Here is a 144,179-nt window from a genome sequence, read left to right on the forward strand (position 1 = left end):
TACTGCTGGATAGTATCATAAGTATGCTATACCATTACACCATAGAGTTTTTAAATGCAGGCCATGAAGAACATTTGACTGGTTTCTAGTTTTCATTATTATAAAAAATATTAACATTAATACAGTTATACATGTTTTTATGTGATTATACTTGTCTTTTTTTCTGAGCCTAATTACCAAGCATGATGGATGAATTTCCTTACAAAATTAGGTTTTAATTGATTACTTAGAGAAAACACATCATTGCATTTATTCGTTACAGAGTGGGGCATGTCATGCCATGCACCTGAGGAGGGGAGCAGTGGAAAGCATTTAGGAGTTTATTCTCTTCCATTGTGTGGGGTGGAAGAACCCAACAAATGTTGTATACCTTGGTAGTAAGTACTTTACCTGCTGTGACATTTTGCTTAACCATTATGAAAAAAGAAAAGCAAAAGGAAAGGAAAAATCAAACAAGCAAAAAAGCTTTTCATTCAAACTTGTGACTAATTATACCATTTTAATTTTCAGACAGCAATGTATATAAGCATCTGCATCTATACTCTGTCACTATTAAGCATAACCACTTGAAAAATGTAAGGTTTCTTGTTTTACTGTGATAAAAACAAGCTGATAATACTAAAATTTTACATTATTAACTTGTTTGCTATATTTTTGTGGACTATATGCATAACATTTACTTAAATTTTTCTAGTATAATAAAAACTCAGGAATCAGAAACTGATATAAAAACCTAGTAAGTGTTGGGGAAATAGCTCAGTGGAAGAAAGACAAAAAAAAAAAAACAAACAAACAAACAAAAAAAGACAAAATAAGAAAAACCTAATAAATCCAAGGAGATGCAGAAAATGAATTGGATGACCCTCTCTCCATATTTTTTTTTTTATTTTTCCTATGTACCAGCCCCAAGAACTCCCTGGGAAATCACCTTTTCTCATTTTCTGTTCCTCTCTATCAGACCTCCTCAGTCCTCCAACAACTCCATGGATAATCCTGGTGAGCCAATCAATGACTCTGTCCTTTGATTTAAGGTGGCTTTATTGGCACAGTGAAATGTCATTATGAACCATTCTCTGGCAACATATATTTCCATGATATTTTCCCATTTTGTAATTAGGTATTATATTTGGAGAATTTCCTTACATTCAATACATGTAAGAACTTTGTTGAATATGGCTCTCGGATATTTTAATGCAAGTACACAACCTGTTTTATTTTAATCCATTGGTAGGTGTATTAGGTATTTACCTGGCTATTGTGACAACATTCCTCAATCAAAGCAGCATATGGAAACAAAGGTTTAATTGTGCTTGTAATTAGGTATACACCACAATGGCAGAGGAAATGTGGCAATAACAGGATATCCAAGAGAAGTTTCAGTGAGGATCCAGTATGATTTGATGATGGTGTGCCAGAGGCTAAAGGCCAGAGGCTTTGAACCTGACCAATGACTCATTGCAATATTTGTTGGTGGGGCTGATTAAAGAAAATGGTATATTGAATGACAAAACTCTGTTCCCAATGCATGTTTGTAACTAATTTGGTGGGGTGGGGTCTTTTGGGGATGTTGTAGGGCTGAGAATCAGATATGGAGGACCTTGGAGGTGAAGGGGATGTGAAAGTCTCACAAGTCAATAAAAATGTTATAGAAAAAGAAAAGAAAAACATTAAACAAGAAAAAACAATGTCATAGAAAATTTACTGATGATGCTCAATAATCAGAGAAAGTGAACACATCTGTAGGTATGCACAAAATATTTAACCCTCTCAACACATCTGTGTGATCCAGATACTGAATATGAGTTTCAGGATTAATGGCTGCTCTCATATTCCTACATTAGCAGCCACATATCTTCACCAGTTACTTTCAAATTTTCTCTGCAAATTTTCTCTCTAGAATATACAATTCTTCATAACAAACTTGATTATATTCCAAGAATTCTCCCCTAAGACACATAACATCATAGATATGTACTGAGTACATGTCCTCTGGATTCAGAGGACATTCAGATTATTGCGATATGGATTTTCAAAATCATTCAATAGCTCATATACTGAATGACTGATGGCAGGACGACAGGGTTGAGATGTAGTATCTTTGGCAGATGATTGTATATTAACAGTATTGACCATATTAATGTTCTATTATTACTTATAGTCTAATAGGTATCAAAGCAAAATGCTGTTACCTAGTGACATTATTTTAAAATAGGGAATGTTTCTTGAATTTAAATACTATCTTAAAAGGGACCATGCTAAGATTCTCTGTATTGTTCTAAATTTAGTATATATGTGGCTGAGCAGGCTAGCTTGCTTATTAAAGTTCTGCCTGGCACATAGTAGCTACTATTCTCTCCATTAACACCTATCACTATAATATTTTGTTTGGTTAGCATACACATAACATCAACTGTCTATTCAGGTACTAAAACCTCAAAACAATGAATCCTTCTTTTAGTTGATGTAATACACTTTGCATCTATAATGTCCATATAATGCTCTCATGTGGCACTATTAGGGTGGTGGAAACTTTAGCATATGGGATTACTGAAGTAGTTCACTCATTGGGATTATGTGATCGATTTCTCTAATTACTCCTTGATCACCATGAGTTATGCAACTGTATAACATGTTTTGCCAAGAGGTATTATGTTGTCACAAATCAAACATAACACATATATTGGCTCAAGTTTTATAAACACACATTCTCTCTTGCTCTTTCTCTCTCTCAGATTTCTTTACTTTGTACAGATATGGGTATTTGAACAAATATTATTGCATTGACATGGTCTTTGTTAAAGTCTTTTACTCCAAAGCACTTAATTATAAATCTATTTTATATGGGTTAGACTTTGCCAAAGTTCGTTTTTCATTTTACACAGTTACTTGTCTGACATTATTGGGAAGTTTCCACTAGAAAGAGAGCTGTGAAAGAAACTGCAAAGATCCTTTATACCTCTGCGTCTACACGATTTGGAGATAAACAAAACAGAAACTTTAAACAAATGGATGTCTCATATATGGTATGCGAGTCATGCTTTAAAGAGTAATAAGCAACTGTGAATAGCACTACAGAACGATATTCTATATAAGACATTACAGTAAACTTCTCTATTAAAGAGACATTTGGGGGATGGTGAGATAGTGTGATTTAAAAATACAACTACCTGAGTCTGAAGACTTGAGTTTGATTCCCAGAGGCAACATGAAAGTGGGAGGAGAGAACCTACACATTCCTTCGAGTGATTCTCCAGAGAGTTTTCAAGGAACTACTCCATATAGAAGCTGTAAAACAAAGTCCACTGGATTTTCTGAGTGATTACGGGACACCATAGTATCAACATTACTTTTCTTTCTTTCTTTCTTCCTTCCTTCCTTTCTTTCTTTCTTCCTTTCTTTCTTTTTAATGTAAGCTGAGATTAGCAATGACAAGAATAAGACAAGAATCTGACAATGGTGTAAAGAGGAAAACACCTGTAGGGCCACCCAGAACTTCCAGGAGGTAATGTCATCTCAATATTCAGACAGCATTATTAAGTTTGAGGAAGACCTTGGTAGGCAAGACCAGATGCAGAGGGACAAACTCGTGAAAAGTTTTATTAGAAAGGGGAGGGAAGGGGGGAGGAAAGAGAAAAGAGGTAATGAGACACAGAGAGAGGACAGAAGAGAAGAGGAAGACAGGGAAAGTCCTGTCTGTCCCAGGGAAACAACAGGAAAGAGAAAGTTAAAAGAGAGCATAAGTGGGCAGAGGTCATTCTTTTAAGGGGTCCTTTGCACCAGGACTGACCAGGGTACTGCCTGACAGCATTTTGCCAGGTGACAGGAGCAAGTCAGCATAATGCCTGGATCTGTACAACAGTGACAGAAGCTGATGGGAGCAGAGGATTAACAGTGTAAGACAGTGATAAAAATCCAGAAGGATGACATGTAATTTTTGGACAATTAATCACATGACAATGAAGATGATTGGTCAACTAAAATGAGGATAAAAATATAGAACAAAAGCAAGATTTATTTTCACTGAAAATTAATAACATGGGGAGAAGACTCAGGGTTAAGAATATTTGCTGCTCAAGCACAGTGAACTGATTTAAGATCTCCACAACCTATGTAAAAGTACAGTCAATAGCTGCATAAACCTGTAAGCCAGTGATGTAGGAAAGAAACAGAAGGGTCACTGGGGCTTTGTGCCCATCATCTTAGATCTAGGATTGCAGTGATAGTCACAATGTCAAAGGAATAAGGCAGAATGTTATAGAGCAATACACTGTCCTCTGTGAATGCATGGGTGTACTTGTCTACACATGAACATGTATAGATGCCACACACATACATCATGAATTCATTAATACATAAATAATTATGAGTAAAACTGTTAAAACAAAATGAGGAACATGTTAATATGATCAAAAAATAATACTGCAAATGTGGAATAGTAAAGATACAAGTGTCAGTGACCACAATTTCTGAAATGCTCTTTATGAGATTGTAGGCAGGTTCAAACAAAAGGTGTGGCCCAGGCTGAGGTCTGGGTGATTCAGGTTAGACAGATTACATGGCTTAGACTATATTTTAAGATATGACATACTCTGATATGTTGCCATGATCTGTTGAGGTCAATTATTTGGCTAAGCAGCATCACAAAACATTTAGCAAAATTAAAGTATGCTTAAAAAATGAAAGAATAATGATTCTAAATACCATAAAATTATGAGTAAATGAATCTGTAGTTGTACATAAAAAGTAGGATTGTGGATTCAAATTATTTCTCTTTTTTAAACATGAGTTGATAAATTGACTATGTTTCCTGTCTTCTACTCTTTTAATTTTTCCTTTGTAAAGAGAAAATTTTCCAGTAATTAATGCCCACTTTTCAGTACAATATATACATTTTAATATTTTAACTGCTATAAAGATTTGTAATGTATTCTACTATTGGTCAAAATGAAATTATGAAATACAGAAAAAATATCAATCTAATAGAACCCAAAGAGCCACAGAAAGGATAGGACAAGTGTCAACAACTGTACATGGAGGATATTTTTTTCTCCTTCCTGCTATCTTCATCCTGGCATCTGGGGTATATGACATTGGATCCATGTGCTAATTTTTGGTTCTACCCTCTTGTGAGTATGTTATATTTAAGCAAGAAAGACAAAAGTCAGCCACAGCCTTTCCTGTACATTCTAATGACTCCAGATTCAACCACCTGGCATTTATTTTTGGTTGTAATTGGGAGATTATATAACCTACTAGAAATATAATTGGTGACACTACAGTTCTGGGCATTGTACATCTAAGGTTAAGATGTAATTGAAATGTAAATATAATATCAAATCTGGTAAGAGACAGTAAGTTTTCAGTTTTGCCTATAAAGAAATGAAACAAAAATCGAAGAGAAACTTTATAGCAATTCACTTAATAACTCAGTAAAAGCACAGAGCTTTTCAGTGAAGGGTATCAAACCCAAAATTATGTTATTGTGCTTATTATTATTTCTTTCCAATAATGCAATATGATTTATTTCAAATCAGTGGATTACTTCATTTTTGGAAAGGGTCTCACACTGGTATGAAACTCTCTGATTAGACCACACTGGCCAGAGCTGCAGGGATCCACCTATCTCTTCTTCACAGCTGGAAGTGCAGTCCACTGTCACTATAATTGACTGTCTTGTTACCTTAGATTCTTGGGATTAAACTCAGGTTCTTGTGCACAAATACAAGCAATTATCCAATATGAGCTTTCTTCTGAACTCACTGATAATTTCTCTAATTATTTTTAAAATATACATTTCTTTTTCTTTTTTTATTTGATTTTTTTTTTTTTTTTTGGAGATAGGGTTTCTCTGTGTAGCTTTGTAGACCAGGCTGGCCTAGAACTCACAGAGATCTGCCTGCCTCTGCCTCCAGAGTGCTAGGATTAAAGATTCCTGGCCATCATTTTTTTTTTTTACTTTCTAAAACATTTTTAATTAAATATATTTAATCATATAATATTATTCCCCTCCTCCAAGTTCTCTCCAGATCTCCTCCTGTTCTCTATGTCAATTCCAATGAGTACGAGTAAAGACCATTACCCAAATCTTTGCTCAAAGTAAGCCAGCTTTATTTTCTGTCAAACAGGGCTAACTCTAAAGTTGGGTTTGAATAACCAAACATTGAACACAGTAAAAATTGAGGCGTATATACACCCAAAAAAACTGCAATGCTATGAGGTTTTCAAGAATTGGGGAATTGCCATAGTGAGTTTCCTAATTTAGGAGTGGAAACTTGGCTGAACTTTTTAAATTATTTGTCAGAACATTTTATCAGGGTATAGTCAAGGTGTAAATCAAGCTCCATACAGTAGGAAGCATGTAAAATCCAAGAAACAGGTTAAAGCATAGTCAGCTTGAATTTTTCAGCAAACAGAAATGAATGTGTTCTGAACTTATACAAAAAGACTTTCATCCTTAAATTGGACTCAGTCTAGTCCACCTACCCACACAACGTTAATTTTTTTTTCTCCAAATAAACCAAAAGAAAAAAAAATACAAGCCCCACCAAGAAAGAAAATCAAAGACCACCCAAAAGGAAAATTTAAGGCCAAAAAAATCAAACTGTAACCAAACACACACACACACACACACACACACACACACACACACACACACACACACACACAGCATAGGAACCCCAAGGCCAAGTTCTCAGCACAAAGTAGATAAAGGCGATTTATTTTCCCCAGAGACACAGGGCATAGGGACCAGGGTTACAAAAAAAAAAAAAAAAAAAAAAAAAAAAAAAAAAAAAAAAACAGAAAGAAAGAAAGAAAATAAGAGACACAGGAAGGGACCTAGACCTAGGCACTTCAGGTCCCAGACCCAGAGACCTTGCCCAGCCCAGCACAGCACAGCAGGGAGCCTGCCTGTGGTCTAGGTCCCTGAGGCTGTGGAGCTAGTGGCCTTGGCCAGAGGGGAGTTGAAGAGCAGGGATTTAGGAAGGTCTCATTTGGAGGGGACAGGGATTCACTGTATTTATGAGCTTGGACCAGAATGTAGATTCTGAGGAAACATATGCATCTGGGTGCTTGATTTGCTAGAGCAGTCTGTAGTTGATTTGAAATTTGTAATTTGTTGGGACAGATAGACTATGGAAAGAGGCAACATTAATGAGTTTAGAAAGAATATTTGTCATGCTCCTGGTAGCTGGGAAGAGAAATCCCAAGACCAAGGAAAGGGGAAGAGATCCCAGAAAATGTGGAAGAGATTCTACCCTTACAGAGAGCAATAGGAGAGAAAATTTAGGCTGTTGAGTGAAGGGAAACTTGTTTGGGGTCTTAGAGAATACTTGTGTGGATGGAGGGAAATTTAGATTGTATGTATGAGGTTAATGGGGAAAACTTTTACCTGAAAGAAAGGTCTGGTTGTGTTAAGAATATAATTTAAAAGGCTTTAGTCAAATAGTGAGAAAGAGAGTATATAGCAGATTTTGGAGGTTGCTGTGGAAAAGCTGAGAGTGTTTGGCTTTTGCTCAGAAGGGGGAACTTGCCTGGTCAAGAGGAAAGTGAATGAAATGTATGGGGAAAAAGGTCTTTGAGAGTATGGGAAAGGAGTGCAGAAGATGTGAGGACATTGAGGCAAAGGAATACATGTGCCCAGATTGAAGGAAGAACAGGTAAGGAATGTAAGTAATGAGTTTTTGATAAGAGTAGTTTAGAAGGACAGAATCCAAAACAGCAGACAAGACTTAGGAGTTGAGGGAGGTAGTGATGGAAATAGATTATGAGAGGGAATCCCAGAGTTTGTTTGTTGGTGCTGCTGTTGTTGTTTTTAGATTTAAAGTTGAGCAGAAGGGCTGCAGTAAAAGTGTATAGACAGGAGGCCAGCTGTGAATGTAATTGTCTAGAGATTTGGAGAGGTAAGCTACAGGGGCAAATGCCAGTTTTAGGAAATGTTTATGTATTTTGGAAGTGTAAGCATGGAAAGGGTGTAGGCAGCTGGAGTATAAAGGAGAACACTCCATGCATAATGTCTAACATGTCTCTCTATATATATCTGTTCCCATCTGCTTCAGGAGGAAACCTCAATGAGATCAAGCTATACTACTATCACATACATGTAGGGAGCATAGGTTGGTCCCATGCAGGCTGGATCATTGTGAATCCATAGTCTTTGAGCTCATATGAGACAGGTTAGTTATTTCTGTAGGTTCCCTCATGATGATCTTAAACTCCTGGATCATACAATCCTTCCTCTCTATCTTCAATAGGATACCCTGAACTCAACCCAGTACGTGGCTTTGAATCTGTGCATCTGTTTCTATCAGTCATGGGATGAAGGTAATTGGGTAGTTGTGAATCTAATTATAGGAGGTGGCCAGTTCAAGTTACCTATCCACTATTGCTATCCACTATAAGGCCATCCTTATAGATTCCTGAGAATTTTCCTTGTACCAGGTTTCTATCTGATACCAAAATTGCTTTCATTGCTCTACCCCTTTAACTCTTTTCCAGCTCATCTCCTGCCTAAGATGCTCATTCTGACTGGTGTAAAATGTAAGACAGAACCTCAGAGTCATTTTGATTTGCATTTTCCTTATGGCTGAGGATGTTGAATATCTCCTTAAACTTTCTTTCTAAATTGAAATTCTTTTATTGAGAATTATCTGCTTAGCTCTGTACCCCATTTTCAAATTGCTTTATTTATTTATTTATTTATTTATTTTTGAGGTGTAGTTTCTTAAATTATTTATATATTTTGGAGATCAGATGTGGAGTTGGTGAAGATCTTTCCCCATTTTTAGGCTGCCATTAGACAGCATAGTAAATGAATAGATTAACAAAAACAAATGCATGCATTAAAATATATGTAGTAGTTCTTTTCAGAAATTGATCACAGAATTTAAAATATATATTTGTACAAATGAAAAGGTACAAGTATTAAACTATTATAAAAGATAATAGTTTGCATTGTTGAATTTTCTATAATGCATTGTTAAAAGTCTGATATAAACACTATTTTTTATAATTACATAGTATTTTTAAAATAATATACTCCATTAGAAATCCATTTCTAGCAGGGGTGTTGGTATGCACACATTTAATCCCAGCATAGGGAGGCAGAGGCAGGAGGATCTCTGTGAGTTCAAAGCCACCCTAGTCTACAGAGCTAGTTCTAGGACAGGATCCTAAGTCACAGAGAAACCATGTCTTGAAATACAAAACAACAACAACAAAATCCATTTCTAAATGTATTTCTGGGAGTTCGGTGCTCAGAGGTTGAAAATATAATAAGAAAAGGTACACATAAGAGTAAGAGAGCAAGAGCTTCACCAGTCTCTGAACTATATTATATGAATTTTCTTGGTGATTTGAGGCAAATATTAATTTAAAACCAGTTGATTTTGTTATTAAAACAAAGTGAGAAATGAATTTTTGAACATACATTAAACTTTATAAAGTCCATGAATATAAATTCCCAATTTACATAATGCCAATCCGTTTTTATTATGTTTTCCACAGCCATCATAAAAGAATTGCTGTCATAGGAACACCAGCATAGCAAGCACATCCCATCCATTGTTAAATGTTTCTCTGAGTTCTATGAAAATTGCATTTTATTTCTATTTCTAAGGAATTCCAACCCCTTGGAAGGCTGATGATTCTTTTAAAAACATTTGTAACTTTGATCTGGAAAAAAAAATTGGTTATTATTAAAAATAGGGGAGGAGGCAGAGGCAGCTTACATTGTTATGAGAGGTGATCATAAATGTATCAGCTGTCACCGGGTTGTCCCCACTAGACAGTTCAATACCTGCTCAACTTTTGCTGCTGGCTTTGTTGATCTCTGAGTAAACTGTGCTGTACGCACATTGTCAGAAAGAGCCTGACATGTCATTAGTACTGACCTCCAGGATGAAAATCTCAACCTGAAACCAAACAGCACAGATCATTTTCACTAGAGTTCAAATTCATCTTCACACCTTGCTACTTATACTTAACCTTGGACAATGAACACAGAAAGAAAGCATTTGATGAACTCTGTGATCAGCTCACAGAACCCTAAAGCTAAGGAATACACACACACACACACACACACACACACACACACACACACACAGTCTGCATTCCAAAGAGCTCAATATGAGCTTTTTGTAACACAGACAAAACAAAGCCTTCACAACCAACAGCTGGATTAAGTATTTCATGGTCATGATAGGGTTCCAAGTGGACCCACCTCAGTAGCCTTGTTGTTTTAATGCCTTTTTAGCTCAGAAGCATCAAACACCAACTTCCAGCAGAGTCACAGATACTGCCTTGCTTGCCAAGCTCTCTGATGTTGCTTTGCCCAGCTGCTCCTGACCTCACTTGAGCTCAGCATGTGTGGGGAAATACACAACACATGACCTCTACCATGTGCACTCCTGCAAGCAACAGGATGAGCAAGTATCTACTGAAGCTCTCTGCAGTGAGGCATATGAATTAATTTTCTGGCATTTGCTTATCAAACACTGAAATGGTAAGCCATTTGTGGGGAAACAATCACCTTCCAACCTCCCATAATGCTCAGTGGCACAATACTGCTCTTTTCATCTGGGGAGGGGTGGGGGTCAAAGGATTGACCATACAACATGTAATCACTTAAAATCACCAACACAACGGGTGTTGAATTGTTTCAGAGTATGTGTCATATGTTATATCCTATTTTTATTTTTTCAACTAATTTTTTTTTCAGAAATGTATTTTCAGAAATAAAGTATTACTTTAAATACTTAAATATTTGGAAGTATATTTCTGTATTTTAATATGTGGATTGATTTTATTTGCAGAAGCAGACAGCACTTTTCAGCAAAGAGTACCAGCAACACTCATAAGAGAAATAAATCAATGAATATCCTTGATTCTGACTCATACATGGATCAAGCAGTGTCCTTTTTATAGCCCTGGATATGGAAAGCAAGTCTGCCTCCAGTGAATACTGGTATAAGACCTCAAATGCTCCACCACTGAGTATACCTGGGATCCTGAAAGGCATAAGCGGCCAACTCACTAGTGAATTGAGCCATCAGTTATGGGACAGCTCATTCTGTGCAAAGACTCTGGACAGCTGGTCGAGGAACGTGGCAGAGTTGCATGTGGTGACAGGCTCTGGAGACAGTGAGTACATTAGCAGCATGATATGTATACAATGACTCATATTTTTCCCCTCTCAGCCATCCTCATATAAATAGTAAAAGCCTCAACTATAATAAGTGAACATAGATGTGAACTGCCAGTGATATATTTTCCTCAACATTGGGACATTAATGATAATTTAGTGGAAGTCATATGGCAACAGAATAGATAGCAAAAAGGCTTTAAAAGCAGACAAGCTATGATATATATATATATATATATATATATATATATATATATATATAGTGACCTTCAGATGGTTGCTGAAAACTCTTTGGAGTCAGTTTCTCTGCTGTAATAATATGAAAATTACTTGACTGTGGTAAAAATCATAAGTAATATGTTAAATTTTAAATACACTGTCACTGGAATATCAAAGACGGATTTGATTGTATGAGTCTACATTTCAAATATTATGTTGTCCTTGATGCTTGATCTAAACTTAGATAAATGCTAATAGTTATGACATATTAACTTTAAGTTGCATAATTTCCATCCTTAGTTTCCTAAGAACAGGTTATCTCATTTGTAGCTAATTAAGCTATGTATTTATTTAATGTTCTGTTTGTTCTAAGTGTGAAGAAAATGCTTCAGTGGCAGAAGCCTACCACCAGGAGGAGCCCTATAGTCCTTGATGAGTTTTCTCTTTCTTCTTTTTCTTTGTGTGTTTTTACAATAAACATTTATTAAGTTACAATGTTCACAATGTTTTAATTCAGTCCTTAAGTCAATCTACAAAGAACTGTAATATGAAAGCTAATGACTAATAAATAAGAGAAATGTATCCATAAATTTGCAAAAATTCTTAATAGGATGGAATAATTTTAATTCATAAGAGACATTACACAGATGGAAGGCCGTTATTTCCCTGAATTTCTTAGACTTCTTATATCATCTACTTCAGATTTGTAGGATACATTGTCCTAGGGCGTTTAACACTCATGGAATTAGCACAAAGGTAAGGCCTATTTGTATATGAAAAAGTTGAATTCACTAAAAAGGCTGAAATGTGTAACTATTTATTTCTGCTCTGGACTGAATTGTCTTAAGAATTGAACACAGAGCTCAGAATATTAGTCAAACACAGTACATTTTGTGACTAGGTACTCCAGGATAATGGATGTTTCATGTATAAATTTTAAGGACTATCCATAACAGTCAAAAGTTAATTCTATAAACAATTTTCTTCTCATAGGGAACAATCAATGTATGTTGAGACTCAGTTTAAATCTTGGATCTTTCATATGCTAATTGTACTAGCTATTATAATTTTTAAATATTTCTATACTCTTTTTTCTTGTTGATTTAATACAATTATGAAAAGAGATTATAAAAACACACTCTTTATATGTGAATGGACTCTGGTAACAATCAAGTACTTGTTACTTGACAAATATAATTTGGGGTTCTTAAATATAATGTTGAAAATAATCTCCAGCCTTCAAAAACTATAATTTAGAACATGAGGGGGCATAGGTAAGACACCAGAACACACCGGAGAAGCAAGTTGTGAGGGATTCTAGAGACATAGAAACAGAGTCAGAAATTGCTTCTTATGGCCATGTTTATTTTTTTTCCAGATAGTCTCTTTTTGCTGGCAGAGAACAGATGTGCAGCTCCTTTAAGAGAAGACTTTCTAATTAATGTTGGTGGCACAGATGGTACAGAAAGTTCCTCTATGGAGCATTTGAATGGGGTTTGTGGGAAGAACGATGCAAGTTACTTGATGGTGGAATAAACCTAATTCTTCCCAAATTTGGGGCAGTAAACATGGCTCCCAGAGCTGGTAGTAAAAGACCTCCTCCAGGTTGGAAAGCCAAGTAGGCAGAGCCAGGAGCCAAATCTGTTGCTTTGGTACTAGCCAAGCCCACTTAACATTTTAAAAACTTTTCCAGCCCCAAAAGGATTACAGATACACAAAAAGGACAGATTCAGACAAAAATGGCCTCTAAATGGGTCACAGTGTATTTGATAAGTATGCATGGGTTTGGGAGAGCAAGGATAGAGGATAGACAGAGTCACAGAGAAAAAGAATGATTTATGGATAATAAATTGTGGAGGAGAAATAGAGTAATAAAAATGATTATGGGCCATGTAAATATGACTGAGAGTCTGTATTATGTGTACTATTATATTTTCTTTGATTTTTTTTCACTGTTAATCAACTAACTGAAGAGAAACATTTGATTGTAGGGGCTGTAAAGCTAAATCAACATATATATTTTAAAGGTATCTTGACTTCAAAATTTGGATCTAAAGATATGTTGCTTTGGAAAATAAGTTCTGTTTTTATATCCACATAGGATGAGAAGCTAAGAATTCCTTCCAGGTTAACATGGTTTGATCCAATATGATGCCTTTGGATGGACTCCAATGAGAGTGATGGCTCAGGTTTTCTAACATCCAGAACGGCTTCAAGGTAACTGTAACAATACAGCCTCACACAGTAATACAAGCAAGTTTAGAAATAATTCTAAATTATTTCAGGATCACATTAAGATTACCATCATCCCTATTCAGCAGAAAGTAATATAGAAAACTATGCTCACATACCCAAAAATTTGTTTATAAATGTTGGTTTTCATTTAAATAGGTTTGGTTATAAATAATTAATGGTCATATTCAATCTCTTTCTAAAGAAAAAATGGGATATGATACAGAGATCAATACTTTATATTGGTATGGTTTTGGAATATTGATATAAATTTAAGAACAATTTTGTTAACTATATGTATAGTTCTACTCTTGTTTAAGGTATTATGTTTAAGCAGCTCATTTAAGAATGTAATATATAGTTAAATTACAAATCAATAATCATCTATAGCAATTAAACTTATATAGTCATATTAGGTTTTCTAGATATACAGAAATATATTTCAGATGAATAGGTAATCTTCAAACCCTTTCAAAACCTATGGAATATAGCACTTAAAATGTTTTAAGAACTTAGACTTTTCTTGATTGTAAGACACATCTGCTACTGGCAACACCAATTACTTCAAGAAGATGATGGGCATTGAAAAAGCTCCTTATGGAGTCTGCTTTCAAAATAGCAAGATTACCCTTTTGCTGTTACCTGGATTGCTTGACTATATGCTGCATAAAATGGAGATGCAGGACTTATAGAAAAGTACCTACTAAACTTGCCAAAACAAAATGAGACAGTCCTTCAGTGATCCTGTTTCACAGAAGAAACTGTCAGACATTCTACAAGATACAGAGGAAAGTGACTGACAAACTGCCCATATGGTTGGGACAGTTTCAAATTGCATGTTTCACTGAGAAGTCTACCAGACACTTTAGGCCTATAGGCTAAAAATGGTTGCCCCAACGTTACAAAAGGACTTTGGAAGACTGTCAAGGCAGCCAGTTATTTCTGTAATTTGTAGATATTTGGAAGTTGTTTACAATGTACTTTGTGTTTATTTAGGTTAATATTATATCCCTCTGGTGTTTTTGGTGGTGTTGAAGCCTAGAGTTATGAGTTGTTATAATTTTCCTCAGTTATGATGAAAGATAAATTAGATATGAAACTTTAGATTCATAAAGGTAGATAATAGAGTATTTTCTTTAAGTTTGCCAAATGCAAATAGACTTGCTTGATACCTGTTTTGTGATATGTAATTTTACAATGTCAAATTTAAACCTTCCTTTTTAATTAGGCAGATATGGGGAAATGGAGTGGGAAGTCCTTCTGTATGCTGTGAATATGTGCTGCTTTATTGGTTGATGAATGATGCTGTTTGACTCATGGCAGGGCAGAATATAGAAAGGCAGGAAATCCAAGATGAAATAGAGGAAAAAGGTGGGTTTGAGAGCAGATGCCAGCAGCTGCCAGAGAAGCAAGATGTGAAGTAATAAGTGGCTTCATGGTGATACATAGATTAATATAAATGAGTTAACTTTAGTTGTAATAGCTAGTACATAAAATCCTGAGCCATCAGCCAAATATATATAATTAGTAGAAGCCTGTGAGTGGTTATTTGTGAACTGGTGAAGGAGAGAAATGTCTTAGTTACAATCAATCCCTGCAGCAACCCTGCATTGCAGAAGAGAGGGTATACCTCTCCCTTCCTTCAGCCCTTTACAGTCGAGTTTCCTGCACTCGGGTTTTTTCTGAACACCTTTCTAGGCCACAAACCCAGGCCAGCTCAGCCATCTTGAGACCCATTCAGGGCTCGGACCTTCACAGTTGCCATCACCAGGTATCGAAGTTGGACACCCCATAGCCAATATTAGCAGCAGGTGGGAAAGACCTATTTCAAACAGCTGCAGTTGCTTCTAGCCAGGCCAGTGTAGCACAGATGACTCTCTCAGATGATTCTGTCTGGTGCTCGCAAGTATTAGGGAGGAAGCTGATCTCTGGCTGCTTGGCCACCCTTACCCATCCCAGTCTGCAGGTCACTGCAGCCAACCTGGTCCATACTCACTGCTAGCATGCTGAGCCAAGGTGTTTGTTGGTTTTGCTCCTGGATGTTTCCCTCCAGCCTTGGTGCCATACCTCCTCCATCTGCTGGTGGAATATCCTCACTAGATCTGATCACCTTCGTACAACCTTGTCCTTAGAGCATTAGTGACAGAGCTTCTAAGACATTTGAAAAAAAAATTAAATGGAAAACTCGTCTATACTAAATAAATAAATAAATAATAAAGAGGAAAAAGGGGAGGCCAATTATAAAATCGTTTCCAAGTGTAAAATCTGAAATATCAAAATGCAGAGAATTAGGAGCATGTTTACTGGTACTATTGACAGGGTACAAACTGAAAACTTTAATGAGGGGATAAATAACTTAGCTGGGATAGACTTAATGTCACTCATAATTATTATCAGTGTGGTAATTCATATTTTACCCTTAAAATATGATTTGATACATATGCCAAATATGGCAAATTGACTGATGTGTTACAAACATTAGAAAACTTAAGATCCGTAAGACACATGGCTTAGAAATGGTTACTAATAATATATACAAGCCTTACAAATGCTAATGAACATATTAAAAATTGGCTGCTAAAATGCAAGATTTGCGAATACTTATTAATAAAAATAACAAAAATGTGACTGGTAAACTACAAGCTTTGGAAAAAGTTACTAATAAAAATATTAAGACACAGACAGAGGAGTTTAGGGCAATACATAGTTCATTGCATTATTAAATTGAAGAGGAGTGGCCCTAGGTTATCAGAAAGCAAACTTTAATTTTTCCAGTCACAGGAATAACCACCAAATGACAGGTATTTCCAAGGCTTTGGAAGAAGTTGCTGGAATCCTGTCAAAATGTTAGACTTAAGGAAGCAATTGTTTTATATGATAAGCATTCAACTTTTATGATGCAGCTGTTAAAGTCATGAGCAAGTAGTAACAGATTTAGTATACAAGAATGGATAGACATGGTTACAGCAGCAATAGAAGCTGGTTCTTAGTTATAATGGAAGAATTTGTCGAAAGATGAGGCTCAGGTCATCAAACAACAAGTAGAACTAGAGGTATTGAAGTTTCCCAACATCAATTTCAAAATGAGGGCAGTTATGCTGATTTGCAAAGACAGTCTATATATTTGAAGAACACATATTGGTTCTGTGTCACATAGTAGTTTTTAATGGTTGGCAAAGGTTGAAGAAGCCAAAAAGAGGACTGAATCATTTACTAATATTATACATGGCCCAAGGAATGCCTTCACTTATTTTTGTTTACAAAGATTGACTTCAGCTGTGAATAAATGATATAAGAACCAGAAATTAGACAAACATTAATTAAATCTTTGGCTTCTGCAAATGTTAATTGACAGTGTAGTAAGGTGATCAAGACTTTAAAGGTTATATGAACACACAGATATGAATGGATCTGTAAAAGAGTACATATTGAATGTCATACTCATAATGATACTTGGATAAGAGAGGTAATTTTAGGAAAAAGCAAAATGCCAGCTTTTATATTTGTGTGTGTGTGAGGGGATGTCATCCAAAAAAGTGATTGTAAGCAAGGGATTTCTGGAAAGATTTTCTTTTTTTTTATCCAAACAGAAGGCCCCAGGTTAGTGCAGTATTTAAAACATGTGGCAAAAGCTGATGTTAGATTGTGGTGATAAGGGAGAAACATGGTAATCTTTCTTTTGTCATCATGAAACTCGTTGGGTGGCCTCTCACAGAACTCCAAGTCAAATTTGGTTCAATAATTCCCTGTCACCATGGAAGAAACTCCTACACATAGAAAGGAAAGACGTAATGCTTGCTGATAAAAATCATACTACTTTATATGACAGAACAGCTTTAGCAGGTAAGACAAAACTTTTGGGAGAGGTAGCAAAACAAGTATTTTGGCAAATTTCTATAAATGATTAAAGACCAAAGTTAAAAATATGAATAAATTTCATTGAAATTGAGGTTTAGTACACATAGGGGCATATGTAACAATGATTGCACAAAAATCTTGGCATTGAAATTGGCCTTTTCAGGAGTTAAATATTCAGACTCTAGGGACTGGAACTTTATCTCAGGTGAAACAAAGTACAAGATGATTCAAATGAGTGCACAATAACAGAAGAACAGAGATAAAAATTAAAACCACGTGTGGTTAATGTAGCAAAAACTTTATATGGACATGATTTATTACAGCAATGGAGAGCACACACAGATCGACATTCCTCCTCAGAAATAAGGCATAAAGTAGAGAATGCTTTTTAGATAAATATAAAAAAGATATTCTAAAGAGCCATAACAGACTACTTGAGTTGTACATAAACAGGGCACAATAGCTAGTGATCTTTCAAAGGTATCCAAAGCCCTACCTTTAGAAGGGTTAACTGACAAACCTATCTGGTTGGAACAATAACCTTTAACATCAGAAAAATCACAGCATTGAAACAGATGGGGCAGGAGGAGCTAAATGATCAAGATATTGAAGAATCTAGGCTTGGGATTATCCTATATTTGTCAGTAAAGTGAAATCTGGAAAATGATGAATGGTAGCAGATTTGAGAGCCATAAAATAATTCAGCCAAAGAGCTGTTTACAGCCTAGAATTCTTCTGCCTTCTCTATTGTGTAAAAGATGGGCAGTTATAGTGATTGATTTAAAAAGATGGCTATTTTATTATACAGTTAAAGAACAGGATAGAGAAAATTTTGCCTTCACGATATCTACTTTTAATAATTCCCAGCCCATTAAACAGACTTAGTAGAATGTTTTCTGACAAGTAGTGTTAAACAATCACACCCAATATTTACATTTTGTGCAATAGCCATTGGAAATAATATATATATTTTATATAGACAATATCTTCCTATTGTTAAAAACACAAATACCTTAGGAAAAAAACTGTTTGAAGAAGCAAAGAAAACATTAAATTGCTGGTGATTAAAAATTGCTCCTGAACAAAAAACAAAAACAAAAACAAAAAGAATGAAATAAGCAAACAAACAACAACAAAACAAACCAAAGTGGAGACTCTATCAATTACACCTAGAATATAAAATTGGCTTCCAAAATATTCAATCGCAAAAGGTACAAATCGTGAGATATCAATTGTAGGGAGATATTGTAAGACCCTCAGAATGAGGAGTCTCCCAGTTTTGGTCGGTATCCCAAGAACTCAATTTCCAGTAGTTGCTGCAACATGCAAGAGGCTTTAATGAACAGGAAACATTTGTGCAGGTAGGTTAGAGAGAAGCAGCCTCCCCCAGGGTACCAGTGTTTTTAAAGGCAAAATCCACAAGCTTAGGGAGGGGGTGGGACCCTCTGTCCATTGAGTAAGTGACCCTCTGAGGCTGGATGGTCTCACTATTAGGGTCAACAGACCTTAGGGCCTCAGGGTGTGATAATTAATCTTGTCTAGGCAAATGAGAGGTGCAGTTATCTCTTTGTTTCTTAAGGACCCTATTCACCACCTGCTGACTCTTGGTATCTTGTTATCTCAGGGCCTTGTGAGGGGAAGTTAGCAAATTCCAAGGAACAGATATTGGTTTCCAGGTTATTCATTCATTTCATGTGAGAGGTTTCTTTAACTTTACTTTTTGTCTTTCAATAATAGCCAGTTACATACCACAACTGGATTAATAACATAGGAGCTAAATAATTAATTTCAAATTTTACTAGGTGGTAAGGATTAACTTGTCCAAGAAAATTATCAGGCTCTGGTTAACTTGGATCTAGAGCTTTATTGTAACCCCTAGTCATTCTACATTCTCCTCGTTTTCTGATAAGAACTTTTATGCACAGAAAACATAATTTACAGTGGATATATTTTGCCACACACAACAAATATTAATGACACAGAAAAGATTTCTGAATTGATTCTGAAAGGAAAATTGAGACTTGATAAATAAACAGGAATGGATTCTAAACCAGCCAGGAGGTGGTGGCACATGCCTTTAATCCCAGCACTTTAATTCCAGCACTTAGGAGGCAGAGGCAGATGGAACTCTGTGAGTTCAAGGCCTGCTTGGTCTGGAGAACAAGTTCCAGGACAGGCTCCAAAATCTAAAAAGAAACCCTGTCTTGAAAACAAACAAACAAACAAAACAAAACAAAAAAACCCAAAACAAAGAAAGAAAACAAACAAAAACAAAACAACAACAAAACGAACAACAACAAAACAAACAAACAAAAATAAAACAAAGTAATGGACCCAACAAAGATTGGAGAATACTTTTCAGTAATGCTGAAATTTTCTCATTACAGGCAGAAAATGAACACTGGCAAAGGGCTTGCATTAAATCTTTTGGGAGAGATTAACTACAAATATCCCAAAACCAAGATATTTCAATTTATTAAAACAAAACAAAACAAACAAACAAACAAAAAAAAAAACACTTGAGTCATTCCTCATATTGTTCAGGGAACCCCAATATCCAGAGCCCCTACCACTATTTACTGACGTAAATAATTCAAGAAAGGCAGGTTATAAGTCAGGAACAACAACTCAGACTTATATGTTATTCTCATGGTACTTTTAGATACTATAGAACTTCTTAATATTGTCATTGACTCTCAATACAAGGACACAGTTGTTTTACATATTGAGGCCACTGAAAATATTCCAGACAATTCAAAATTACCTTTATTATTTACTTAATTATAAGAAATATTCTGAAACAGAAATCACCTCTTGTATACAATACATGTCAAATACCATTTTGTCTACCAGGCCCTCTAGTATATGGTAATGATGAAAATAATCAGCTGTTGGTAGAAAACATGATAGAAGTCTCAATTTCATAAGAAACACCATGTGATTAGCAAGAATTTGAAAAATGTTTCTGTCCCATGACAAAAAGTCAAGGAAATTATAGGGTCATATCTAGGGTCACATCCTACTTTATATAACTAAACTCCATTACTTTCAGAGAGTAACCAAAGGCTACTCAATGAAATGAGATTTAACAAATGGATGTGGTTCATTTTGCAAAGTTTGAAAAATTAAAATATGTGTTCCATACCACAGACACATATTTAGAATGTCAATGAGCCACTGCTGAGTTCCGTAAAAGCTGATTTTGTAATTAGACACTTAATAGAAGTTATGGACACCATGGGAATATCTATATAAATTAAGAATACATTATATATACATTTCAGCAAATGTATCTATTTAAATAGAACTTTTTAAAATATATTACAACATAAACAAAATTACAGGAAATACCCACACAATTCTACAGGACAAGAGGTTATGGAAAGTCTAATTGTACTTTAAAAAAAAGGGTGAATAAACAAAAATTGATAATAAAGACCCCTACAGATTGATGTCACAATGCTTTATTATCTTTACATTTTTAAATGCTAAGGAAAAGGAAAATACAGCTACAGAGAGAAATTGGATAATAGGAAAACAAAACAAATAAAAAAAAAAAAAACACTGAACTAAATCAGTCTGTAAACTTTAAAAATGTGATGACCTCAAAATGGACATGAAAATATATGTTAACATCAAAATATACAAAGATATTGTCAAACGTGAGAGTCAAAATTTGGAGACCTCTTGATCAGGACAGGTGACAGTTCGGCAAAAAAAAGAAACCTCCCTAAAATTAAGGCTGAGGCAGGATTCGTTTTCGTCTTTTAAGAAGAATAAAATCGTCTAACTATGGATCTAAAATCCTTTGGACAATTGAAGCATCTGTAGAAAGGAGAATCATTGTTATAGAACATTCCTTTACAATGTGTGAATATGTCTTGCTTTATTGTTTAAATAAAGAAGCTACCTGGCCAATATCCAAACAGAATAAGATTATTCAGAAGAGTCCAACTAGGTCAATGCTGTGGGTTGGGGGAGAAGGACTGTCTGGAGTACCCTGACAAATACAGAGGGAGCAGGAGATGAACATGTCGTGCTAATATACTGCAATATGGTAGAGAGTAAATAAGGAATATACTTATAACTTAAAATGTAATAGCTAGTTAGTAATAATCTGAGGTGAGAATTTTTAATTAATATAAGCCTCTGTATGGTAGGTTTGAAGCAGATGCTATGATGGGAAACTATGCTTAAATATGACATCTACTTTCCATTGTAGATCCAAATAAGATAAATAAAAGATATTAAAAATTGATCTCAACCAACAAAATGGAGCCACATGATATATATTTTATCTGCTCAAACACATAACAGAAGAAAATATCTTTGACTGATATACAATGTATAGTGTATATTTGTATTAATGCAGATATGTAGGTTACTTTAAAAGCTTATGTGTTTTTGGAGCAAGGGGACAGACACCAATGTAAACAGATGGTCTGAGTGATCCAGTACCCAGAACAGCTTCAGTACTTATGGCTAGGATGACATAGCCCCACAGACAACTCTAGCCAAGACTTAGTCATTATCGTAAATTTTATCAGGGTCCAAAGATTACCATCACCTCCAATCAGCAAGAAGTAGTCTAAAAAACTATCCACATTCCCCAAAAAATGGGTTATGAATGATTATTACCATTAAAAGGGGATTGGTTACAAATTAGTCAAGTAGGAAAAAATGCTAAAAAAGAATTAAAGTCCAATTAAAAGAACATTTTCTTTTTTTATTTTTTTATTTTTAAATTATATGTATTTATTTTACAACTCAAAAATCCACTCCTATTCTGTTTCTTGAGTTCTTTGTATATTTTAGAAATTAGCCCTCTGTCAGATGTAGGATTGGTGAAAATCATTTCCCAGTCTGTGGGCTGCCATTTGGTCTTGTCTCTTGTGTTCTTTGCCTTCCAGAAGCTTCTAAATTTGAGGAGGCCCTATTTATTAACTGTCAATCTCAGTGTCTGTGCTAATGGGGTTATGTTCAGGATGTGGTCTCCTGTACCAGTTTGTTCAAGGGTACCTCCCACTTTCTCTTCTAAGAGGTTCAGTGTGGCTGGATTTATGTTGAAGTCTTTGATCCGTTTAGACTTGAGTTTTGTGCCTGGCGATAGACTTGGTTCCATCTGCTGTCTTCTACAGACCATCATCCAATTGTGCCAGCACCAGTTTTTGAACATGCTTTCCTCCTCCCATCGTAAACTTTTAGCTGTTTTGTCATAGGTGTGTGGGTTAATATCAGGATTTTTGAGTAAATTCCATTGGTCTACTTGTATATTATTGTGCCAATACAAGGCTATTTTTAGGACTATAGCTCTGTAATAGAGCTTAAAGTTAGGTCAGGGATGGTGATGTCTCCTGAATTTTCTGTATTGTACAGGGTTATTTTGGCCATCCTGGGTCTTTTGTTTTTCCATATAAAGTTGATTATCATCCTTTCAATGTCAGTGAAAAATTGTGCTGGTATTTTAATGGGGATTGCATTGAATCTATAGATTGCTTTTGGGAAGATTATCATTTTTACTATGTTTATCCTACCTATCCAAGAGCAAGGGAGATCTTTCCATTTACTTCTTTAACTTCTTTGTTCAAGACACAAAGTTCTTATTATATAGATCTTTTACTTGTTTGGTAAGTGTTAACCAAGACACTTTATGTTGTTTGTTTGTGGCTATTGTAAAGGGTGATGTTTCTCTGATATTTTTGTCAGCCCCTTTTTCATCAGAATAAAGTAAGGCTACTGATGTTTTTGAGGTTCTCTTGTATCCTGCTAGTTTTACGAAGGTATTTGTCAGCTGTAGGAGTTCCCTGGTAGAGTTTTTTGGGTTGCTTAGGTAAACTGTCATATCATCTGCAGTTAGGATTTCTGGTTGTTCTGCTTGGATAGGCCAAGAATATATATACATATACATACATATATATGTATGTATATGTATATGAATATATATATATGTATATATATATTTTTTGATGGAATGTTCTATATATGTCTCTTAAACCCAATTGAGACATAACTTCTGTTAATTCGTTTGTTTTTTTTTTTTGTTAAGTTACTGACTGATGGTCCTGTCTAGTAATGAGAGTGGGGTGTTGAATTCTGTCACTACAATTGTCTGAGCCTTGAGTTTTAGTAGTGTTTCGATTATAAATGTGGGTGCCTTTGTATATGGGTCATAGATGTTCAGTATTGAGACTCTGTACTGATGGATTTCTCCTGTGATGAATATGAAAATATTCTCTTCACAATTTTGATTAATTTGGTTTGAAGTCTATCTTGGTAGATATTAGGATAACCACAACTGCTTACTTCTTGGGTCCATTTGATTGGAAGATCCTTTCACAGCCCTTTACCTTGATGCAATGTCTGTCTTTGAAGCTGAGATGTGTTTTCTGTATGCAGCCGAAGGATGTTTTCTGTCTTTGTATTCATTCTGTTTGCCTGTGTCTTTTTATAGGCGAGATAAGATGATTAATGTTGAGGGCAAGAAAGGACCGTTGATCGTTAATGCTTGTTTGTTTTAGATTTGTTGTTGGAGGTAGTATTGGGAATATATTTGCCCTGCTTTACCCTTGGGTTCTGGTGAAATGGGTTTATCTATTGACTATGTCTTTGTGAGCATATTTAACTTCCTTCAGTTGGAATTTTCCTTCCAGAACTTTGTATAGGGCTAGATTTGTAGATAGGTACTTTGAAAATCTGACTTTAACATTAAATATTGTGTTTTCTCTATCTATAGTGATTGGATGTTTTGCTGGATATCATAAAATGGGCTGGCATCTGTGGACTCTTATTACTTGCAGAACATCTATTCAAGACTTTCTGGCATTGAGATCTTTCATGGAGAAGTCAGGTGTAATTAGGTAGTTCTGCCTCTATATGTTGCCTGGCTTTTTTCCTTCACTGTTCTAATATTCTTTCTTTATTCTGTATGTTAGGTGTTTTGATTTTTATGTTTTGTGGGGACTTTTTTCTTTGGTCCAGTATATTTGGTGTTCGGTATGCTTCTTTCATAGGCATGTCCTTCTGTTTGGGGAAGCTTTCTTCAATGATTTTGTTGAATATATTTCTGCACCTTTGAGCTGGGCTTCTTTGCCTTCTTCTATGCCTATTATTCTTAGGTTTGACCTTTTCACTGTGTCCCACACTTCTTGGATGTTTTGTATTAAGGGTTTGTTGGATTTAAGATTTTGTTCAATGAATCTGTTTTCTCTAGTTTATCTTCAGTGCCTGAGATTCTTCCATCATTTGTATTATGTTGCTTATATTTGTGTCTGTAGTTCCGGATCATTTGCCCAGTTTTTCTATTTCCAGCATTCCTTTGTGTTTTCTTTATTGTCTCATTTCTGTTTTCAAGTCTTGACCTCTTTCCTTCATCTGTTTAATTGCTTTTTTGTTGGCTTCCCTTACTTTCTTTAAGAGATTTGTTCATTTCTTTTCAATTTTTTTGTTGTTGTTTTCTTCTATTTCTTTAATTGATTTTCTCACATCGTCTTTGAAGGCCTCTATAATTTTTGTGAAGATGTTTTTTTTTTTTTTTTTTTTTTAGTTGTTCTCTTCTGCTTTATCTGCTTTGGGGTGTTCAGGTCTAGTTGGTGTAGAGTCCCTAGATTCTGGTTGTGTCATGCTTTCTACTGTTACATGTTTTCTTGTATTGCAGTATTCCCATTGCTCCTCCCAGTGGGTGAAGGTGAGGTCTCTCTCTCTCTCTCTCTCTCTCTCTCTCTCTCTCTCTCTCTCTCTCTCTCTCTCTCTCTCTCTCTCTTACTCCCCTAATGGGCTAAGGTGGGCCAGAAGTTCGATGTCCTAGTACTTACTGGGTGTTCCAAGCTCTCTAGGTACTCTCTCCTCAGGCAGGGGTCCCACGATGGGTTTCAAAGATAAGGCTCCAGCAGAGGCCCCAGCAGAGGACAGAAGATGCTGGTCAGAAATCAGTCAGGCGGGGATTCAGGGTGGTCCTGTGTGGATAGGCAGTCCTAGTGTGCTCAGAGCTCCAGGAAGTTCCCGGAAGGTGGTAGGATTGTTAGATCTGCCCTCTCTCCCAGTGCTCAACCAAAGAGGTGGGATAGTGGGTAGGGTAGGGAGAGGACAGGCTCTTCTTGGGCGTGGTTGGGTATGTATTAGAGCACCAGGAGCACTCTCGCTAAGAACAGGACACAGGAGGAAGCAAGATTCAGTGCCAATCTTGGGAGATCCCAGGGAAAGGTATGGGGATGGGGCTTCAACCAGAACTGGTCCCAGACTCACCTCTAACAGAGACCCAGTGATGGGAGTCAAAGATCTGGTAGGCAGACTCAGGATTGCCCTTCATGGATAGGCAGATCTAGCAGGGCCTGGCACTCTCCAGCTGAGGCCTCTAGCACAGGCCCAGCAATGGGGGTCAAAGATCCAGCGGGCAGAGGCTCAGGATGGTCCTGATGCAATAATTGGATCTCTGGGAGGGGACCGGAACTCCAGCAGAGGACATCTGATGGGAGTCAGAGATCAGTCAGGCAGGGATTCTGGTTGGTCCTGCTTGGATAGGCAGGTCTAATGTGCCCTACGTGCATTTTGTAAAGGAAAAAATGAATAGAATATAGAAATGATAGGATAAAAAGGACAGATTATAGAATCTACTTTAAACCAAAGTGCAACTCCTAGTATTAAAGTTTTTACATTGCTATGAATTTTTTATATATTGATATAGAATCTACTTTAAATCAAAATGCAAATACTAGATTTATATATTTTAAATTGCAATGTATTTTATATATTAATGCAGAATTAAAATTAATCTTTTATACTATATGTATATTTATACCTTTGTGTGGGATATTGTACCTATGCAACTCATTTAAAAATGTGATGTATAATTAAATACTGATTAGTAGTCATCAACAACAATCAGATTTCTAACCATATTATATGTTTTTAAGTTACTTAGATAGACACATAGTCTTAAAATATTTTAAAGACCTACAAAATATGACATATGACATGTTTAATAACCTAAGGTTTATCATGACAACGAGACACATCTACTCCTGGCATCGACAATCTACTTTAAAGAAGATGGATAATGGGCATCAAAAAAACCTCTACATGGAGTTTGCTTTCCTTATGACAAAAGCTAGCCATATGGGCAAAGAAACTCTGCTTGCCTCAATTACTGACACTTTACTGCCCAAACTGGACAAGCAGCAGTGCAAGAAAGAAGACTGCCAAACTTTGCCAAAACCAGGTATGACAGTCTGTAATGGCTAAGTGACCTGTTCCTGTCCCTACCCAGGGATCCAAAGGTGAAATTCTTGTCAGCAGCAAAGGAAGAACTAAAGGATTTCTATAGTAACTTCACACACAATCCCGGGGTCATGTCCTTTATTACATGTTGCAGGACAGGAAAACTCAACCAGGAAATCATCAGAGAAAAAAAAAATGTCCCAAGAAAAGGAGTAAATTGGCCAAAGAGTATAACATACTTCCAACAGGATACAATTTCATAATCTTTAAAATGTCTGTTTTTGCTATTCTCTACAGTTTAGGCAGATGGTCATTATGAGTTCCAACTCAATTATAAACCTAAAACTGGCTTTGGAGTTGGAGCATAGCTCTCTCTTCTATACCCAAGCATGTTTGAAAAAAAAAATTGAAAGTTTTTGTGTCATATCTAAAGAGCCATCTGATATGGGACAGAAGAAAACAATAATCTAGGATCTATCATTATATTGTCACTTATCTCATATTCCCTCAAAATTATTTTGACTCTTTAAAACTCTTAAGATATGAATATTATCTGAAAATTTAGTGTGTGTGTGTGTGTTATAGATTGTTATCTAATTTTAACCTTAGACTTCATATAGCTTCCTGTACATGATTTTAGGTTTGAGTTTGAAGTAGGTATTTAGGAATTAAGTCTGCTTATCCCAGGTGTATTGAATATAATAATTTAATCTCTGTGGGATCTGTTGCATATGGCATCTAAAATTTTTTAAAATTTTCCACAGTGAATAATGAAAATTTCTTTTTTTATTTAGAACTATCTTTTCATTTTACATACCATACCAATCCCAGTTCCCACTTCCTCCCCACCTTCCACTACCCCCATCTCCCCAACTCAGGCCCTATCTACTCTCCAGAGAGAATAAGGCATCCCCATGGAGAGTCACCAAAATCTCTCAAATCACTTGAGGCAGGAACAAGGCCCTCCCAGCTATATCTAGGCTGAGCAAGGTATACCCCCCCCCCAAAAAAAAAAGGGAACAGATTCCAAAAAGCCAGGTCATGTGCCAGGGATAAATCTTTGTCTCATTTCCAGTGGCCCCATAAACTGCCCAAGCCAAACTATTCACATTTAGAGGACCTAGCTCCATCCTTTTCATGTTCCCCAGCTGTCAATCTGGAGTCAGTGAGTTCCGTTTAGCTCAGGTAAGCTTATTTCAGAGGGTTTCCTATCAAGACTCTATCATGGTCTTGACCTCTTTGCTCATATTATCTCTCCTCCCTCTTGATCTTCGTAGTTTCCAAAGAAATTGTGGGACCATACAATGACAATCGCACCTATATTGTGGTAATACCCCTAAGCTGACAAAGATCAGCTTTGAACAATTTCAAAATAATTACAAAGTTTCAGCCTCAGGGAACACTCCATCCCAGTACTTCAAATAGTTTTGCATTGTGTCAACATATCAAGACTGGACAAGAGATGAATTTCCTGGGACTTGAGCATTATCTCTTTTTTCTTAAGGCCCCTTAGATTCTGGTGCCCTCATTTCAACAGGAAACATTCTGAAAAACAAACATACAAAACAGTGCACTCACATTTCCAAGAGTTGGGACGGATTGTGGATAACTGTCATTTTTTAAGAGGTTTGGTTACAAGTTGTTAGTAGTTAAGGCCAATAAAATATTATCCAAAGATTAGATTAAGGGACCTCTTTTTGAAAGGAAAATGGCAGATATATGAATGATAAGAAGAGAGGTACATTATTGAATCTACTTTAATACTAAAATTAGCTATTAACTTGAAATAATTATATATTCCTATGAATTTTTGTATAGAAATTAAAATTTAGGGTTATTTTGTTATACTGTACAAATGTTTATGTTTATGTTTCAGATATTGTATCTATGAAGTTTATTTAATTATATAATGTAAAGTTTTAATCTTTTAAAGCTATATAGGGTATTAAAGATATTTATAGTCAGTCACCCTTAACTATCATTCTTATAGTCATGGTAGGTATGTTTTCATGGCCACACTGAGATATATTATAGATAGGAATCATCAAATATCTTACAGACCTACATAATATGACATTTAAAATATTTTAATAAAATAAGGGATTTCTTGACAATGAGACATATCTGCTTCTGGCAGCACTAGCCTACTTCAAAAAAAAAAAAAAAAAAAAGGTGACGTACATTGAAGAACCTCCATATTGGAGTTTATTTTGTGGTAAAAGCTAGCCACTTGGGTAAAAAACTTCCCTTACCTTGACTACTTATAGTATGCTGTCCAGGCTCAATACCCAAGTAAATTGCCTGCTGAAATTTGCCAAGACAGGGTAGGACAACTTTCAAAACTCCCTGCTTCTCAGGGGTTTGTCAGATAGACTATGTCTAGAGGTTGAAGTTGGATGCTAATTTCACAGAGGAACCTAGGGTTCAGGCAGCCACCTGTTTTTGTCTTTTCTATTAATTTAGGGAGTTGCTTGCTCTGCACTTCTTGTTTAATCAGGTAACATTACATTTTTCTTAGGTCTTTAATGTGTTTGAAGACAAAGTAGTTACAATTATAGTTCTCCTTAAACTTCATAGGAAGTAAATTTGGTATGAAATTTTGCAATTTTTAGGAAAGGACAACTGATGGAGTATTTTTCTCTGTTCTGTCAAAAAACATATTGACTGGACATTGTGAATGTATTTCTTACTTGATAATTGTTCTTGTTGTATATAGTATCATTTTGTTAAGGTCAATGAATTTCCTTTCTATTTAGAGAATACCTGAAATTTATTCTTATTGTATATAGTTTTGCTAACCGAGTTAGAACCTTTCCTTTTTTATTATACAAAAAGGGGAAAAATTTATGGAAATATTGTCTATGTTGTGGCTCAAAATTAAACTGGAGTCAGGTATTATTTTAAGAGGTGGAGCAACAATTCAGCTAGTTAGAATGGAATATAGAGCTTCCCTGGACTCCAGAAAGATTGTCCCCCAGAAGGTTGGGCATATCTTTTCAAGCAGGGAAGTGGATAGTGACTGTGTATGTCATGGTCACTGTGACTGTATTTGGCTTTTACCTTGTTATCTGTATCCAAGTTTTATTTTAGAATAAATGGTAAAATCTCATTATTGTAAATATAATTCTTACTTGTTAACTGTTTGTTTCATACATAGTTTTACTATGTTAAAGTTAAATCCTTCCTTTTTAGTTAGACAAAATGGAGAAATGTTGTGGAATAACCCCTCTATGTACTGTGAAGACTTGTTGCTCTCATTGTTAATAAAAAGCTGATTGGTCAATAGTAAGGGAGTATTTTCAGAACATAGAGAAAATTAGGAAGAAAGAGGGTGGAGTTTAAGAGTTTAAAAGTTAGACATGGAAAAAAGAACATGGGAAGCCTATAGCTGAGGTAAATGAGCCTTGATGCAGCACATATATTAATAGATATGGGTAAAGGTAAGTTGTAATACCTGGGTGGAGATAAGCCTAAGCTATTAGATAGCCATTTATAACAATAAGTCTCTATGTGGGAATTTGCTGAGGACCTGGCAGGATACAGTTGATTCATACTTTAGATAGAGAACACTGCCTGCAAATTTGTTTCAGAGTATGGAGAAGAAGGATAAAATTTTGTCCTGATGTTTAGAAATCTAATCAGTTTTGTATCAAACACCATTTCTCTATTAGCAAGTTCTTGGAGTTATCATTAATGACATCCTAAATATTTTCAGCCAAAAGAGATGCGTGGATATTAAAATCTATTTGGAAATCATTCTAGTAGAAGTTATTAGATATTAGTTTAGAAAGAAACATTCACACACACACACACACACACACACACACACACACACACACACACCCTGTGATTGCTTCAGATTTTCTTTAAAGAAAACATTAGTGCAAATGCAACTGAAAACACTATATCCCTTTCTTCTTCAGAACTTTCTGTTCTCTCTCTAAATAGAATAAATCTTTGCGTTTTGTATTCATGCTTCTGATGGATTTTTTTCAACTTCTTTTAAACAAGATGAATAAAACTACATCATGACATGGAAACTTAGTTATTTAGTTAGAATAATAAATACCTAATAACTTTCTTTTATCATTATATTAATAGAAATTGTTCATGTTCATAAATGTTCCTTTTGGCAATTCTTAAAATATGCTGCAATACAATAATGTTACAAATTGCTTCATTTCTCATCTGATTAAGGCTGTTTATATTTTCAATTTTAAAAATGAAGTTACAAATAACTTGCTTTCTACATGTTAGCATTTTGATGAAAATCAGTATTCTCTTCAAGGCAGAGAACAACCCTAGTGTGACACAACGAAACTGGTGTGTACAGTGGTAGTCTAAAACCAAAGAATTGGACAACCAATACATAAGGGGAAAGATGTTCAGGTCTATCATTTCATAACAACATATCATCTTATCTAAATCCCCATATTTCTTTTCATGCCTTGGAAATGTAACAAAAATGGTACATTCAGAAAAGTGTTAATAGTGTGGTAACCCACATCTGAAAATTGAGAAATCCGGAAAATTAAAGAGGAGTATAACCAAATTGGCTACACCAGGAAGTCAAGGACACTCAGATTACCTGGAAAACCCTTGTCTCACAGATATCAACTGCTGAAGCTGAGCAGAAAGCAGAGTGCATAGCTATCATATATGTAGCCCTGGATTGAATTTGGAATGCTGAAGGGAAAAGTCAAGTAGCTTATAAAGTTGGGATTTGTATAGTATCTCAGAAAGTTCAATTTCATTTCAGAATGAACTTGTCTTTCACAGAATGTAGTCATTGTATTTGTGTGGGAACTACAAATTTGCTGTATGTTGGTCTGATTGTACTTAGGTGTATTTTGGTTTAATAAGGGTTAGGATAAACAAATAGGCCAAATAGATGATTATTCAAGGAGAAATAACTTACAACATAGACAGATGAACACCAGCAGGTTCCATTGGATGTTGTCGTATCCGTGTCACACCAGCAAGAGCACTCCCAGGCTCTTCCTGAGACCTAGTTCCACAGGTCACTTCCACCCCTGGCTCCACCACCAATGTGCGTGGTCAGTGCCACAGGAGCAGAGAAAGTGACTATCTCACTACATAGGTGAAACCCCAATAAAATCTGCCAGAACAGATTATCTTGGGTAAGAATTAGAGTCACCTACACTTAATCTATTAAAGGATCTAAAAGTGCTTATTTTATTTCTTCTGGACATTACTCCACATGCCTTTGAACTTACCTTTGTTTGTTTGTTTTGTTTTATCCCATTGTGTTCTTGCAAATGAATGCGACTGTGTTTATCATCTTCATTAATACTTATTTATAAGACCAGAAAGTGGATACAGTGGACATACTGACACAGGGGATATAGAGGCCCCTGATCTATTCTTTCTTGTTAAAAACTCACCATAAATACAGTCTAAATATTGACACACAAACCTGGTACTACTCCTGAGTTATGCACTTGGATACCAAAGGGTCTAGTTGGTCCCATTTATAAAGAGAATACTTCTTCCTGGTAGAAGAAGCATTGAATTTCCAAGAAGATAGTTAGAAAGGAAAATTTCTAGGCTCAGTGGCTATGACTTCTAACACATTTTGGTTGGCTAATCATATCTGACTGTCCACTTTTCTGCACTACACTCTTCTGAGTAATAGTAATTTCTACTATAAAAGTTTCTTTCTGTCTGTATTTCAAGATATACCTCCTAATAAAACACCCCAACATTTCAATATCTTAACAATGATTTAGCAGTTTGTTTGCAATGATATTTATGTTAATGTCACATCAGAAAATGAAAACTTAAATAGAAGATAATTTAAACTCCTAACTTAATATTTGTATGATAATTTTGAGTCCATTTTTCTCAACACATTGCATCTGCTTGATGTTTATATTACCTGTAATATGGAGGGAGGGAGGGAGAGAGGGAAGGACAGATGGAGGGAAGAAGGGATGGAGGGAGAGAGAGACAATATCTTGTAATGTTTTACAAGATAATTCAAACCAATAACCACATATAGAAAGAATATTTGAATGAATAACTACTATTAGACTTTCTTATCTCTTAAAATTATAATGCTAATTAATATTCTAATAGTCGACATGTGGGAGTTTCAAGAATCAATGTTTTGTCACTTCGGTATGAGAAATATTTCCTACAAAAATGTTTATCTTTCTATAAAAAAAAAACTTTAAGATGCATCAAGTAAATAGGAGAATGATTTTGATATCATCCATCACTTTTTCTGATAAAATATCCAAGTTTTATATTTTCTTTTGTTGAAGCATTCAGCAACATTTTCAAATTCATATTCATTTCTGAAAATAAAATTGATATTGTCTTAATTAGGGTTTCTGTTACTCTGAAGGGACATGATGTCCATGGCAACACTTAAAGAAAACATTTAATTGGGGTGGCTTACTTACAGTTTCAGAGGTTCAGTATGCTATCATCATGGTGGGAAGCATGGCCTCAAGCAGGCTGAGGAGGTGCTTGAGGTGAGAATAATATATATATATTGCAGCCTGCAGGAAGACAACTTGCTGTCTTATTTAGAGAAGCTTTAGCAAAAGAATATCAAAGCCTACCTCCAGTGACACACTTCCTCTAAAAAGGCCACACATCCTAATAGTGCCACTCCCTTTAGTGGGCCAATTTCTTTCTAATCACCAGGGATTATTATTATTAGTTAGTTTCTAGTCTATAAATGAAAACTTGACTAGTGATGTTTCATAAGAAATCTTACTTTCTCAGTAACATCAACTCCTTATAGATAGTGATGCTAGGCTAGATATGATGGTGCATGTCTTTACTTCCACGGAAAGCACAGGAGACTTTTAATGAATTTTAAGCCAGCATAGCCTAAGAGTAAAAAAGTTAAACAAACAAAAAAAGGAAGATATGATATAATAGGTTAATAAGGTGACATGTTAATATGCACATATTTTTTAGGTTCACAGTAGATTAAAATACACACATACACAAACAAACACACATACACACATGCACGCATGTACACACCACACACACACACACACACACACAGACTCACACAGGCATCTATACACAAAATGGCTAAACACAGTTCCTATTAGCAAAAGTAAAGTAAGTATATATTTGTTCCTTTCAAAGTAAATGATTAAATTGTCAAGAGAAAGTAATTTGATTGTGACTCATTTTCTGTCTCAATGTTTTTGTACAAATTCTTCATCTTAGCAAGGACCATTACAACTTAAGAATGTGTGCTGTATTCTGTCATGTCTGGGCTTTCAAATATGACAATATCTCACTTTTTACAAGTGGGTTTTCAAAGTGTTTTGATTCAATTTTCCTTTCAAGCTTGCTAGCTGTGGTCCATCCCTTTTCTATTTACTTCACAGCATCCATTTAGATGCCCTGCAGTAAATGTTAATGCAGCCACTATTGAAAGAAATGTGATGCCCAGGGATAGAGTGAATGTAGCCTGCATTAGAACTCACTTAAAAGTCAAGTGTTTGGATGTCCAAACCAGGACAAACCTTAGGGACCTGACACTTAGATAATCAATTCCTTCACATTATGCCAAGACAGAAATGCTTCAAGCTGAGTCAAACAGAATACTAGATATTTATACAAAATAAATATTACAAAGAAAATCTCACAAAGAGTTACCACTTTTTGTTGTGATAGTTTATGGTATACAGGTGAAAAGGGAATGAAATTTCTGTGGTAAATTTTCAAAATAAAGTAAAACCACGACTAAAATTAATTTGATTACTAATGGCAAGTGTGAACTAAACTGTTAATTTTAATTAAAATTTCCTCTACTTCACTAGTTGTAAAATCCTTTAAATTTCAGATAATAAAGATAATATATAGTTTGGAAATTTTTTAGTTTACTAGGAATAAATGTTAACATTAACCAAAATTTTACCCCCAGTTTTTGATTGTTTGTTTGAGAAAATACATAAAGACTAAGGGTAATTTTAAGAGACACCCCTCCTCAAATGATACTGTGGAGCTGGTCCCACAACACTTACATGTAAGTCTGTAGATGTCACAGAAGATACAGGAAAATTGTAGTAGTCAGAAGACCAGGATACCTACTGTAAGATGGTGTCCTCTAAAAATGTTTCAAAAATAATACAAATTGAAGAACAATAAGAAGGGCATGATGTAGGATGGGGTAAATATGACCAAAATACATTTTATGGAACATAATAATTTGAATAAATCATAACTTAAAAAAATAAGGGTATTTCTATAATGTGTTTGCAGTATCATGTTCCTTGAAGTTGGTAAGCTACTGAAATAGGAGCTGCAGCTATGACCCACATGTATCCCCGTAAGAAAATTAAACGTTTATTACTACATTTTTTGTCTTGATATTTGAGTATACTCATAGATCAATGCCATATTCAGCCATGGTTAGATAGTCTTCCTCCAGCAGCAGATGAGAACAAAAAAGGGACCCACAGCCAGACATTATTCACATAGGGAGAGAGAGAGAGAGAGAGAGAGAGAGACAGACAGAGAGAGAGAGAGAGAGAGAGAGAGAGAGAGAGAGAGAGAGAGAGAGAGAGAGACTTTGGAATGCTCATCCCTAACTGGTGGTTGGACTCTCAATCAAATCCCTCAACTCAGAGCTCAGGAAACCTCACAAAAGAGGCAGAACGATTGTAAGACCAATGGGGATGGAGAAGACCTAGAAATTAAGGTGCTCTAAACCAACATGAAGGAAGCTCATATGGTTTCATAGATAATGAAATATCATGTACAAGGTGTGCACAGGTCTATACCAGATCTGTGTTTGTAATATGGCTTCCAGTTTAGTGTTTTTATGGGATTTCTGAATATGTAAACTAGAATGTCTCTTACAATTCTGCCTTCTTTTGAGATCTCTTCCTTCTGTTGTCTTTCTTGTTCAGTTTTGATGTTTTATCTCATTTTCTTTTTTTTTTTTGTTATAGTTTAAAAGGATGAATGAATTAAAGAATGAAAAGGTAACCACTAGGGTAAAGGTTAACAATGGTACTGTCACTTATTCCTGCTTGGAGAGTGAAAATCATATACTTCTATAAAGTACAATTTAGTATATCAACAAGGCAGGCATCATGTAATGAAATATATGAGGAACAAATAATGAATATAACACATGTTTTTTGTATTTTAATTTGGTTACAGATTGATGGATTTTGTTTCTTTCTTAATTTCTTTTTGGGTGATGTGATATTTTACTTTCTAGTGTTTTGGGTATTTGGATTTTTATTAAGTATGGTTTGTATTTGAAAAAATAACAAAGTAGGATGGGAAGAGAAGAGAAGAGGAGCTGCATGAATTTTGGGAAGGGTAGGAATAGGATCAAAATATATCTTAATTATAAATAGATTTTAAATGAGACAAAGATTTTTAAAAGAAAGGAAATTTACTGGAACTGAAAAACACAGGGTTCTTATTTCATTCAACTTTCAATGAAAAGATGAGGGATCATTTATGTGCCAAGCTTACAACAAACTTCAGGAGTAGCTTTGATAAGTAAAAGAGGTACATGGTAGCATTCTATGTTTGTAAAACTGAATGCTCCAGGGGTCTGTAAGCTGTTTAAGAGAGGTTGAAATACACATGGAATAACTGAGAAATAAACCTTAAAATACAACTAGAGGCAGAAGAACTCTACCTAAAAATGCCAAACATATTATATTGTCATAATGGAGACTGGATGATGAGGGAAAATTAAACTAAACATTTGTCTTAGGAAAGCGGATGTTTTAGTGAACTTCGGGGGGGGGGGGATGCCACGTGTTTAGTCATTTATATGAGATGAGATTTCATAGAAAAAAACTGATACAGAGAAGGTAACTGATGAGAAAGAAAATAAGCAGTAAACTTCCTTCATTCCTCAAATATCAGTCTGAGGCTAACTGCCCACTGTCTTTTCACAAATGAAGCAATAGTATTCTAAATCCAATAGCAGAGTCACTACATTCTTAAAATGATCTGTGAATACTTATGGGATAACAGCAGTGAGAACAAAAGAGGCCTGAGAATGTGGGGAACCCCTTATGAAATGAATTCTTGAGCTTTTTGAATATATTAGTTACCAATTTCAATACAATAAATGAGATATTCTTTAATTTTTCAAGACCATGTTCTTAGAGATATAACTCATTTTAACATGTAGTACAAAACTATATAAAACACCAGTACCAAATAGCTCTTTACTCTGCCTCCCATTTACCCAAAAGAACTTAATCTGATTATTAGGTCATACAACTACTTTCGGAATGTCATTAACTAATCAATTATCTGTAATGCTGTAATATCAAAACATGCTCTTCAGCCCTTCATGAATTTTGAAGCAAGGTCTATGATTTGGTGCTCAGAGTTGATACTCCAATCTCAGAAAGAAAAACTATCACTTGAAAAAGCAGGTAACATAACAAATTTATTCATTTTTCTAAGGACAGAAGGACTGATTTATGGGCATTGATTGAAGAAAGCCACAGTAGATGTGGGTTAGCTAAATGAAACCTATAAAGGGCCACTATCTGATAATAATGAAATGCTAAACTGCCCAGGGGCAGAATGTAATTTTAGTCATGGTGAAATATGCATGAGGGGGAAGGAAAGCATTTGGAAAAGAAGAGTAAGGGTAATGAAAACAGACAGAAATGCTATTGTAAATTAGTTTTCAAGGAAGACAGAAGTAATGCTAACTATGTAATTTTTTTAAATTCTATTTTTAGTGAGGAATTCTTATTCTTGGAAAGGAATATATAGCTACTCGAAATGACACAGTCTACCAATGTTAATGGAGAATATCTTGCCCCAGTATGTAAATGACATCTAAAATAGTAGGTACTTAGAGGCTGCTGACTGGTAAGATTCTTGGTTTATTAATCATAAATGAATTCCATTTGAATATAATTAGTTTTTTTTAATTCCATGAAATAAATAGAGAGCCATTTGAATGACAATACCAAAATGATGAGTTTCTTCAAAATATTGTTTTAAAAGTTTGTACATTATAATAATCACTGATATTGACAATGGTGATTATGACACTTATTGCCAATCCATTGCCCCAGCTGTTTCATCTTACAACACCTGTCCCTAAATTGTGAAATTATCAATGTCAATTTTTTCAAGATTTAGATGGTCTCATTTTTCAGCTAAAATATATTTCTTGCAACTTTTTCTATCATTGTACATGTATTTGTACTGGTTATAGTCTGGAAATTTTGGGGCAGGTAAGAGGAGACTGAATCTGGATGATTAATTATTAAATAGGAAGCAGGAGGGAAGAGGGGTTTAGGGAAGGAAATACAGGGATGGGAAACTAATACTAAAGGTCATTTGATGGATCATATGAAACTTTCTACAGTAGAAGGTTCATAAAATATATGCATATGTGAAAGAAACCAAAATGTAAAAACCAAGGAATAATGATAATATGCCCAATTAGACATTTCTCACCACAAAGTGAACATTCAGTACTGTGAATAGGTTACATTTAATTGAGTTATTGGCTAAATGGGCCCCATAGCATCCCCCAAGCAACTCCAACTGTATTGTCAAAGTTCTCTACAAACTGAGAGTAGGGCCCTATGACTAAAGATAACATTTGCATATTTCCTTAAGTACAGAGAATTGAAACCTCTACCCAATAATCTTCATGGTACTAGAAGTTATGCTGCATGCTACTGGAGTAGAAAAGTAGTTACAAATCACCAACAAATGCCACATTCTATAATGTGAGCCAATTGCATGATACTGTGAAGTAATGGTGGCACAAAAGTTCTAGAGTAACCAGTCACTGTCTTATTGGACTTAAAATTCATTCCATAAGATGGAACCTATACCAAGGAATTAAGACTAGTAGAGAGATAAGACCAAGGAAATAACCAAATTTTACTGATTGCCTAAAGAACATGAAAATAAAATCACTCTTAACAACACTCTGCTCAGCTTATAGATCAGTGTCTGACTCAACCATCCTCAGAGCTTACTCCTTCTGTAGATGAGATTAATATTCACCCCTCAACTGGACTATATGCAAAGAGTAAGGGACCTTTGAACACTTAGTCCTAAATAGCATATCTCCATCAATTCCATTCATAAGGGCTCAGACAAATATAGGGGAAAGAAGGCAGTAAGGTTGTAAGAACCATGGGGGATGGATTAAGCCAAGGAAACAGGATCTACCAGACACAACAGAACTGACATGTGTATCTACTCAGAAAGATTATGGATGTAAGCACAGGTTCAAGCCAGATAGTTCTAGCACTTCAAATACATAATGGACATATTTGTTTTCCTATGTGTGTGGTTTCCCATGCATTTTGTTTGTTTGATTATTTTATGTTTTGTTTCATTTTTTCTGTGTTGTTTAGTAGTTTTTCTTCCCGTGTATTTTCTAAAGACAGACTAAAGAAGGCACAACACTGAAAGGATATAAGTGGAATGTATCAGAGGAATGATATTAGAGGGCAAACTCTATATAATATGTTGCATGAAAAATTATTTTTCATTAAAAATGATTGATCCCTCTAATTTTTATGACTAGAAATATAATTTACTATATATTCAAAAACATTCATATTTGACATAATCAAAATTCAAGTTAATTTATATCAGAAAAATTAATGTTGTATTTTACAATATTGAGGAGAAGTTTTTGACCTACTAATGCTTTATGCAGGGGACTATTTTGTGTCCACATATTTTTAAATATATTTATTTCCCTTCATTTTTTTCATTTTTGTCTGTCCTTATCCTTCTATTCTCAGTACAGTTTTGATTGGAAGATTAGATATTTCATGTCTAAACAATCCTCCTTTAACATCTCTTGCCATTCTAACTTTCTGTTTTTGGTGGTGGTGGGGATTATCTTCTTCTCATATCATGGTCAATGTGTAGATTAATCCATCTTCCACTCCATTTATATGGCTTTCAAATATACTGGTTCTATCTTTAAATGAATCTTCTTAGAATATATATATTACAACATTTTTCACTAGTGAGCAAACATTTGTGTGTTGTGCCTATTGTGAACTACTAAATGTACAATGGTACATATCCTTCATTATTGTATCATATAAGTAAGTAGAACTTACAGTCCCATACTCTATTTATGTCTCTTTCTCGTTTGACATTTGCAAATTATTTCTTTTATTCTCTCCAACATTTAGTTGTTTTACAGAAATTCTTATAGATGAATTCAATAATTTTTAGCTATTCAAACTGGCTTCATTACTTTATTCTGTTTCTATTTTAAGGTAACTTAAAGAATAACTCTCATAATGTGGAAAAAATGGGTTTGCTCTAAAACTTGTCTCTATTTTTTTATGGCTTGACGATTCATCTATTCTTATTCATGAGTATTATGCAGTCTTTGTATATTTTATTTAATTTATTAATTTTTAAAAATTATAATATATTCACAACATTTCCCATTTCCTTTCCCCTCTCCAGACAGTCACATATGACCTGCCCATATTTTCACTCATTCAAATATATGGCCTCATTTTTCAATAAATATTATTGTATCAGTATATACATACATACATACACACATATGTATTCCTAATATATCTTGCTTCTTTCCTTCTCTGTCTATCTATGTAATGTTACATGTATGTGTATTGTCCAGGATGACCATTTGGTGTTGGATAATCAATTGATCTGTTTTCCCCTGGGGAAGATTATTTCTCTCACTCCTAATATTGTTCAGTTACCTCTAGTTGTGTAAAATTGAGCCTGAATGAACTTTTTTTTTTACTTCCATGTTACTATATCTTTTTGTTGTCATCCTTTCTTAGCTCATGTCTATGTAGTCATATTTGTAAGACATTATGAATGTGGCATCTGTAGTTACTAGGAGTCATAATATCACAGAAAACACACTGATCCTTAGTTTCTTAAAATTTTCCCAACTCTTCTTTCACAATGTTCCCTGACTCTCAGGTGTGGGAGTATTATGTAGATGTATCTATTAGGAAGATTTGATTCTTTTAATTTTATGTTCATGAGTGCTTCACATGCTCAGAGGTATAAGCACTCTATATATCTCTGGATCTTTAGAAGGATTAAAAAGGTCACCAGACCCTCCACTTTGATGCTGACAACCAAACCTATGTCTTCTGCAGGAGCAATGATATTTTTAACTGCTAAAATATCTACCCAGCCCAATCCTATGTCTTCTGCAGAGCAATGATATTTTTAACTGCTAAAATATCTACCCAGCCCAATCATTTTTTTCTTTTGAAGTACAAATTAGACATTTCTATATTTGAGCAGTTGTGTATGAACAAAGATGAACTAAACATATGTGTGCCAATCTTTGGGTTAATGTAAGTTTTAGATTCATGAGTAATAACCTAAGAGCACAGCTGATGGATTGGTGATAAGTATATGCTGTATTATAAGAAAAATTCTTCTGAAATGACCTTTACATCTTGCCTTAAGACAAATAAAGAATGCCAGCTTAATTGCATGTTAAAATGTGTTGGTGTTTTTAGATATTCAATCAGATTTACTGTATCAGCTCAGAGGGATTTCCATTGCTATTTCCTCATGCCAGGTTTTACTGACAATTTCCCATAATGGTGATATCTTTTCAGGCATTGACACATGTTTCATTTAGACTGCTTATTTTTACTGTTGAGTTTTAAGAGTTCTTTACATGTTGTACAAACAATCCCAACTTTGTATGAAGTGTTTGTGAAAAATAATTCTGGTACTGTTTTCATTTTCATAACTATGCCTTTGTAGAGCAGGAAGTTTTACTTTTAAAAGTTCTATCATGGATTATGGATTGTATTTGTGTGTATCTGTATGCTTGTTTATTGTGTTTGTGTGTGACTGTGTACACACTTGTGGTATGTGTATGTGTTTGTGTGTGTGTGTGTTGGGGGGAAGGGAGAGTGAAATTTGTCAAGATCTTGAGTAATTTTCTTGAAATCTGATGGGTTTGTTTTTCAAATTTTGGTTTGTGTTCCATTGTGAGTAAGTTTTCAAAGGTGGTAAGGTATGATTATATATTCTTGTACTTCTTTTCTTTAAAAAAATAATTTATTTCCCATTTAACTTTACAGTGGGAATTTTCTTGTTTTACTAAGATCTCACCTAGTTGCATCACAGCTCCATCACTCAAAATATTGAAGCAGCTGAGTTGAATTTACATCTAATTTAAAGAATTTTCTTTTATTATACTGACACAAAAATTTCCCTAAAAATTGTAGGCATGTATTACAGTCCATGTACTGGGATATTCTATTAGCATCAAGCTAATCCCGTGGAACAGCTATGTAAAATTCTCTTTCTTTATTAAGATAAGCACTGTACAGAAACGTATGAGTAGTGAATGGCGGAGTGATTTTACAGGAGGGGTGGACCTACAGGGCTCACGAACAAGCCAAAATGTGTGCCTCTTACACCATATTCTCCACCATTGAGTTATGTGAAACTATTTTCTATACATTTTATGAGCATGTTTTGAAATGAATATTGGAGCAAGTATTGGAGCAAGAGTTATTGGTAACAGACAAGCTTAAGTTTGTGATCAGTTGTCAAACTTAACAGGGAAAGAAAAAAACTGCCAATAGAGTCATCCAGAAATTCTGCTTGTTAATGTCTGTTTCTCATTTACCAGGCTAGGGAAAATATCAAAGAACATTTCATATTTTCCTCAAAAACTGCTTGATTAATGATGTTAGACTAGGCAAATCAATTATACCAGAGTGTTTTGTGCTAGGAAATCTCAAGGTTCAGTCACAACCTGATATTTAGGGGAGACCATGGTAGATTTATGCTGCTTATGTAAAACACCGTAAGACTTGGTGATCATTTGTCTATCTTTTACTTCAGAACAGAGGTTCCAAAATTACACATGGTGTGTGAACACATCATAATAGAGTGTACTGCCTATGATAAATGACCTCTTGTTTCTAGTGTTAGCTTCTATCAAATAAACTGATGTCTTTAATAGTTTATGAAGGTAAACTATCTAGTCAAAGCCATAGCATCATGGATGATAATAAAATAGCATACCTAAAAATGTGTATGTGCTTGGGAAATTAATTTTGGTATAGTTCACAATGAGAATACAGTTTATAAATCACATGTATGACCTTCCAGCTAATACTATGTGAATCTATAGTGAGGAAAAAAGCTTCTCACAATCCTCTCATACTGTTGTATATGTGTCACCAAGAACAAACTAAATTGTCTTAAAAAGTCTGCAGATAACAAAAGGAAATGCATCTATGTTGTATGATTAACAGAAACTAATGGTGCTAACATTTATCAAGAATGTACCCATATGCCTAGTCTATGTAATAGGCTGGTATAAATATCTATACATTTATATGACATAGGCTAGGAATGTAGGCATGTGGATAGATTCTTAATAGTAAATAGCATCATCATTCATTGATTATTTAGGAACCACTCTGGAAAAACAGATTGGTAGAAAGTTTCATAACACATCATGAAAACCTTTAACCCAAGATACTCTGTGAGTCTAGGCAATGAAATCTCAATTTCAAGGCTAGCCTGTACAATTGAGTGAAATTAAGTCCAGTCTAGACAACTTAAAGTGACCTTACAAATATTCCTGCATATTTTTTTCTTATTTTGTTTTATTTTTTCTTAATTTACATTTTCCCTTTCCTCCCTCCCTCCCATTCCCCTCCATTCCACAGGGAGGGTGATGCCTTCCAGGAGGTATCAACAACATCTGTCAAGTCATTTGGAGTGGGGACTAGTCCCTCCCTCCTGCCTCTAGGCTAAGGGAGTTTCCCTCCATGGGGAATGTGCTCCCAAAGTCCCTTCTTGCACCAGGGATACATTCTGGTTCTACCTTCTCAGGTCCCTTAGACTGGCCAGACCTTCTAACTGAGACCCATGTTCAGTGGGTCTGAGTCAATCCACTGCTGGTTTCCCAGCTATCAGTCTGGGAGTCCATTAGCTTCCCCTTGTTCAGATCATCTATCTCTGTGGGTTTTTGTAGCCTGGTCTTGACCAGTTTTCTTATCACTTCTCCATCTCTGTAAATGGATTCCAGGATTTCAGCTCGGTGTTTAACTGTGGATGTCTACTTCTGTTTCCATCAGCTATAGATGAGGGCTGTTTAGTGGCAGATAAGTTAGTCATCAATCTCATTATCAGGCAATGGCATTTAAAGTAGCCTTTCCACTGTTGCTCAGATTGTTAGATGAGGTCATCCTTGTAGGTCTCTTGACATTTCTCTATAGTCAGTTTTCTCTTCAAACCTATAATGATGCCACCCTCTATTTTTTTCTTTTTTTCTGTTGGGTCTATTTTTACATGTTCCCCAATATACTGAAAAATACTGTCATATCAAAACCATGTGTTTACTTGGTATGTCTAACACATTTCTCTGTGTCTGTGTCTCTCTCTGTCTCTGTTTCTCTCTATATCTGTCTGTGAGTGTGTGTGTGTGTGTGTGTGTGTGTGTGTGTGTGTGTGATTGAATTTAATGTGAATGTATGATTATTAGAAGATAATTCCCAAGAGTTAGGTCTATCCATCTGTCCCGTGGAATCTGTGAACTAAACTCAGACTGACAGTCCTGTACACAAGTGCCTCTAATATCTAAGCTATGTCATTGGCCATGACTTTGATATTGAGTTTGATTTATATTTCTTCTACAACTATGTAAACAGTAAAACAGAAATTACTAACAAAGTACATTTGGAGGAAACACCTGATATAAAAATATATGAGAAATATTAATAATAATATAATTTTAATTAAATTAAGGACATGGATACATTTTTAAATATATAAAAAATAAGTGAAATATATAAGGGAAGGAAAGAAAATGTATGAATATACAAAATATTTGGCAGTCAGAACATGAAACAATGAAACAGAAAGGATTAAATGTTTTGATAAGTAAGAAGGAGGGTGGAAGAAGCAGTATGAGAAGGGAAAGCTACAACTGAAGACTTTAGAAAAGTCATATAGAAACTACTACTGTAGGCTCTTCATAAAATAAATACATTTGCTTTTTAAAAAAAGGAGTTTAAATAGAATTACCTTATATGCATGTGAGACATAACTCTTGCAGACACCACAGGCAAAACAAACAAACAAACAAACAAACAAAAAACTGTTGAAGTTACTTTTCTATAGTCCCTGCAAAAATCCCATGATCGTCTAATCATTTTCAAACATTTCTAGTGATTAGTGACAATTGGTTCAAATGTCTGAGCTTACATGGGATATTCTCTTTCAAGCCACAAGAGGATTCTTAAATTTTAATTAAGGAATCAAATTTTACAGCCTGGCCACAGTTTTCCCTCCCTTAATTCCTTCCAGGTTCTGTCCAATCCTTTCTCTTTTCTTAGCCTCCAGTCCACACCTCCTCCATTTCTGTTCAGGAAATGGCAGGGCTCCCAAGTATATGACCAAAACTTGGTATATAGAGTTGAAACAAGACTAAATTGCAGTAAGACTTCCCCATGTATTAAGGCTGGGAAAGGTGACCACTTTTGATAATTTGGTTCTAAAAGCCTGCAAAATGGTCAGACACAGTGCCTCCTATCACTGTTAGGATTCCCACAAGAGGAACAAGCTACACAAGTATAACTTATATGTAGTTCCATGCAGGCTCCTTGGATGTCGGTTTTTTAGTCTCTGTGAGCCCCTAAGAGTCAGATTTGTTGATTCTGTGAGTTTTTTGTGGTGTCCTTGTCTATCTTGGTCCTACAATCCTTTCTCTTCCAAACTCTGCCTAATGTTTTGATGTGGGTCTAAATATATTTCAAACAGTTGCAGGATGATGCCTCTCTGATGACAATTTGGCTAGGCACCAATCTGGTCACAGGATATGGCGAGTTCAGGCCATGATAGCAGTCCAGGTTGGTGTCTTACTTGTAGATTCCAGGGAGATTCCCTTGGATCAGGCTTTTACCTGGCTATAAAATACTCTGGCTTTCCTGTCCTCTCTTTCATTAGTCTTCTCCTCTGTCGCAACTTATCACTGATGTTCACTTCCCCACCCACGCACAGTCCACTCATGAAATCTCTTCTATTTCACTTTCCCAAGGAGATATCATCATCCTCCCTCCCCCATGAACCATCCTTGTTACAGAGCCTGTCTGGGACTGTGTGGCTGTGAATTCCCACGTGTATTTTTTTAATTTTACAGCTAATATTCATTTATCAGTGAGTACATATCATATTTGCCTTTCATTCTTTCTGTTACCTCACTCAGAATGATTTTCTGCCAAGTTTCATCCACTGTACTTGTGTTCTTTATAACAGCAGAGTAACACTCCAATGCATAAATGTACCACATACAAGATTTTTGTCTTTTATTACTTCTATATTTTGATGAATCAAATTCCCCCACCGCCCCCCATATACACACTCACGCACAAATATTATGGGCTAATGAAACTGCTCTTGGTTTCTCTTTGGAACTTAATGATAAAACCCTGCTGTTGAAGACACCAGATAACTGAGTGAAAAGAAAATGTAGAAATCCTACTGGTGCAATCTGTAATTTTCATTTCTACTCACTATTATACATATAATTAGAAGATTTTGTGTATGCTGCTTTAGAAAAAAAAGTAACCAAAATTTTATCCAGCTGCAAAGCTAGCAAGCTACATCATTGCTTGCTTTCCAAGATATATCCACTGATGCAATAATGGCAAGAATATTATAGAAGTAACTTACTACTTTTTGATAGCTTAAGGCCCACTCTATAAGAATGAATTAATGACTGGTACAATTAAATTTGGCACAAATCAGTCACTTGTTAGATTCTTGTTTCTAGATGTGAACTTATTGCTATTATTTACTTAAATAGACACAGTAATAAGTGTAAACCTAAATTCTTATTGTTACAGGTATGAATTAGTTCATCTCCTAATCCTCATCAGAGAAGTATCTTTTCAAAGTTGGTTGGAATTAACCTAGAAGCTCTCAGCCCTCCTTATAAGGAAGGGGCTGAGAATAGGACGCTTGATAGTGTTATTCAGTTCTAACTAAAACATCTGTATCATACCCCATGCTCCAATGGTCCTGGGGACATAGGGGAAGAGGTGACAGAAGGATAAGTATCAGAATTAGTAGATTTCTGCAGCCAAACAACATTTGCTGGACATGAGAAATAAATAACATATACTTGTGAGAATTAGTTTGAAAGTTACTGTTAAGTTAAAGATGGAATTTTGTTAAGATGAGATGACTCCAACATTTGTCAATTCAGAAGAGTATTACCATCCTTGGAACATAAAACAAAAATGGTGCTACCATGAGAGACAATGATCTCTGTTACTAATGTTATTTATACTAGAAACACCACTGTCCCACACACCAAGATTCTATACCGCTACTTTTTATATTTAAGTTCATAAGTTCTCAAAAGTTTACAACTGTTTCTAATGCTGAGAATGAAGTGATACCTGCTGTTTCTGGTAAGAGCCCACCAATAACCTCCTGCTGACACCACTGAAGGTCTGTTTTCATTAATATTACTATAAACTATGCTCCCGGGAGGAAGACTCAGTGTTTGCCTGTCACTATGTGTTTATGTATGTATGTATGTATGTATATATATGTATATATATATATATATGCTTGTATATGTATATATTCACTCTTTTACTTCCTGTGATAAATTTATCACCTTCCAAGGAAATACTATTACTGAAATCCTATATATACAGTTCACATGTTTCCAGACCATACTATAGAGAAGAGATCATGATTAGTTAAAAAACAATTTTAAGGAAATGGCCACTCAAAAAATAAACCATAATATTTTTGGTAAGACATTATATAATGTAGAAAATAATAATGACAACATTGTTTCAGATATAATGAAGTTAAGTCTGAGACAAATTAACTTTTCTTATCCCCAAAGCCTCATCTTTCATTGTATCTGTCAGTGGGAGGATTTAATGTGTTATCCAGTTCAGTTAAAATTTAACTTAAATATTTTATAATCTAACAACTCAATGGAAATAATCATAATGAAAAATAACCATAAATAACATTTAGTCACATTAAAATATGACCATAATAGAAAAAATAGGAAATAAAAATGGCTAATGTTTAAAGTATATTAGCACAAAAAATCAAACAGTAATTATATAGAGTGGTGGCATGTTGTAATAATTTGATTGAATAAATACCTAACTTTGTAAATTAGTGATAGGTGGTCCCTACTCCCAGAGCTAATAAATAAACTTTCCTGTGTGTAACTGAACATAAGAATTTTTTTTTTAATTGTCAGGGTTATTCAAAGGTATAGCCATTGTAGAAAAAAATGTCTATGAAACCAAACTAAATTTTTGAAATGATATATTTAAAAAAATTTTCGCACTTGTATATAGTGTATTTTCATGATGTTTTCTACTTAATACCATACTCAAATGCACCATGGGACCGACCTATCTTGTTCTTCCCAACTCTTTACTATTTTACTATTAATTAATAACTCCATGGGTTGAATTAATTTTGACCACATTTGGTGTCATACACTGGAATTTGGGAAACCTACCAGTGACCACTTTTCTCCAAGAAAAGGAATTTCCCTACTTCAGTAGCCAGCAACTACCAGAAACTCCCCAGCTATGGGTAGAACTTTCAAGGCCCTACCTTAGACATGTTGAAATCTTCAATGAATTCACCCTGTGCAAGTCTTGTATAAGGGAAAACAGCTGTTGTGAGTTGATGTATATTTTAGCCATGCCCTGTTCAGAAAAGAGAATTTTGCATTCCTCCTCTACATTCTCTAGTTCTTAAGTAATCTCTATCCACTCTTCCTTCGTTCAGAGAAACTTGAATGGGTAAGGTTTATAACAATGTCTCAACTCTGGATGGTCATTCATACTCACTTATTCTTAGCACTTTGACCAGCTCCACGTATCTGTATAAGCTAGAAACTATTGCAAAACTAATGTGGAGGGAAACTTCAGACTTAAATATAAACCATAAATAATAATATGCTGACTTGACCACCTCACCATTTATTGAAACAATACCAGTAGTTCTCCTCTAAGATATATGACATTTGCAGTCATGCTCTTTTAACCAGATGTACAGTGCCAGGTATAAAATCTCACCAGTGGAGCAGGCCTCGTATCAAATCCTAAAGTAGTTGGTTATCCCTATTACTCAGACCATAATTATTCCAGTGCTTACAACTTGCCTGCCATCCATTTGACTATTATGTCATGTAGCATAAGATCGTTCAATTGATATTTTTCTCTCCAAGTACTCAGCATAGTACCTTTCTGCTTGATCAAAGTTTATTTTCCTCTTCAGGTTGATATTGATTTCTCAGTGTTCTGCAATCAGTGTATGAATACAACAATAGGTTTAGTGGGTAACCAAGATCAACAGCAATAACCTGTTGTTTTGAGAATATCTGGGATCTCATTAGCCAATAACTAATAGGGAGGCATCCAATGCCTGGCACTTGTATTTTAATTAAATCAGTCATGTCTTCTGGTCTCAGTGCAGCCCATCTGTGCACAATACTTCTGATCAACTCACACGTTGCAGTTTGCTTTTATAAATTAGCTTACAGACTAATAAATTTCTATGAGGCTTATTCACAAAATGGTGTTTTAGGTTTGTTCCCCAACTGCTACCTAATCTCCCCTTGATTCCTGACCCTAATCTCATGTAAACCTTTAACCTTAAGGATCCTTCCCCCAACACACATCTGATCCTATTGTTTCCACTCACCAGTACCCTGAGGTTTCCACATAAGCTTTTGATATACTTTTCATTTTGTTTAAGCTTTCAGAAATAATCATTTAGACAAAATAGGAAGGAGATCATGTTTGATGACATGAAAATCGCTTAATACAACTGCAAGCCTGATTGACATTGGGTATATGTGCAAGTCAGGTATAAAAACAGCATCATTGTTTAATATATCGAACAATGTTGACACTTGAAAACAAAATGAAGGACGAAAATTATGAGGATTGTATGTCTCTTAGAACTTGGAAATAAATTGGAATTGTATACTTCCAAATGACTAAAGTAAGTAAGTCTGAACACTTTCATATTATAAGAATGTATCTTCCACTATGGAGAGGGGGTTTATATAATTAATTTGTTTGTGGGTCCTAAACATCAAAGTCAGAGTCATGCATAAGCCAAGCAAGCATTTTGCCACTGAGCGACATGTACAACCCTGGGTACATAATCTTTAAACATTTATTGTAACTTCAAAATACAGTTACTATTGAAAATCAAATTAGACAAGGCTAACACTACAGATCTGAAGAACAATTTATCTCACAGTTGACAGCTCTGAGTTTCATTTCTTTCTACTCTGAAGACCAAATTAAAAAATAAAGGTTTAATTATAAGGCAATTTATCTGATGTCTTTTGTACTTTTCACAATCAACAACTAAATCAAACTCTTTAGTGCCTGTGCTATAAAAGACTGTGTGCTTAGTTGGTGCTTTCTTGGACCTTGGCTACATAGCTATGTGGTGAATCACATATTTGTAGCTATCATGCTACAGAATAGTAATTCTTTTAAAATTTAAATCTTTGTCACAGGAAAAAGTTATTAATTCTTCAGCAATTTCATTTTTCCTTTTATTGAAATTATATTTGTTTCATAGAATATATTTCTATTATAGATTATAGTTTCCTCATCCCCAATTTCTCCCAGTTCCTCCTCACCTCCCCACCCATCCAGATCCACATATTCTCTGCTCCGGTTAGAAATAGTAATCTAAGAAATAAGGCTAAAACAAAACAAGATAAAATACACATACATAAAAATAACAACAAAAACCAAGTCAGAATAGAGGAAAACAAACAAACAAGTTAAAAAAGGACCACAGGAAAAGGAGAATAAACACATGTAGATGCAAATATACACACACAAAACTGGCTGCCATAATACATTGGCAAAAGACCTATAAGGGGGAGAGAAGCACTGACAATAATTATGAGACAAGAAACCCTGAAAGATACAGTTTGTTTGAGCTACTTTTCTGTTAGCCATCTACTGCTGGGCACAAGGCCTATCCTTAAGGATGCATTATTTCCCTAGTAAGATCTCCTTGGAGTAAACCTCATTTTCATTTGCAAGTGATTACCAATTAAAACTAGCTTCTGGGTTAGGAATGAGGCATGTGTCACATCTCTCAGTGCGTAGATCATACCTGGTTCATACCCTGTGCATGCTTCCTAAATCTTTGTATGTTCATATATGTATAGGTCATGCTGTATTTGGAAGGCCTTAAAGACCACTTAAAATCTAGACAGAAAACTAGAAAAATGTTCTACAAAACTTTTTAACTTGAAACAAAATTTTATATACTCTATAACTAAAATATATTATGGTTTCTCAGATTGAATGGTAAACCACATGATAAATTGTATTTTATAGACAATGAAGGACATTTTCAACATAAATACTAATGAAATCAAGAAAACAAAATTTCCTTTTTCACTCCTTAGCATCTCTTTATTTTCACACAATATTCCATCTGTGGCCACCTTTGACTACTAAAGTCACCGAAAACAATCTTGAGTTTATGCAATGCATCACAGGCAAATGGAACCCATGTTGATTAGAATTTCTATACCTCAAAGTAACCAAGAAAGAGAGAATAGTACCAAAGCTGAGATCTGGAAAAATACCTTAAAATTATCTTAAAGTTCTCAGCAGGAATGAAGCATTTCAGATGTGGAAAATATGATAGGACTATTTTGACAAGTTTTATTGAAAATAAAATATAATTGTGTTAACAATTTATAGAAGTCTTTGATACAGCACCAACTTGGAGCATTAATGAAATAATTAACAACATTGAGGACATGAATAGAGTATTAACATCAAATGCCTTGATATTCAAGAAAAATGGGGTATTTATTTGAACAGTTATAGTTGCAAACCCAGAACAGTGGTTATTTATAAATCTCATATTCTGATATATAATGAGATAATACCATTATTAATCCTGACTTCTTGCTATTGAGGGTCAGCTGATGTATTATCAACACATCATTGCATTTTATCAGATAGCTTCATAATAAGCACAGGTTGGAACACTTATCTCAAGAACACTTACTCTCTGTTATTTTTATAGAAGTTGAAGAAGGTATTTCTAAATATAAAAGAGTGTCAGAAAACCAAACAATTTATAGGAAAAAAAAACTTAGGAAGAACATCTCAGAGTGGAAGATAATTACAGAGTACCTAAAAAAAAAAAAAAAAAAAAAAAAAAAATGGGAAAGTCAGAAAGTGAAAATGAACTTCATGAAGACTGCAATTATTGCTTTATTTTTAATTTGCTGCCTACTTAATGTTGAAAATCTCTCACTCTAAAGACCTGTTCTGCTAAGAAGCTGTTTCTGGAATATTGTCAGTGTAGGTTCATGTTGCATTACTCAAAATGTCCCACCTCACACTTCAGCTCTCTTAGATTTACCTTTGTAGTTCCTAAACTGTCTTATATTTTAAAGGTTTTTCTTTTTAAATTGTGTGTATGTGTACATCTTAGTTTAATAAGGATCAGGAAAAACAAATACACTGAATAGATGTTTATCCTGGGAGAAATAACTTACTACACAGACAGATGAACACCAGCAGGTTTATGCCTCTGGATGTTCACCTGTCCTTGTGCTGCAAGCAAGAGAGTTCTCTGGGGCCCCTTCCCGAGACATAGTTCCCCAGGTAATGTCTGCCTCTGTCCCCACCCACAATGGACACGATCAGTGCCACAGGTGCAGACAATGTAAATATCTCACCACAGCTGCCCTTTTAATCTAAAGAAAAGATTTAGGCTATATACAAAACTATATACAAAACAATGAATAAAAAATGTGCTCTAAGAAAAGGAAAATCAAGAACATACAAACTTAAGACCTACATATCTAGTCTTATTGTGAAGGCATAAGGGTGTTTAAAACAGAGCTGGACTTAAGCTGGAAAGCTTAAGTCTAGTACTTAATATATCTAACTAGGAAGATAGAATAATAGTTGTGAGAGTTTATTCTTAAACCTCATCAAAGATCTGAAAAGGAATATAACATTACTAGGGTAGGCAGGAAGTATGAAAGGGCAACTTCCAAATGGTGCAGGAAGGACAGAAACAGCAGGCTACCTGGACAATCACCCAAAGTCTCACAGCAACATTGGTACAACCAGTTTTAGCTAAGGCCTAGAGTACCTGACAGAGTAGCTGGGTGTGGTGGCACAAGACTTTAATTCCAGAACTTGGGATGCAGAGGCAAACAGATATCTGTAATTTCAAAGTGAACATTGTATACAGAGTTAATTCCAGGACAGACAGAGAAATCCAATCTCCAAAAATAATAAGAATATAGAAATAAAAGAAATCAAGTAATAAAAATTCCAAGTAAAACTGGAAAATACACAGATAATATGGATATTGTATGCTATTGTGCTGTCTTTGAATTGCTCAATTGCTAAGGAAGAAATAATTGATATGATACACTTGATTATCAATGCTGCTAAATTAATCCAAGGTATATATTTTAAGAATGCTTTTACTTCAAAATTTAAGTCTAAGGATAGGTTATTGGGGAAAAGGATTTCTATTTTTGTTTCCACAAAAAATGAAAAGCTATGGATTCCTTCCAGACTAACATGGTTTGATCAAGCAAGACCCTCTAAAGCAGTATCCCAGGTGATCAAACATTCAAAACTGCTGGGACAAGGCAGCCTTGCAGACCACTACAGCCAAGATTTGTGGATCTTCTTAGAATTCCCATGACAGTGCCCCCAAGCAGCAGGAAGCAGTTTGGAAAGACCAATGCCCAAATTCACAAATATTGTCTGTAAATGTTTTTTTAATTTAAATGGGGCTGATTATAAATGGTTAATGATCACAACTGATATCTTTAAATATAAAAAGGGGATTATGATATAGAAGTGAATACTTTGTTTTGAAATGGATTTTCATTTATTATTAAGGTAAATTTTTGGATATGTATATATCCCCTCTTGTTTAGGTATTATGTTTACATAGCTAATTTAAAAATGTAATGCATAATTTAGTACATATTTTAGGTAGTTACCTGTAATAGTCAAAATTTTAGTTAGGTTTTATCTATAATTATAAACTTATAGTTAAGTTAGTTAGGATTTCTAGATATACAGAGATGTATTTGAGATGAATAGACATTCTTCAAACCTTTCAAAGACCTACAGAATATGGCATTTAAAATGGTTTAGGAATTTTCTTGTCGATGAGACATAACTGCTCCTTAGAACAACACTTGCATAACGAAGATGAACATCAAAGAAACTCATTATTGAGTGTACTTCCAATATGGAAAAACTACCCATTTGGGCAAGAAACTGTTCTTGTCTGGATTGTTTGATTTTATGTTGTATCAACTCGTCATGCAGAACCCAAGATGGACAGTGCTACAGGTTTCCTGCTTCATGAGGGAGTCTGCCAGACATTCTACAGGATACAGAGAAAAGTGACTGACAAACTGCCAATACAGTGAACAGTTTAGTTTCCTGCTTTGCTGAGGAGTTTGCCAGACACACTATGGCCTATGGGCTGGAGATGGATCATTACAGAAGAACTTCGGGTGACTGAACAGGCAGTGACAGCAGAGTCCAGATGCTGTCATATGCCTTGAAAACTAGAATTACAGTTGATTGTAAACAACCTAACTTGAGTGTTGGGAAATGTACTTGAGTCTTATGCAAAAACAGTGTGGATTCTCATCTGAAGAGTCATCTCACCAGTACACTGAATTATCATGTTAACTGAAATATCAAGATGAACTCTCAGAAGATTAGCCTTGGCACTTACCTGCTAATGTTATCAGAGTTTCAGTAGTTAAAATCTGGGCTATCCTGGACCTATAACCTAAGGCTTGACCACCAAGCCTTAGGATAATTAAATAACAAGCAATAGTTAAAATCAGAAAAGAGAGATTTAATCAGTGTGACTGAACTGCTCATTTTGACTTCCATTTTTTCCTAGTTTTAGCCAACTCCACCTTGTGTTTAACCTTATAGCACCCTATTGCCCACCAACCATATTCTGCAGATCAGATGATTCTTATACAGCCACACCCATGCTTTAGGGAACTCATTGTTTTGCATTATAAATACATTGTTTCAATCCACAAAAACTTTTGATTTTTTTTTAAATCTAGCCAAACCCTCATCTTATGTAATTTTGTTATGTTTGTTTTGTGTTTGGAATTTCCAAACATTCCCACATTTGACTTCATGGAGCTGCCAGATCGGTCACAAGCCTGTTCTTGATCACACACAAATGAAGAAGTCTTCACCTGATTTTCATTGACTGGCATTCTGCCCTGTTTTGAGCAGATACAACAGGGACCACACTGGCAAGAGAAACAAAGGAGGTTCAGCCACATAGCAAGTCTACTTCAAAGGAATTGGCATCAGTTTAGATTTAAGTACAGGATCAGAAGAATGCAACACTTATGGTCAGTGGGTAGTCTGCAAACTATTATAGTCTGGGCTCCTCTCTTTTCTATAAGCTGGTCTTAAACAATGTTTCATTTAATCCATCTGTGTTTTGTTTATGTTTAATTTGCAAGAATTCAAGATTTCCATTACTAACACTTGTGCTATGTGATAGAATGCATTTACTTTGAAATATTAAAATTGGAAAGCAATGCTTTTCTATGCTTTTTTATGTGTGTGAAGACTAGAAGACAATTTGAGTGTCACTGTTTCATAGTTATCTACCTTTTTTTTTTTGAACTAGTAGACTCATGTTCTTGGGGCTTGATGATTTAACTAAGCTGGGCAGTCAGCATGTCCCAGGGATCTATCTTACACTAGTTCTTCAATGTTGTGATTAAAAGTGTACAACCTCACCCACTTTTAAGTTGGGTTTGAAAAGCTCAATTCATGTTTCTGTACATCAATTAGTTTATCATCTGACCTATTTGCTTATCCTGATCCTTATTTAACCACAATAAACCATTAAAAAAGAAATGCAGATAAAATAAAATGTTTTTGTCTCTCATTTTTAGTGATAGTGTGATTAATGTTTCTTTTGCCTTTTCACATTTTTTTCTTTCATTGAAAATAGAAATTTTTATCACATAATTTATCTTGATTATGGATCACCTCCCTCTACTTCTCATAGTTCCTTCCTACACCTACCCAAATCTCAATCCATTTATTTTCTGACTGTTTTTAAAAAAGTAAAAAAATCTTCTAAAGGATGATAATAAAATAAAAGAAAAAAATTAAACATATTAAAAAATCACCATATTGGATTTGGGAAAGACACAGAAACAAACAAACAAACAAACAAGAAAAGTCAAAAGAATCAGAGATGCAATAGGATCGGTGTTGGCAGGGGGGTGGGCTCGGGATCATGGGAAGATGGGAGGGAGAGGGAACTGGGATCAATAAGTAAAATAAAATAAAGAATCAGAGATGCATTTTTTTCACATTCAAGTGTCCCATAAATTACATGAAACAGGAAGCCATAATCTACATGCAGAGTACATGGTGGAGACCCATGCAAGCTCAATGTATTTTGCCTCAGTCTCTCTGACTTCATATGAGTTTTGTGTAAGTTGATGCAGAGGACCTTATTTTCTTTGTGTTCTCCAACCCTTCTGACTCTTAGACTTTTTACACATCCTTTTCCATGTATTTCCATCAGATTTGAAGATATCAGGTGATTTGATGGGAACATACAATTTAGGGCCAAGTGTTCTGAGAACTCTCAATCTCTGTATAATGCCTGGCTGTGGGTCACTGTGTTTATGCTCAACTGTAGGTAGAGTAATCTTATTTGATGATGTGTGAACATGGCACTTGTCAGTGAATATAGCAGAATGCATTGGGAGACATTTTATGCATACAATTTTGTTATTTGTTCATTTGTTTCCAGAACAGTAGTCTTTGGATATACCACAAGTCCCTGAGGCATTTAATCTCTTGTTTTTAATCACCAAAGCAGTGCTGATTATGGGTTCTATCTTATAAAGTGGTCCTTAATTTAAATCAGATATTTTTTAGTTGGTTATTCTATAAGTTTTGTGAAATTATGATATATACCCAGACACCTATGAACACCTGATTTTTGGCAAAACAGCTAAAAGAATACAATGGGGTGAGGAAAGCATCTTCAACAAATGGTGGAGCACCATGGAATGATGGTGTGTAAAAGACTGCAGATAGACCCATGTCTGTCGCCATGCACAAAGTAAGTCCAAAAGGATAAAAGACTTCAATATAAATTCAGCCACACTGAACCTATTAGAAGAGAAAGCAGGAGGTACCCTTGAACAAATTGGTATAGGAGACTGCTTCCTGAACATAACTCCAGGAGCACAGACACTGAGAGCAACAATTAATAAATGGGACCTCCTCTAATTTAGAAACCTCTGTAAGGCAGAGGAAACAGTGGACAAGACCGAACATCAGCGCAAGAGTGGAAAAAGATTTTTACCGATCCTACATCTGACAAAGGGCTGATCTCCAAAATATACAAAGAACTCAAGAAACTAGCCAACAGATCACAAAATAACCTGATTAAAATATGGGGTACAGAACATAAAAAAAGAACTCTCAATAGAGGATATCAAAAGGGCTAACAGACACTTAAGAAAGTGCTCCACATCCTTAGCTATCAGGGAAATGCAAATCAAAACAATTTTGAGATACCATCTTACTCCTGCCAGAATTGTGGAGATGATGTGGAGAAAGGGGAATCCAGCATGGGACTGACTCAGGCCATCCTGAATATGAGTCTCAGCCAGAAGGACTGAGCAGTCTAAGGGACCTCAGAAGCAGCATGTATTCCTAGTGCACAAAAGGACCTTGTGGACACATCCCCCTTGAGGGATACTGCCTTAACCTAGAAAGAGAAGAGAAGTCCTTGCCCCTAATTCAAATGAGTTGACAGATTTACATGACCCCACCTGGATGCTATTGCCCTAAATGTGGAATTGGGGTGTGGGATGCGAGGGGAGGTTGGTCAGTGTGCACTTGAGAGGGTAAGAGGGGGGATTGATGGATGGATGGATGGAATGTGAACTGGGATCAACCTGTAAAATAAAAAAGTAATAATAAAATTAAAAAATAGATTTATGGCTGGCATTGCTTACTTTTCTCTTCTGGTAGCATAACTTCCTCTATCAAAGATAGTAGAATGCAGGGATGAATGTTATATGAAGGTACCAGCTTGACTTTTGTAGTTTCAATGTGGGGTCCCCTTTGCCAAAAAGTTCTAAAGATTAAATATAATTCCAGTACTGGAAGCTTCATTTAGTGATGAAAGGATTGGTAGTGTGGAATTGTAACACAGTAGAAGCTTCATAAAATATGTAACTATATTAAGGCTACCTAAGTGAAATATCCCAATAATGGAGGAGATAGAGTCCTAACAATTAATATATTATCGTTTTTATGATTTCATGCATATTCAGAATTCATTCTAATTATTCTTCCCTACCACTTTATTTTTTCCCAAATCTGACAGTTCCTACCAATCTTCCCAATAGATCAGTGTTCCATATTTATGATGTTTTGCGCCCTCTCTGATTTAAATTCATCTATGCTGTGACTATAGATAGTTGTAATATTAATAGATGCCTAAATGATTCTAGTACTTACATAAGTGAATTAGTGTTGGCAAAGATACAAACACTGAGAAAGTGATTGGGACAATCACCATCATAAAGTTCTTGTGTTAAACATGAAGTCCAATGGTGGTATTTAAATATACACATGTTTAAATGAGAAGAGAATAACTGTCATTTTGAAGAAGAAATGATTGATAAACTTAAGCAGGAAAAACGGAGTTATATAGAAAATAAGTTCTGGTACATTTAAAATAAGAAAAGGAGAAAGAAATAAAGAGAAATCAATGCAATAATAGGAAGCAGTTGTAAGGTGACAGATAATAAATACTTGACATTAGCACTTGAATTCATCCCAATACTATAATAGATTACATTTTCTATCAGTACTGCATTATAAATATAAAGATATTCATAAACATTTTAAGATCACCTTAAACATAATCTTTGTTGAAAATAACTTTATGGGGAATGTGATGACATTATAAAACTAATCAATCACATGTGGAGTATGTGCATTAATGTAAAAAACCACTTTTTCTTTAAAAAAAAAAAAAGATCTTCTCAGACACTAAGAGATGTGTAAAGATGGAAATTCTTTTCTTCAAGAACACACGGCAATCCCGATGAGTGATACCTGACAAAACAGCATCAAAACATGGGGCAATATGATGAAACAGAGTGGATGTGTTGATGTAGGTATAGCATTGTTAGAAGAGGCAAACTTCAAAGTTTAGGATGCTCAAACCAGGCCCAGCATCACTCTCTCTTCCTGCTGCCTGCTGATCCAGATGTAGAACTATGGCTACCTCCATCACACCATATTTTTTTTTATGCAAGCATGCTTTCCCCTGATAATAATAAATTAAACCTTTGAAACTAAGGTGGCACCAGTTAAACATTATACCATATAAAAGTTGCCATGGTTATACTCACAGCAATAAATCCCTAAGACACACTAGAAATTTGGAAATATATTCATAATATAAATCCAGGTAATCATTGCCACAAGTGTCATATACATGACTGACAAAATAACAAAATGTGTCAGTATAAATTAAATATTTATCCTAAAAAGTATTTCTGCAAAAATATCTATAACTAACATCATAATAGCAACTAACTGATGTTTAACTCTTATATTTTATAGTTAAGTACAATATTATTTCAATACTCTTATTCAACATCTTGTGTCCCTACAGATTACAGTAATATAAGGCCAAATGTAATCACAATTAAAAGAGATAGTAAGTTTGGAACTGGATGTAGTGATATATGAATTTTATCCTATCACTTGAGAGGTAGTGGACTTTTGTGAATGTGAGGCCAGCCTAGTCAACATAGTGCATTGCACAATAGTCAAAGCAACATGACTGTGTAACGAGTACGGTTTTTCTGCCTGCCACCTGTTCTTGTCCTGCCTTTGTGCCTGCCCCAATTAACACACTGAGACTCTGTATTTGATATAATTTTGTTGGCCCATTACTAGTTTTTTTATCGGCTAGCTCTGTCTTAAGTATTAACCCATTTCTGCTGATCTATGTATTTTTATGTGGTCTTTTCTTACCGGGGAGTGGGGCAGGCATCTGGTCTCCCCAGTCTCTCCATCTTGGCTCTCCTTACCACTTGCTCTTTCCTCCTTGTCTCCTAGTCCCTCCTATCTTCCTTTCCTATTGGCCAACAGTGCTTTATTCATTAACCAGTATGAGAAACATATACAGAATGATATCTCCCATCAACAGGGATATCCTGTCTCAATACCAAACAAAAGAATTAGTTTGGGTTTCTTGGATAATTGTATTATGGTCTATAGTAAAGTTATTAGATATAGCTCTATATGCAAAATCTGTTTTTTCCTACCTTGTTAGATAATAATGGAAACATATTTTTGTATAATTCTTTGTAGTTGAGTCACAGTAGCTTCATTTGTTTTTGTTTCATTGATAGTGGTGATGTGTTCTTGTCTGTAAGGGTATACAAGGTTAAGTGTTCATGTAGACACCAGAGAATTTTGCTGGCTGTTATTCATAATGAGATTATGTATAATGTTTATATGTTTAAATAAGACACTTAAAATGCAGGTTCCCTGAACACCAGAAAAAAGACATCAGATTGCCAATAATTAGAATTGTAGGCATTAGTGAGTCAACAGCTGTGGGTACAAGAAACAAAATCTTGGGTATGCTACAAGAATAGCAAGTACCCTCCTCTGCCAAGATATCTCTCTACAATTTTGAAATGGTAAAATTTAAAAATTTGAAAATGTACATCAATATAATATGCAATTCTCAAACCTATATGTATATAGCTACAAATTTAATCAAAGATAACAGTTCATTTTAGTTATCCATGATATATTTAGTATTCATTGACTGAATGACTCAAAATTGTTTAGATGTGAAAACTCAATATCCTTCACAAATCCAATAAATTAATTTTCCAAAGTGTGTTTATAAATATTATCAAATTTATTTGAAAGTTTATCAGGAAATATAATAAGGGCAGAATACCCTATATATCCCTTTGAAAAAGAAGAAACAATAACAAAAATCAAGAAAAAATCACTCCAGAAAACAAATTTAAGGAATAGATGGAAAGTTATAATAATGAAGACAGAAGGCTATTGGTTAGTAACACACACACATACACACAGAGAGAGAAAGAGAGAGAGAGAATGAAAGAGTGATATCAATGAAACAATACAAATCCTATGAAATAATCCTACACAAATACATTACACCGTTGGATGTTAGAAGCACAAAAGTATAGTGGAGAAAGGTACATATCTTACAAAATTCAGTGCTAAAATAAGTAGACTTGATGTAAACTGTATGTTTTATAGCTTTTACAAAACTTTAACTCAAAAGGAGTCACAGTCTAAACACAGTCTGAAGGAATGATAACTACTGTAGTCAGGTGCTATTCACAGATTTAATCCCACCATTCACAAAGTTAAGGCACAAGAATTGTGACTTTCAAATTAAGATGCACTTTAGCAAGATTTGGGCTTAAATATTTGAAAAAATTTTATGGCAAAGACTTCAAATCTTTGAAGAAAGAAGTTGGGTTTTATGCACTTACCATGTGGGTAGTTTTTACTTCTATTACTCAATAATATATGTTGATACCAGGGATGGTAATACCTACAGGAGTTGTTACATTGTACAGTATTGTTTTAGCTACGCTTGAATTTTGTCTTCCATATGAAGATCAGCACTGTTCTTTTCCGGTCTGTTTAGAGTTGTGTTGAAATTTTGATAAGAATTACATTGAGTGCATAAAACAGAGAGATTATACAATGCAAGAACTGAAAACCCAAACATAAATCCACACACCTATGGACACCTATTTTTTTTTTTGATAAAGAAGCAAGAAATATACCATGGGAAAATAAAAAGAAGCATCTTCAACAAATAGGTATAGTGTAATTAGATATTTCTATGTAGAAGAATGCAAATGAATTAATATATATGCCCCTGAAAAAATTTTAAGTCTGAGTGGATCAAAGTCCTCAACATGATACACTGAACATGATTGAAAGTAAAGTGTGGAATAACCTTGAACTCATAGGCACAGAGTCAACTTCCTGAACAGGATCCCTGTTTTGTAGGCACTAAAATGCACAATTAATAAATGGGACCTTATGGAACAGACAAGAGTCTTCAAAGCAAAGGACACCATCAAACAGAGAAAATGGTAGGCTCCAGAATAAGAAAATATCTTTACCAACCCTGTACCAGACCGAGGTTTGAGATAATGAACTCAAGAAATTAGACACTAAACAAACAAATAATCCAATTAAATGGAGTACAGAGATAAACAATATTTTCAGCAGAGGAATCTCAAATGGTCAATGAGTATTTGAAGAAATGTTCAACATCCGTAGCCATGAAGGAAATGAAAATCAAAATGACTCTAAGATTTCATCTCAAACCTGTGAAAACAGCTAAGATCAAAGACACAAGCAGCTCATGTTGGTCAGTTTATGGAGCAAGAGGAAAACATTACTGGTGGGAAAGCAAACATGTACAGACACCTTGGAAATCAATATGGAGGTTACTCAGAAAATTGGAAATCTATCTACCTCAAGATCCATTTATACCACTTCTGGGTATGTATTCAAAGAACAGTCCAACACAACACATGTACACTTACTTGCTCAGTTACACTCATAGCAGCTTCATGCATAATAGCCAGAACATGGAAACAACCTAGGTACTGCAACCAAATAATGGATAAAGAAAATGTGGTTCCTTATTGAAATATTTATGCTGCAGTGATATATTGTTCATGATCTAATAAAGCTTTCCTGGAGATCAGAATGTGAAGTTAACCATAGCCATTGAAGCTGGGCAGTGGTTTCACACACCTTTAATCTCAGGACTCAGGAGACAGAGGCAGATGGATCTCTGTGAAGTCAAGGGCACCCTAGTTGGATTACATGAGAGTCAATCAGGCTAAAAGAGAAATAGAGGTCTCACCTTTAATCCCAGCACTAGAGATGGCATTAGCTCAGTGCAGCCTTAGCCAGCTGTCTGATATTTGCTGAGAAGCACTGCAGCCTGGAGATGCAATCTGAGGTTCAACGGATAACCCTTTCTGTCTGAGCATTGGTAGAGAAGAATTCCCTGGTGGCTTGACTGCTTTGATTTCTGATCTTCAGCTTGAACCCCAATATCTGTCTTAGGGTTTTTCTTATTCAATACCTTAAGTGTTCTCTTTGAAGGCTTTCTATTTAGGTTGGGTAGGGGAGTAGGTGTTTTATTATAAGCCTTATATGTCATTGTTTTCAACTGTCAGTGAAAAGGAAAAAAAAAAAAAACATGTAACTTAACTAGCTCCCATTGGTGATCTGAGGGCAGGCAAACTGCCAACATAGGTTTATATATTAGAATATTTGGTCACCAGGAGGTAGAAGTAGTTAGAAAATGTAGGAAATGTTGCCTTTCTGGAGATGATGTCTAAATGGGTATGGCTTTGTTGTTTTAAAGTCCCTTGCCATTCCTCCTTAGCTCACTCTCTGCTGTATCTGGAACAGACATAAGTACTCATGTATAACTCTCATTCCATGTCTGCCTTCCTCTTGCCATGTGCCCCGTCTTGATCATCATGAACTACACCTATGAAACTGTAAGTTTTTAGGATTTTTTCTTCTGTATGTTGCCTTGCTCACAGTTTCTTATCACAACAATAAAAATATAACTAAGACACTCCTGATAAATAAAACTGAAGAAGCAAAACATTGAGCAGCAAAAATTATGAAATATCATGCAATATCCCATAATATAAAATGATTGTCCTAGAGTTGATAAGAACAAATGACTGATAAATATATTTAATAAATGACCCACTTGCAATGATTTAAAATAACTTATATTTCTTTTGCTCATTTAGGGATATGTAATAGAGCTCTTGCCTCCTAAATGTGGGCAGCACCTAGTTATTTCTTACTAATATGTTAGTGTGGTAAGATTATACACTGGAAAAAACAAATCTATGTCAACCCTGCCTATCTGAAGATTCCTGATGCAAATTGTGACCAGGTAGGCTGAAAATACCTACCATTGTGTTACCTTCATCAGAATAATGATTTACATCTATAGAGATATCCCCGAAATATCATGACTCCATTCTAATATTGAGAAAGAATAAGGCAAATTTCAGTCAAAGAACATTAAACAAATACCTGAAAAGAAGTTCCTAACACTCCCACAACCTTTTAAAATTAATTGGTGAAGGCACAGAAAATTGTGTTCATTGAGAGGAATCTCAATGATGATGATGATGAAATGTAATGTGGTTTCTGAGAAGGAATCCTCCAAAAATAATACAAAAGTTTAAAAAGTAAGGAAATCAGAGCTTAAAGTACTGCACAATGATTAGTGAGTGAGTTATGATATAAACCTCAGTCCTCTGGTGGTAAGAGGCAGAAGGATCACAATGTCAGCCTGTGTTGTGTAGCAAGACTGCCCCAGAAAATAAGAGCTCTAAATTAAGGGTACTGTAAAACATTATTTTACCAGTTTATTCACACAAATAACACAATCTTAAGTCTTATCAATGTGGTTTCAGTGCAAGAAATATATGATGAAATATTTTGTAACTATATTATAAAGTTAAACTGAAACTTTTATATGAATATAAACAAACAAGGAAACCTGATGCTATTCTGAAAGGAAAAACAGGACAGTTATATGATGGCCTCAAATGTATGGATATAAAAATTGAACATCTCCTCACCCTAAACTCTCCCTAATTTTAATATTTAATGATTAGTGGTAGTAATTGGTAAGGCATCATTTAATACTGTTGCCATTGACTTTGTTGCAAGAATAAAAGGAACAAAGAAGGCCTCTGTTTTTCTTTAATAAATACAGGGAGTATCTGGATATTTCTTTTCCTTGGAATGCAATGTCATTACTACTCTGAGCTCACAACAGTTTCTCATTTTTCTCTTTTCTTTTATTCCCAAGCTTTAATTTGTGGTGAGACTAATGTTACATTCTTTTCTTTAGGCACACCAAGAAACCTTTTCTATTGCAGTATATCAAGAGTGTACTTCAGTGTTTAATAAATTTTCTCAAGAATATCTTGTAATAAATGAAGAGTAGAAGGAATTTTATTAACCATCCAATGTGTATTTTTTTTCTCAGAATCCAAAGTAAAGAGCCAATTTGGGAGGCACACATAAATCTTATAAATGTATTGGTAGAGAAGCAGTGGGCACTGCTATCAAACACATCATTTCTTATAATTCTAACAGATTTAAGTGGATGGGTGTTATGAGTGTCTGGAATGATATCCTGAATATTATTCACACTGTTCTATCATTTCCAGAGTAATTCACACATCGTCATTTGGCAGAATTACTTAAGAATCACATTTTTAAAAAATCTTGAATTTAGTGTTGGAGAGTGGCTATTTTAATTCACAATTATCTTTTAGACTTATGTGTTATCTGAATTCTAGTTAAATTAGTGAGATACAAAAATCTGTTTACCTGTAATCAAAATAGCTCATTTCATTAACAGGGACTGTTAAAAGACCTCAGATCCATGTGACTATGTATAAGTTAATGTTTTAATATAAAAACAACATTGAAAGTCAGGTCTAGTTTGTCATAGTATCACATGTGGATGCCAGGTGATAAGCAAAATCCACTTCTATCAGTAGTCAACAGTTTGACAATTACATACACCTAGAAAATGCTTTATCATTACCTGCCGCAGCCTGTTATATCTCCCACCAATACTTATCATCTCTTATTCACCTTCCTTGTGTCTCACTCTTACATTGATTTTTTTTTGTTTTGTTTTGCAACCCACTGATTATAACCTGATTAATCAGATCATATGTGTGAGCATGTATTTGGGAGAGTACATTGGAATCTGGTAGTCTTATCTGTGGATATTCAAGTGAAGAAAGGGATCCACAAACCCTTAGAACTTGCATTCAAGGGTTTATAAGTAGGTTGTTGTCCATGTTCTTGTCCCCACAAAATAACTGATTGTTGACAGGCCCAGTCTTTTGCAGGGCCAGTAGCAGTAACTGCAGCTATTATACTGATTATATCATGTCTGAAAGATGGTATTTCTCACCCACCCTTCCCATCTTCTAGGTGTTATGTTGTTCTTCAATGTGCCCTGAACCTTAGGAGTGGCACTCATTCCCTCATCACTCATTATTAACAACTTAGGCAACCATGAGTCTGCATTCACAGTCATCCACGGCAAATACAGGCTTATTATAGTAAATAGTAAAATAGATTTTATCTGTTAGATATGAACACAGATATTTAGAAGTCAGTTTGTATCTATGGAAGTTTGGATAAACTACAGGTGTATGTTCTTAAGATCCATGGCTTCCTCAAGCATTAGCTTTTTAGCATGACTTACACTATGGCCAGGTAATTTTTCCTTTTAAAGTTTGTCTCAAATTCAATAACACAGTAGTTAGTGACCCTGTAGAAGTACTGTGATTATTAAACAGGGAAGTATATCTTACTTGAATTGTTTGTATTATGTTGGGGTCAAACCAGGGATTAGGTTCCGATCCTGAGATGGGGAATGGGTGTCAAAAAAGTGATCACAAACTGTATTGCGCTAAAGTTACCGTAAGTAATTTCTGCCATCTTAATTTTATTTCAACAGAGTTTTCTTATCATAGTTACATGACTAGCTTTATTATTGCCTCCTATTTTTGACTTTTAAGAAATACACAATATTTAAAGAAGTCATTGTCATAGTCATTGTAAATTCCCTATTCATTCCCATTAAATAAGGGGAAAGTGACAAGAAATCCTGAGTAAATTGGGAACACAGGGGGAGAGTGGAGGGAGGTAGGAAATAGAGAAAGGGAGAAAAGGAGGGGAGAGCAAGAGAAATCAGGAAGACTGAATCAGGGGAGAAATATAGGAGAGCAAGAAAAGAGATATAGGGAGCCAGTATAGGTTTAAAGAGAAACCTGGCTCTATGGAAATATTCAGAGATCCATAAAGATGTCCCCAACTAAGAATCTAGGCAGTAGTGGAGAGTGCTGTCTTTGATGTCGCTCCCCTATAATGAAATTGATGATTACCTTAATTGCTATCCTAGAGCTTTCATATAGTAGCTGATGGAAACAGAAGTAGGCGCCCACAGGTAAGCACTGAGTCATACTCCTTGAATCTAGTAGTTAAGAGGAAGGAAGGACAAAAAAATGAGTCAAGACTGTGCTGGAGAAACCCAAAGAAAAAGCTGATCTGACCTAGTCAGTGCATACAGACCCAAGTCATAAAGGTGGGAAACCAGCATTGGACTGAAACAAGCCCTCTGAATGTGGGTTCCAGTTAGGAGGCCTGGGGAGTCCATGAATAAATGGAATTTGGGAAACTTTTCCCTAGGAATGGATAATATTTCAGACCTGATACATGGAGAGAGGACTAGGCCCTCCCTTAAATGATGTGACAGACTTTTATGATCCTCCATGGGAGGCCTCACTATTCTTTGGAAGTTGGTAGAGATGGTTTGGTAGGGAGCATGCGAGGATGGGAGGGAGAGGTAAAGGTGGATTGATATGTAAAATGATTGTTTCTAAATAATATATATATATATATATATATATATATATATATATATATCCCTACCTATGAGTATCCTTTAGGGAAGGAAAACACTTATTTTAATAATTTTAATAAAATATAATTAGCTGAAATAGCTTGCCTGCATAGGAAATAATTGTTATAATATACAAGACAGCTTCCCCCCAAAATAGTTTCAAGAATGAACATAAAGAAGCATAATTCTCTATAGTACCCTTAGTTATCAGCTAGTTTTTTGCTTCATTTTTTGGCATTTGAACTTTGTAGCAATATATTTCTAAAGTGTAGTTCTGGCAGACTTCAAAGAAAGGATTTGGCTATAATCTCTATTTATTTATACGATTATGGTACTAATTTGTTGAAGTATGTAATTTGAAGATCATCTTCGGATGGTTAGATATTATTAGAGTGTTGTACTAGTTTTATATCTTGTCCTCTATTAAAATTGCAAGTTACAGGGGAGTTAAGTTTTTTCACTTATGGTATAGATATGAGTACTTTGTTTTGTTATGGATTTTGTGTCTCAGATTGTCTTGATTATAGTATGTATTGCCAGAATTAGTGATCACTAAAATAAGTACATTTGAATCACAGGATTCTTCTTTATCAGTGTATCTTCTACTAGAGCTCTGTGTTTCAAATTTATTAATGTATGTACTTGTCAGTTTCAGGAGTTTAAATACATTTAACATATATTTACATATAATTCACATATATCATATAGTGTAAATATGTAGTGCATACAAATAAATTAAAATATTCAATGTTACTTTACATGAATATCTTATAATATTTTGGGTCATACTTATATACAAACTGCTATATGTTTAAAGTTAAGTCTATTGAATGCATGTACACAGGACAGAGGCTATCTGGTTTTTTAAATCTCCATGAACCTAGTATGATACCATGAGATAAAGCAAATAAACTATTTATACATGTATCCATATAAGGAGATATGCCTAAAGAAAGGGGCAATACTGCAGAAGTATTTCCAGAATGATAATTATTTTCTGAAAAATATACATAAACACAATGGGTTTGTGTGTGTGTGAGAGAGAGAGAGGTTGAGAAAGAGAGTGAGAGACAGGATCATAAAGACAGAGACCGAATGAAAAGATTACTTAACATTTATCCAACTCATATGTTCATAACTTCACTTTGAGTGAAATTTTTACCCTAGATATGTTTACATTTTTAGTAGTGTTTATTTAAAATACTTCACAGGCCTATGAATTGCTCTCATGTTCTGTTTCTGAATAGTCTTAAAATAAGTTTTAGGCAAGATCCTTGACCCCCAAATCCGGGCCCCTGCCAAAGAACGAGGTCTCAGCTGGAGAGCGCCAGTTTCCAGTGAGATCCCACTACCCTGCAAAACCTTCTCAAGTTCCAGCCCAGCCCTCGTCCTCTTCTGCCGGCTATTGGCCAGAGGTGAGTCTGGGCCCAATCGGGGCTGCCTGTCCCCTTCAACCTCTTTACCCCCCTTCCCCCGCCTGAACTCCCTGGATTGGCCCCTGATCCTGCTGCCCCTGTCTCCGGTCCCCTTTGAGAGCACCCTTGGAGCTCTGATACACCCCCACCCATCCCAACCTCCAGCCTACCCCCCCACCCTGTGCCCTACCCCACCTACGGTCCTGCTGCTCTGGTTGAGCACTGGGACAGAGGGTGGAGCCAACAGTCCACCCTACTTGGAGACCTCTCGGAGCAACTCCGAACAAAGGAGACCTGACTATCCACGTGGGACCACCTGTAATTTCCACCGGCTTGGTCCCTGACCCCGCCTCCAGTCCTCTGCTGGAGTCCCAGGCCCCCTCCCAGAGATCCGCCTATCTCTGCGGGTCCACTTGGAGTTCCTGCAGGCAAGATCCTTGACCCCCAAATCCGGGCCCTGCCAAAGAACGAGGTCTCAGCTGGAGAGCGCCAGTTTCCAGTGAGATCCCACTACCCTGCAAAACCTTCTCAAGTTCCAGTCCAGCCCTCGTCCTCTTCTCCCGGCTATTGGCCAGAGAGAAGCCTCCTAGAGAGCTTGGACCACACAGAGATACAGTCATTGAATCTTTGATCCACATAAGCCCATCTGGGAAGGACCATAGAGAGAGGGAAGAGACACCACCAACACCTACAGGAAGAAACTATGGGAAGAAGGCAATACAAGAGAACACCTAACAACAGAAAGACAAACATGACACCACCAGAATCTAGGGAATCTACACCAACTAGAATGGAACACAACAACAAAGCAGAGGAAGCAGAAGGGTATGACTTAAAAATCACCATCATAAAAATGATAGAGGCCCTCAAAGAAGATATGAGAAAATCCCTTAAAGAAATAGAGGAAAAAACAAACAAAAAAGTGGAAGAAATGAACAAATTCCTTAAGGAAAGTACAGAAAGCCAAGAAAAAACAATTAACCAGGTGAAGGAAACGGTTCAAGATTTGAAAACCGAAATTGAGAAAATAAAGGCAACACAAATGGAAGGAAAGCTGGAAATTGAAAAGCTGGGCAAAAATCGGAAACCACGGACACAAGCATAACCAATAGAATTCAAGAGATGGAAGAGAGAATCTCAGGCGCAGAAGATAAACTAGAAGAAATAGATTCATCGACCAAAGAAAACCATAATCCAACAAATCCTTAACACACAATATCCAGGAAATGTGGGACACCATGAAAAGGCCAAACCTAAGAATAATAGGCATAGAGGAAGGTGAGGAAGCCCAGCTCAAAGGTGCTGAAAACATATTCAACAAAATCATCGAGGAAAACTTTCCAAATCTGAAGAAGGACATGCCCATGAAAGTACAAGAAGCATACCGAACCCCAAATAGGCTGGACCAAAGAAAAAAAGACCCCTCGACATATAATAATCAAAACACCTAGCATACAGAATAAAGAAAAAATATTAAGAGCAGCGAAGGAAAAAGGACAGGTAACATATAAAGGCAGACCTATCAAAATTACACCTGACTTCTCCATGGAAACCCTCAAGGCCAGAAGGTCCTGGATAGATGTTCTAAAAGTGATTAAGAGAACACGGATGCCAGCCTAGGCTACTATATCCAGCAAAACTCTCAGTCAATATAGATGGAGAGAACAAGATATTCAATGACAAAACCAGATTTTCCCAATATGTATCTACAAATCCAGCCCTACAGAAAGTATTGGAAGGAAAATTCCAACCCAAGGAAGGTAACTACGCCCACAAAAATGTAGGCAACAGATAATCCAACTACACCAGAAACCTAGGGTGAAGCAGAACAAATATATTCACAATACCACTGCCAACAACAAACCTAAATCAAACAACCATCAACAATCAATGGTCCTTACTCACCCTCAACATTAATGGTCTTAACTCACCTATAAAAAGACACAGATTAACAGAATGGATACGAAGACAGAATCCATCCTTCTGCTGCATACAAGAAACACATCTTAGCTCCAAAGATAGACATTACCTCAGGGTAAAGGGTTGGGAAAAGATTTTCCAATCAAATGGAAATAAGAAGCAAGCAGGCGTAGCTATCCTAATATCTAACAAGCTAGACTTCAAACCAAAACTAGTCAAAAGAGATGAAGATGGTCATTTCATATTCATCTCAGGAGAAATCCATCAACACAAAGTCTCAATTCTGAACATCTATGCCCCTAATACAAAGCCACCCACATTCGTAAAAGAAACACTACTAAAACTCAAAGCTCATATAAAACCTCACACACTTATAGTGGGAGACTTCAATACACCACTCTCAACACTAGACAGGACCACAAATCAGAAACTCAACAAAGAAACAAAAGAATTAACAGAAGTTATGTCTCAACTGGGGCTAACAGACATCTATAGAACATTCCATCCAAAGACAAAAGAATATACCTTCTTCTCTGCTCCACATGGAACCTTCTCTAAAATCGACCACATACTAGGAGACATAACAAACCTCAACAGATACAAGAGAATAGAAATAGTCCCCTGTATCTTATCGGACCACCATGCTTTAAAATTGGAATTCAACAACAATACAAATAGCAGAAAACCTGCAAACTCATGGAAACTGAACAATGTGCAATTGCACCACTCCTGGGTCAAAGAAGAAATAAAGAAAGAAATTAAAGACTTTCTAATATTCAACGAGAATGAGGATACAACATACCCGAACTTATGGGACACCTTGAAAGCAGTGCTACGAGGGAAGTTCATTGCACTAAGTGCCCATATGAAGAAAACAGAGGATAGTCACATAAATGAATTAACAGCGCAACTGAAAACCTTAGAACAGAGAGAAGCGAATTCACCGCGCAGGAGCAGACGCCAGGAAATAATCAACTTGAGGGCTGAAATCAACAAAATAGAAACCAGGAAAACAATACAAAAAATCAATGCAACAAAGAGTTGGTTTTTTGAGAAAATCAACAAGATTGATAAACCTTTATCCAAATTAACGAAAAAGCAGAGACAGAACATGCAAATTAACAAAATCAGAAATGAAATGGGGAACATAACAACAGACACAGAGGAAATCCAGACAATTTTCAGGTCATACTTCGAAAATCTGTATTCCACAAAAATTGAAAATTCAAAGGAAATGGACAAGTTTCTGGATAACTATCACTTACCAAAATTAAATCAAGAACAGACAAACAACTTAAATAGACCTATAACCCGAAATGAAATAGAAGCAGTCATCGAAAGCCTTCCAGAGGAAAAAAGTCCAGGGCCAGATGGATTCAGTGCAGAATTCTACCAGACATTCAAGGAAGAACTAATACCACTACTCCTCAAACTGTTCCACAAGATAGAAACAGAAGGTTTATTGCCAATCTCTTTTTATGAGGCCACAATAACTTTGGTACCCAAACCTCACAAAGACACAACTAAGAAAGAAAACTACAGACCAATATCCCTGATGAACATCGATGCAAAAATACTCAATAAAATAATGGCAAACCGAATTCAAAAATACATCAGAGAAATCATCCACCATGATCAAGTAGGCTTCATACCTGGATTGCAGGGATGGTTTAACATACGAAAATCTATCAACGTGATCCACCATATAAACAAACTGAAAAAGAAAAACCATATGATTATCTCCCTAGATGCAGAAAAAGCCTTCGATAAAATTCAACACCCTTTCATGATAAAGGTATTAGAGAGGTCAGGGATAACAGGAACATACCTAAACATAATAAGAGCAATATACAGCAAACCAACTGCCAACATCAAACTGAATGGAGAGAAACTTAAGCCAATTCCTCTAAAATCAGGAACAAGACAAGGCTGTCCTCTCTCTCCATATCTCTTCAATATCGTACTAGAAGTTCTAGCTAATGCTATAAGACAACAAAAGGAGATCAAGGGCATCCAAATTGGAAAGGAAGAAGTCAAACTGTCTCTATTTGCAGATGATATGATAGTTTACATAAGCGACCCAATAAACTCTACCAGGGAACTCCTACAGCTGATAAACACCTTCAGCAAACTAGCAGGATACAAGATAAACTCAAAAAAATCAGTAGCCCTATTTTTTTCAGACGACAAAGAGGCAGAGAAAGAAATCAGAGAAACATCACCCTTTACAATAGCCACAAGCAACATAAAGTATCTTGGTGTAACGCTTACCAAACAAGTAAAAGATCTATATAATAAGAACTTTGTGACTCTAAAGAAAGAAATTAAAGAAGATACCAGAAAATGGAAAGACCTCCCATGCTCTTGGATAGGTAGGATAAACATAGTAAAAATGGCAATCTTACCAAAAGCAATCTACAGATTCAATGCAATCCCCATTAAAATCCTACCACAATTCTTCACCGACCTTGAAAGGATAATAATTAACTTTATATGGAAAAACAAAAGACCCAGGATAGCCAAAACAACCCTATACAATAAAAGAACATCAGGAGGCATCACCATTCCTGACTTTAAGCTCTACTACAGAGCTATAGTTCTGAAAACAGCCTGGTATTGGCATAAAAATAGACAGGTAGACCAATGGAATCGAATTGAAAATCCTGATATTAATCCACGCACCTATGAACACCTGATTTTCGACAAAACAGCTAAAATGATACAATGGGGCAAAGACAGCATCTTCAACAAATGGTGCTGGCACAATTGGATGAGGGTGTGTAGAAGACTGCAGATAGACCCATGTCTGTCGCCATGCACAAAACTCAAGTCCAAATGGATCAAAGACCTCAACATCAATCCAGCCACATTGAACCTCTTAGAAGAGAAAGTAGGAGGTACCCTTGAACAAATTGGTATAGGAGACCGCTTCTTGAACATAACTCCAGGGGCACAGACACTGAAAGAAACAATTAATAAATGGGACCTCTTCAAACTTAGAAGCTTCTGTAAGGCAAAGGACACAGTTGACAAGACCAAACGGCAGCCCACTGACTGGGAAAAGATTTTCACTAATCCTATATCCGACAAAGGGCTGATCTCCAAAATATACAAAGAACTCAAGAAACTAGTCAACAAAACACCAAATAACCCTATTAAAAAATGGGGTACAGAACTGAAGAAAGAATTCTCAATGGAGGAAATCAAAAAGGCTGAAAGACACTTAAGAAAATGCTCCACATCCTTAGCTATCAGGGAAATGCAAATCAAAACAACTTTGAGATACCATCTTACCCCTGCCAGAATGGCTAAAATTAGAAACACCAGTGATGACTTATGTTGGAGAGGATGTGGAGAAAGTGGAACACTCCTCCACTGCTGGTGGGAGTGCAAACTCATACAGCCACTTTGGAGATCAGTATGGCGGTTCCTCAGGAAAATGGGAATTAGTTTACCACAGGACCCGGCAATCCCCCTCTTAGGCATATACCCAAAGGATTCACATCAATGCAACAAAGACATCTGTTCAACTATGTTCATAGCAGCACTATTTGTAATAGCAAGAACCTGGAAGCAACCTAGATGCCCTTCAATTGAAGAATGGTTAATGAAGATGTGGCACATCTACACAATGGAATACTACTCTGCAGAAAAAAATAATGGTATCTTGAAATTCGCAGGCAAGTGGATGGCACTTGAAGAAACCATCCTGAATGAGGTAACCCAGTCACAAAAAGAGGAACACAGTATGTACTCACTCATATATGGATTTTAGACCTAGATCAAATGATCACCAGCCTATAATTCACATCACCAGAGGAACTAGGATACAAGTTGTATTCTAAGAGATTCATATAAAGTCCCTCACAGAACTGGGAAGGGACAAGTCCCCCAGACCTCAGGTATAGTGGGGGAGGACAGCTAATGGAGAGAGAAGTAGGAGAAAATGAGAGGGAGGAGAGGAAGGCATGTGTGACTAGGAGGATTGAGCCTGGTTAGGAATGGAAAATAGGAAAGAGAGAGAGAGACAGAGACAGAGAGAGAGAACATAAAAGAGGGAGCCAATATTGGTTTGAAGATAAAGTTGAACACAAAGAAAGGTCGAGGGAACTACAAGACTGCTCCCAAATAACAATCTCAGCTTCCGTGGAAAGGCTATCATAAATGCCCTTCCCGGAGAGTGAGATCAACAACTAACTTCTCCATGGAGTCCTCAACTAATGCCTGTTGAAAACAGGAGCAAACACCCATACATAAACACTGAGTCAAACTAGAACCCAGAAGCAGATGGAGAGGACAAGACCATGCGGTAGAAGTACATAGAGACAGCTTACCTGAACAAGGAGGAGCTAAGGGCCACTAGACTGATAGCTGGGAAGCCAACAGAGGTCTGACTCGGACTCCCCTGAATATGGGTCTCAGCCAGAAGGTCTGAGCAGTCTAAGAGACCTCAGACAGTGGAGCCAGGATGTATCCCTGGTGCACAAAAGGACTTTGCAAACATATCCCCCATGGAGGGATAACTGCCTTATTCTAGAGATAGGAGAGAAGCCCTAGTCCCTACTTCACAGGACCTGTCAGATCTACATGACCCCAACTGGATGGCATTCCCCTACATATTGTATTGTGGTGGGGGGTTGGGAGGGGAGGGTGTTTAGAGTGCATGGGAGAGGGTAGAGAGGGCAAAAGGGAGGGAAGGAGGGAGGGAGGGCTGGAGGGGAGGGAGGGAGGGAGAGGGAACTGGGATCGACATGTAAAATAATAATAATAAAAAAAAAAAAAAAAAAAAAAAAAACGCTTTGACTCCAAAATTTAAGTTGAAGAACAAGTTACTGGGGAAAAGTATTTCTATTTTTGTTTCCACAGAAAATGAAAAGATGTGGATTCCTTCCAGACTAATGTGGTTTGATCACACCAGACCGCCTGAAACAGAGTACAAGCTGATCCTACATTCCAAACAGCCGGCCAAAAAAGCCCCACAAAACAACACCGAGAAAACCAACACCTCCTCATGACCCCCCAAGGCGCCGCCCCTAACCAAGAAAAAAGAAGATGAAAAAAAGCACCCCCCCAAATCCCAAAATATTGTAAAAAAAATTGTTTTTACATTAAATAAAAAAATAAAAAAAAAAAAAAAAAAAAAAAAAAAAAAAAAAAAAAAAAAAAAAAAAAAAAAAAAAAAAAAGTTTTAATTATTTTAACTATATTCGTTTATATATATATAATTTTTTATTTAATTTTATATAACAAAGTCCAATTAAATGAAAACAAGCATTTATACACAATATTTGGGAATTTGGACATCGTCCTTTCCAAACTACTTCCTGCTGGCAAGGGGCGCTGTCTTGGGGGATTCGAAGAAGATTCAGATATCCTAGCTATAGTCTTATAATGTATCAAATATTGTGTAATATGAATGCTTTAAAAGTACTTCCTTATATACACATTCATTTGGCATACTGATATTTTTCATGAAGACTTTTTAATTCAAATACACCAAGCAATTTTTCTCTTTTAACATATATACCCTCTACATAGACAACACTAAGCTCCACTCCTACTTACAAGGAGACTTGTAATTAGTGTTTGTGCTTTGTGTGTGTGTATTTAATTCTATGCATCTGTGTGTATATTTACATATAATGAATACTAAGTAAGTTGAGGAATCATCTGAAGGGACCATCAACAGATGAAGGAATGATGAAAATGTTGTTATAATAGGTTTATAGAGTAAAGTTTTATTCACATAGACATAAAGAATAAAATTATGTTGGAAGAAAATGGATGTGACTGGGGATCAGCACCATATAAGCCACACCCTAAAAAATGACAAATATTGCATTGTTTTAATTTGTGGGTACAAGATTCCTTATACATAAAATATACATGATCTGATAGATATCAGTTTTATTATTGATTAGCATTTCACATAATAATTAAATGAGACTTAGAACATTACAAGTTCAGGATTAGATATTTTTTATAATAGTATTTAACAGAAATAAACTGTTGTAAATAGAAAGTATTTGAAGTAACAAAACTTTCATTTAATTTATTATTGTATTTGTAAGCTAATACTAAGGTGACTTTAAGTTGATGGAATGCATTTGCAGAGCATTTGTGATTACATGATATGATGTGTAGGAGTTGGCACTGATCATACTCCACAGAGTTTAAGATTATCACTGGAGATTAAAGGTAAAAAAGAATTTCAGTGTTTAAATAAAATTTTTCTGTTTTGGCTCGGCACTTACAGCAGCCTGATAAATTTTGAAAAGTTTGTATAGGGTTTTCTTTTTCATGCAGAGTAGGATACATACGCCACATCTTCATTATCCATTCTTCAGCTGAGGGGCATCTAGGTTTCTGCCAGGTTCTTGCTATTGTAAATAATGCTGCTAAGAACATAGTTGAATATAGCCTTTGTTGAATGGATGTGGGTCATTTGGGTATATGCCTAAGAGGGGGATTACCGGGTCCTGTGGTAGACTGATTCCCAGTTTCCTGAGGAACCACCATACTGAACTGCAAAATGACTGTATAGGTTTGAATTCCCACCAGCAGTGGAGAAATGTTCCCCTTTCTGTGTATCCTCTCTAGCATAAGTTGCCATTGGTGTTTCTAACTTTAGCCATTCTGGCAGGACTAAGATGGTATCTCAGAGTTGTTTTGATTACATTTCCCTGAGATAAGTATTTTGAGCACGTATTTAAGTGTCTTTCAGCATTTTTGATTTCCTCTATTGAGAATTCTTTCTTCAGTTCTGTACCACATTTTTTTAGTAGGGTTATTTGGTGTTTTGGTGACTATTTTATTAAGTTCATTGTATATTTTTGAGATTAGCCCCCTGTCAGATGTAGAGTTGGTGAAGATATTTTCCCAGTCATTGGGCTGCCTTTTGGTCTTGTCACCTGTGTCCTTTGCCTTATATAAGCTTCTCTGTTTGAGGAGGTCCCATTTATTATTTCAAATTCTCAGTGTCTGTGCTATTGGAGTTATGTTCAGGAAGCAGTCTCTTGCACAAACTTGTTCAAGGGTACCTCCCACTTTCTCTTCTAAGAGGTTCAGTATGGCTGGAATTTTGTTGAGGTCATTGATCCATTTGAACATGTCTTTTGTGCATGGCAATAGACATGGGTCTGTTTGCAATTTTCTATACACCATCATACAGTTGTGCCTGACCATTTGTTGATGATGCTTTCCTCCTTCCATTGTATACTTTTAGCTGTTTTGTCAAAAAAAAAATCAGCTATTCATAGGTTTGTGGGTTTAAATCAGGATTTTAGATTCGATTCTGTTGGTCTACCTGTCTATTTTTGTGGAAATACCAGGTTGTTTTCAGAACTATAGCTCTATAATCCATCTTGAAGTCAGGGTCTGTGATCACTCCTGAAGTTCCTTTATTATACATGGTTGTTTGGGTCTTTTGTTTTTCAGTATAAAGTTGATTATTTTCCTTTTAAAGTCAGTGAAGAATTGTGCTGAGATTTTGGTGGGGATTGCATTGAATCTGTAGATTGTTTTTGGCAAGATCGCCATTTTTACTATGGTTATCCTACCTATCCAAAAGCATGAGTGATCTTTTCATTTTCTAGTATCTTCTTTAATTTCTTTCTTTAAAGACACAAAGTTCTTGTTATATAGGTCTTTCGCTTGTTTGGTAAATGTTATCCCAAGATACTTTTTGTTGTTTGTGACTATTGTAAAGAGTGTTGTTTATCTAATTTCTTTCTCATTCCATTTGTTGTCTGTATATAGTAGGGATACTGATTTTTTTATCTTGTATCCTGCTAGGTTGATGAAGGTAGTAAACATTATCTATAATAAAAGGTTTGGTGGAGATGACCCTTCCATGAAACATACTCAAAACAAAAGCAGAAAAATCCCAGGAAGCAGGAGGGGATTTCAATTTTCACCTCTGTCTGAGAGCTTATTGGTAGTTGATGGATGATGGATAATGGAAGTCAGCTTTCTTTATGGATGTGACCTCTAAGAGGCTGTATGTGTTACTATAGATGATCCTATACCCAAGTACACACAGATGTCATTATGAAAAGTCCTCAATGATTTTTTTTGAAAGAGTGAATTTTTGATGATGTGAGGTGACTGTGTTGGTGACATAAGGGAGGAACAGAAGTGTGGAAATGGGGACTAGTTCCAGTGAACACACACTATATACATGTATCAAATGATAAATGTTTTTAAGATAGGTTGACTGAATAGGAAAAATGTCAATTTCAATTCATTTTCTCATTGTACTCTCCCAGTGACTGTGGAATTAAACAATATCACTTTCAACAAGAACTAAATCTTTTCACAGAGCAATTAAGACTTGCTTCTGTCACATGTTCTTCTAGTATCCCCTGATTCCATAATACAGTTGTGCCAGAAGTAAGTCTGAACATATAATGCTCTAGCACTCCCAGTAATCTATTGACTTAGATTTATGTGACAAATTCTATCCCTTGGGATTACCTGAGTTTATTTAGGAAGGACTATGAGAAAATACACTCATTTTTTTTTTTGTATTAATTGGTATTTTCCTCTCATATCTTCATGGAAATGCAAACACATTAAGTTAGGCATAATGTGAAGGAAAATGGTCAATTACATCATGTTCTTTTAATTTATTTATGAAGAAGTCCTAAATGTCAGTATTGGACTAGTTTGCTTGGTAATCAATTTATTTGTTTTTAGTCTCAAAAACATTCTTCTCAAGACTTACCTGTTTGATAATTACATGCCAAATGCTCTTCTTTAGAGTTGAACATGTGCAGCAGAAAAGAAGGTTTGGGACTAAAGTTCAGTTAAAACAAATCTATTTAAGAAATTATGTCATTCTGACTTCAGCTGTACCAAGCTCAACATGTTTTTAATTGTAACTAATATATTTTTTGTGATTATTAACTAAGGGAATATATAGATGACTTTGGAACTATCCATTCCTATGAATATAGTAAATTAGGAAACATTTGTTAATAATATCTGTTTAGCTATACAATTTGATTTTAATAATTGTCTTCTTTTATAGTATGAAGATACATTTTGATTTGAAGATAAAATTAACTTCAAGTTTACATTTTCAGTATGAAGTAATACAGATTAGATAAAGTGAACCAAGTGTCTTACATAAAAGGACAGGTGTTTCCACTTTCCCCCTAATCACTCTCTAAGTGCCTGTGATGATGATCCTTATCAGTCATTACTAAATTTACTTCACAGAAATTAAGAATTAAATTATAATTTCAAGGCTCATTAGGTCTTGTTAAATGTGTTGAATTGCCCACTTGTGTGTTTGTTGTCCTCCTTGGGGTGTCTGCTGAGCAGGTGTTCCAGTGCATGGGAAGTTGGTTACATTCTACTCTGCACAAAGATGATTACACAATTGTGTTTGAAATTCCATGTTTTGCTCTTATATTTGAAGATCAAACTCAAATTGCCATATTGACTTTTCAAATTTAAAATAAAGAGGAATAATATGGAAATGGTCTCTTAGGGGAGCATTCAAAGAGGGCATTGAATGTGAAATTCAAGGGCAGAGGAGGGACCACATTCCAAACTTAATGTCTTTTTCCCTTGTCTCAGTGTTCTAGTGTCAAACAATCACAAATAGAAGCACAAATGCAAAGATATTTTGCATTTCATCTGTGCCTTCCGGGATATGTCACTAATACACTGAAATAAAACTTATTTTTTTTTTGAACACAGGAAAAATTAAGCATGGTAGTAGAAATCCCTTCTGCTGCATGAGGCTTATAGCTTTCTCACAGATTCAGTCTCTCTTTAGAAAGAAGAAAATGCCTCAAACTGTGTCATCATTTTCAATGTAAGGCCCTCTGTTTTGAAAATTAACAACAAATGAAACTTCATATTTGAAAAAAAATGATTCAAGACCCAGCTAATAATGTTCTGGGTTTTAAACACATTCATATTTGTATACCAGTGATTTTTTAAACTACATCTGGAAACATATATCATCTAGGGAAATTAATTAATAAAGCCAACATATTATTATAAATAAGATGTTACTACTTACACTACACCTATATTGGAATTTTAGAAACAAAGAATTTTCACATTTAAAATTGTACAGAGGGATTTGTTGGCAGAGAAACTAAATTTTGAGACTGTATCTCAGTTACTTTAATTACACTCTACTTTTCTCTCTGCCAGGTATCATTGACTACAATTATTGATGAAAAGACATGAGTTATATGATGTCCATAGAAATGAAAAACATATTAGTGATATCTAAAGAAGAAAAAATACGGCATTATTCCAGGACTGTCATAGTATTCCTGTGAACAGCAGCAGCACATTTTTCTTAGATTTGTGGAATTACAAGTGGGGAAATTTTTTTAAAATAAAAGCTTCTAGTAAAATTTATCATGAAGCTATTATTGCTCACCTCACTACAGCCTCAAATTGCACTTTCAAGGCCAATTAATATTCAAACCTTTTTAAGAATGTCTAAAAAGCCAAACCAAAAGGAAGAAAACCACACAGATATTTGTGTATACACAAAATGAGTTTCTTAAATTATGTATATGCTATTACATAATAAAATATGACTAATATATTAAGTTTTGTTGTTTTTCTATAAACTTATAGTTGCTAAATACAATTAACTTTGGTCTAATAATTTATGAGGGAGTAAATAAGACTAATACAGAACTGAGGCTTTTATGAAAGTTATTTAAAATAAAGGTATACTACATTTTTCAGTGTTGTGACTATTGAACTTCCAATATTGGATACACACAAGAAGATATTTATGTCTTCTGTGATCTGAAGCAAAGTTTTACTCAACTGTAAAGTGACCAAGATGTAGGAGCAAAGAACTCAGTGATTTTTATTAGTAAAACAACAACCCTGTCATGCATGCCTGCTATGCATAGAATGTAGCACAGCAATTATTAACTGTATTACCATTAAAATAATTGATTGTTCAATGGACTGAGAATCTCAAATCACCATTGCTCCTTAGAAATTGGAGGGACATCCACCCAGGAGAGTTTTATACTAGGACTGGGACAAACCCAATAGAAAAGAAGTGTGATGAAGGAAAAAGCCATCTTAAAGCTTGGGTATAAGAACTGGAATATTTTGAGTCTGCCATGCAGGGTTTCAGTCTCATCTTGGTACAGGATTTCTTTTCTCTGCCAAGAAACCTTCTTTTGCATTTGTAATACTTAGTCTGTGCTATTATATACTGTGTTATTATATACTACAAAAATGCAATTTTTTTTATTTCATAGGGAGTAGCAAAAAAGAGGTAGCCTTGTATCTCAGAAAAGACTTTGAACTTTTAAATGTAGTTGAAATTGGGGAAGACTCTGGAGACATTGGAAATTGAACTATGTTTTCCGTTATGATGTGGCCATGAGCCTATGTGGGATGGTGATTGGAATGTGGTGATTCAAGTGAGATGGCCCCCAGAAGTCCATATATTTAAATACTTAGTTCCATGTTCAGGAAACATTGTGGTATATTATTGTTTGAGGAGGTGTATTACAGGGAGTGGGTTTTGGGGTTTCAAAGGTTTCAAAAGACTAGTGGTTCCCAGGACTCTCTTTCTTCTAAGTGACTGTGGATCAAGATATGAGATCCATCTGTTCCTTCACAGATTTGGTTAACAGTAAAATTTCAGCTCCCTACTTTGCCCTTTACAGCTTTTCTGCATTCTGTGTCTTTATTGCATGATTTTTAAAATCTCACTTTCTCTTTATCACTTCTTCTTAAGCTAAAATTCACATACATATTTAAAAGTAGCACAAATAAATTGTTTTGTTTCAAACACTATTATGCCAAGTCCAGGTACAGCAAGATTTTTAAAACACAAAGCTCCTCCTCCTTCTATTTGCCTTTTATGCCATTAATGTAGTTTTTTGTTACTTTAAGATTATCATACATTATTATGAACACTTAGACATATACATAATTAGGTAATGGTTGTTATGTTGAAAAATAGGTCTTATATTCTAAACTTATTAAGAAGAATAACAGCTCTTGTTGTATTCTCATTTTTTAATTAAAAGTTTACTTTATTTATTTATTATTTTCCAGTCACATTTTCCACTCTATTCCTCCTCTCCTCCCAGTCTGTCCCTACAACATTCCCTCTTCCAAATTCAAGCATCTACTCTTCCTCCATCTCTTTTTAAAAAGGCAGGCCTCCAATATATATCATCCTGCCATGGAGCATCAAGTTGCATTGAGATTTAGCACCTCTTCTCCTATTAAGGTTGTATAAGCAAATATTGTAGGAGGAAAGGGTCCCAAAACCAAGCAACATAGTCAAAGACACCCACTGCTCCCAATGTTAGGAATCCCACAAGAAAACCAAGCTACACAATAGAAACATATAAACAGAGGGCCTAGGTCAGTCCCATGAAGGGTTCTTAAGATTTTGTTGAGTTTCTTTTAGCCCAAATTAGTTGGTTCTGTGTTGGGTTATTTTGTGTTGTTGTTTCCTTGAACTCTTTGACTCCTACAATCCTTCTTCCCCCTATTCCTCAAGATTTCCTAAGCTCTGCCTAGTGTTTGGCTGTGGGTCTCTGAATCTGTTTCCATATTTGCTAGGTGAACTTCACTAATGGCAATTGGGTTATGCCCCAATCATGTTCATCTTTCTGGGTCAAGGTAACCTCACTCAGGATAACCATTTCTAGTTTCTCTCATTTGCCAGAAAATTTCATGATGTCATTGTTTTTGAAAGTCAAGTAATACACCATTGTTTTAGAGTACCACATTTTATTTATCCATTCTTCAGTTCATGGGCATTCATATTATTTCCAGATTCTAGCTATTACAAATAAAGCTGCTCGGAATGTAGTTGAGCAAGTGTCCTTGTGGTATGGTAGAGTGCCCTCTGAATGTATGCCCAGGAGTGTATAAGTGAGTCTTGAAGTAGATAGATTCCAAGTGTTGTCATATTCTCTAATGTTCTTTTCATTATGTATTTCCAAGTTTATATTCTTCTGTGAAATGAACAGAGAAAACATGTCTACTGAAAACATACACATCAGGTTGTCTAGAAAAGCAATTGTTTCTTCCTCCATGTTCTTTTTCTTTTTTTCCTCTTTGGATATTTAATCAATATTTTTAGCATGGTAATTGCGGTGCCCCCCAAAATAATATATAATAATATACACTTAAAGTCCCAAGATCTGGATTTATTTGGAAACAATTTTCTGTTCTCTCTCTCTCTCTCTCTCTCTCTCTCTCTCTCTCTCTCTCTCTCTCTCTCACACACACACACACACACACACACACACACAATATATATATATATATATATATATATATATATATATATATATATGTCAGTTTTGGGTGCTATTCCTCAGGCTTTGTGAAGCTTGAATATATATATTACATGTGGATCCCAGTTCCCTCTCCCTCCTTCCCACCCTCTTACCCCATCTTCCCCCTCACTTGTACCCTGACCACCCTCCCCTCCCATATGCCCATGACAATTCCACATGTAGTGCAATGACATCCAAATGGGGTCATGTAAATCTGTCAAGTCATTTGAAGTAGGGACTTGGAATTCTCTGCTGTCTCTAGGTTAAGGTAGTATCCCTCCATGGGGGATGTGTCTGCAAGGTCCTTTCGTGCACCAGGGATACAACCTGGTTCCACAGTCTGATGTCCCTTAGACTGCTCAGCCCTTCTAGCTGAGACCCATATTCAGGGAGGCCTGAGTCACTCCCATGCTGGCTTCCCAGCTACCAGTCTGGGAGCTAGGCTAGCTCTTCCTTTTTCAGGTCAGCTGTCTCTATGTGTTTATGCAACCTGGTCTTGTCCTCTCCCTCTGCATCTGGATTCTAGTTCTAATCAGTGTTTGTTTATGGGTGTTTGCTTCTTTTTCCAACAGGTACTACATGGGGGCTCCATGATGGTGGATAAGATAGTTGATCTCAATATCTGGGAAGGACATTTATGGTAGCCTTTCCACAGTTGCTCAAATTGTTAGTTGGTGGCAAACATATTGGTCTCTGGATCTTTCTTTAGTTTCAGTTTTCTCTTCAAACCAATAATGGCTTCTGCTTTTATTCTCTCTCTCTCTCTCTCTCTCTCTCTCTCTCTCTCTCTCTCTCTCCCACTTTCTCTCTTCTATTCCTACTCTGACTCTATCTTCCTAGTCGCATGTGATGTGATTTCCTTTCCTTCCCTTCTCTTTCTCCTAATTCTCTCTCTATTCACTGCCCCCCCCCACATCCCATGTTCTCTGGGGCACTTGTCCCTTTCCCCATCTGTTTATATGAATCTCTTAGAATACACCTTGTATCCTAGTTCTCTTGGTGGTGTCAAATACAGGCTGGTAATCTTTTGCTCTAAGTCTAAAATCCATATATGAGTGAGTACATACCATGTTCCTCTTTTTGTGACTGGGTTACGTGTTTCACGATGGTTTCTTCAAGTGCCATCCACTTGCCTGTGAATTTCAAGATGCCTTTATTTTTTTCTGCAGAGCAGTATTCCATTGTGTAGATGTGCCACATTTTCTTTATTCTTCAGTTGAGGGGCATGTAGGTTACTTCCATGTTATTGCTATTACAATTAATGCTGCTATGAACATTTTTGAGCACATGTCTTTGTTGCATGGATGTGGATCATTTGGGTATATGCCTAAAAGGGGGATTGCCAGTTCCTGTGGTAAACTAATTCCTTTATTCCTGAGGAACCCCATACTGATCTCTTTTAGAATAAGAATTAATACTTTTCAGTCAGTGGGAATTTTTTCCCTCACTTTCAAAATTCAATCTTTACACTCAGTTTCTTCCAAAATCAGATTTTGGAGAACTTACGTAGGCTTCATACACACACATATGTGCAAATATCTACATATATTTTTCTCATTGTGAATTTTTTTTTTCATTATAAAATTCCCATGTTGAACTCCCTGGATCGTTAATAGGCAATTATTCTGAAAGTACTCATTATAATTACTGAGTTTACACTTTACTTTCAACATTAATTTCACAACTTTCTGTCATTACTGCTTTAAATATATCTTCTGCTTTCCCACCCTATTTCTCTTTGTGCTCTTACTATGTTTATATTACATAATTATTTCTGCCCTTTAGTTTAGGATATTCTTCTTCTTTTTTTCTTTTTTCTGCTTTAGTTTTAAATCCAGCAGTTTTACTATGGTGATTTGATATCTACTATATCAGATACTATTTTCTGTATACTTGTCAAATCTACCTATATTTCCATCAAAGTCATTCATTTTTTTCAGTGTTTTTAATCCCTTTCACATCATTTTATGTTATTCTTAGAATTTTTCTGTTTATACTATTTAATAGTTTTCTCACATTGCCTAGTTTTCCATTAAATCCCTTAGTTTATTAATCTAACAATTTTTAGTCGGTCATACATTTCATTAATTTCAAGCCATACATGACATACCTGGTATAGGGATCTGCACATGAGCTTGTTGGTCTCTACAGAGCCAATGATACAAGCATGTGAACAACACTACTGTTCTTTTGCTTCCTCATGCCTTAGTCAGTCAAAACAAGATTTGAGAATTTTCATTCCCTGACTTGATAATGTCTAATGATATACCAACAGATGAAGATGTTCATAAGCAGTTTTTTTTTTTTGTTTTGTTTTGTTTTGTTTTTGGTTAGGACAAGCAAAACTAAGAATTATAAACTGCCTGGGGAGAACTTAAAATAGTTCCATTCATGCTTTTGCTAGATGTGCTAATATTTTTCCAATATTCTCTTTACATAAAAAAATTAGAATAAATTCCCTCCCCTTTTTACAATGACTGTCTCTCTATGAAAAATTTAATTCTCAGACTTGTCTACACTAAGCCTCCAGCAATTCATCAATGACAGTTTAGCTTCTCTTAATTCCAGAGTGAATACTAGTGACTTAAGTGAGTTTCTGTATTTGAGTGTTTTCTCCTGAGTTGTGATTTCAGTCTCTGGCTCTCCAATTTCAGCTCTTTGACCTCAATTCTTCATTATACTCAACAAGAAAATGTTGAGTTTTTTTTCAGTATGTTCACTTTTCTCTTGTCATTAGGGCAAAATCGTGAGTTCTAAGCATTTTACATGGTGGATTAGAGGTGAAAAATATCTATCTGGTATTAATAATATATATCATAGTTTTCAGATAATGACAAAATAATTACAGCTTTCATTAAAAAAATATTAAAAACAGAAACAAAATATGTTTGCAGGGATGGTTAGACATCCTCATCATTTAAAATACCAACCAACTTTTTTTTCTTTTTAATGAAATTGACCGATTTTCTCTAGAATATAACTGCAATTTTCATTATTTTGCTTACTAATGTATACATTTTAATTCATAAAATCATTAATTGAATATTGCTTTACAATGTATGAATACTATTGATTCATATTTTTACTTTTAGTCTTCTGAAGCTCACAATAAATTTATATTAATGTATGCTGCAGTGATATTTTAAAAATACATTACAATTGTAGTTCTTTACAAATAAAATCCATGAGGTGAGGGGTACTGTTATTGAGGGAACAATTTGAGGAGATACAGTATCTGTAAAATAACACCATTTGATATAGTATATGTACAAAAACAGATTTTTCTATAGATATTTTGTTCATCATATTCACTCTACATAATAGTGTATGCACTTAATGGGAGATGCCATTCTGTAAATATGTTTCTCTTATTGGTTAATGAATAAAGTACTGTTGGTCAACAGGAAAGCAAGATAGGTGGGTCTAGAAGACAAGGAGGGTTATGGAAGTAGTAGACAGGAGTCAGCATGTAGAGATTGGAGAAAACAGAATGCCTGCCCCACTCTCTGGTAAGGTGAGACCACGTGGAAACACTTAGATTAATAAAACTGGGTTAATTTTTAAGACATAAATAGCCGATAAGAAATTAGTAACTGGCCTACAGCTTTATATCAAATACATCGTCTCAGTGTGTTAATTGGGGCTGGCACCTCTGTGGGTTCAGGCAGGCCTGCAGGAAAAACCTATTTGAAAACACACTAATAATCTGAAAGTCTTTACGTTCTTTCTAAATAAATCACACTAGATCACTACTCAATAATTTAATATGACCACACAATGTGTAGTGAAATTTTTATATATTATTTATATATATAGGTGAGGAATATAAATTTATGAGTCACACAGTGGATGTAAAATGATAAAACCTGTATAAAGATATTATAACTTCTCTTTTATTCATAATATAAAATCATAAATCTATTGTTTGCAACACCTTTAGAACATTCAAATGTTTTTATACCCAAATTCCAAAGTTACCTCTTTTACTACATAAAATTATTATGTAGTTAAATGAATGATTCAGAAACTCATTAATTAAATTATTTCAAATGATATTTTTCCTATTTTCCTATAACTTAATTATCTTATCTTTAAAAAAAACATATGAATCACTGAGACAGAATGCACATACCAGTTAAGCCATCTTTCTCTCTCCTCAATATGTTTTGAAAGATTGAAATCATATCACCCAAATTATTAGTATATAGATACAATAGAAATCAACATTTTAAATACGTAATATAGCTTAAGGAACATAAAATTGAAATGATATCTAATTCTCTCAATTCTTTCTGCTTTTTATTTAATTTCACCTCAAACAGCAATCTACACAATATTTGGGAACTATGTGATGCTAAATACAGAAATTAAGTACCTAGTTTTAAAAATCAGGTTAAACTTACTTATTTCCTCAACTATTTACAATTTCTTTATGAGGACTTGTTTTGTGGCTATTGTACCAGGGCTGGGATATAGGGTCTTACATATGCCAGGAAAGAGTCTTACCATTGGATTGCAGTCACAGGTCCTGAAAATTCTTTTTTTTTTCTGAATATATTTAAAATATTATAAAAAAATAAAACATACAAATATCTAATTAAATATTGTTGTTTTAATTTTTCTTGGTCCTTTAAAATGTCTTGAAAATTGGTGTCTAAATTGTCTTTACTTCTTTGTAATTTTCAGGTTAAGACTGAGGAAATATCATAAGGTTTGTTTTCACCTTTTCCAGGCTCATTGTTATGGACATGTTTCTGTACTACATCGTCTACAGCCATTTAGTACTAAATAATCTCAAAAGGCTTATTAATTATAAACTATTTGGCCAATAGTTCAGGTTTGTTATTTACTAGATCTCTCTTAATCTCTACCCAATTTTATTAATCTAAGTATTTTCACATGGTCCTGTTTTACCAGAGAATACCTGATGTCCTATCTTCCTGATAGTACATGGAGTCTGTCTGGCAGCAACTCTTCCCAGCATTCTCCTAGTCTGGAATCCCAACCACTTCCTGCCTGGCTATAGGTCCATCAGTTTTTTATTGAACAAATAAAAGAAACATATTCATAGCATACAGAAGGACATTCCACCAACACATTTTACCTCAGTCTGCATCAGTGTACATGTCCTTTGTAGCTAATTTCAAAGTCATCATCAATTCCATGACTGTCACAGTCATTGCATCATTGTGGATGACATCTGATGGAATAAATGAGATAAACTTGACTGACAATGCTTCCACCATATCCATTTACAATATGTACTTTTTCTCTATTCTTATTTTAAACATCTTAGAGTGTACTTACTACAGCTTTACTGCCAATTAAATTAGTTTATATGAGTTGTTATTGTCCCGATTCTGGGACTTTAACCTGGAGAGTTCCTATCAAAATATTCTTTCCTATGTAAAATAAAACTTGATAATTAGGGAATAAACCAATTAGCTTTAACAGTATCCACATAAAATAATGATTTCAAACTAATGGAATAAGTCTATTTTACATTTTAAAACAGTGTGTGTGTGTGTGTGTGTGTGTGTGTGTGTGTGTGTGTGTGTGTGTGTCCACAAGAGAGCAACTTTCTTTTTTCCACCATTTGGTTGCAGGGCCTCAAAATTGCATCATCAGGCATGCTCATAGGTACTTTTATTTCTGAGACATCTTGCATGCACAAAAGTTTATTCTTGAGCTAAATATTAGTGACCATGGCCTAGGAATAAAGATTCAAAGATTCACATTAACTACATATTCCATGGAAATGGCTTTATGAGATTTTGGTGATATGTGTTTGTGTGTGTGTTTCATTATTCAGTTGACTTTTCTATACTTTTGTATGTATAAATTTGTGTTCTATACTTTTATTTCCTTTAACAATTCATAACTTAACACTTCATCTATATCACTCTACCTCCTATCTTTCTGCCTTTATCTCCTTCCATACTACCTCTCAAATTACCTCTTATTTATATTGTATTTTATATGTATAGTCATCTGTAATATTTATATCTACATATATGTGCACACTTGTATATTTGCCTTACTGAAACAATTTAGTTTTGCTCTTATGTATGTGTGTTCAAGGTTTTGCACTTCTGCTTAGAAATTCTATATAGGAGTATTTTTTTTTTCCTAGAGATTGGTTCTTCCTCTCTGAGCAGGGACTAACCACCCATAAATCTTCACATAAAGGTAAGGTCATGTGGAATTTCTTCTGTTTCTCTTGCCATGCCAAGTAGTGTTGTCATTATGTTGTTCATGTTCAGGCAACTGTATTGTTGAATGGCAATACACTGACCTTACTTGCCATATATAGATGACACTGTCTCACATTATATGATGTAGCTTTTAAAATCCCCTCTTTTTTTAAAGTCTCCTCTTCCATACTTTCCCCTGAGCACTAATTATACATCTTGCAGTGCAGTTGAATCTACTGCATCAATTTTTGACAAACTTTAGCATTTCTTGAGTTGTAAAAGTGACATCCTTTCACCTCTATCTTTACAGAGCTGTGTCCTTGTATGAAAAATATCACAATGGGGATGTGAGATGTTTCAGTGGTTAAGAAGACTTGTCACTAGACTAGAGTTTGTTTCCAAACATCACAGTACAGTTAAAAGGCATCCAGTGACCCTTCTGCACCCTTTGGTCATCACATAAATATGTAGTCACTGATTGTTTGACAAGTTGTGATCTCTGTAGTAGTCTCTATCTGGTGGGGTTGGGGGAAACTAGGTAAGTGTAGCTGTAAACCTTCGTCAAAGAAGCAGCCTTTTGTAACTTGAATTTCCTATGTTGCAGAACAAGAGAAAGCTACAAATTAAGGCACTTTTCATATATATTTTAAAAAACATCAAGTGGGAGAATGGTAGCAAAATAAGGAAATCTCTGTTGTGACTTTCAAATGCTATTGGATGGCATTGCCAATTTGAGGGTTGGTGGAACCTACAAGTTAATGCATTCTAAAGGTTTTACCTGATACTCAAAAGGATTTATATAAGTAGACAATGAATGTGAATTAAAGGGCTAAATTAAGGGCACAAAATTTTCATATAGGTCTGTAACATTAAAGTTCCTTACAAAGTTCTAGACAGATAATCTGCCTTGTAGATTCCTTACCATGGTGTGGCTTTTGCCTGTGAATGTTAGTTAATAATGGACATTTACTTTCAAAAACAGGTGTGTAGAGCTATGACTGGGCCAACAATTTAATTTTACAAATGTCAAATATAGAAATACTATGTACTAAATGTTTCAGTATGTTTTTACAATAACTTGTTTTTGAATTTTTTCTTCAAAGAGAATGTTCAAAAATATTTGGAGTTTTTTAACTTTTTGAATTTAAGTTAAATGGTGCTGATTACAACAGCCTGACTATCAACATACAATTAAATGCAGCTCTTAAAACGTCTTCTGTCCTTAATTCAACTAGTCATCCTTTACTCGTTTCCCTGGCCTATTCAAGGGACATATTTTCCTAGCCAGTACATATCCTGTTATCACAATGAAGCACCTTACAGTGATTCAGTGGCTGCCACAACAATCAGCATGGGAGCACCTAAATGCTTTAGATGGCTTTCTATTGATTGCTATAAGGCACACAAATAAAATGTGAACTCTGGAAATCTATTCACTGTCACAGGCATAATCCTTAACTACAGTTTTCTGGTTCTCTTTAGTTTCTGCTTGAGTGGTGCTTTTTCTTCAGGGATGCCGATTATGTAGTAAAGTTTACAATGGCACCTGATATTTCAGAATACTTGGAACTGTTCATCTTCCAAGTTGTCACAATAAACACCCCTCAACAGAATTCATTGTACATTCATGTTATGCTCATGGTGAACAGAGTTTTGCATGGTACCCTTTGGAAATATAGTAGCAAATTAAAGGATCTATTGATATTATCCAATTTAAATCAAATCCTTCTTTTGGCATATCCTAGACATGTGTCTTTGCTCCATACAAACATTTTTGGAGTGGCATTTTTTTGTTGTTGTTGTTTTCTGAAGCAGGCATATAACGTTATTATACTTTGTAAAATTATAAATTCCAGAAAAAGCCTAATTCTGTGATAGTTTAAATGTTATAGAGATCTTCATTTTGCATACCTGAATCTGAAGCCAAAACCCTAAATTTAGTTCTAGTCTTATATCCATATTGAGATTGTTTCTTTTTTTTAAGATTGTTTCTAGGAAAGGCTATGTAGTATTTTTAAGTGTAATAAATGCTAAATCAGAACTAGCCATTTGTTCATTAATGGCAGATTAATCAGAAGTGCCAGAAGATTTCTACAACCCGTTACAAATCTAATAAGGCATATGGGTTTGACCATGTATTTTTCTGCTAAGGCTATTATAACAAAATACCATACACTGAGTATTTTGGACCTTAGGAGTTAGCTATATCAAAGTTCTGAAGGCAGAAATACTTACACGAAGGTGTGAAAGGGAATTATTCCTTCTGCCACTCCTCTTCTAGCTTCTGTTGATTTGCTGGCAAATTTCAGACTTCCTCAGCTTATACAAGTGTTATCTCTTTTGTTTTCATCTATGCAGAGAGCTTGTCAATTTGTGAAAAAAAAAATCTGAATGGGGTCTAGAGAGAGGTTTATGGTTAACAGCACTGAGCAGGAGATTAGGGTTCATTTTCTAGCAGCACATTATAGTTCCATGGGATCCAATAACCACATTTTGCCACCATGGGCAAATTCACCATACATACATATACATGTGCATTCACCTGTAAGAACAAATAAGGTATGTCAAAGTAAAGAAATAAAGAATAACCAGAGGACAAAAGAGATGGTATAATGGGTGAGAACTTACTGGCTTTTCAGAAGATCCAGATTAGATTTCTATCATCTACAGCAGGTCATTTACAAATAACTATAACTCCAATTCTAAGAGATATGTGACCATTTCTCTCCTCTACAGGTACGTGCAAACACTTAATAAGCAGATATCCATGTAAGCACTTGAATATGCACAAAAATAAATAAATCATTTTTATAATACCAAGTTTTCTTCTATATGATTATCTAACTTTATGTAATGAGGGCCCATCTTCACAGACTGCTAATAAGTTCATTGATTATACTTTTTTGACCTTATTTTCAATTAAAACTGTATCCTGTGATATGGGGAGTTAGGAATTCAATGGACACATGTGAGGAAAGATTATTCAACTCACCACAGGCAGAGACAAGCAAGATGCATCATGAATCACCAACACTCTATTTGGTGTAGTTTAAATGTTCTGAGACACAGTCATTTTTATTTCATGATATCATTGATTTTTCAATATTTGTTTGCTCTAGGATAATGTAAAATAAAAAAATCACCAAGAAATATATATATATATATATATATATATTATAATATATTTACAATGATAATAAAATTCATAGCTTTGTTATCAAAACAGAAAATATATCAAATGCTGAGAAAAATGTATGGGTTTGGTAGCACCTAATATGTCAAGTACTAGTATAATAGTCCATATTTCTTAATGTCAGAAGTCCAAACAATGAATATGTTAATGTGGGAAGAACTCTGCTCCAGGGATTAGTAGGGATTCACAACAGCAAAAGAGTCAAGATCTAACAAAACTGATAATAACAATTGAAAAACAAGTAGAGATGATGTAATAAAATTTCAGAATGGAGGGTAAAATCATAAGTAGTATCTCCAAAAGTATAAAAATGAGAGATCTGTATGCTGCCTTTCCATTGAAACCGAATCTCTGGCTAAATATTACAAAAAAAATCTTTTGGCCAGTACAATTCATAGATCAGACAGGCATTTAATGTGAACTAGGGCTTCTTCATGACAGAGTGAGCATTGCTTATATAAGGTGGGATGAATTTTATTTCTCTGGGTTTTATGATGGTAATAAGTTAAAAACGTCAAGCCAAGTAGTAGATAAGCCCAATGCTTTAAGGCTGTAGTTGAAGATGTTTGGTTGAAAGCTAAATGCTCAGGGCACAGATTACTGAGGGGTTGTATTTTATCACAGCATCCTTCCTCTCTAGATTACAAGAGCAAATAAATGGAGTTCATTGAAAAATATCTCCATATATACTCTCTGTGGGAAGATAAGAACAGGGCTATGTGTCTGGTACCAACAGTAATTTGTGAATTTCCTTTTGTACATTGAATAAATAAAAACAGCATGGCAAGCAAAGCAATGGAACCAACATACCAGCACTAACTCCTGCATCACACCATGCTATCTACTGTGTCACTTTAAAGCTACCATGGGATTCTTTAATTCCCCATAATTATATCAAATTGAATCAGGATAAAGTAATCTTTTAGAATATTCATATTGCAAATAATAATTTTTAAAAATTTATTTGCCTTTATACATCATTTTATATGCAATATATTTTAATAATGACATTTGAAAGTCTACTGTCTTAACTCCATACACTGACAGCTGTAAGTTCAGTGAAACTCACAAACAAGGATCAGGTAAAGAAAATCATTGATGATGTGAGGTGAGTTTATAGATCCAACTACAGAAATTCTAAGGTTGAAATTGATTCACTTCTGTGGCATTTGTCTTCAGGGAGATGGCAGGCAATAATGATACCATACAACAATGAACCATAATTCACAGGATTTATCATATTTGTGTACTCCAACTCCCAAAAAAGGATCAGTTGTGGAGATGAAGCAGAGGATGCAGAGAAATTATATAATTAAATGAACCACAAACTTACTTCTTATAAGGTGAAATCGCTGTAGTGCATTTTCTACCAAAGATAATGATAATACAGCAAGCCTATAAAATATTTTTCTTTTAACACTCATATGAAGAAAGGAAGCATCAAATCATGTATTTTACCTGTGTATATTCATTTCACTGAAAGAAATCGCCATGTATAATATCCTAATTTTTTGATAGAGAGCATTTATGATGTGAAATTGTAATTATTGAAGTACAATGGAAACAGGATTAATTAAAGTGAACAAGTATTGCTACATTTGCACCAACACTACTAATCTCAAGTAAATAACCTAAAAAGTCATGACAATTTAAGATTTTCTAAAAGGAAATGATTTATTCACAAATATTTGTTTTGGCTTCACATCAATTGGAAAAACAGTACTGTACAAAATTAATGAGTACCATATTTTATCAAAAAAGTTAAGCCTTTAAATTATTCAGAGGATTCTGAAGAATTTTTTTTTCTGATTCTGATTGATGAATAGTATTGCAAAACCTCAGAATTTTTTCAAAGCTCTGTTTTCAAGAAGTCACATTGGGCCCTAGCTCTTTCTGCCCATCTTCTGTAATGTTACCTGAGCCATGTGGGGAGGAGATGGTGTGATATTGATGTCCTGTTTAGAGCTGAACATACTACAGTTGCTTAGTCTGGGTGCTATAATCTGTGACATGCACACTTTGAGAAGTTTAATGAGTTTTAGGGCCAGTAAAATTTCTCGGCAGGCAAATGTGCCTGCTTAAAACTCGGATAATGTGAAATCAACATCTAAAATAACCCTATGACTGAAGGAAAGAATAGACTACAAGTTGTATTTTGAGCTCTTTATACACACTGTAGTACGCCCTCTCCCAACTAACACACAAATAAATAAAATGTGTGTAATGATCTTATTTTGTTAAGGTTTAAGACTTTGAATAATCTCAACCAATTATGTAATCTGTCTGTACAACTGCAAATGACTGGATTATATGTGATACTAAAAGTGTATGTGACATGATTTACATCTCTCCTTACTCTGCATGGGATACTGAGGCCAACAAAAGTGACTTAAGTTCAGAGCTTTGTTAAAATAGGAATATTTATTGTTGGAGACAATGTCAACAACAAAAGTCCTTCCCCCATAGTAGTAGAAAGGGTGGGAACCTTGTTTAGCTGATTCAGTTTTATGCACTCTTTCTCAGGGTAAGAAGTATAAATGTGCAATAATAAGTAATGGTAACAGCCAGGTTCTGTTTCCATTTTTTTCTGTGTTAAGAGCTCCATGTAGGTGATTTTACTTTGTATAAAAATCATTAGCCTTAAGGAGCCACCATGGTCTCTGTTTACTCTTAGGCTCAAAAGCAGTTATGTTTTGCTAACAGCCATTCCTGACTGCCTCTGGAGTAATGGCAAGACTGAGGGAGTATTCAAGGTCCATTTACTTTTCTTATATAATGTCCCTCTGACATATAGACCATGCTCAAGTCAAGTAGTAATTTACAATTATCCTAAATCCATATAGACAGAATGCACTGTTTGAAATTCTCTGACTAGTTTTTATTTCAATATTAGTATGGCTTTTTCATCATTTAAAGCTTAAGTGAAAAACAATTCACCAAAAATACATACTTCCATAACTGAACACAGTAACCAGGGCAGAGGTTTGGAATGAGTCCAGAAAGAAGGAAAATGTCTGCAACAAATACATTTCTCCAAATAGTGGCAAATGAAACCCCATATTAACATGAATTTAATCGATTTTCTGAGCCACTTAAGTCAAAAATGGTGTGAGTAAAACAATGATAATCAATGGAATATTGACAAGGAATATCACACTCCTAGACCTTTATTCATGTCCTTGGCTTACAATGTTTCATATTAGAGTTTCCAAGACTTTTCATTCCTAAAATTAGTGTGGAACTAAGACAACAGTCCTTTTTGATGAAATGATAAATTTAAACATTATTATGTTACTCTTCTCAGGGACTTCCATGTTCAGCTGCTATCACTGTACATGCCTACAGAGTATTCTAAATGAGTCTTCTCATTAGCTCCCTGATCTAGATAGGGAAATTGTTAGAGTCAACCACAAAACAAATAACATATAAACTTATTTGTGTTTAGCTCAAGATAGAGACATGATAAATATCTAGAATTGGTGCTATAGCATCTAGCTAGGAATATAGAGAATAAAAATATGAGTAAGAGTACAATAATAATGTATAATCATGCCAGACTGCCTGAAACAGAGTACAAGCTAATCCTACATTCAAAAGAGCTGGACAAAACAGCCCTACAGACTACAGCCAGGATATCTGAATCTTCTTCGAATCCCCCCAAGACAGCGCCCCTTACCAGGAGGAGTAGCTTGGAAAGAACGACGCCCAAATTCCCAAATATTGTGTATAAATGTTTGTTTTAATTTAATTGGACTTTGTTACATAAAATTAAATAAAATAAAAAATAAATATAAAATAATAATAATAATATATAAACATGAGACATAACAACAGACCCAAATCCATGCCATTAAAAAAAACTGTGCAGCCAGAGCTCTCAATGTTTCTGTTCTTATGTTGTGAATTAGCAGCCCCAGCTTTAAAAGTTGATAGGAGCTCTTGTACTGTGACCTTGTACTGAGATCTTAACATCATGCTTGTACACTGAGTATTTTCGAATTCATCTTTATAAGGAGACTTAAAGTTGATACATGTTATGTAGGAAAGAGTGAATTGTGACATAGTGTCTTTTGATTTCCCCTGATGCATAAAAGCATAAGGTCAATTTAATAGATTAAAATATTCTTACTACTGTAGTTTGCCTGGATTTTACAAAGTTATGAAAATTCAGAGAAAAAATGATCTCTGCATGTTCATTTAGGCTATTGCTCTTCTATAGGAGATATATTTATGTTCCTAGGTCCTGAAAGTCTTTCCTGGCCCAGGTCTTCATCTTCTCTTCCTTAACATTGGTGACCTGCATCCAAGTTCATATCAAACCTGGGGCCCACCAATTTGTGACCTTAATCATTCTTCTGCCAGTCCTTCTCTGTTTGAATGAGCTGAACTAGATGTCTATAATTCTTACATCTGAAATCTGCTCAATGGAGGAAAACTAATTTCCAATGCATGTTGATTTCCTTTCTGGAGTTCAGGATATGGAAGAGAACGGATCTCTCCACTATAGTTTATGAAAAGATTCTTCACACCAAGTTGATGAATCATTTCATAGATAAATATTCTTCTTGAAAACAAGCCACAGGGTCATATAACAAAATGAAACCATATCTTTTTATAGTGTACTAAAATTAGTTCTTCGAGACTGGCTTTCACATCCCATCCAATGTGCCTCTGTCTACCAAAGTCCTTCATTATACAAGATAAAAACTGTTAATTAATAGAAAAATGAGATGAGTATGACAACACCTTAGAGAATGCCACTTGTTATTTCTTAACATATACTTCCTACTCCACTGAGTTTTAAGGTGAAACCTGTATTTGGTAGCACAGAATACCAAAATGTATAATGTAAATGTTTAAAAAGATTAATGCTGGTTGTTTTTTAAGTGTGTTTTATATGCAATTTCTAATTTGAGACTCAAAGTGCTTTTACTTGTTAGTGATATGTCATCTTATATTTTAATTTGAAACATTTTATAAAATAATATGCACACAAAAATACAATGCAAACTACAAAAAAAGCATAAAGTTATATCCTTATGTTTCAAAGATTACATGTTGACATAAAATTATTTCTGACATATAAGTAAATTGTTAGACTTAATTTCCTTTCTTACACTCTTTTTTGCATATACCTTCAGTGTTACATTATTTTTTTCTTTTCGTTTTTATAATTTTAATTGTGTATTTTTCTTATATTACATATCAAGCCCAGTTCCCTCTCTCTCTCATCCTCCCATGCTCCCAATCCCCCCTGAGTCCCATTCCCCATCCACTCCCCAGGGAGTGTGAGGCCTTGCATGAGGAATCATCAAAATCTGTTAAGTCATTTGGGAAGGCCATCCTTCATGTCTCTAGGCTAAGGAAGTATCCTTGAATGGGTAATGTGCTACCAAAGTCCTTTTGTGCACCAGGGATACATACTGTCAGAGGTCCCTTAGACTGCCCAAGCATTCTAATTGAGACCCATGTTCAGTGATTCTGAGTCAGTCCAATGCTGGTTTCCCAGCTATCAGTCTGGGGTCATTGAGTTTTCCCTTGTTTAGTTCAGCTGTCTCATTGGGTTTCTGAATCCTGATCTTGACCCCTTTACTCATCACTTTTCCATCTATGCACTGGATTCCAGGAGTTTAAATCAGTTTAAACTGTTTAGCTGTGAGTGTCTGCTTCTGTTTCCATCAACTACTTGATGAAGTCTCTAGGATGGCATACATGCTAGTTATAAATCTCATTATTATGTGAGGACATTTAAGGTAGTCTCTCCACTATTACATAAATTGTTAGTAGGGGTCATTCTTGTAGGTCTCTGGATATTTCCCCAATGCCAAATCTCTTTTCTTGTTCTCTTCTATTCCTCTCCAGACTCAATCTTCCTGTTCTCTCATGTCTCTTTTCCACTCCTCTTCTCCCCTCTTCTTTTCCCCTCCTCTTCTTCCCTGTTTCTTCTCCCCTTCTCTTTCTGTTAACTCCATCTCCACTCACTGTACCCCCAGTCTCCCAATATGCTCAGGAAATCTTGTCCCTTTCTCTTCTGTGGGGGACCTTGTATGATTCTTTGTATCATAGCTTCTATGGCAGTGTGCATTGTAGCCTGGTGATCCTTTGCTCTATGTCTAGAATTCATATATGAGTGAGTACATGCCATGTTTATCATTTTGTGACTGGGTTACCTCACTCAGGATGGTTTCTTTTAGTTCCATCCTTTTGCCTGTGAATTTCAAGATTCCATTGATTTTTGGCTTTTGTTTGTTTGTTTCATTTTTTTTCATGCTGAATAGTAATCCATTGTGTAAATGTAACACATTTTATTTATCCATTCTTCAGTTGAGGAGTTTCTAGGTTGTTTCCGGTGTCCAGCTATTACATATAATTCTGCTTTGAACATAGTTGAATAGATGTCATTTTTGTAGGATGTGCATCTTTTGGGTTTATGCTTAAGGGTGGAATTGCTGGATCCTGGATAGACTGATTCCCATTTTCCTGAGGAACCTCCATACTGATCTCAAAAATTGCTATACAAGTTGCAATCCCACCAGCAGTGAAGGAAAGTTTCCCTCTCTCCACATCCTTTCCATAGATGTTTTTGATTTTAGCCACTCTGATAGGAGTAAGATGGTATTTCAGAGTTGCTTTGGTTTGTATTTATCTGATGGCTAAAGATATTGAGCACTTTCTTAAGTGTCTTTCAGCCTTATTGGATTCTTCTATTGACAGATCCCTATTCAGTTCTGTATTCCAATTTTTAATTGGATTATTTGGTGTTTTGGTGACTAGTTTCTTGAGTTCTTGTATATTCTGGAGATCAGCCCTATGTCTCGATGATTGTGTCCTTTGACTTTCATTTTGAAACAAGCTTGCTTTAATAACCATCTCAGTTCTCTACACTCTAGGCATCCCCTGCCCCCACCATCCCCTATCCTATACCTTTTCTGCTCCCCAGGGAGGGAGAGGCCTTCCATTGGGATCTTCAAAGTGTGTCATATCTTTTGGAGCAGGGCATAGGCCCTGCCCCATGTGTATAGGCTGAGAAATATCCCTCTATATGGAATGGTCTCCCTAAATCCATTTGATATTAGGTATAAATACTGATCCACTACCAGAGGTCGCATAGACTGTCTAGTCCTCCTAACTAATACCCACCTTCAGAAGATATGAATCAGTCCTATGCTCTGTTTTGTCATCTTAATACAAGCTAGGGTCATCTGCAAATCTGGAAAGTCAATTGAGGAAACGATTCCATAAGGTTGGCTTGTTAATAGTTCTGTTTCTTGATTCATGATTCAGGTGGAATGGTCTAGATACCCTGGGTAGGAAATCACTATTATATTAGAAATTAAACTGAGCAAGCTTTGGGAAACGAGACATAAAGTAACTGTCCATCATTGTATATCCTTCAGTGTCTATCTCTAAATTCCTGCCTTGAATTCCTGCCCTAATCAAATGTAATGTGTAAACCAAGTAAAACCTTTCACTTGTAGTTTGTTTTGTTTGTTGTTGTTGTTTGTTTTTTTTGTTTTGTTTTGTTTTCGGGTTTTTTTCTGGGTCATAGCATAGAATTGTAAAAATGATAACATTACAAAATAAAATGTGTGAGATTAAATTGTCTGTATAAAAAAACCTGAAAATATAGTATATCAAAGATGAAAGTCTGGTTGCACTAGTATTAATGACCATGATCTTAATCGAAATGAAATACTATATTCTGATTTTAATTGGAATAATACATAGGTATGTCTATAGAAACACACCAATGTGTACATATATGTGTGTGCAATATATACATACACATATATATATATATATATATATATATATATATGTAATGTTTTATTTGTACCTTTGTGAATAAACTACAGGATATATCCTTCTTCTGTTGTCAATATAATTGTCAACCATAGAAATTAGTTGCAATATTTTAACATAATCAGCTAACTATTCTTTCCAATGCTAGTTTAATTTGCATTTGTCTAGCAAATTGTACACTATACAAATACCTTCAAATATTCTCTTAGATCATTATGGTGACAGAATTACCTCAGCATCTTATCTAAGTAATTCTTACATTTTTTTATGATTAAAAAAGGCATGAGAAGCTGATTTAGTAAAATTAGTAGCTAACCACTGGTTATTTAAAACTTACTGGTATTTAAAACTTATCTGTCAGGAAGCACAAAGACACAATCACAAGCTCCTTGGCAATAAGTAATTATCTCAGACCCATGTGATGCAACTCAAGTTTGATGTGGTAATGGCAATATACTCTCTTTGGAGATAACTGAAGATTTCTCTCTGTAGTTAATTTCTTTGGGTTATACCACAAGGGTTTTATTATGCATTAATTATTTACCCAAGTTCTTATGAAGTTTATACTCTGTGCTTTTAAAAAAACATGATGTTCAGATTTTAAAGAAGTAAACAAAACAAAAAGGGGCTTTGCTACTTAACATGAACAATTTCTCATATTGCAGAAGAGCTGGTACCAATTTACAGAAATATGTTTCTATGTTTTAAGATTCTACTGCACACAAATGACTGAAGAACAAAAATGAAGCATTGCCACTTTCATTACCCCAAATACAGACATTCATTGCATAAGAGAAAAAAGTCAATCTTTATTTTGTGAGAGTGACATAACTCTTCAATGGACAATACCCATGCACACTATTTGTAACAAAACAAAAACATTAATTGCAGGTCATGCAATTAATATAGAAGGAACTCAGTAGCCTCTCATACTATATATGTGATTTATAAATTTTAATACAGTTAGGTAAATATAAATTTATATATTGAATTTAAGAATAGAAACAGTAAGTGTATTCATGATATTTTCATAAAGCAAATATGAAGGATCTACATAGAATTGACTGATTTTAAAGAAATTGTACCTTTTAAGTCAATCAATTATATTAAATAATGCACTTAAACAAATCATCAGTAACATTTCAGAATACAATCCTACAATAGAAGAGAGTGTTTCACAATAAATCAAGCTCCTGAAATTGCAAAAAGTACAGTGCAAACTAAGTAGCTGAGACAGAGAGTATAAACTATGAGGAAAATATTCATGGATCCAATGATGGGGGATTAAATTAAACATAATTTTTCATTTAATTCATATTCCATTTTGATATTTTAATGATATGTTTGAAATAATTCCTAAAATAAATGCATGTTAATATTGAGAAGATGTTTTTTTAACCAGATTTGCATACACAAGTTCTGTGTCAACTAAAAGTGCTCCCTGGCAAGTAATGACAATACATCAGGCCTAGAATTGTGTGTGTGTGTGTGTGTGTGTGTCTGTGTCTGTGTCAGTGTGTGTGGGTGTGCAAGAGAGACAGAAATAGGGACTGAGAAAGAGAAAGATATAGAATGATAGGAGACATGTAGAAAAAGACACAGAGACACAGGACGAGTGACAAAAAAAACACATGGGTACATGTGTTGTATGTACGCAAGTGTTTGGGCATGTTTGTGGATAAAAAAGACTAAAGAAAGTGTTCAACATCTTTAACTATCAGTGAAATGCATATCAAAACAACTTTGAGATACCATCTTACTCCTTCCAGAATGCCTAAAATTAGAAACACCAATGACAACTTATGCTGGAGAGGATGTGGAGAAAGGGGAACACTCCTCCACTGCTGGTGGGAGTGCAAACTCATACAGCCATTTTGGAAATCCTTATGGCTGTTCCTCAGGAAAACAGCAAGAGGGTTACCACTGGACCCGGCAATCCCCCTCTTGGGCATATACCCAAATGATCCACATCCATGCAACAAAGGCATGTGCTCAACTATGTTCATAACAGCACTATTTGTAATAGCAAGAACCTGGAAGCAACCTAGATGCCCCTCACAGGAAGAATGGATAAAGAAGATGTGGCACATCTACACAATGCAAAACTATTCTGCCGAAAAAAAAATGGAATATTTAAATTTGCAGGCAAGTGGATAGCTATTGCAGTTAAATAAGGATCAGGATAAACAAATAGGCAAAATAGATGTTTATTCAGGGAGAAATAACTTACAACATAGACAGATGAACACTAGCAAGTTCCACCGGATGCTCACCTGTCCGAATCTAGCCAGCAAGAAAGCATTCCCGGTTCTTCCTCAGACCTCCTTCCATAGGTCACTTCCACCCATGTCTCCACCCCCCAATGGGCATGGTCAGTGCCACAGAAGGAGACAAATAAATGTCTCAATACAGATGGCACTTGAAGAAACCATCCTGAATGAGGTAAGCCAGCCACAAAATGAGGAACATGGTATGTACTCACTCATATATGGATTTTAGACTTAGAGCAAAGGATCACTAGCCTATGATTCACACCACCAGAGGAACTAGGATACAAGGTGTATTCTAAGAGATTCATATAAAGTCCCCTCACTGAAGGGTGAAGGGACAAATCCCCCAAGACACATGGGAAGTATGGGGAGGCAGTGAATTGAGAGAGAGGTATGAGCAAGAGAAGGGGAGGAGAGGAAAGCAGGTGAGACCAGGACGATTGAGTCAAGATAGGAATGGAAGACAGAAGACAGAGAATGAGAGAGAGAGAAAGAGATAGAGAGAAACACAAAGAGAGAGAGAAAGTAAAAGAGGAAGCTATTATTGGTTTGAAGAGAAAACTGAACATAAAGAAAGGTCTAGAGACCTGCAAGATTGCTGCCAACTAACAATTTGAGCAACTATGGAAAAGCTACCATAAATGACCTTCCAGTATGTTGGAGCATATCTTTAATCCAAGAACTCAGGACAGCCTGTTCTGCACAATGAGTTCCAGGAAAACCATGGCTACATGGAGAATACCTGCCTTAAAATCCAAAAGAACAAACAAACAAAAAAGAAAAGAAGGAAACAAAATTTTCTTAGCTCAAGTGTTATGAGCACATTTCTGCACTTGGTTTTTAATTGGATTCTCAGGATTCAGATTCCAAGTTTTCATGCTTACATGACATCTATTTGCCAATTGAGCCAACTTCTCAGATCATCATAAATTATTCTTTCTAAGTGATATAAGATATATAGGGGATACGGAAAAACCATGTGCCCTGTCAAGCATAATCACATTTGAGTCTCTATATTAACCTAAGACATTTATCACAGAAGAAAAGGGAACCTTTTTCATGAGGGTTGAACATTGTGTTAGTGTATGGATTTATAGGATTGATAGCTCAGTAACACTGTCCAGTTTCCCCTCCAGTAGACAACACATTACATTCTAGTAATAAGAAAGCTAATTAGTATACAAAAGGTATTCATGTAAGTATCAGTTTGATTTTTCTGTTTACTGTGACACATGTAAGTAGCATCTTCAGCAAAGAGACTTGACCTTCCAGTTCTTGGCTGTTCAGTTAATGCAATAGCTAATGTTTTGTTGTATGTGAAAACATCCCTAAGAACCAATAACTCAAGGAGCTATCTTCCACAACAAATTCTAGGCTCTTTGTTGAAAAACATATGGCATTTGGGAGTATATCTCATTCCTCTTGATACATAGGACAACTATATTTAAACACACATATTATTTAAGAAGTTTCTAAAACATCAGTTTTCCACATGTCTTTTTATTTTTTTCTTTTTTAATTAATTTATTTATTTTATATAAACAAGTCCATTTAAATGAAAACAAACATTTATGGGCAATATTTGCAAATATGGGCATCGTTCTTTCCAAACTACTTCCTGCTGGTAAGGGTCACTGACATGGAGGATTCTAAGAAGATGCAGAAATCCTGGTTGTAGTCTGTTGCTTTGCCCAGCTGTTTTGAATGTAGGTTCACCTGGTACTCTGTTTCAGGCAGTCTGGCTTGATCAAAGCACATTAGTCTGGAAGAAATCCACAGCTTTTCATTTTCTGTGGAAACAAAAATAGATAATCTTTTCCCCACTAACTTGTCCTTGAACTTAAATTTTGGAATCATAATATTAGTTTATTTAATTTATTATTTTACATGTCGACCCCAGTTCCCACTAGCTCCCTCTCTCCATTTACCCTCTCTGCCTTCTCACATGCACACTAACCACACTCTCCTCCCATCCCCCCAACCCAATTCCATATGTAGGGAAATGAGATCCAGTTGGAGTCATGTAGATCTGACAGGTCATGTGAAGTAGGGACTAGGGCTTCTCTCCTGTCTCTAGGTTAAGGCAGTTATCCCTCCTGTGTTTGCAAGGTCCTTTTGTGCCCCAGGGAAACATCCTGGCTCCACTGTCTGATATCCCATAGACTGCTCAGTCCTTCTGGCTGAGACACCTTTTCAGGGGGGCCTGAGTCAGTCCCATGCTGGCTTCCCAGCTATCAGACTGGTGACCCGTTAGCTTCTCCTTGTTCAGGTAAACTGTCTCTAAGTGTTTCTGATGCCTGGCCTTGTCCTCTACATCTGCATCTGGGTTCTACTTCGACATAGTGTTTACGTATATGTGTTTGCTCCTGTTTCGAACATGCATTAGTTGAGGGCTCCATGGATAAGTTGATAGTTGATCTCACTCTCCAGGAAGAGCATTTATGGTAGCCTTTCCATAGAAGCTCAAATTGTTAGTTGGCAGCAGTCTTGTAGTTCTCTAGACCTTTCTATGTGTTCAATTTTATCTTCAAACCAATATTGGCTCCTTCTTTTTTGTTCTCTATATCTATCTATCTATCTATCTATCTATCTCTATCTATCTATCTCTCTTTCCTGTCTTCTATTCCTAAACCTAACCGGACTCAACCTTCCTGGTAACACAAGTTTTCCTTTCCTCCCCCTCGTTTTATCCTACTTCTCTCTCCATTCGCTGTGCCCCCTCCCCACATTCCCTGTGCTCTGAGGAACTTGTCCCTTCCCGGTTCTGTGAGTGACTTTATATTAATCTCTTAGAATACACCTTGTATACTAATCATCTGGTGGTGTGAATTATAGGATGGTCATCGTTTGATCTCACTCTAAAATCCATATATGAGTGAGTACATACTATGTTCCTCTTTTTGTGACTAAGTTAACTTATTCAGGATGGTCTCTTCAAGTGCCATCCACTTGCCTGCGAATTTCGAGATACCATTATTTTTTTTTCTGCAGACTAGTATTCCATTGTGTAGATATGCCAAATCTTCATTATCCATTCTTCAAAAGAGGGGCATCTAGGTTCCTTCCAGGTTCTGGCTGTTACAAATAGTGCTGCTATGAACATAGTTGAACAGGTGTCTTGGTTGCATGGATATGGATCATTTGGGTATATGCCTAAGAGGAGGATTGACGGGTCCTGTGGTAAACTAACTCCCATTTTTCTGAGGTACCACCACAATGATCTCCAAAATGGCTGCATGTGTTTGCCCTCCCACCAGCAGTAGAGGTGTGTTCCCCTTTCTTCACATCCTCTCTAGCATGAGTCCTCATTGGTGTTTCTAATTTTAGCCATTCTGGCAGGAGTAAGATGGTATCTCAACGTGGTTTCGATTTGCATTTCCCTGATAGCTAAGGATGGGGAGCACTTTCTTAAGTGTCTTCCACTCTTTTTGATTTCCTCTATTGAAAATTATTTCATCATTTCTGTACCCCATTTTTAATGGGGTTAGTTGTTGTTTTGTTGACTAGTTTCTTGAGTTCTTTGTATATTTTGGAGATCAGCCCTTTGTCGAATATAGGATTAGTGAAAATCTTTTTCCCAGTCTGTGAGCTGCCGTTTCATCTTGTCCACTGTGTTCTTTGCCTTACAGAATCTTCTAAGTTTGAAGAGTTCCCATTTATTAATTGTTTCTCTCAGTGTTTGTGCCCCTGGAGTTTTATTCAGGAAGCAGTCTCCTATACCAATGTTCAAGGGTACCTCCAACTTTCTCTTCTAAGAGGTTCATTTTGGCTGGATTGATGTTCAGGTCTTTGATCCATTTGAACTTGAGTTTGTGGATGGCGATAGACATGGGTCTATCTGCATGCTTCTACACACCCTCATCCAATTGTGCCAGCACCATTTGTTGAAGATTCTGTCCTCGCCCCATTGTATAATTTTAGCTGTTTTGTTGAAAATCAGGTGTTCATAGGTGTGTAGGTTAATATCAGGATTTTCAATTTGATTACATTGGTCTACCTGTGTATTTTTATGCCAATACTAGGCTGTTTACAGAACTATAGCTCTGTAGTAGAGCTTAAAGTTAGTAATAGTGATGCCTCCTGAAGTTCTTTTATTGTATAGGGTCGTTTGGGCTATCCTGGACCTTTGTTTTTCTATATAAAGTTGATTATAATCCTTTCAAGGTCAGTAAATAATTGTGGCATTTTAATGGGGATTGCTTTGAATCTGTAGATTGTTTTTGGCAAGATTGCCGTTTTTACTAAATGTATCCTACCTATCCAAGAGCATGGGAGATCTTTCCATTTTCTAGTATCTTCTTTAGTTTCTTTCTTTAGAGCCACAAAATTCTTATTATATAGGTCTTTTACTTGTATGGTAAGTGTTACACCAAGATATTTTATGTTGCTTGTGGCTATTGTAAAGGGTGGTGTTTCTCTGATTTCATTTTCTGTCTCTTTGTCGTCTGAAAAAAAGTAGGGCTACTGATTTTTTTGAGTTTATCTTGTATATTGCTAGTATGATGAAGGTGTTTATCAGCTGTAGGAGTTCCCTGGTAGAGTTTATTGGGTCGCTTATGTAAACTATCATTTCATCTGCAAATAGAGACAGTTTGACTTCTTCCTTTCCAATTTGGATCCCCTTGATCTCCTTTTAGCATTAGCTAGAACTTCTAGTACGATATTGAAGTGATATGGGAGAGAGGGCAGCCTTTTCTTGTTCCTATTTTTAGAGGAATTGGCTTCAGTTTCTCTCCATTCAGTTTGATGTTGGCAGTTGGTTTACTGTATATTGCTCTTATTAGTTTAGGTAAGTTCCTTTTATCCCTGACCTCTCCAAGACCTTTATCATGAAAGGGTGTTGCATTTTGCTGAAGGATTTTTCAGCATCTAGGGAGACAATCAAATAGTTCTTCTTTTTTCAGTTTGTGTTCATGGTGGATCACGTTGATAGATTTTCTAATGTTAAACCAATACTGCATTCTGGATATGAAGCCTACTTGGTCCTGGTAGATGATTTTTCTGATGTATTCTTCAATTTGGTTTGCCAGTATTTTATTGAGTATTTTTGCATCGATACACATCAGGGATATTGGTCTGTATTTTCTTTCTTATTTGCTTCTTTGTGAGGCTTGGGTACCAAAGTTATTGTGGCCTCATAAAAAGAGTTTGTAATAAATGTTCTATTTCTATTTTGTGGAAAAATTTGAAGAGTAGTGTTATTAGTACTTCCTTGAATGTCTGATAGAATTCTTCACTGAATCCATCTGGTCCTGGACTTGTTTTGGTTGGAAGGCTTTCGATGACTGCTTCTATTTCATTGTGGGTTATATGTCTATTTATGATCTTTGTTCTTGATTTAATTATGGTGATATTTATCCAGAAATTTGTCCACATCCTTTGAATTTTCAACATTTGTGGTATGCACATTTTCAAATTATGACCTGAAAATTGTCTGGATTTCCTCTGTGTCTGTTGTTATGTTCCCCTTTTCGTTTCTGATTTTGTTAATTTGCATGTTCTGTCTCTGCTTTTTCGTTAATTTGGATAAAGTTTTGTCTATCTTGTTGATTTTCTAAAAAAACAACTCTTCGTTGCATTGATTTTTTGTATTGATTTCCTGGTTTCTATTTTGTTGATTTCAGTTCTCAAATTTATTATTTCCTGCTGTCTACTCCTACAGGGTTTGTTCGCATCTCTCTGCTCTAAGGGTTTCAGTTGCGCTGTTAATTCTCTTATGTGACTATCCTCTGTTTTCTTCATATGGGCAATTAGTGCAATGAACTTCCCTGGTAGCACTGCTTTCAGGGTGTCCCATATGGTCAGGTATGTTGTGTCCTCATTCTCTTTGAATATTAGGAATTCCTTAATTTCTTTATTTCTTCTTTTTCCCAGGAGTGGTGCAATTGCACATTGTTCAGTTTCCATGAGTTCGCAGGTTTTCTGCTATTTGTGTTGTTGTTGAATTCCAATTTTAAAGCATGATGGTCTGATAAGGTACAGAGGACTATAGCTATTCTCTTGTATATGTTGAGGTTTGATATGCCACCTAGTATGTTTTCGATTTCAGAGAAGGTTCCCTGTGGAGCAGAGAAGAAGGAATATTCTTTTGCCATTGGATAGAATGCTCTATAGATGTCTGTTAACTCCAGTTGAGACATAACTTCTGTTGGTTCTTTTGTTTCTTTGTTGAGTTTATGATTTGTGGTCCTGTCTAGTGTTGAGAGTGTTGTATTGAAGTCTCCCACTATAAGTGTGTGAGTTTTATAGGAGATTTGAGTTTTATTAGGGTTTCTTTTATGAATGTGGGTGTCTTTGTATTAGGGGCATCGATGTTCATAACTGAGACTTTGTGTTGATGGATTTCTCCTGCGATGGATACGAAATGACTGTCTTATCTCTTTTGATTAATTTTGGTTTGAAGTCTAACTTGTTAGATATTAGGATAGCCACGCTTGCTTGCTTCTTATTTCCATTTTATTGGAAGATCTTTTCCCAACCATTTACCCTGAGGTAATGTCTATCTTTGAAGCTTAGCTGTGTTTCTTGTATGCAGCAGAAGGATGGATTCTGTCTCCATATCCATTCTGTTAGCCTGTGTCTTTTTACAGGTGAGTTAAGACCGTTAATGTTGAGGGTGAGTAAGGACCATTGATTGTTGATGCTTGTTTGATTTAGGTTTGTTGTTGGCAGTGGTATTGTGAATATATTAGTTCTGCTTTACCCTTTGTATCTGGTGTTGTTGGATTATCTGTTGTCTATATTTTTGTGGGCGTACTTACCTTCCTTGGGTTGGAGTTTTCCTTCCAATACTTTCTGTAGGGCTGGATTTGTAGATACGTATTGGGAAAATCTGGTTTTGTCATTAAATATCTTGTTATCTCCATCTATAGTGATTGAGACTTTTGCTGGATATAGTAGTCTAGGCTGCATCCGTGTTCTCTTAATACTTGTAGAACATCTATCCTGGACCTTCTGGCCTTGAAGATTTCCATGGAGAAATCAGGTGTAATTTTGATAGGTCTGCTTTTATATGTTACCTGTCCTTTTTCCTTCATCTCTTAATATTCTTTCTTTATTCTGTATGCTTAGGTGTTTTGATTATTATATGTCGAGGGGTCTTTTATCTTTGGTCCAGCATATTTGGGGTTCGGTATGCTTCTTGTACTTTCATGGGCATGTCCTTCTTCAGATTTGGAAAGTTTTCCTCGGTGATTTTGTTGAATATGTTTTCAGCATCTTTGACCTAGGTTTCCTCACCTTCCTCTATGCCTATTATTCTTAGGTTTGGTCTTTTCATGATATCCCACATTTCCTGGATGTTTTGTGTTAAGGATTTATGATTTTCTTTGGTCGATGAATCTATTTCTTCTAGTTTATCTTCTGCTCCTGAGATTCTCTCTTCCATCTCTTGAATTCTGTTGGTTATGCTTGCCTTTGTAGTTCCCGATTTTTTGCTCAGTTTTTCTATTTCCAGCATTCCTTCAGTTTGTGTTGCCTTTATTTTCTCTATTTCAGTTTTGAAGTTTTGAACTGTTTCCTTCACCTGTTTAATTGTTTTTTTCTTGGATTTCTGTACTTTCTTTAAAGAATTTGTTAATTTCTTCTACTTTTTTGTTTGTTTTTTTCTGCAATTCTTTAAGGGATTTTCTCACATCTTATTTGAGGGACTCTATCATTTTTATGATGGTAATTTTTAAGTCATTCCCTTCTGCTTTCTCTGCTTTGTTATTGTGTTCCATTCTAGTTGGTATAGATTCCCTAGATTCTGGTGGTGTCATGCTTGTCTTTCTGTTGTTAGGTGTTTTCTTGTATTGCCATCTTCCCATAGCTTCTTCTAGTAGGTGTTTTGGGGTCTCCCCCCCACTCTCTATGGTACTTCCCAGGTGGGCTTATGTGGGTCAGAGATTCAATATCTGTAGCTCTGTGTGGTACAAGCTTTATAGGAGGTCTCTGCTCAGACAGGGACCCAGGGATGGGGTTAGGGCTGAGGATTCATTAGAAGATGCTACTAGCCAATGGCTCTAGCCAATAGCTGGTAGAAGAGGACAGAGTCTGAGCTGAAACTTGGGAAGTTTCTGCAGGGTAGTCTGACTCACTGGAAACTGGGACTCTCCAGCTGAGGCCTCTTTCTTTATCAGAGGCCCTGCTTTGGGGGTCAAGGATCTTGCTGGCAGGAACTCAGAGTGGACCCTCAGAGATATGCAGATCTCTGGGAGGGGCCCAGGACTCCAGTAGAGGACTGGAGGTGGGGTCAGAGACCAAGCAGGTAGAAATAATGGGTGGTCCTGCGTGGATAGGCAGGTCTCCTTTGTTCAGAGTTGCTCCGAGAAGTCTCTGAAGTAGGGTGTTCTCTCCACATGTCTTTTTCAAACATCTTTAATATTTGTCATTCCTATATTTGTTCTGCCCTCCCATCCGCTTCTGATTTTTTTTCCGAAATATTGTCCTTTCTTCTTTCATACTGCATTGTACTACTCATCTACATTGAGTTCTCTCCTCATATATTGTCCATGTTTTGTTCCATGGTTTCTATATGTAGCTCATTTTAGATTAAAGATTCAAAGCTAGAAGGGTCACTTCCCTCTCTGTGATCATTTCTAGCCCATCTATTTACCTGCAAGTTCCCTAAGAGGACAAAAGTATCTAAAAGACAATAATATCAGTCATCCTTAAGACACATCACAATTTCAGAATGTGAACAAGTGGATGCAAAAACAGAACTAGTAACACCTTAATAGAGAGCAATGCCCAAATGTGAATATGAGGTATCTCTTTTTCAAAATTTACTTAAGTGACACTTATTTTAAACTTTTCTTATATATGGACTTCTATAATTTTAAATATAAAGGAATACAATTGGGCATGAGCATGCTCAATTCATGCTTACAGAGTTCAATGGTTCAATAAGTTACAACAGGAAAATTATCTGTTTTCTCCTAATTATGAGTTTTCTGAAACCAATTGCTTATCTCCTACTGTGTTTCCTAAAATAGTGCCTTTCAACCAACACTCAGTACTGCTGTAGTATGTGACCACAGATAGCAAACATATATTTGGAATAGAAGCCCCATGAATATCTAATTAGGAAGGAAATTTCCTGTAACAAAAATAACTATATTTGAAATATAATTGTATGCATATATGTAAATATATACAACAAATATGTACACAAATATACTCATAAAATCTTATGTCTTATTAAAATGCCACATATTAAGTAACAGGTATTTCAAATATTTGCAAAATGTAGTTTGAGCCTTGGGATATAAATTAATGATAGATGGTACTTACCTAACATGCATGAAGCCCAAGATTCAATATCCAGCACAAATCTACTTTATCATAAATAATTGGACTGGGACTCCAAGTGCACTTATGTCATAGAAATTGCTAACAACAGTTTTGGAACTACCATTTAAAACTCCTTGAATAATTGCAACTCTTACTTTCTTTGCCAGTAAGAGAAAATATGGGACACACAACATTTAAATGACTTTATTTCTAAAATTATCTGTACAAATATAACTGAAGATCATTTAAATCAGTTCTTTTTTGTCTCCCCAATCTTCCATAAGGGCAATAGTTCTGATTATTTCTCCACCCATTGGCTGCCTTGGCTCAACTCATTAATACATGGTATCATAAAAATCCTGTCAATGACTTTGAGAAATTATTAAGTTTGTATTTACAATATAAAGGTGTCTTTATTGAATCATTGACATTTAAATTGTTTTTGTGCTGGAAATGGGATTATTATGTGAAAGGTTTGTTACAGTTATAAGAATAAAAGCTAGGGAAGGGGTGGATATGGGGCTCCTGAGTGAGGGTCCCAGGTAAGTGTAGTCCCAAGGTAAGGGGCCATGTGGGACAGCATAGCAGGTTCCATAGCATGTGAGGGTGACCAAGGCAGAAGGTGGGCCACTATCTAACCACCTATTTTTCTCTCCCCATCTATCTCCTCCTCTCTTCTCTTCTGTTCCCAGTGCCTCTATGTCTCTTCCCTTTTCCCTCATCCCTCTTTCTAAATGAACTCCTCATTTAAGCTCTATCTGCCTGGCATGTTAATCCCTGCCACATGTGTAATTCCAAAATAATTTCTTATACCATCATTCAAAATTCACCTTCATTGCACTCACATTATGTGAAAGGTCATTTTATTGTTATATTCACTTAGAACAATGATATAAAGAATTTTGCCCCTAATACCCATAGACCATCTACATAAAAAGACTACTAATGACGTATTGCTGTACTCACAGGTCAATGTACTTTCCACCCCTCCTCAGAGGAGTTTTGTCTTACAATAAATGCATCTAACACAGTAATCTACAACTGGTTAACGGGGAGAGAACAAGACTTTGTAATGCTCATCTTTAAATGCAACATCTGCATTACAACCTTCTATTCAATTCTCAGGTGTCCTTCTAAAAGAGGCAACAGAAAAACTGTAAGTGCCAGATGTGGTAGAAGAGTTCAAGGAAACAAATATTTTCCAGACACAGCAGGGCAAATGCAAATATAAACCCAGAAAGAGTGACATCATGAATGGGACTACAAGTTCAAGCTTGTAGTATGTCAGCATAGGGGAGGGGAAATCGGCAAGAAGTGCCACCCCTAATCAAGAAACTATTGAGCTAAAGTTGTTGCTAAGTGATCAAAAATCAGTTTCCTTCGATAAATTAACAGTATATTGAGCACACTGCAGAGAAGGCCCGATTCACAGCACATCAGCCACATGGTTATGTTGTTTGTTATATGTTTTAGAAGAAAGACAGAACATGAACTTTGATGGGTCAGGAAGAAAGGAGAATCTGGGAGCAGCTTGAGAGAGGAAATGAATATGATCAAAATATACAAAATGGAATTCTCAAAGAATATTAAAAACAATATTTAATAAATACTATCTGAAAGTCTATTCAATACCATAATGCCTGTGTCAAGACCTTTTAATATCTAGAAACATATAATGGGGAAAACAACCAGTGTGAGAACAAGGGGGAGATTACTCAGATTAGAGTCAGCTGGAATCCTTTTTGATCACCTCTACATTAAAAGTTTGTCTCAGTTCCCAAGGCTTTGTTGATAAAACTTTGAAATCACAAACAAGGAACTTCTACACCCCTCAAAAATTGACAGAGCAGACAGATGGGTGGTTGACAATGGGTTTTTGATACAAATAACCTCTTGATGTTTGCAAAATACCAGGAGATTACAATATTTTCTTGTTCATTTTTTTATTACAGTCATTTTTCAAATAACTTAAATGAAAACTAGTAATACATGTATTGTGGTCTAGTTTTCAAAACTGTAACTTAATTTCACATACATGCCTGGCAGTTTTAAAGCATAATGTTAGGTCGTGACAATGCACTGTGAAAACAAAAGAAATTAGATTCATTTTTAAAGACATGTTATATTGTAGAGAACTGTGTGCCATGGCTATCATCTATATCTACAGGGATTATATTTTAAAGCCAAATATGCTTTGATTTGAATCTTGGATCTACCACCCACTTTCCACAAGTCAAGCGGAGGTGGATTTTGGGGGAAGCAAATGTAAAGTGACCAAATTTTAGTCTTTTGTGAAGCCATTTCTGGTATTACAAGTACTTTAGCCTCATGTTTCACCACTCTGTCATACTTACATAGATCTGTAGTTACATATAGATGCTAAAACTGACCTATCATCTCTTATAACCCAATATTTCATAATGTACACAGTATGAACTTTATTGGGGGGGCAGGTAAGCTTAGTTTTACAAAGCAGAATTTTATTTTAGGAAATATGATACAGCATAATCCAAAACAGTTGACCGACTATGAAAATTAGAGTACAGTGTCACTTTAAATGATCAAATTAGAGATATTCAACAGATATTTATATATTTTTGAAAATATAGGTTCATATTTGTCTCAAATATATTATATGCCAATTAAAAATTAAAAACTATTGTATATATTTAATGCATACAACATGAAGTATTGATGCATATATAATGTAGGATGATTAATTAAACGAACTATTATCAATCTAAAACATTCCCTAATAAATCCTACTATAGTTGTATACGAATTTCAATATCTTTAACATTTTATGCATATTCAAGTCATGGTCATTCTCACCTAAAGTTTTCTATGATTCAATTAGATATTCATTGGAAATATAAATTACTCTTCAATACTAAATAGGAATGCTGAAATTAACCTTGTCATAACAGTTGTGTCAAATTCCACAAAACAAACTTTAAATGTTAAATAAGTATAGAAATGCTTGAAGAAATTGCTGATTAATTTCCACACAAAGTTGCTTCCAATGTTTACTTCAGTAAGTGCATGTACAAGCATTTAATTTCTCCTAGAAAAATATTGATTCAGCTTCCAAAGTGTGATGATCATCCATCCCATGCAGCACAAGTAGGTCTAGAGAATAAAATATATTCACTTCCTTTCTTTCTGAACCTTCCAGTCTGGTGAACGATGAAAGAGATATACCTGTTTCACCCCATGCAGGTTTTATAAGAGAACATGGGTTTTAAATTACAGAAGCAGAAATTCAGAAATAACTATAAAACTTCTTATTTGGGAACTGAAAAATACTTGTGAATTATGCTAATAAGAAAATCTAGGTCCCAGCTATTACAGCCACTTTCGTTTTGAAATGACAGTGATTTCTGTAGATAAGCTCTCAAAAGCAAACTCTGGTTTTCAAAGGAAATACATCTAAGAGTCATCAGCTGTGCCACAGCCTCCAAATGGATGGTGGCAAATTTTGAAATGTTATCTGACATCAGAGTAATCTAAACAGAAATATAATAGAATTACCTTCAATTAGAGAATCAAATTTCTCATGAAAAGCTTTTGCTTGGGGTCTGTGGAATCAATGGAGTTTTCATTTCTGTTTTGCACACTTATGATCTTTGTTTGTGTAAATGGTCTGAGGCATTTAAATAAGATTCTCTTTTCAAAACAGCCTTTGGGATTTGAAGCAAGAAAAAAAAATAAGACAGAAAAATATACTGAATAGACATAGTGCTTTTGTGTTTCATAACAGATGGTCAGAATTCTCTACTTAGGATAGTGTATACTGAGCATGGGAAAGTTGAGAAACCACAATGTCCAGAACAATGTAAACTTTGAATATGGTAAGAAGGACAAACACCATCAGTGACTTTAGTAGTCTTAATTTCCAACTACTATTTCCATACTTGTAGAATGAAATAAGATAAAATTTCTGATTAAGGAGTCCTAATGAGTCAATTACACTTGCCCCCTTGCCTTCCACAGCTCAAGAACCCAAAATGATCTCTCTATTTAATTTGACTTTATTTTCCATAACCAGAATTCAAGGGAGTAATTTATATCAGTGACAGAGAATGTTTCTCAAAGTAGTCCTCCAATGTACCCTAACCAAAAGATGAAACTGATATAAAATTTTGAAATATGACCCAATATATATTCACAGGTCCCCAGACTTCTGTTATTGTCATGTATTGTAGATATATATGGAAAAGGAAGAAATAACTTTTCTATATGAAAATGTAAGCATTTAAACTTTTTTAAATTTAGGAAGAGATAATAGGAGGAAATAATTCTTGATTGTAATTATTAGTTTTCAGTTGTCACCTTGACATAATCTAGAAATAGCTGAGAACAGATGCTCAATGAGGGATTGTCTAGATCACATTTGCCTATAGATATGTCTTTGGAAGATAATCAATGTTAGATAAATTGGCTAGGAAAGACTCTGAAACATACATGCATATCCAATTTTCCCTTTCTACTCTTGAGTGAGGATGTGATAAGACTAGTTGCCCTCAGTTTTCTTGTCCCCTTGACTTCTCTCAAATAGACCGTGACTAGAATTGTGAAATAAATACATCCTCTCTCCTCTAAATTGCTGCTTGTCTATTATGTCACAGTAACAAATATGAATCTAAAATATTGATCTAGTAAATAGATATAATCAAGTCTGATAATATGCAGACACATGAACAAAATACATTAAAATATTCTGATATATACCTCTAGAAAGAATCTTTTATTCGAATGGTGTCCCGTTTTCTGGAATTATGCATTTCAAGGCCATTTATGCTTTTCCTGCCCCCTTCTTTCCCTGTCTGTGCAGAAGTGATCAACTTTTCATGACATTACTTTCTTTGACATTACTTTCGGTCTCACCTGGATCCCAGGAACAATGGAGCTAAGTGAGCAAGGGGTGGAATCTGATACGCCAAACCAAAATAGCCCTTGAAGTTGTTTACTCCAATGTTTATCGCAGATCTTAAGACTAACATGTTATTCCAAGAAATAAGTGCAGAGAGCATGGTGATGAAATAATCCCAGGAAAGTTTCAGGGACTGAGTGATGAGGGGAGGTCTACATTATGGGAGTTCAGCAAGGATGCACGTGAGCAGAAATAATGACTAACTTCATCTTATGCACTGAATGTGAAGTATTTGACAGGGCCCCTGTAGAAATTAACATGGGTTGGGCATATGTAATGGTGGCATGACAGAAGCATCAACAACTGTGTAGTTGAAGAAGTCACATCAAATGGGTGTTTTGAATAAACTCTTTCTCAGTATTGTACCTCCCACAAGTTCTGCCATCTTCATCATCCCTTTCAAAGGTACCCTCTTTACTCAAGGCAACAGTCTACTGGATGGAAAACGGCAAAATTAATTAAAACTATTCACAGTACTTTACCATACTTGCATGTGGATTGTAAATTTTTTAATGGGAAGCATCAGTTTTCACTTTTGTATCTTTACTGGCAAACAATACAAACATAATAATGACTGAATAACAATTTGGTGAGGATCATGAAATTTATTTATTTAATTTATACCTGTTTAATTGTAAATTAGGAAATATCAATGATGATGAACTTGGAAATTAGTAAAAGTTATGAAAAAAGCCCTGGTAATATTAAGTGATATAATTGAATAACAATAATCTAAAAAGAGAAAAGGAGATAAACTTAAGTTTAAATCTTCAGTCTGTAAATGTAAACATGGGAGAAATAACTTTTCCTTATTATCATTAAAGAACACCCCAGAGCAATATTATTACCCCAGTAAAATTTCACCCTGAAGTTATCTCCCAATGGCTATAGAAGAATACAATTTGCCTTGCCCTAATAGTGAAACGAACTAAAAAATATGGGCACAATTTATCTTCTCTTTTTCTGCTTGCCAGTTTTTATTTATTGGAAATTTATAACTTTGTTCCTCCAACTCCTTTTTTGTGAGTAGAGCATTTTATTGGTAAACAGTTGGCTGTCCCTTCTCAGGCTCTGACATCTCTATGATCTTTTGACAGCCTTTGGAGAATACCCTGTCCCTTATAAACTTCCCTCTACAGCAGTGTGTATAAACCCCTTGTCTTCCCACTGTAGTTTAAAACTCTTTTTCTTTCTTTGATGTAGGGAAAGAAAAGGCTTATTCCCTTCAGACTGAGTAAATAAGCAATAACCCTTGAATCAGAGGTGCAAGAAGTTTTCAATACTGACTGAAAAAAAAAATGTTGGTTGATACATTAGGGAAATGTCTTATTGAGTCAAATATTTATTTTTGTAAAAAGTGGCAGTTAAAGATAGATTTTGTATACCTCTTATGCTGCTTGAAATGTCTCAACAATCACAATTCATTGTATAAGGTATTTTGATATACTATGCAAACTTCACAATCAATTACAATTGATATAATCGAGTGAAGATAAATAAAAGGTAGTTTTATTTTTTAGTATGGATTTTAAAAATACTAATTGTATTTTTGAATACAATTAATTGTATTTAAAATAATTCCTTGGAGTAGTCCTTCTTTTTATTCAAAGGCAAGTCAAGGTATTGGAATTCCAAAATCAATGATGATCTATGAAGACCAATCAGAACAGGATATGAGGTTTATATTCTTCAAAATGAGAAGCCTGATAGCTTAGCTCCATTCAAAGACAGGTGTGGTATATGTCTTAAACATTACACAAGGTCATCATTGAATCTGAGGCAATGTTTCTGGAGATGGAGATAATATGAGTAAATGAATGACTAATTAATTTATAAATTGATGGAAAACAATTAATTTCTAGAAATACAGGGAAAACATTAAGCAAAATATGGCATGAGTCAGACACAATACCCACTTAATAAGAAGGAATTCAGTGTCAGCACTTCCAAGTTGTCCTTGGTGAAGAAGTTCATGAACCCTAGAAGAGAACCTACTATTGACACTTTCCTAAACCTGTATAATAATAAATTATTATTGCTATGCCAGTGGAAATGTATAGTTCTCACCCTTCATCAATGAAGCTTTTTTCCCCAGTTGTTAGCTAGCATAATATAAATCTTCAACTCAAATCAAGCTTAACAATTGGACATGGGATAGCAAACCATCATTTAATCATCTCTTTCAAAACTTCTTCACTGAAGACTCAGGAATCATTATTGAAGACAGGGACCAAACGTGAGAGGACCAAAATGTAATTATGAGGTAAAATCTTCTATATACAAAAGAGTTTACCCACTTATGAAATATTAATGTGGTTATAAAGAAATGTGCAGTGAAGCAACAGTTGACTTTTCAATGTGGATGGTGAAAATCTCACCAGCACCAAACCTAACTGTAGAGAAACAGATAATTAATATATATTGAAACAGGACAAATAAATATTTTGAGGATGAGTACCTTGTAACATCTAAAAAATATATGTGAACAATTATGAATGTACTTAGCAGGTTGTGTGAGTCTGGGTACTTGTGTGTGAACATATCTATCACAGTTGTGAGAGAGGCTCATAGAGCTCTTCTCCTCTGTACAGAAAAACTGGCTATTGTGGCAGGCTTTCTTGGACTGACAGCCTTCATATCCTGGCATGGTGACTTCTTATTAATTTGGAAAGTACTGTGATTATCATATGCTAGTCCCACTACCCCTAATACCTTATTTCAATCTGCTTATCTTCAAATAGCTTTTGGCTCAGGAATTCTCACCTTTCTTTTATTCTGTATGTTCTACTTTCCTGCTTCACTCCTGTCTATCTGTCTGGCTCTTGGTTTTTCCTACTCTTTCTCGCTCATTCCCTTGTTCTCTCTCAACCCTAGACTCCTCCACCTAAGTATTCTCTATTTCCAACAGCCTCACCTATCCATCTACTGCTTAGGTATTGGCTGTTTAGCTTTTTCTTAGACAAATCAGGTGCCTCAGGCTGACTAGGTAAAATAAATGCAACACATCTTTACATAGTTAAACAAATGCAGCATAAACAAATGAAACTCTTATTTATATAGTTAAACAATTATTTCTCAACAGGTTAATGATATATAGAAGTAGTCATTGTTTTCAGTTGATGTTCATTCTTATGTCCAATAAACTCCTATGCATAGTTTAAAAAATGTGAAAAGGTAATGTACTGGGAGGAAGGAAAGTAGACTGGAACAGAGGATGAGGGATTGGAAAGTGTAGTATACATGTGTGACAATTCCAAAGGAAAAATGTCAGCAATAAAAAAGAAACATTGGGTAACCAAAGATAAATGAAGGATAAAGGCATTTAGAACAAACTGCCGTTTAACAAGTGTTTGCTACTATTGGGCAATTGATGCACAAAAATAACTTCTACAACTTTACACTTCCTTAAATTATATTGGATGTGACCCAAACCCATTGCTTGCAAATTTTCAGCATACCACCATTTTTTCCTGTCATCTCCTTCTCTTTGGATTTGAAATAACTTGCTTTCTGCTTTCAGATCCAATATAAATCATTAAATATAGTAATAATATACAATATAGTTTCAATTGCTGTTTAAAATTTTTATCTAGTTTGTTTTATTCATATTAGTAGTATTTATTTGATTGAAAAATAGTTTATTAATATTTGTGATTTTCTCCTGTGCTTTCCTGTGAATAATTTCCAATTCTTAAATAGAAGTATGTTATAAACAAATGCACACAGAAACAAACCCCTATTTCATGGACTGTTTTCTTTCTCTTTTTTATTTATTTTTTTGATAATTTTTAATTTAAAATTCAAGCAAGTTTGTTTTACATGTCAGTCCTATTTCCAGGACCCTCCCATTCTCCACTCTTCCTTTCACCAACCCCCATTCCATCCCCTTTCTGCTCCGAAGGTACTAGAATTCCATGGGGGGTCTTCAAAGTCTGTAATATAATTTGAAGCAAGGTGTAGACCCTCCTCCTTGTGTCTAGGCTGAGGGAGTATTCTTCTATGTGGAAAGGGCTCCCAAAGTCCATTTGTAAACTAGGGAAAAATACTAATTCACTACCAGAGGCCCCATAGACTCCCCAGTCCTCCTAACTAACACCATGTTCATGGAGTCAGGGTCTGTCCCATGCTGAATTCTCAGCTGTAAGACTGGAGTCCATGAGCTCCCCCTTCTTCAGGTCAGAAGTCTTTGTATGTTTCTCCAGCCTGGTCTTGACTGCTTTGCTCATCAATCCTCCCTCTCTGCAAATATATTTCAGGAGTTTGGCTCAGTGTTTAGTTGTGGGTATCTGCTTCAGCACCCATCAGTTACTAGATGAAGGCTCTAGGATGGCATGTAAGGTAGTAATCAATCTTATGATCAGGGAAGGGCATTTAAGGTAGTTCTCCACTATTACTTAAATCATTAGTTGGGGTCATTGTTGTAGATATCTGCGCATTTACCTCTGTCAAATGTGGGGTTTGCAAAAATATTTTCCCATTATAGGGCTGCTATTTTGTCTTGTTGAATGTGTCCTTTGCCTTACAGAAGCTTCTTACTATCAGGAGGGACTGTTTTCTTTTTTCAGAACTATTAAGCACTACAGTCTGGAGTTGAAGGCAGACTCTGACAGTTACATTGCAAATTTTAAGAGGAAGTACTAGGCACTTCACCCAAATATATACAGACCCTGAATGAAATAAGTTAGTTCCAAATTTTCTAGAATTTCTAGAAGTTAGTTTGGGGAAAAATTAATTTGAAAGTTTTATCATGGAAACAACTTTGATTTCTCCATTGTGTCTCCACCAAATATCTTCATTTCTAAGTAACACATGTGATATCCATTCAGGTATCCCAAATCAAAGTAAAAAGCACGAGATTTTACTAATAAGAATTCCCATTGAAGGAGATAGTACTGAATCTCTTTATCACTGAATATCTTCATGGGAGAGTAGTTGCCATGAAATATGGAGAACCTGTTCAGTTAACTAAATTAAGACTATTATACATTATAAGCTACAGAAATGAATGAAAGGAAATATAAGATATTATATATTTGATAAGGAATGGAATAAAATTAACAAGTGTCTGTAGACATTTTATTTGTAAAATATTTATAAATTATTTATTATTATTTGAGATCATTACATTATTCTATCATTTTCTCCTTCACTTTTATTCCTCATATCTCAGCCTTTTATGCCTCACTGTTTTATTTAAACCTTAAGTTAATATGATTCTATGTCATTCCAATTTTCATTTCTGAAATTGTGTGAAATTTCTTCTGACATGGAAATATATATATGTATTTATGTGATAAAGGTTATAAAATTTTTATCTGTCCTAGTATAGATAATTAGTAATATTCATCCTCCACCCTCATATTTTTAAGTATCATATGACATTTTCTACGGTGTGTGTGTGTGTGTGTGTGTAGACTTGTTGAGATTTCTTCTATTATTCTCTTATTCACAAAATTATCATATATAATTCATCAAGTTGAAAAAATTAATATAATTAGAGATATACAAATATATAAAACAATTTAAAGATAGTATAGAAAAAAATAAGTAGAAGGGTTATTGCGGTAAATAAGGATCAGGATAAACAAATAGGCCGAATAGATGTTTATTCAGGGAGAAATAACTTACAACCTAGACAGATGAACACCAGGAAATTCAACCCGATCCTCTCCTGTCCGAGTCACGCCAGAAAGAGAGCGCCTTCCTGGCCCCCTCAGACCTCCTTCCTCAGGTCACCTCCGCCCATCGCTCCACCCCCCAATGGGCGTGGTCAGTGCTACAGAAGGACTACCTCACTACAAAGGGTCACCTTGAATCTAATTTAAACACTTGAAATTATGGGTCTATTTTTTATGGAATTAAAAGAGGGTATTTATTTCCCCCTTATCTCAGCTTCTGCATCTTCAGTTAAAGCAACCAAACTCTGCAGACATAGACTCTCAATGTCTAAGACTACCTAATTAGTTCACAGAATCATTAAGAACCTCATACACAGAAAAAGAAGGAAGAGATATTAATCATACTGTTGCCTAGTCTGGTACCTAGGGAGTCTGTGTTATCTTCCCAAGTGATTTGTTATTTAAGCAGAAGCACCTCATATTTCTTCTGGACTTGAGAGATTTCTTTCCTAACTCATATCTTTACCCAGGCTACAGATATGGGCAACAACAAGTTAATTCTAGTAGCTCTACTTTTTCACAAATATGTTGTTTATTTAAATTTTCTACTGCGTTTTAGCTGAGATCTAGACCTTAACCAAAAAGCTTCACAAAATTAATCATTCTTCAACACTGCTCCACTAAATGTTTTTCCCCCCATGTATGTCTTTTGCAAGATAATTGGACATTAGATATATATATATATATTTTTAATTTTCTGACAAACCTAAGGCTGTCATGATCTTCCAGATTCATTTATGTCTGGGAACACTCTCCTCTTAAATTTAATTCCTGTACCAAACATGAGAATTTCCCTTGCCATCATTTTTTTTCTTTCTGTGAAGTTATTTTATTTATTTTGCTTTCTTCTATACCTGTATGCTTCACTAGAAACAGATGTCTGACTATTTTGGAATCATGTTTATGATGATTAATTTAAAATATATCCTGATGTTTTTCTTCTAAAATTAGTTCATATAATCATTAGCTCAAATACACTTAGTTTCAGTTACTTAAGTTCTCTTTAGGAGTCTAAGCAAAATTTAAATTTAAAAAACAAAAAACAAGGGCAAAAATATTCTAATAGTTGCAGGCTATAAAACCATTTAATTTTGTATTATGCAAATTTTCTTGAGAAGACTTGAGTATCCATTCATCTATGACAGGGTACCTATGAAAGATTGATGAAAGAATTGCACTCTAGTCTGATTTGGTGAATCTCTGTGTTTATTGGTATTATTTACAGGAACATGGTTGGCACAAGGACAGTTGCATCACAAGAAATCTCACTCCAGTATGCTTCTTGTACTTTCATGGGCATGACCTTCCTCAGATTGGGAAACTTTTCCTCGATGATTTTGTTAATTATGTTTCCTTACCTTCCCCTTGCCTATTATTCTTAGGTTTGGCATTTTCATGGTCTCTATCATTTCCTGGATGTTTTGTGCTAAAGATATGTTGGATTTATGGTTTTCTTTGGTCGATGAATCTATTTCCTCTAGTTAATCTTCTGTGCCTGAGATTCTCTCTTCCATCACTTGAATTCTGTTGGTTGTACTTGTCTCTGGGGAATATGTTTTCTGGCCTATTTCACTTTTAGGTGACATCCCTACACTCGTGTTATGGGCTCCATTTATCATTATGTTATGCCCTTCATTTCTACCTGAAAGAACATGGCCAAGCAAGGATCCCTTTCTAACCCCACCCCATGATACTCTGTTTTTATAAGATTCACACTGATTCCATGTCTTAACATCTTATACCATATGGGGAAAGACATTCATAACAGAATTACCTCAGTTTCTTGTTTTATTTTACATTTCAGAAATCATGTAAGGGTACAATGTAAAGAGTAGGGATTTTGCACACGCCTCTGGTCGCTGGTCTGGTACCACCACCATGCCTGCCCAAAATAATGCACAGATACTACATATTTGATATAATGCTGTTGGCCAGTTACTTGTTTCTTATCATCTAGGTCTGTCTTAATTATTAACCCATTTCTGTTAATCTAATATTTCCACATGCTTCCATCTTACAGGGGAAATGGGGCAGGTGTCTCATCTCCCCAGTCTCACCATCTTGACTCCTCCTTACTACTTCCTCTTTTCTCCTTGTCTTTTAGTCCCTCCTATCTTCCTTTCCTATTGGCCAACAGTGCTATATTCATTAAACCAGTATGAGAAACATATATACAGAATATACATCTCCCATTGGTACCTACCTTGGGTGTCACTTGTCTTTTTTAATTTTCTTTCAGGAACATTAAAAAAACCTATTCATGACACATAAGGCAATGATGAAAAATGCAAAAGTTTATTAAAGTCTAGTTCATTAACAAAATGTTTTTATTTTAATTTAATATGGGATTATGGTTCAGTCAGCAACTAATGGAACATGGGTGACATAAAGACAATTATGCCATGGAAAATACTACCACACCATGGGTGATAACACAAGAAAACTACATGCCTAGTACTCATGCATCAACTTGCAGACAACTACATGGGAAAGATTATTTTCCTCACCTTTATTAACTTCTTATTTGGCGTTGGAGAGCAGATTCAGAAATCTTGTAACCTTGTGGTCTTCCTTAGCCTTGAGAATCTCATGAGCATTCTGATATTCTGACCTTCCTTGTTTTGTTAAATCCCTATGCACATTCTTCTTTTTTTTTTTAATTTTTGATGGTTATTATTAATTTTTTTATTTTACATGTTGATCCCGGTCTCCTCTCCCTCCCCCCATCCCTTGACCCTCTCTCTCCACTCAATGCTCCCTTACCACTCTCCCCTCCCATCCCTCCATCCAATTCCACATGTACTACAATGCCATCTAGGTGGGGTCATGTAAATCTGTCCAGGCATTTGAAATAGGGACTAGAACTTCTATCCTGCCTCAAGGTTAAGGAATTATCCCTCCATGGGGTATGAGTCCGCAAGGTCCTTTTGTGCACCAGGAATACATCATATTCAGTGGGGGCTGATTCAGTTCCATCCTGGCTTCCCAGCTTTCAATCTGAGGGCCGTTAGCTCCTCCTTGTTCAGGTAATCTGTCTCTATGTGTTTCTGCCGCCTGGGCTTGTCCTCTCCATCTGCATCTGGGTTCTAGTTCGACTCAGTGTTTATGTATGGGTGTTTGCTCCTGTTTCCAACAGGCATTAGATGAGGGCTCCATGGATAAGTTAGTTGCTTATCTCACTAGGGCATTTATGGTAGCCTTTCAAGGAAAGCTCAAATTGTTAGGTGGCAGCAGTCTTGTAGTTCTCTAGAACTATCTTTGTGTTCAATTTTATCTTCGAACCAATATTGGCTCCCTCTTTTATGTTCTCTCTCTCTCTCTCTCTCTCTCTCTCTCTCTCTCTCTCTCTCTCTCTCTCTTTCCTGTTTCTATTCCTAACCAGGCTCAATCTTCCTGGTCACAAATGTTTTCCTTTCTCTCCCTTGTTTTCTCCTACTTCTCTCTCCATTTGCTGCCCCCCCACTTCCCCTGTTCTCTGGGGGGGGGGGACTTGTCCCTTCCCGGTTCTGTGAGTGACTTTATATGAATCTCTTAGAATACACCTTGTATCCTAGTTCCTCTGGTGGTGTGAATTATAGGCTGGTGATCCCTTGATCTAGGAGGGTACAAGGGAGGGAAGGATGGAGGGAGAGAGGGAGGGGGAACTGGGATCCACATGTAAAATAATAAATTAAAAATAATGCTCTGACTCAAAAGCTTAAGTTCAAGGATAAGTTACTGGGGGAAAGGATTTCAAATTTTATTTCCACAGAAAATGAAAAACTGTGGATTCCTTCCAGACTAATGTGGTTTGATCACGCAAGACTGCCCGAAACAGAGTACCAAGTGATTCTACATTCAAACAGCTGGACAAAGCAGCCTTGCAGACTACAGCCAGGATTTCTGCATCTTCTTAGACTCCCCCATTACAGTGCCCCTTACCAGCAGGAAGCAGTGTGGAAAGAACGACACCCAAATTCCCAAATATTTTCTATAAATGTTTGTTTTCATTTAAATGGACTTGGTTATATATAATATATAATATAATATATTATATTATATAACTATCCTTTGATGATATCTAGGAAACAACAGCATAATTAAGGAATTGTGAGATACTATAATGTCAGAATCAAACAAATTAATGTGCCAACTCAAAAGATGCCAGTAGATGCATACAAAATAACTAGTCTTGTTTTTCCCAAATACATAATCTGAATAAAAGCTATGTGTAAACATCAGATAAATCTAAATTAATGATAAATCTATGAAATAATTTTCAAAGATGTTTGTGTCTTCAAAAGTGTCAAGTACATGAAATTCATGTAAGGATTAACTGTTTCTAAATAAAAACAGTTTCAAAAGCATAATAATTCTTTCAAGCCATGAATCTAAATTTTTGAAGTTTGTAACATTATTAAATAAGTGACCCAGAGACTTATATTGGAGTTTAACTTGTAGGTCATGGAAGCAAAGCAGCTGTCCACTAGATCACCTCTAACTCTGGATGAAAGGGCTCATCCACATATGAGTATTCAACAAGTCTACTCCGACTGCTGCATCTCATTGTGGCTGGAGAACGAATGCCTCTCTGAGACCTTGCTTCTGCCTTATATGCTTCCCTAATTTTGGGATTAAAGGTGTGAGCTATAACTCTCTTTTAGATGCATGCACTTTTGTGTAGATCTTGGTGGCCTTGGACCAACAGAGCTCTATCTATCTCTTAATATTGAGTCTCAGGATTAAAGGTGTGTACTATCAGTTCCTAGCTTCTGTCTTCTGGAATTAAATGTATGTGCCTGGCTTCTAGGGCTTAAGGTTGACTGTGCTTTCTGAATCCTCAGGCAAACTTTAATAAATCATTAATAATATATCACTGCAAATGACCTTAGAAATACTTCATAGTAATGTATTTGACTATGGTATTCTAAGAGTAGCTACATAAAAACAGTCTTTGTATCAACTATATACAAACATTTGATGTATTCAGTTACTTTCACTTGAATTGGAAAAGAAATACTGTTTTTATTTTATATGTATTTGAAATTCAAGGAAGTTAGGGCAATTTGTGTAGAAAAGTCAAACCAAAGAATGCACAAATACAAAATGCTGTTATGCAAGTTGTGAGGATTATGCTGAATACAGTTTGCATTGCAACTGGCACTGTTTCTGTTCTAAATCATAGAATGCGTGCAATGGCATGAACAAATGTGAGATAATGATGTATGTAAACCAAGCTGGCAAGATTCTTAAACCCATAAGAAGATTCAACACCAAGCACAATTACCTGACTTCAAGTCCCTAAGGTAGAAGGGAGAAAATGACTCACACAAGTTTTCTTTTAACTTCTCAATGCTCACTTGGTATGTGAATGCCAGTACACAACACACAAACACACACACACACACACACACACACACACACACAAAATATTTTCAATAAATAGATAAAAAGAGGATAGATGAAACTGATAGCATACTGGTTTATATCTGTGTACATGTATGTAAATAAACACATGCAAACTGTATATCTTCAAATTGATTGAGATTGACTCTATCCAAATGTGTATATATGCATACTAATCAGTGTACATTTCATAAATAACATAGAAAAATATTGGATTTTAGGTCGTTCAACCAGTTTCCTGCTTTACCTATGTTAGGTACTTTACCTATGTTAAGCACATTGACTTAATGGATAGATGAAAAAGATGGAGAGATGAATGAAATGATGAAATAATGTTATAATCATTGGTTTATGACAATAACTTAAAATAATTCCACAGACTTGAACCCTGTGATTCTATGTTGTTTCTTAACTATAGCTGTGAATGTAGACCACATGTAAAGTACTTAAGAAAATTTACATTTGAATGGTAAATTGTGTCTCATAAATATCAGTATTTTTCTAAAACAAAGAAATATTATTAAATGTGAAAAATAATCAAGAAGTTACATGTCATTTAAAGATTAAAAAATATTCTTTAATCTGAGTAATTTCCAATGACTGTGATTTATATTCTTTTCTTTTATCATTCCTATCCAGGAATCCAAGTTCAAAATAATGCTACAAAACTGAGGCATTTAGAAAACAAACCTTTCTACAGATTGAAATCTCTGATTTGATCTTAATAGTAATTACATATTATTTAAATTGATGTATCCAGCTATAGGTGTTTCCTCTACATAAGTAAATAATTATTTACTTGCATTAGACATAGAAATCTCAAAATCTATCTTCCTGTCTCAAGACAATCATAAAGGAAAATACACAGGCCATCAGGTATTACAAGCCAAACATCAAATTTTTTTTTTGTGAAAATTTATGCATTTCAGGTTTCAAGAAGGATAGCATTTGTACCATCAAATACTGATAACATCAATATTATTAATTTTTTAGCCTATCTACAAGATAATATTCATATCTCAGTTGGAATTAGTGGTATTTTGGTATTTTTTTCTCTTGTCACTGAAAAGGGATAATTATCACCTGCTTAGGTTTGGTTTTCAGTTGTGTAGGGTTGGGTATGGAAGGTGATAGTCAGACTCGGGTATCTCTTTTAGAAATGTTTAAGGGTATGGAAGGAAAGGGTATGGTAAAGATGGGATTTAGATAAATGAACTTATCTCCTTGTGAAATAATTTTATAAACTATTAGTTACAAATAACATATTGTTAGATTCATATATGTTGAATGAGTATGCTCTTCTTCTGTTTACAATATTCTGCAAACAGATATAAAAATATTTTATGTATATATTTCATATATTTATACAATTTAATGTGTTTCATCATGTTGCACTGTTTTCTTATGAGTAAATTTCCTGCCACTATGGTCCCACCACTGCACCAGCCTCAAATAACACACAGAGACACTGTATTATATATAATTCTTTTAGCCTGTTACTAGCATTTCTTATTGGTTAGCTCTGTCTTAAATATTAATCTGTATCTATTAGTGTAAGTATTTTCACGTGTTCTCATCTTACCGGAGAGAAGGCATGGACCTGTGTTCTCTCAAGTCTCTACATGTTGACTCCTCCCTACTACTACCACCCTCCTCTTTGACTCCTAGTCCCTCCTATCTTGCTTTCCTATTGGCAACAGTGCTTTATTCATTAATCAATAAGGTCATATTTACAGAAAGACATCTCTCATAATTGCACTTTACCCTTCTATCTCTAGTCAAGAAGACATTTCAGTTCTCCCAAATATATAGATATATTTTGAAGTCATTATCCTTGCTGAATTAATTTGGGACACTTTAGCCATTGAACAATTATGTTTCTGATTATTACACATTACACTTACCCATGCTTCTTATACCTATGATGTTAGTCAGACTTAAGAAATTTGATCTTCAAGCACTTCATAGACCTGCAGAATATGGCATTTAAATATTTCAATAACTAGTACTCTGTTGACATAAGACACAATTGATCATCATAGCACTGAGCTATTCTCGAGAGTATGTTGGCTCTGATGATACTTCATCTGGACTTCATTCTCTCATCAGCTACTGGCCTTTTGGGCAAAGAACTGCCCTCCTATCAACTATTGACCTTGGGCATGCTGTCCTAACTGTGTTTGCATGAGATAAATTTAAAGACTGCTGAACCTTGGCAAGTTAGGGTAAGACACTTTTTCATTTTCCCTGCTTCTGAGATAGTTTATCTGATACTTTAGGCCTTAGCCAAAGTTGGTCACCCTATGTTGCTGTGAGAATTTGGTGACTGTCCAATAGCCTGCTGTTTCTTTCTTCACTTGTATTTCTTGGAATTCATATACTTGCACTTCCTGTTTACCATAGTACTGTTGCTTTCCTTCTCAGCTCTTTGATGAAGTTGAGGGCTAGATAGTCATATCTATATCCTCTCTTATCTTAGATAGACAAGAGTTAGACTTTGCAGATTAAGACTACTATCAGAGTAATCTCTGTCATGGCTTTACCCTGATGCTAGACATGTAGTATGTATCTATTGCTCAATATTGTTCTTGCTGGTAGTAGGTTTTAATTTGTGTATGTTTACCTTTCCTTCTCCTGGAATATACTTGACACTTGTTATCATTGTATATAGGTTTTGCATCAGGCTTAAAATCGTCTTCATTAGACTAAAAGGGCAATTGTTACAGTGTTTTGCCTGCGAATCTGTAAGGTTGGCCACACTCCTTTGGACATGGCTTTAGTCAGACTGAAATGGAAAGAGAGGAGTGAGGAATGATCTCTCCCTTATGTTCTTTCTCTTGGGTCAGCAGATCTGATCAGAAGGGCAGATAAATGCTTCTATAGTTCTTTATTATATTCTGTGTAAATGTTCCCCAATTACACCCATTTATCTTTTATCTTGTGTCTAGTGAAATCACTATACCCTCACCTTCAAAAAAGTAATTCCAGAATGCAAGGTTGAGTTGAAACTGCTATGTTGGCATCTGTTCAGCTTCTATATGTTCAATGAGTTGTTAATGTCTTTAGCAACGTGGCCTTGCTGTCAGCTTATGGAGAGCAAACAATAGTCTGGAAACAGCCTAGATTGTTTTTGGGTTCCCCTGGGACTCCTTTGGTAAGCAACTAAATTAAATGTAAGCCAGACACTTTCCTGGAAGCTTTATTTGTTGATGCGATATATTGCCAGACTTGCATGCCCCCCCCACTGACTCATTATTTATCAATTTCATTTAGACATGCATGTATGTATGTATGCATGTATGCATGTATGTATGTATATGAAGTTCTCAGTATTGTGTTACATCTATTTGATAATCATGGTGCTTTCAAACACAATTTTGTATATAAAGTGACAACATGTACTCATGAGTATGTCTGTCAGCTCTCAGAGAAATATAGCTCAGTTCTCTATTTCTTCTAAGTCTCAACACTTGAAGCATTTTAGAACCAAATTAATAAGGACAACTATTGTGAGGGAATGAAAGTTAGCATGTCATATGCACTCAATAGGACATGTGCTTTTATTACCTTCATCTTTTAAAAGTAAAAGAAAATTTTGTGGTTTTGTTCTTCTTAGTAACTATTTGAAACCAAATAATTATTTACAATGTGAAATAATCTGAAAATAAGTAAAAGACAAGATAGATATATTAGGGGAATTGATAAGTAAGTTAATTTGGTATATAACGCCTTATTAGGAACAGAGAAATAGAATTAAGTTTATAAAGGTGTTTTGTAAATCACAAAATTTTCATTTTCACTTAGGGAGAAAGAAATAAAGAATTTAGAACTGTTCATATTTAGCTAAATCTCAAATAAAACAAATATGCTATAAAACATACAACAAAATCAAGGTGGATAAATTATTTGAACATAAATACTGGTATCATCATGGGCAGGCACCTACAATTCAAGTATTTAGAAGACTGAAAAAAACTACTAAGGTTTCAGGGTGAACCAGAAATAAATGAGATCATTAAAAAAAATAAAAGAAAAAGAAAAAGAAAATGTGTGTACTCTCAGGCAGCTACCAAGATGGCTCAACATATAAGACCACTACTTACTCTTCCAGAGGACGAGGTTTTGGTTCTCAGCATATGAGTAATGCTTTATAACTAACTTTAACTCCAGTTCCAGGTCTTTGACACCACTCCTTTTGACATCTGTGGTCACCAGGCACACATATACTGCCCATAGACATATACATATGACATATGACAGGACATTTGTACACATGAAATAAACACGTATATTTGTATGTACACAAAATTTGAAATCTGTTATTTTTAAATATTGAATATGTGAGTCTCAGAAAAATATTTCAAAGAAATTCAATCAGAGATTTCCACAAAGAGAATTTCTCTAAAATGATATATGTCTATAAAACATTGTCAGGATGTCCATATAAATCTGTTGTTAACAAAATTGCATAATTTGGCTTAGTACATTTATTTACCATAGTAAGGTATAAAATAAAAATTCAAAATATTTCCAGTATGTTTACCACTCTTTAGTGGAAAGTCATGCCTCACACAATAAAAGAAAAAAATTCCAAATGATTTTTTTTTAAAAGAACACTGTTACATATGTTGGGATTTTTTTTGAAAAAAAAAAAAAACCTGGAGATATACAAATCAAAATACACTATACAAAATTCTTCTGGAACTGATAAAATAAAATTTTTTTCTGGGTATATCTTTATGGACACAAACAGAAATACTGATTTTTATCTGTTACTTTTGTAAAAATTTTATATATCCTCAAGGCCAATAATTTCTCTAAATACATGAAAAATTATCTTTATAATTATTCAACAGATATGTAGTTCAGGAAAAGTCCAATAGAGAAAACATAGACTTTTACAAAACAAAAACGCAAAGAAGCTTCTAGCCTGAAATTGAATAGCAACATAAATTTCAATATAATCGTGCAAAAAATATAAGAGAGTCAATAATTTAAAGGTATGTTGAAAAGTCAGGAACAGTGCCTGAAAGGTTACAGAAAGTCTTCTTTCAGAAGTCATCTTATGATGTAAAAGGAGTTTGCATGTTGAAATAAAAGAAACTGCTAGACTGATTATTTTTCCTTTACTTTGTGGATATATTCATAAAATTCCTTTTTTAATACTCTATTCAAATCATCTTGTTATTCAAATGAGAATTAATTGTGTTGGAAATTGTTGCATTTATTATAGTTTCTCATATGCCTAAAACACTCATTTAGGTCTGTAGAAATCCCACATCTACTCAAATTTTATGAGGTGATGAATTGAACAGATGGCTAATATCACTCACTACACTCTAAGAAGGTGACAGTTTCTGTGTTCTGGGAAAACCTGTATTCTTAAATCCATGGTAATGTTTTCACTGCTATTCGATGAATATTGCTTTATTTTTTCTTAATTCTAAATGTCCACTGAAAGGAATCATTCATTAATAAAGACAGTCTCTTCTTCAAGAAAATCATTAAAGACTATTTTAAGATTAATTGTATTTGCTCATTTGGCTCAATCTTAATAGTCTCATTAATCTAGATTTGTTTTTAACTTTTTATTGTTGTTTTTGTTAGTTTGGTATTTTTGAGACAATATCTCACTGTGTATCCCTGTCCCCTGAAACTTGTAATTAAACAGAGACTTATGATGCTAGGCAGAGTATTTAGGAAGTCTGTGGGGAATACATTTTTCAGACAATCAATATGTTGTGTTGTCTGATTATTTCTTATTTATTAAGTGTAAAGTGATATTTTACAGGGATATTTTATGAGCATAGTATGAGAAACATTTCATTAAGCAGCATTTGCGTGAATTTAGTGGATAATGACATCTTGAATCAAGAGATCTGGATGAGCTGAGACCTCCTAGCTCTTTTTGTGCCTCCTGTTAGCAATGGCATCAACATTTTCTAACTATAAAAATTCACTATAGGGAACAATTCTCCCATAAAAGTAAAAATATCTTCCCATTGGCTCCAAGTTGGGAGTCTGAAACATTTGAAAATAATTAATTTGAAAGAACTCCCAAAGTTCCCATCATTGCTCTCCATTCTTAAATGAAATGAAACACCCTTGCCTGTAAGCTAAATTGGAACATCTACAGTTAGGGCATGATGAAGAACTTTTAGAGTCTAATGTCCAGGAATCAATCATGCATTTTAAATTCTCATCATTTCACATGAGATAAATCCACAGTAAATCTATCATTTCATATAACCTTCACATTTCAATTGCTGGTTTTTTAAAAAATAACATGTATACATTTTATCATTGATTTGAACTTTCAAAGACTTTCAGTGGCATTCTATGTGGTCAAAATTAGTATATCTTATGAGATAAAACTCAGGCCTTGAGAAATTAAAAAACAAACAAAAAAAATTCACAGGGCTCTGATGGGTACTCTTCCAGGGAATTTTGAAACAAAAACTTAAATGTTACTATAATTTGTAACTTTGATTAGAAGATCTTACCTAAAGGAAAGAAAACTTGTGTTTGTTTGGTTGCCTCAGTTGGCTTTTACACAATTCATCTCAACATGCTTTGAAACCTTGAAAATTTTGGAATTTGGTCTGGTGGACAAATATGTTTGAGAGTATTTGATTCACTATTTTAAGCAGTTAATGTATAATAATAATCATATATAGAGCAATAAAGAAATGATAGCACCTTGGATAAACCCTCTTTCATTATGAGGACTACATTCTTTCTATTGTAACTGTCTTAACAGCAAACCAATATGAACAGAGAAGAAACATAATTCATAAATGAAGTACTGGATTGCTATATGGTAAGAGGACTCAGACACTGTTTGAATGCTTTTGACCTGTTGTTTTATGAATTTTCTTACCACTACATTTTCTTTGTTCTTAGTCTGGGATTCAAGATCAAGCATTTTTAAGACCTTATTAAGCCAGATGATTCATCACTCTCCAAATATTAAGAAATTAGGCAACTACAGAAACTCTTTACCAATTAGAAACTAAGATAAATATGTAGTTTCTGTATTGCTCAATAGAGTAACTATCTCTCTCTCAGAGCTTTCTAAAAGCTTTTGCTTTCAAGTGAAAACAAAGCAAATTATTTCCCTTCTTAGAGACATACAATAGACAAAAAGAAGCAGAAAATAAACACACAAAATTTATCTGGTAATACTATATTTCTTTACAACATAATTTCTTCCATTTTGAAGAAATTTTTCCTAAATAGCCTCGTGCATGTGTATTAGTTGTCTCCCTTCTGTCTTGCATCAACTCCAACTGCAAATTTACTGCTGTTATTACAGAAGTATATTCTTGAGAAATTTCCAATGTTGTACTTTTAAGTTAAGGGTTAGTATATGTGGAGATGACTGCTAGCATGTGTGAGTTCTAATCTTTGTGTAAAACAGACCAGATGAAAAAACGAAGAATATTTAAGGACAATTTAGTTCTTATGCTATTTATACACTCAACTTCAAAAAAAAAAAAAAAAAAACTGATGTTCTATATAGCATTGGGTATACTTGAACAAGCAGCGATTTGGTCTTGATGTACAAAATCTGTAAGGCAAGAAAATAGCATTTTCTGGATCCTAAGCAATAGTCAAATAAAAATCAATAAAAGAAAAAGCATTTGGTAAATCAGAACTAATTTAACAATAATAATACCTGACTTCTCTTTATTAGGTGCCATATATAATTTTGGTGTATAGGATTTATCCTCTTGATTAAAGTCTTTAAGGCCCATGAGAATACTGAGCACTTGATAAATTGAATAGCTATAAAGAAAAGATTTTGATAAATGTATTGATATATTCCTGTCATAAGCTTTCATTAAGTTATAGCAGCCCTAAAATTTTTAACAGTGATTTTAACTGTTATGCGCTGACTGCTAAGAAGAATGGAATACTTCCATCCCTTGTTAATTGAGGGGAATGTAATTGAATAAATCTTATCCATTTCCAAGGAAATGTTACTTGTTAAAATCTAGTTCTTCGGCTGACATTTATATTTGGTAATATTTTCATTACAACTATTATAACTTGGCCTCACTATGTACTAATTGTCTTAATCACTGAAACTTCTAGTAACATGAACTTTTTGGCCATAATTAAGCAATATGACATAACAAGCAGTTGCTTTCAGGATAATTACAGGATATTAAAATTACATAATAAACTCTAATGATGTTCTATATTCATTATAAACATTAATAGATTCTGTACACATTTAATTATCTCTGATATTGGTATTCCCATAACTTTTAAGCAGTTCTGCTTGAATAATCTAACATTTGAACATAAATTTGCAAACAGGGCAATAACATTCAAGAAGTCAGTACTCTTATGTGGGAATTAAAGGCAGTTATTGACCAGTGTGATTTTTCATAACTACTTCAGCATGGGATTAATGACTACTTAGCATTATAAAGACACATGTTTACACATATTAAAATATGTACTCTCTCACATAAGCAATCAGAGTTATAGTTAAATATGAATAAATAGTTATTTAAGTAAAGAATAAATATTAATTGTGATTTTTGTTATATATATATATAACTATTTTAATTTACATATTGATACAAGTTCCCTCCCCCTCCCATTCAAATGAAGCACCCTACTATCCCATTGCTTCCCTCACTCCACAGGGAAGGCCATGCCTCACTATTTAGACACAATGCAAATATCTAAAGGAATAATTCAAAAGATATTTGCTCTAAAAGTGAAAACTATAACTTATTTAAGAACTATCTATACTGGTTTGTATTTTTCATTAACAATGAAATAGAAGCAGTCATCAAAAGTATTCCAACCAAAACAAGTCCAGGGCCAGATGTATTCAATGCAGAATTCTACAAGACATTCAAGGAAGACCTAATACCAATACTCCTCAAACTGTTCCACAAGATAGAAACAGAAGGTTCAGTGCCAAACTCTTTTAATGAGGCCACAATAACCTAGTTATCCAAGCCTCACAAAGACACAGGTAAGAAAGAAAACTACAGACCAATATCCCTGATGAACATCGATGCAAAAATACTCAATAACATACTGGCACACCGAATTAAAAAATACATCAGAGAAATCATCCACCATGACCATGTAGGCTTCATACCTGGAATGCAGGGATGGTTTAACATACGAAAATATATCAATGTGATCCACAATATAAACAAACTGAAAAGAAAAACCATATGATTATCTCCGTAAATGCTGAAAAAGCCTTTGACAAAATTCAACACCATTTCATGATAAAGTTCTTGGAGAGGTCAGGGATAACAGAAACATACCTAAACATAATAAGAGCAATATACAGCAAAGCAACTGCCAACATCAAACTGAATGGAGAGAAACTGAAGCCAATTCCTCTAAAAATAGGAACAAGAAAAGGCTGCCCTCTCTCCCATATCACTTCAATATCGTACTAGAAGTTCTAGCTAATGCTAAAAGGAGATCAAGGGGATCCAAATTGGAAAGGAAGAAGTCAAACTGTCTCTATTTGCAGATGATATGATAGTTTACATAAGCGACCCAATAAACTCTACCAGGGAACTCCTACAGCTGATAAACAACTTCAGCAACTAGCAGGATACAAGATAGACTCAAAAAAATCAGTAACCCTACTTTTTTCAGATGACAAAGAAACAGAGAAAGAAATCAGAGAAACATCACCCATTATTATAGCCACAGCAACATAAAGTATCTTGGTGTAATGATTACCAAACAAGTAAAAGACCTATATAATAAGAACTTTGTGGCTCTAAAGAAAGAAATTAAAGAAGATACCAGAAAATGGAAAGATCTCCCATTTTTTTGAGATAAAGAGGATAAACATAGTAAAATTGGCAATATTGCCAAAAGCAATCTACAGATTCAATGCGATCCCCATTAAAATCCCACCACAATTATTCACTGACATTGAAAGGATAAAATTCAACTTTATATGGAAAAACAAAAGACCCATGATAGTCAAAACAACCCTATACAATAAAAGATCTTCAGGGGCCATCACCATTCCTGACTTTAAGCTCTACTACAGAACTACAGTTCTGAAAACAGCCTAGTATTGGCATAAAAATAGACAGGTAGACAAATGGAATCGAAATGAAAATCCTGATATTAATCCACGCACCTATGAACACCTGATTTTTCTACAAAACAGCTAAAATTATACAATGGGGAAAGGACAGCATCTTCAACAAATGGTGCTGGCACAATTGGATGAGGGTGTGTAGAAGAATGCAGATGGACCCATGTGTGTCGCCATGCACAAAACTCAAGTCCAAATGGATCAAAGACTTCAACATCAATCCAGCTACATTGATCCTCTTAGAAGAGAAAGTAGGAGGTACCCTTGAACAAACTGGTATAGGAGACTGCTTCCTGAACATAAGTCCAGGGGCACAGACACTGAGATAAACAATAAATGGGATTCTTCAAAATTAGAAGCTTCTGTAAAGCAATGGGCACATTGGACAAGATGAAACGACAGCCCACACACTGGGAAAAGATTTTCACCAATCCTATATCAAACAAAAATCTGATCTCCAAAATATACAAAGAACTCAAGAAACTAGTCAACAAAACACCAAATAACCCTATTAAAAAATCGGGTACAGAACTGATGAAAGAATTCTCAATAGAGGAAACCAAAAGCCTGAAAGACACTTAAGAAAATGCTCCACATCCTTAGCTATCAGGGAAATGCCAATCAAAACAACTTTGAGATACCATCTTACTCCTGCCAGAATGGCTAAAATTAGAAACAGCAAGGACATCTCATGCTTGAGAGGATGTGGAGAAAGGGGAACACTCCTCCACTGCTGGTGGAAGTGCAAACACATGCAGCCATTTTGGAGATCAGTATGGTGTTTCCTCAGCAAAATGGGAATTAGTTTACCACAGGACCTGGCAATTCCCCGCTTAGGCATATACCCAAAGGATTCACATCCATGCAACAAAGACATCTGTTCAACTATGTTCTTAGCAGCACTATTTGTAATAGCAAGAACCTGGAAGCAACCTGCAATTGAAGAATAATTATTGACGATGTGGCACATCTACACAATGGAATGCTACTCTGCAAAAAAAAAAAAAAAAAAAAAAAAAAAAGGTATCCCGAAATTCGCAGGCAAGTTGATGGCACTTGAAGAAACCATCCTGAATGAGGTAACCCATTCACAAAAAGAGGAACTCATTCATATATGGATTTTACACCTAGATCAAAGGATCACCAGCCTATAATTCACACCACCAGAGGAATTAGGATACAAGGTGTGTTCTGAGAGATTCATATAAAGTCCCTCACAGAACTGCTAAGGGACAAGTCCCCCTGAGCTCAGGGGAAGTGGGGGAGGCAATGAATGAACTGAGAAGTAGGAGAAATCGAGGGGGAGGAAAGGAATACAGGTGCGACCCGGTTAGGAATATAAGACAGGAAAGAGAGAGAGAGAGAGAGAGAGAGAGAGAGAGAGAGCATAAAAGAGGGAGCCAATATTGGTTTGAAGATAAAATTGTACACAAAAAAAGGTCTAGAGAACTACAAGACTGCTGCCAAATAACAATTTGAGTTTCCGTGGATAGGCTACCATAGATGCCCTTCCTGGAGACTGTGATCAACAACTAACTTATCCATGGAGCCCTCAAGTAATACCTATTGGAAAGAGGAGCAAACACCCATACATAAACACTGAGTCGAAACAGAACTCAGATGCAGATGGAGAGGACAAGACAAGGCGGCAGAAACACATAGAGACAGCTAAATTGAACAAGGAGGAGCTAATGGGCCACCAGACTGATAGCTGGAATGTCAGCATGGGACTGATTCAGGCCCCCCTGAATATGGGTCTCAGCCAGAAGGACTGAGCAATCTAAAGGACCACAGACAGTGGAGCCAGGATGTATCCTTGGTGCACAAAAGGACTTTGCGAACACATCCTCCATGGAGGGATAACTGTCTAGAGTCAGGAGAGAAGCCCTAGTCCCTACATCACATGACCTGTCAGACCTACATGACCCCAACTGGATGGCATTCCCCTACATATGGAATTGGTGTGGGGGGTTGGGAGGGGAGGGTGTTTAGAGTGCATGTGAGAGGGAAGAGATGGTAACAAGGAGGAAAGGAAGGAAAGAGGAAGGGAGGGAGGGTGGTAGGAAGAGGGAACTGGGATCGACATGTAAAATAATAAGTTAAATTAAAAAAAATGCTATGACTCCAAAATTTAAGTTTAAGGACAAGTTACTTGGGAAAAGGATTGTTATTTTTGTTTCCACAGAAAATGAAAAGATGTGGATTCCTTCCAGACTAATGTGGTTTGATCAACCCAGACCACCTGAAACAGAGTACCAGATGTTCCTACATTCAAAACAGCTGGACAAAGCAGCCTTACAGACTACAGCCAGGATTTCTGCATCTTCTTAGAATCCCGCATGACAGCGCCCCTTACCAGCTGGAAGTTGTTTGGAAAGAATGATGCTCAAATTCTCAAATATTGTCCATAATTGTTTGTCTTCAATTAAATGCACTTGTTTTTATAAAATAAATAAATAAATAAATAAATAAATAAATTCTCCCTAGAGATGAATTTTCTCCAAAATCTTTGTAGAAAATTATTCTGAGATATAATTAGAAAACTGTTTGTCATTAAACTTGATGGGAGTATATTTTTGATTTTTTAATGATTTTATGCTTTTATTTTATAAATAACTACAATATATTTTAATCATATCCACTCTTCCTCTCCACTAAATAAATATTCCCATTCTCTAATACTCATTCACATTCTTACACACACACACACACACTATATATATACATATATAATTGTTACCCATATGTTCATAGGTATTCTGTGTACATGGGTTCTCAATCTTGAAGAACATGTGCTGTACACCCCTAAGCAGCCTTAGTACACCTAAAAGTCTTCAAGTAGGAATGGACCCTTTACCTAGTTTCATCCATGCTAAGATATTCACTGATAAGTTTTTATTCATGTCTTGTATAGGCAACTATATTAGTGATAATCCATGCATGTCAGTAACTTTTAAATAAAGTAAACTTTATTTAAAAAAAAAATTGTATCGACCGAATAGTGATACTCATCTCCCAGTTCTCAATATATTTCACCTAATTCTATGGGATGTCACATAGGCATGTTATTTGCTTTCCTTCTCCTTCAGTCCTTCACCTGTTTCTTTGTCATTTTCCCTTTTCTTTCATAAAAAGAAAAATACATAACATGCACTGAATTGGTGCATGCAATGGAATAGTAATAAGCTGAAATTGTGCATTAAAAAAATCTTCCTTCAGTTTCTGGCCTGTGTCCCAGTGTCCTGCTCAAAGCCTACAGAGTCCTCAGGCCTACCTAAGCTTTGAGAAGTACACCCAGGAATACCAGCCTATGGAGAATCTGCCAGCATCCAGGTCCAACCTCCACCCAACGAAAAAGCCAGCTTTCCAGTGTCCTGCTTAGAGCCTCCTGAAGCCTGGGGATTGTGCATAGGGTAACCTGTCCCAGAAGACCAGCCCATTTAAAGTCTGCCAACACTCAATTCCACCTCCACATACTGGAACAGGATAGTCATTGGAGCATTAGACCTGCTTACACTCATTGGAAGAGAATACTGATCTTGTAACGACAAGGAGAGGGAGTCACATTAGAGAATTAACAGCACACTGAAAGCTCTAGAAAAAATGAAGCAAAATCACCAGGAGGAGTAGATGCCAGGAAATAATCAATTTGAGAGCTGTAATCAATAAAATAGAAACTAGGAAAATAACACAAAGAATCAATGTAAAAAAGAGATGGTTCTTTGAGAAATCCACAAAATAGATAAACCTTTATCAAAACTAAACAAAGAGCAGAGAGAGAACTTGCTAATTAGCAAAATCAGAAGTAAAAAGAGGAACATAACAATGGGTACTGAGGAAATAAAGAGAATATTCAGGTCATAGTTTGAAAACCTGTACTTCAAAAAAATCAAAAATTTAACAGAAATGGACAATTAACTGGATAGATCACGTACCGTAATTAAATCAAGAACACAAAAGTAATTTACATAGACTTGTAACCCCCAATAAAATGGAAGCAGTTATTAAAAGTCTCCCCACCCCCCCAAAAAAAAAGAAAAAGAAAAGAAAAGAATAAAGAAAAAAGCCAAAGGCCAGATGGTTTCAGTGAAAAATGTTTTTTTTTTTTTTTTAAATAAAAGAGTATTTGATGATGAAATAGTAATCCATGAAATCAGAAGGTAAAGAACAAGAAAATGAAAACACAACAAACAAAAAGTTGTGGAAAACAATAAGAAGTTCTATTAGGAAAATTTATAATTATATGTGCTTCTGTTGGGAAAATGTCAGAAATAACAGGATAACCTTGGATTCTTAAGGAAAAAAAAAATCTGTTGCCAGAAAGAAATAATGTCAGTGAAGAAATTAATGAAATGGAATAGCAATTAATGAAATAGAAAAGAAAATTGGTTCTTTAAATGATAAACAAAATTTGCAAATCATTGGCAAGATTAAAAGGAAGAGAGTATCAAATTAGTGAAATTAAGAATTGAAAAGGCAAATAGCATAAAAGATACAAATGAAAATGGAATCAATCATTAGAGCATATTTAGAAGTATATTTTCCCATGAGTGGAAAAATCTAGCATGGATCAATATCTAGATATATATTATGTACCAAAATTAATAATATTAGGGGGAGCTGAAATTTTACCAGAAAATCAAAGAATAGCTAATACCAATACTTCTCAAAGTACTCCACAAAATAAAAGCAGAATGGACATTACCAAACTCTTTTTACAAAGATATAATTACTTTAGTACCCAAGTCACACATAGACACAAGTATGAAATAGAACTATAGAACTAATGAATATTGATGCAAAAATACTCAATAAAATACTGGCAAACCAAATCCAATGACACAGCATTGGAGAACTCATGCACCATAACCAAGTAGGTTTCACCCTGTGGATGCAGGGATGGTTCAACATATGAAAATCCATGAATGTAGTCCACCACATAAAACTGAAGTAGAAAAACCATATGATCATTTCACTAGATGCTGAAAAAGCCATTGACAAAATCCAACAATCTTTCATGATAAAGATCTTGAAGAGATCAAGGATAACCTGAAGATAATAAAAGCAATATACAGCAAAGCAACAGCCAACATCAAACTAAATGGAGAGAAACTGAATGCAATTCATCTAAAATCAGGAACAAGGCAAGGCTGCCCACTCTCTCCAAATCTCTTCAATATTGTACATGAAGTTGCAGCTAAAGCAATAATACAACAAAAGGAGATCAAAGGGATACAAATTGAAAAGAAGGAAGTCAAACTGTCACTATTTGCAGATTATACGATAGTTATAATTAACCTGAAAAAAATTCCAGGGATTTCTGACAGTTGATAAACACCTTTGGCATTGTGGCAGGATATAAGTTTCACTCAAAAAAAA

The 144,179-nt window shown here is 35.2% G+C and overlaps 1 non-coding gene across 1 annotated transcript; it reads right to left on the minus strand.

Annotated features, from left to right (window-relative positions):
* Positions 1 to 2,204: 2,204 nt before the first annotated feature.
* Positions 2,205 to 2,306, minus strand: LOC127216906 (U6 spliceosomal RNA). The gene has a single exon (XR_007834054.1). It is a non-coding gene; the product is annotated as a U6 spliceosomal RNA (small nuclear RNA).
* Positions 2,307 to 144,179: the final 141,873 nt, after the last annotated feature.

The sequence above is a fragment of the Phodopus roborovskii genome, unplaced genomic scaffold, assembly GCF_943737965.1.
Source record: "Phodopus roborovskii unplaced genomic scaffold, PHOROB, whole genome shotgun sequence".
Classification (NCBI taxonomy): domain Eukaryota; kingdom Metazoa; phylum Chordata; class Mammalia; order Rodentia; family Cricetidae; genus Phodopus; species Phodopus roborovskii.